Source organism: Onychomys torridus, chromosome 3, assembly GCF_903995425.1.
Source record: "Onychomys torridus chromosome 3, mOncTor1.1, whole genome shotgun sequence".
Classification (NCBI taxonomy): Eukaryota; Metazoa; Chordata; class Mammalia; order Rodentia; family Cricetidae; genus Onychomys; species Onychomys torridus.
Window position 1 is genome coordinate 92,031,222 of NC_050445.1, and position 144,179 is coordinate 92,175,400.

A 144,179-nucleotide genomic window follows, 5' to 3' on the forward strand; every position below is an offset into this window, starting at 1 on the left:
TGTTCTTGGTTTTTAAAAATATAATCTGTGCTAGGCTATTTACAAAAACAGCATAAATATTTTCTGAAGGGGAAAATTATTTCAATCTGAGAGTACAAGTTCACAATATGCATAAATTGCTCTTTCAGCAATACATTTTCATATAACTCTCATGGTGTTGTTCTCTTCTGGTTGTATATCAGTTTTTTCTTATATGTTAGGGCTACAGTTGTCACTAGTCTAATCAAGTGTGTCTCTTACACGTGGCACTTTCTACTGCTGAATGGAAAATCCTGTAGAATGGTGAGGATCGTTTCTTCTTTCTCTTCATTCTCAATAAAAAGAAAGTGCCAACGTTCCTTTATTAATGATGTTTGTGGCATATGGTAGCTGAATAGTGATATGGGAGTGGTCTGCCAGCTTACATCAGATGCACACAAACTTCAACAATTATAAGACTTAATTTGACCAATTACAATATTCCTTTCAAAACATTGAAAATTGAACAGAATCCTAGACAGTTTTCTTAGGCTACATGTTTTTGTCCAAATTGGCACCAAAATGCATCATTTCTTACAAGTTCCACCAACTTCCAGTAACATAACTGGAATCTTGGTGATAGGTAGATCTGAGTTTAAATCTCATCTTATGCCACTATGTGATTTAATCTGTGTTACTTTGCAAGTCTCCATTTGGAAATTTTAAATGGAAAACTAATGTCAGCTGCACACGGAGTGTTGTTTGAGAGAATCCATTGTTTCTTTTTTTCCTCACCAAATATTTACTAAATGACTACAAACCAAGATGATCTTTTACATGCTGAGTGTCCCTCAGTGAGAAACAACAGTCTTGATTTGAGTATAAATGATGCTTGCTGAAGCCTAGCACAAAGTGATTTAACAGAACTGGTTTTAATTTCCAAACTATTATATTGTATATTTTTTGCCACAGCAGATTTTAGGTACTGCTTTATATTATTAGCTTTTTTTATATACATCTATATAAAGAGAAGGCAAGAATTTGAGAGCAAGGATTATAACTTACAATGATCTATATTTCATATACTGCCCAGCAGTTCTCTGGACCTTGGAGGCAATTGGGATATTGGATTAATGTAATCAGTAGTGAATGAAGGGCATTTTGGGGCAGAGGGGAAGTGGGGGTGGAATTTGGAGGGCAGTGACTTTCAAATGCATGCTCACTTGCAATCTAACACATTTTCTTGCACAGCCAACAATGCATTTGCTGAAAGATCATTGTTTTTTTTATTATGGTATGACTGTGTCCATTGTATTTCCTTGTGTACTTTAACATGAGTGTGCTAATATTTGAATTAGGAGAAAAAACTCTTTTGAGCAACAGAACTATTTTTAAATAACTATTTTTTTTAACACAAAGGGATCTAATGTATCTTGTTTTAAAATATAACATTTAATGACTTTTTCTAAATATTTAATTGCTAAATCAATTGTATAGCTAACAAATTTATTTTGCAACTTCCCTTATTCTTTCATATTTATATGCATACAAATATCCATATCCAGTATTTCCCTCTCTCTCTCTCTCTCTCTCTCTCTCTCTCTCTCTCTCTCTCTCTTATACACACAATGTTCCTAAGTTCTAAAGTTGAATAATTACCCCTACTTTATTTTATTCCAGTTTAGTTCTAGAGTAGGACAGTACTGTTAGTGAAGTGTTGCATGAGCATTCTATCTAGATCTTTTTTTAATGATGAGTATACAATTTCAGTACAATATTGTTGAATCATGTTTGGTAGGTATATAAGAATGTTAGGAACATTATCATATATTTCTTTGCCTTGTTTGCTCTTTCTCCCCTCTTTTTCAATACAGAGTTTCTTTGTGTGGACCTTGCTATCCTGAAATGCACTCTGTTGTAGACCAGGCTTGTCATGAACTCAGAGATCCACCTGCTTCTGCCTCCTATGTGCTGGGATTGAATGTGCATTATCATATTTCTAACCACAATTTTTTCTTTAATCAATATCATAAAAGCAAATTCAAGAAAGAATAAATATCATTGGAAGGTAATGATTTATGGAGGCTTCAAAAATGTTCTTGCATTTGAAGTGAACCATTTATTTAATTGAAAATCTATCCATTATGGCTATTCAAGTGCAACTTCTGAAACTAAACTATAGTAGACAAAGGAACTTATACATTTAAGTAGTTTAGAAATATCATTTTTCTGAATAATTAAGGTTCCCCTTTCCCAAGACGGCAGGCAGACCCTGCAATCTCCACACCCTGCCCCTACACCAATCAGCCAGCCACTTCCTGAGACTCAAAGACCAGCACCCAGCTCCCATCTACCCCAGAACTCCCAACCGGACCAGAGCCCCCAGCTCCCATCCCACGCTGGAGCTCCCTTCTGGACAAGATACAGAGACCTCAGCCACTTCCTGAGACTTAGAAACCAGCCCCCAGCTCCCATCCTGCCCTGGAGCTCCCATCTGGACCAGAGCCCCCAGCTCCCATCCCACCCTGGAGCTCCCATCTGGACAAGATATGGAGACCAGAGCAACTTCCTGAGACTCAGAGACCAGCCCCAAGCTCACATCTGGCCAGCACTCACATCTGGACCAGAGCTCTCATCAGGCCCAGAGCTTCGATCTGGACCACAGAGAGGCTCTCTAAATCTGTCAGCTCTGTCTGGACCAAGTACACTGATAAGATCAAGATTGAATCTACAAGGAGATGGGCAGACATCAAGGCAGAAGTACATACAACAAAATAAAGAGCTATTGCTACAGCATCACCAGAACCTAGCCCTCCTCCAACAGCTAGACCTGAACATCACAGAATGGAAGAAGCAGAAGAAAGCAACCTAATAAATAACATCATGAAGAGGCTAGAGCCTTATATAGAAGAAATCAAAAATGAAGTGGAGGAACAGACAAACAAAAAATGGGGAAAACACTGTTAAAAAAGTAGAGGAAAGGACAAATAAAGCAGAAGAAAACAGTAAGTCCCTGAAAGAAAATCATGAAAAAGCAAGGGAAACAGATGAGGGAAACAGTCCAAGACCTGAAGAAGGGAATAGAAAAAAATGAAGAAGACACGAGCAGAAGGAATGCTAGAAATAGAAAATCTGAGTAAATGAACAGGAACTTCAGATGCAAGTATAACCAACAGAATGCAAGAGATGGAAGAGAGGATCTCTGGTGTTGAAGATACCGTAGAAGAAATAGATTCATCAGTCAAAGAAAACACTAAAACCAACAAAGTCTTGACCCAAAATGTCCAAAAAATTTGGGGCACCATGAAAAGACCAAACCTATGAATAATAGGGATAGAGGAAGGAGAAGAATACCAACTCAAAGGCACAGAAAATATATTTAACAAGATCATAGAAGAAACCTTTCCCAACTTAAAGTAGGAAATCCCTATGAAGATACAAGAAGCCTATAGAACACCAAACAGACTAGACCTACCAAAAAAGTCCCCTTACCACATAATAATGAAACAACTAAACATACAGAATAAAGAAAGAATATTAAGAGCAGCAAAGGAAAAAGGCCAAGTGATTTATAAAGGCAAACCCATCAGAATAACAACCGATTTCTCAATGGAGACTTTGAAAGTCAGAATGACCTGGACAGATATAATGCACACACTAAGAGACCATGGATGCCAGCCTAGACTAATATACCCAGCAAAACTTTCAATCATCATAGATGGAGTGAACAAGACCTTCCAAGACAAAACCAGATTTAAACAATACTTATCCACTAATCCAGCCCTACAGAAAGCACTAGAAGGAAAATTCCATCCTAAGGAAGTCAGATACACTCTCAAAAACACAGGCAATAAATAACACCACAGCATTAAACCCCAAAGAAGAGAAGTACATACACACTACCACCAAAAAATAAAACTAAATAACAGGAATGAACAATCACTGGTCATTAATATCCCTCAATAACAATTGACTTAATTCACCTAAAAAAAGACACAGACTAACAGAATGGATACAAAAACAGGACCCATCTTTCTGCTGCATACAAGAAACACACCTCAAATCCAAAGATAGATACAACCTAAGAATAAAAGGCTGGGAAAAGATTTTCCAATCAAATGGTCTTAAGGATAATTAAGTTTAAATGGAGATAAATATGACGTAATTATAAGACCAAGAAACAGAACTATTAAATATCAACCTAATTCTACTCAGAATAATATTTTTCAATGACCAGAGGGATTTCTTTTTCACTTACTTTGTAATTCACATTTTATGTGGCTATAAACTACTCGGTCTTAAAATTTAATTCTAGTTTGTGAATGATGACCTCTTTCGTTGATTGGCCCTTGCAGTTGCTAATGGGATGCTGATGACTGAATGTAAATGACTTGAAATCAACCCCCTTGTGTAGTCAGAGGTTTTCCTGTGTCCTGCCTGGTCCACAGCTGCTCAGACCCAATAAATACACAGAGACTTATATTAATTACGAACTATATGGCCATTAGCTCAGGCTTATTATTGACTACTCTTACACTTAAATTAACCCATAATTCTTATTTATGTTTAGCCATGTTGTTTGGCACCTTTTCTCAGTTCTGCCTTGTCATCTTGCTTCCTCTGTGTCTGGCTGGTGACTCCTGGCTCAGTCTTCCTCTTCCCAGAATTCTCCTTGTCTGCTTATCCCTCCTATACTTCCTGCCTGGCTACTGGTCAATCAGTATTTTATTTATCAAACAACCAGAGCAACATATATTCCTAGTGTAGAGAAAGTCATAGCACCCTAACACTGTGATTAGACAGATCAGTCTTGATCTTTACTTTGTTCCCAAACAGCTTCTCTCATTTTTATAAGTAGTGTGTAAATATGGTGTCTTTCTGAACCACCTTTCACTTTACTGGAGCAAAGAAGCTTATAAAAATCTACCAATATTCTGAATACAGGGATAATAAATCAACATTCAGTGAAGACTTACACATACATTAGCTCCTTTCACAAAGAAGTCTTGTTGACATCTAACATACCTACAGCAAAGGGCACACACACCATTGTATATCTTAATGAAATTCCCACAGCAAGCATGTTCACACAACTAGCATCCCAAGTCCACTAGCTTATGTGATATAATCTTCCAAAGGGAGATCTGACAACTAGAGAGATGTTAGCAGGCTTAGAGGCCACTGAGGATGGATCTGTCTCTCATTATTGGCTTTACTAGTAACTGCTTTCCTAGTAGTTCTAAAAAGGGAAAGATCACCATTTTGCATTAAAATACAAGTTGCTATATAAAAAGATGAAGGTTTGTGGGCTCTCTTAAGGACGTTTAAGAGAAACCCACTTTGTCCAGGTCAAAAGAATGGGATCTGAATTATACTTCTAGCCCTCTGTGGACATTCTGATCTGCCTCAAAGAATGACACATAACATTATATCTCCTGCTGAGAGTTAATACAATGGGCCTTTTCAATCATTTGGCTAGGAGACCCTTTTCAGGAAGGCTGACCCACTGGAAACATACAAAGGAAATGGGAGGAATAATTATTCCCTTTGTGAGATAATGTACTAACACAGAAGCCCATCCCCCAGTACAGGTATCTACATATCTTGACTGCTAAGTCTGTCCTCAATTTAAACTTAAAATGTGTTCTTTCTCCTTTATTTCCTTTCTGTTTTTCAAATACTGGCCTGATAGTCCTGCTTTTCTCAATCTTTCTCTGACACCCCCTTCCCTGTCCGCTAGGTAGTGGCTTGCCAAGGGTCCCTGCTGAACATACTTGATTTCTTGGGTCCTAACCCAAAAGAGCATGAGTTTCTCTTCTTTATCTCCCTCCACCTAGCAATTTCTGAGATTAACTTCTTGCTTTTCCTGCTTTTTTTTTTTTTTCCCAAACACTAACCTAAGAGTCCTTAAGTTTCCATTGAGCTCATTTTTTCAATCCTTTTGTAAACAAGACTAAGTGCACAAATAATGGACTCCCTTTATATGATGGCATGTGTTATTCCTGGTGGAATGTCCCCAAGTTTTCAGTAACACAATTACTATCAGTCAGAAATTGCCTCTTGTATGCTGATGACATTTTTGTAGCCTAAAATAACTGCTTTTCTTTATGTGCCCTTAGATTTCTATGTCACCCTCCATCTTCTATCTACCATTTTTCTTTCACTGAGAGTATAAGATTCACCAGGCAGTGGTGGCACACACCTTTAACCCCAGCAGTCAGGAAGCTGAGGCAGGCAGATCTTTGTGATTTCAAGGCCAGTGTGGTCTACAGATCAAATTCAAGGACATCTAAGGCTATGGAGCAATACCCTGTCTTGGAAGAACAAATAAAGAAAGAAACTAAGACTCAACCCATTGCCTATCACATTTGTAAAGATTTTTTAAATTTATGTGCATTTATTTATATCTGTGTATATGCATGTGCATTGAAGGGGCATGCTCTCAGAGGTCGGAAGAGTATGTGGCATCCCTCAGATCTGGAATCACAGGCAGTTATGGGTGCTAAAACTGAACTACAGTCCTATGGATAAGCAACAATCACTCTTAACATCTGAGCCATCTCTCCAGTTTCTGCCTATGGTATTTTGAAGTTATGGTATAGCAAGCAAAAGCCATGCTTTAGCATGAAATACTTATGGATCCATATTTCAGCTGGCCCACTAATTAGCATTTGTTTATAAGACTCTGAACATTATCCTCATATGAAAGGTAGATTTACAAATAACTATATTTTAGTTTACCTAAAATATGAAATGATTGGTCAGTAATGACTGTCGACTACTAAGTCTCACTCTTAATAGGTCATAAATGAATGCTATTGTATATCTTCATTTGGCTTTTATTTAAGGTTAATCTGGTAGATTTTTCATCATTGTCCTAAATTATTGTTGCTTCTTTCTCTTCTAATGCAATTCCATTTTGTCTGTTCACCATGGTTGTAAGTGGGTAGTTCGTTTCTTGCAGGGAGGTACTGGTTTCCATGCTTGTGCCTATATTGCATGGAAAGTGTATTCAGCAGGCATGCTACATGAATTCTTGATTCATACACATGTCTATTCCAGGGAAAATCAATGAATGAGAAGATCCTACATTACATAAAAAAATGAGATCTAACAGCAACTTGCACCAAATTTAATATTTTTAATACAATTATTCCCCCAGTTGCCTTGATGAATTTAGGGGAGGAGAAGAGCTGACTTGAATCAAATTCCTAGTCTCATTTAATTATTTGTTTTACTGTAGTTCTGGAAATAAATAAATAAGGACAATATGATTCCAAATTACTAATTTCATTGTTTTAAATAGAAAGAAATTCAGTTTCTGGAGAAAAAAGCTTCTATTTAGAGACATACACAGGATTCAGTGTTGTTGTCTTTAAATTAATGATCTAACTCTTCAGCTATAAGAAGTACTTATTATACAGGTGTAAAAATGAAACAAAAGCAGCCATGTAGAAAGGAAAGGATTGCATTCCTGGACTGGAAAGTAATCAGTTTAGCAGTCTTAAAACATTGAAAGGGAAATGAATGAGAATCTTAACAAAGCATCCACATACAGATTCTTGCCAATGAACCTGTGTATTCAGGAAAGTACTGAGTACTGCAATTTAGGGAAGGAATTCTTTGGACATTTTTACAGAGGAAATCATTTGAAAGTTATTTGAGAAGTGGGTTGTCTAAGAAATCCCACTATTTATTGCTAATATTTTATGTGAAATCATTAGAAAGAAAATATACTAACTTGTAAATAGTTAAAATATCACCTGAGGTGGGATTAGTCCTTCTCAAGACCTCTACCCCTGAGTGAGACTGAATGGATCACATCTAAATAATGGAGAAATGAAAATGCCAGTGGAATTAGGAAAGGGAAACTTGCCACTAGAAAAGCATTTATCCAGATAGCAGGAGGAAATGCTACAAAGTAGGTAGGGGTGGATTTAGAGTGGTTTTCTATGATTTTGAGAAATGTGAAGGCAAGAAGGAGTAGAATACAGTAGGAAAACATATGGGTATACCCTGCCCTTTGCATCTTTTGAGAGGTACATGCAATCAATAATTTATGGCCAGGAAGGATGACACACACCTTTATTCCTGGCACTTTGGGGGCAAAGGCAGGTAGATTACTTTTTTAGTTGTTGTTGTTTTTGGAATTTTTTTTTGTTATTTATTATATTTGTGTTGTAATTTTACACATCAGCCATGGGGTCCCCTGTCCTCCCACTCTTGTCCCCGCCCCCATCTTCCCCCCAGCTTCTCCCATCCATTCCCATCTCCTCCAGGTCCAAGACCCCACTGGGGATTCATTTAAATCTGGTGTATTTAGTACAGGCAGGTCCAGTCCCCTGCTTCCAGGCTGAGCAAAGTATCCCTGTGTAAGCCCAAGGTTCCAAACAGCCAGCTCATGCACTAAGGACAGGTCTGGGTCCTACAGCCTGGGTGCCTCCCAAACAGTTCAAGCTATTCAATTGTCTCACATATCCAGAGGGCCTGATCCAGCTGGGGGCTCCACAGCCTTTGGTTCATAATTCATGTGCTTCCATTCGTTTGGCTATTTGACCCTGTATGTTTCCAATCTTGGTCTTAACAATTCACACTCTTACCGTCCCTCCTCTTTCTCAACAATTGGACTCCTGGAGCTCCACCTGGGGCCTGGCCAAGGATCTCTGCATCCACTTCCATCAGTTATTGGATGAGAGTTCCAGCACGACCCTTAGGGTGTTTGGCCATCTGATCACCAGACTAGGTCAGATAAGGCTTTCTCTCAACCATTGCCAGCAGTCTACAGAGGATGTATCATTGTGGATTTCTGGGGACCTCTCGAGCACTCTGCCTATTCCTGTTCTCATGTGGTCTTCATTTATCATGGTCTGTAATTTCTCCCTTTCTGTTCTTGATCCAGCTGGGATCTCCTGCTCCCCTAAACTTTTTTCCCTCAAACTTTGCCCTTCATTACTCCCACTCATGACCAGGTTGTTCATGTAGATATCACCCATTTCTCTGTCATTGGGCGATCCCTGTGTCTTTCCTAGGTTCCCGTTTTCTAGGTAGCCTCCCTGGAGTTGAGTAGCAATCTAGTCATCTTTGTTTTACATCTAGTAATCCTACTATGAGTGAGTACATACCATGTTTGTCCTTCTGAGTACGGGTCACCTCACTCAGGATGATCCTTTCTAGACACATTTATTTGCCTGCAAACCTCATGTCATTGTTTTTCTCTGCTGAGTAGTACTCCATTGTGTATATGTACCATGTTTTCTTTATCCATTCTTCAGTTGAAGGGCATCTAGGTTGTTTCCAGGTTCTGGCTATTACAAATAATGCTGAAATGAACATAGCTGAGCAAATGCACTTGTGGTATGATTGAGCATTCCTTGGGCATATGCCCAAGAGTGCTATAGCTGGGTCTTGGGGAGATGGATTCCCAATTTTCTAAGGAAGTGCCATATTGATTTCCAACGTGGCTGTGCAAGCTTGCATTCCCACCAGCAGTGGAGGAGAGTTCCCCTTGCTCCACATCCACTCCAGCATAAGCTGTCTTCTGTGCTTTTGATCTTAGCCATTCTGACAGGTATAAGGTGGTATCTCAGAGTCATTTTGATTTGCATTTAACGAATAATTAGGGATGTTGAGCAATTCCTTAAATGTCTTTCAGCCATTTGAAATGCCTCTGTTGAGAATTGTCTATTAGGTTCTATAGCCCATTTCTTAATTGGACTGTTGGTCATTCTGATGTCTAATTTCTTGAGTTCTTTATATATTCTGGATATCAGCCCTCTGTCAGATGTGGGGTTGGTGAAGACCTTTGCCCATTCTGTAGGCTGTCGCTTTGTCTTGTTGACCATGTCCTTTGCTCTACAAAAGCCTCTCAGTTTCAACAGGTCCCATTGATTGATTGTTTCTCTCAGTGTGTGTGTTACTGGTGTTATATGTAGAAAGTGATCTCCTTTGGCAATGTGTTCAAGACTACTTCTTACTTTCTCTTCTATCAGGTTCAGAGTAACTGGATTTATGTTGAGGTTTTTGATCCACTAGGACTTAAGTTTCATGCACAGTGACAGATATGGATCTATTTGCAGCCTTCTACACATTGATATCCAGTTATGCCAGCACCACCTGTTGAAGATGCTTTCTTTTTTCCATTGTACATTTTTGGCTTCTTTGTCAAAAATTATATGTTCATAGGTATGTGGTTTAATGTCAGGCTCTTCAATTTGATTCCATTGGTCCACATGTCAGTTTTTATGCCAGTACCAAGCTGTTTTTATTACTGTAGCTCTATAGTAGAGCTTGAGGTTGGGGATTGTGACACCTCTAGAGGTTATTTTATTGTACAGGATTCTTTTGGCTATCCTGGGTTTTTTGTTTTTCCATATGAAGTTGAGTATTATTCTTTCCAAGTCTGTGAAGAATTGTGTTGTTAATTTGATGAGATTGTGTTGAATCTGTAGATTGCTTTTGGTAAGATTTCCATTTTTACTATGTTAATTCTGCCTATCCATGAGCATGGGAAATCTTTCCATTTTCTCACATCTTCTTTAATTGCTTTTTTCAGGGACTTAAAGTTCTTGTCATATAGGTCCTTCACATGCTTAGTTAGAATAACCCCAAGGTATTTTATATCATTTGTGGCTATTGTAAAAGGTGATGTATCTCTGATTTCCTTCTCAGCCTGTTTTCTATTGTATATAGGAGGGCTACTGATTTTTTTGAGTTGATCTTGTATCCTGCTATGTTGCTGATGGTTTTTATAAGCTATATTTGTTCCTTGGTTGAATTTTTGGGGTCACTCATGTATACTATTATGTCATCTGCAAATAGGGAAAACTTGACTTCTTCCTTTCCAATTTGTATCCCCTTAATCTCCTTATATTGTCTTATTGCTCTGGCTAGAACTTCAAGTACTCTATTGAATAAGTATGGGGAGATGGGACAGCCTTGCCTTGTTCCTGATTTTAGTGCTATTACTTTGAGTTTCTCTCCATTTAATTTGATGTTGGCTGTTGACTTGCTGTAGATTGCCTTTATTATGTTTAGGTTTGTTCCCTGTATTCATGTTAGCTCCAAGACCTTTTTCATGAAGGGGTGTTGGATTTTGTCAAATGCCTTTTCTGTGTCTAGTGAGATGATCATGTGGTTATTCTTTCTTTGAGTTTGTTTATATGGTGTATTACATTGATGGACTTTCATATGTTGAACCACCCTTGCATCCCTGAGATGAAGCCTACTTGATCATGGTGGATAATTGTTTTGATGTTTTCTTGGAGTTTGTTTGCCAGTATTTTATTGAGTATTTTTGCGTCAATGTTCATGAGGGAGATTGGTCTGTAGTTCTCTTTCCTTGTTGCATCTTTGTTTGGTTTAGGAGTCAGGGTAATTGTAGCCTGATAGAAGGAGTTTGGTAATATTCCTTCTGCTTCTATTGTGTGGAACAATTTAAAGAGTATTGGTATTAAGTCTTTTTTGAAGATCTGGTAGAATTCTTCAGTGAAACCATCAGGTCCAGGGCCTTTTTTTGGTTGGAAGAATTTTAATGACTGATTCTATTTCTTTAGGGGTTATTGGACTATTTAAATGGTTTATCTGGTCTTGATTTAACTTAGGCATGTGGTGCCTATCCAGAAAATTATCCATTTCTTTTAGATTTTCCAGTTTTGTGGAGTAGAGTCTTTTGAAGTATGACCTGATGATTCTCTGGATTTCCTCATTGTCTGTTGTTATGTCCCCCATTTCATTTCTGATTTTGTTAATTTGTATGTTCTCTCTCTGTCTTTTGGTTAGTTTGTATAAGGGCTTGTCTATCTTGTTGATCTTCTCAAGGAACCAACTCTTTGTTTCATTAATCCTTTGTATTGTTGTCTTTATTTCTATTCTATTGATTTCAGCTCTCAATTTAATAATTTCGTGGAGTCTGTTCCCCCTGGTAGACTTTGCTTCTTCCTGTTCAGGAGCTTTCAGGTGTGCTGTTAACTCACTAGCGTTAAATTTCTCCAGCTTCTTTATTTGGGTATTGGTGCATCCAGCATCCTGCATCCAGCATCCCAGAACCAAGAGAGAGACCTCCTCTTGATCCTGGGTCTTCTGCTTCCTCCTCTGCCCTGCCTTGTGGGCGTGACCATTACCGAAGCCTCAATGTGGGTTGGAACTTCCAGGCCAATGTTGGGATGGCTATCCACTACATGTGGGCATTTAGTGCTATGAATTTCTCTCTTAGCACTGCTTTCATAGTGTCCCATAAGTTTGGGTATGTGGTGTATTCATTTTCATTGATCTCTAGGAAGTCTTTAATTTCTTTCTTTATTTCTTTCTTAACCCATTGGTGATTCAGTTGAGCATTATTCAGTTTCCATGAGATTGTAGGATTTCTGGATTTTTTTTTTTGTTGTTGTTGTTGTTGAAATCTAACTTTAAACCATGGTGGTCTGATAGGACACAGGAAGTTATCCCAATTATTTTGTGTCTGTTGAGATTTGCTTTGTGGCCAAGTATGTGGTCGATTTTAGAGAAGGTTCCATGGGGTGCTGAGAAGAAGGTATATTCTTTTTTTGTTCAGGTGGAATATTCTGTAAATATCGATTAAGTCTATTTGAGTCATAATATCAGTTTAAACCATTATTTCTCTGTTAAGTTTCAATTTGGCTGATCTGTCCATAGGTGGAAGTGGGGTGTTGAAGTCTCCCACTATTAATGTGTGGGGTTTTATATGTAATTTAAGCTTTAGTAATATTTCTTTTACATATGTAGGTGCCCTTGTGTTTGGGGCATAAATATTCAGAATTGAGACTTCATCTTGGTGGATCTTTCCTGCGATGAGTATGTAATATCCTTCATCACCTCTTTTGATTGATTTTAGTTTGAAATCTATTTTGCTGGATATTAGGATGGTTACACCAGCTTGCTTCTTAAGACCATTTGATTGGAAAGTCTTTTCCCAGCCTTTTATTCTTAGGAGGTGTCTGTCTTTGAATTTCAGGTGTGTTTCTTGTATGCAGCAGAGTGATGGGTCCTGTTTTCATATCCATTCTGTTAGTCTGTGTCTATTTATAGGTGAATTAAGTCCATTGATATTAAGGGATATTAATGACCAGTGATTGTTCCTTCCTGTTATTATTTTTATTTTTTTGGTGGTAGTGTGTATTTACTTCTCTTTTTTGGGTTTTAATGCTGTGGTGTTATCTATTGCCTGTGTTTTTGAGGGCATATCTGACTTCCTTAGGTTGGAATTTTCCTTCTACTGCTTTCTGTAGAGCTGGGTTAGTGGGTAAGTATTGTTTAAATCTGGTTTTGTCTTGGAAGGTCTTGTTCACTCCATCTATGATGATTGAAAGTTTTGCTGGGTGTATTAGTCTAGGCTGGCATCCATGGTCTCTTAGTGTCTGCATTAGATCTGTCTAGGTCCTTCTGGCTTTCAAAGTCTCCATTGAGAAATCGGGTTGTTATTCTGATGGGTTTGCCTTTATAAGTCACTTGGCCTTTTTCCTTTGCTGCCCTTAATATTCTTTCTTTATTCTGTATGTTTAGTTGTTTCATTATTATGTGATGAGGGGACTATTTTTGGTGGGTCTAGTCTGTTTGGTGTTCTATAGGCTTCTTATATCTTCATAGGGATTTCCTACTTTAAGTTGGGAAAGTTTTCTTCTATGATCTTGTTAAATATATTTTCTGTGCCTTTGAGTTGGTATTCTTCTCCTTCTTCTGTCCCTATTATTCATGGATTTGGTCTTTTCATGGTGTCTCAAATTACTTGGACATTTTGGGTCATGACTCTGTTGGTTTTAGTGTTTTCTTTGACTGATGAATCTATTTCTTCCATCGTATCTTCAACACCAGAGATCCTCTCTTCCATCTCTTGCATTCTGTAGGTTATACTTACATCTGAAGTTCCTGTTCATTTACTCAGATTTTCTATTTCCAGCATTCCTTCTGCTAGTGTCTTCTTCATTTTTTCTATTTTCCTTTTCAGGTCTTGGACTGTTTCACTTGTTTGTTTTGTTGCTTTTTCATGATTATCTTTCAGGGACTTACTGTTTTCTTCTGCTTTATTTGTCCTTTCCTCTAGTTTTTTTATAGTGTTCTTCCCATTTTTTGTTTGTCTGTTCCTCCACTTCATTTTTGACTTCTTCTATATAAGGCTCTAGCCTCTTCATGATGTTATTTATAAGGTTGTTTTCTTCTGCTTCTTCCATTCTGTGATGTTCAGGTCTAGCTGTTGGAGGAGGGCTAGGTTCTGGTGATGCTGTAGCAATAGTTCTTTATTTTGTTGTATGTACTTCTGCCTTGACATCTGCCCATCTCCTTGTGGATTCGTTCTTGGTCTTATCAGTGTACTTGGTCCAGACAGAGCTGACAGATTTAGGGAGCCTCTCTCTGGTCCAGATGGAAGGGCTGGGCCAGATGGGAGCTCTGGTCCAGATGAGAGTGCTGGCCGGATAGGAGCTGGGGGCTGGACTCTGACTCTCAGGAAATCTCTGGGGTATCCTTATCTTGTCCAGATGGGAGTTCCAGGGCAGGATGGAAGCTCTGGCCCACATTGGAGTTCCGGGGCAGATGGTAGTTGGGGGCTCTCTGGTCCAGATGGGAGTTCAGGGGCAAGATGGAATGCTGGAGGCTGGATTCTAAGTCTCCAGAAGTGGCTGGGGGTCTCCAGTAGATGGTTTTGGGGGCAAGGCATTGAGGTTGTAGTGTCCACCAGAGTATCTCACTGGTCTGGATGGGAGCCAGCGGCTGGTCTCTGAGTCTCAGGAAGTGGCTAGGTTCTCAGGCAAATGGGTGTGGGGGCAGGGTGTGGAGATTGCATGGTCTGCCTGCAGTCTTGTAAAAGGGGAGCCTTCCTGCAGGTCTTGCCAAATGGCCAGGAACCGGGGCCAAGTTGGGCAGGTCCTTCCTGGATGGCTGGTGCCCAGGGGTGGCATCCAGAGGTGGTTGTCTCTCTGACTATAACCCCAGGCACTCACCTGTGGTCCAGATGAGTGTTCTGGGGAAGGATGGAAGCTGTAGGCTATTTTCTAAGTCTGTAGAAGTGGCTGGGGTCTCAGGCAGATGGGTGTGGTGGTAGGGCCTGGAGGTTGTAGGGTTCACCAGAGGGTCTTGGAGAGAGGGAACCTTCCTGGTGGGGACAGGGGTCCTGCCCTATGGCCAGAACCTGGGGCCCAGTTGGGCAGGTCTTCCCCAGAGTGGCTGGTGCCCAGGGCTGGGACCCAGGTGCAGGCCTCTCTGAGTGACCCCAGGCACTCACCTCTGGTCCAGGTGGGAGTTCCAGGGCAGGATGGAAGCTGGGGGCTGGTCTCTGAATCTCAGGAAGTGGCTGGGATCTCGGGCAAATGGGTGTGGGGGCAGGGTTTGGAGATTGCAGGGTCTGCCTGCAGTCTTGGGGGAGTGGAGGTTGTAGGGTTCACCAGAGGGTCTTGGAGAGGGGAGCCTTCCTGGTGGGGATGGGGTGCCCTGCCCTATGGCCAGAACCTGGGGCCCAGTTGGGCAGGTCTTCCCTGGATTGGCTGGTGCCCAAGGCTGGGACCAAGGTGCGGGCCTCTCTGGGTGTGACCCCCGGCACTCACCTCTCAAAGGCAGGTAGATTTCTATCAGTTTGAGGCCAGCCTGGTCTACATGTTGAGTTGTGCTACATAGTGAAACCCTGGCCAAAAGCCAGAAATACCCCATACTCCACAGAATTACTCATTTAGGAAAATGCATTGTTGTAATAAATTATCACTGGGCATAAAAGAGGTTGAAGCAGGGTGCCTAAATTGTCACAATATGTCAAGATTATAGAAACATTTCATTTTTGGTAGGAACATTTGATGAAACATCTGTAAATTTTCAAAGAAAAAACTAATTAGAGATATGTACTAATGCAGATACTTTCAATATGAGAGCAATGGCATTCATCTTCTGACATTTTATGCAGTGATTCATTTAATCGCTGTTTCTAAAATACCCCTCCTCATTAAGGACCACTCTCAACGTAATTGTAAGGAGCCAAGTAAACATTACTGTTACCTTTCCATTTGTACAAAGGTGCTAACCATCTTTTGAGAGGTTGTCTAATTTTCATTTTCACCAGTCACATAAGATTTCTGGAGAAGTGCAATTATACTGTAAACATTTGGCTTTGTCATTATTTTCTAACATTATTACGATTTCTAACAATAAACCAGAAATTTTTGCACAGAATATAAACACAACCAGCTGTCAAAACCCTTTTTATGTTATGCAGACATAGAAAAAGCCAGCATTCTTGGATATTTCTCAAAAACAAAACAATTCCATGGTTTAATCATTCTTATTTTTTTCTGACTTTTAATCAATCTTGTCTTTAATTATAAACTCCATATTCCTGAGTGATCATACTGCTGTTGTGTTTTAATTTATAGGTATATTTTTTGGCAATTAGCACCACAATTAACTGTAATTTCAAGGCTTTAATTTACCTCTTAAAAACATGGCTATGTGGAGATTTAGAATAGCATGTGGCTAGTGAAGGAAGGCAATGCAATGCTATAAAACTTGGAACAGTCTAGAAACTAATTCAAGTATAAGAGATAACTTAATGGTGTAATCCTCATAGGACTGGCTTTTCCTTTTGACAAACTTACTTTCCTTCTAAGTTTAGCTGCATTAGAATGAAATATGTAGTTGCATTGGCATTCTGGTATTTCTGTACATTTGTTAGGAACATAAATGAACACAGAAGGTTAACAGTTTTTGCACACCCCACTAGGTGCTCCATGGTAGTAGAACTGGCTATGAATTCAATTGTTTTCTCCTGTGCATCCCTTTCTAAGGGTTATTCATGTTATTCTCCTTCATAGAAGCTAGACCAGTAGAAATGCTACAATGGGGGATAGACATCAAGAGCAGAGAAGAGGAAGAAGTGGCTGTTATAGAGATGGCAGACACTGTGGAAGGAACAATTCTGGAGTACATGTAAAGGTCACAGGAAGAAGAAAAAGTGGAATGCTGAAGTCTTCATGGACCATGTTTCAAATAGACAAGTGTTTTTAGTAAATGCATGTTTCAGTCATCCACATTTCTCTTTTTTCCCTATTTTGTTTTTCTTTTAATATTTTTCTAACTTTTGTTCTCATGGCTTATCCTTTTGATTAAGAGGTAGGTTCTTTACCATTTAGTTATTGGACTATGTTTCTTTGGATGATCTCATTCTGGGACATAGGCTACATACATCTTTTTAAGAGTTACATTTCCAACCTCTAGAGTTTGAGATAAACCTGGTCTTAAATACCTTGAATCTGCTTCATTTAGATCTTGGATTCTCAAGGACCTGAATGTTGAGGTATGAATAAACCAATAATATTTGTAAAAACTTCAAAAGTTCCTAAAGCATACTAATGGCATGTACTTCAGTAAAAATATTATTTGTTTCTCAGGAAATTATGGAGATAACTAGATTCACACAGCAAGGTTAACTTAAACATAATATATCCACTATATTTGGCAGCAATTCTTTTTAAATGAGGTTCATTTCACTATATAACACAGAATTATTCTATTGAAATTTTATTTGCTTATTCTAAAACTTAAATTTGGGGAACACATTGTGTGCATAAAGATCTTGCCCAGCTCTCTCAGTATGCAGATGAAGATAGACTTCTCACGAAGTACAAACCATGGCCACAGATATTGGAATGAATCACAACAGCAATTTCTTAGCATCTTAAGGAAGTATAGACTATCTGTACTATAAGCTTCCTGTAGTGGGTAGCCATCCCAGCCATGGCCTGGAAGTTCCTACCCCCATTGAAGCTTCGTTAATGGTCACACCCACAAGGCAGGGCTGAGGGAAGAAGCTGAAGACCCAGGGTCGAGAGGAGAGGCTTCTCTTGGTTCCAGGACCCTGGACGCTGGAGGTAGACCAAGCAGAGTTCTCCAGAGAACACTGCCAGACCTTTCCCAGACCCTGTAATCTGCCCCTTCATTTGTAAGTTACTCCACAAAATAAACCTCCCTTTTAACTATGTGGAGTGGCCTTAATAATTTCACCAATAGCTTCCAGCTTCAGTCATCTATAGCTTATTAATCTAGTATATTAAACATATATCCAATTATTAAAGGGTCAGACGATTTCTTTCTAATGTTCTCCACATCCCCAAATCTCTGGATTTATCCTTGATTTCTGCTGAAAATTCTTCAACAGACCCCTATGGAACTTGGAAGTGATGCTAAATACTTTTCTTGATTGACAAAGACACTGGCCTTGGAGTACTGTTTACATGATCTTAGAATGAAGGACAATGGTTGTGGGCTCATCCTATGATCCTCTTTAGTTCAGAAACTTTGCAAATAGTGATTCTTCTGGAAAGAAGACACACCTGTCTACATTTTCACACCCTCATTTGACTACTTCCTACTTGTTTTCCATATCTCAGTTTAGCTATCACATTTGTATAACTAAGATTAGTCACATTTCTCTATAAATGCTGTCAATATCCTTATCAAATATTAAGCACAGAGATATTGTGTTCAGTCACCTGTATTTGCTTATATGTTCTGCTAAAGAGAAATGTTTCTTTAGACTTGAATCTTCTTTACTACTTTATCCTCAGTATTATAACACAAACACACACACACACACACACACACACACACACACACACACACACCAAAAACAGTCCTCAATAATTATTGGATGAATGGACCAATAAATGATGTTTGTCCTGCTAGGAATTTAATTTGCACTGGCAGGTTTTCCAATGCCAAAATGCTCGTATCATCAAAGTAAATAACAGCTATTCCAACCGGAAACCATTGAATATTGCTGCAATTAGCAAAAATAGGTAGGATCCAGGAACTGTTTGTTTTTTAAATTAGATTTTGGTACAATCTGTCCCTTTGCAAAACCCCCACAAGAAAGTGGCCCATTTTAGATGCAGACAACTGTGTTATATATGGTGTCACACATCATATCTTAGAATTATATTGGTCTCTAGCACTCCCAAATTGGGAAATATTACTCTTTGTTAAATCTCTACCTGGGAAAACAGATGATGGTCAAGCACCTTGATATACTATTCATCAATGGATGATGCAATTATTTTAATTTCCAGTGGTGTTACAATAGAGGCTGTGGGTACAGAGCCAATATTCAACTACTTGAAGCTTAAATTCTTACTCAAGTTGTTTATTGCTCAATTGCTCAGATGATAATGCCATTGGCTGCTTTAATAACTAGACTGATACTGCATTTTTTTCAGTTTTTCAAATACTAGATCCAGCAGAGCTATTAACATCTACTCAGCTGTTCATCAGTGACCAGCCAACACTGGCCTGAAGTAACTACAGAAATTCAGATGATGGTAATGAGCTAAAAAGAAAAAATGGGCCATTCCTGACTGCTTCCTTGTGTCAATATATGTGGTGATATTTTATTTGTGAGGAAATGTGACATTTTATTTGTATGTTAATAAATAAAGTTGTCTGGAGATCAGAGGTCAAATATCTCTTAAGCAGAAGTCCAGTGCTGGTAGCACACACCTTTAATTTGATCACATGGCAGGCAGAGTGTCCATGTGGTCAAGGACACAGCCAAGCGTGATGACATGAGCCTTTAATCCCAGTACCAACCATAGAGGCCTGGAGGTCTGTACAGAGAGGCAGGGACGAAGAAGTCATTTAGGTGGGCTTAGAGCCAATGAGAAGGTAGAACAGGAAGGCAATAAAAATACAAGTCAGACAGGAAGAAGCTCTCTCTGGGGAAGCTACTGCTCATGGTAAGCTAAAACTAGTCATGGCTATTGTTCTGTTCTCTTTGGCTATTTCCTCTGTATTTGGCTCTGTGTTTCTTATTTACTAAGACTGTTTAGAATTTCATCTTCAAATATATGTTCCTCAAACAGGAGAGTGCTGTGAAATAATCCTTTTGTATACTGTATGAATATGTCACTATGATTGGTTTAATATATGAGTTGGCTAGCCAATAGCTGAACAGGATAAAGTTAGGTGGGAAAGCCAAACTGAGAAAGATGGGATGAGGAAGGATGGAGTCAGAGGAGTCATTAGCCAGTGGTCGAGGATGCAGGACATATTAAAATAATAAGGTAACAAGCCATGAGCCACGTGGCAAAGCATAGATAAGAAATATAGGTTAATTTAAACATAAGAGCTAGTTACTAACAAGCTTGAAATATCGGCTGAGCATTTATGATTTATATGAAGTCTCCAAGTCATTTATTTGGGAAGCAGCTGCCTGTTATTTGGGAGCAGGCAGTCAGGGCAGGAAAACTGTACAGCAGAAGAACAAGGAATAAAGAGTTTTTTGTTGTTTGAATTTGGCTTTGTTGAGAATTAAATAGGAAAATCCAAAGAACAAATTCAAACTCAATTAAAAATTTCTGTCTACTTTCTAAGAACAGTATACAATATGAATTCACTGATCCATCTTACAGAACAATCTCAATTCTCCTGTATATTCATATGAAACACTCCATGAATAATAATTCATTCTGTATCATTCAGGTTCAGTGATAGGCATTATAAGGATTAGACCTTCATTCCTGAGGAACTTAGAATATTTAACAATTTTAATAATTTACTATTATGACCAAGAAAAGATTCAGCAGTAGGCTGGGGAGGTGATCAGTGATTAAGGGTGTATACTGTTTCTGCATAACATCTGAGTTCAGTTCCTAGCTGTGGTAGTTTGAATGTAATTGGCCCCTATAATCCCATAGGGAGTGGCACTAAGGGGAAGTGTGGCTTTATGGAAGGGGTGTCGCCTTGTTGGAGGAAGTGTGTCACTGTGAGGGTGGGCTTTGAGGTTTCCTATGCTCTCAATACTGCCCAGTGTCTCAGTTGATTTCCTGTTGCCTGCAAGATGCAAGACTCTAGCTACAGCTATAGCACCATATCTGCCTGCATGCTGCCATGCTTTTTGTCAAGATGATAATTGGCTGAAACTCTGAAAATGTAAGCAAGCTACCCCAATTAAATGTTTTCTTTATAAGAGTTGCCAAGGTCATAGTGTCTCTTCACAGCAATAGAAACCCTAAGACACTAGCATTCACACCAGGCAACTCACACTGCCTGTAGCTCAAGCTGCAGGGAATCCAATGCAAATCTGGAGACACTTGCACTCATGTACAAATACACATAATTAAAAACAAAATTTAAGCTGGGCGGTGGTGGCACATGCCTTTAATCCCAGCACTCGGGAGGCAGAGGCAGGTGGATCTTTGTGAATTTGAGGCCAGCCTGGTCTACGGAGCAAGCTCCAGGAAAGGTGCAAAGCTACACAGAGAAACCCTGTCTCAAAAAACCAAAAACAAAAAAAGAATTAAAAATTAAAATCATTTAATTTGGGGGATTATAATATAATTATATAATTTCTTCCTTCCCTTTTTATAGAACCCTCCTTGCTCTCTCTCAAAGTCAAGTCCTCTTTTTTCATTAATCATTGTTACATATAGATATGTATATGCATCACATCTATAATCCTAAATACATAAATACAAACTGCTTAGTTTGTGTAATGTTTCTTGTATGTATGTTCTCGTGGCTGACCATTTGGTATTGCATAACCAATTGGTGTGATCTTCCCTGGGAAAGACTAATTCTGTCACTATCAGAATTTGTTAGTTGCCTATAGCTCTTTGAGCCATCAATAAAAATTATTTGGCTTAGAGATGGTTTTATATTACTGTTTTGTAAGTGGCCTTGCATATTAGAGAGATTATCAGCTAACTACCTTTGAACTTTTAAGGGAAGTGAAACAGTATTTGTAACTGTGAATTTTGTCATAAATTTTGATATAAAATTTTCAAATTACCTATGTTTTTGTGAGTATCATTCATTTGGAGTCCCAGTGTTATTATTTTAAAGGTGATTATGAGAAATGAGTTAGATCTTGATGGAATATCTTGAGAAAGCAACAATGGGTGTTGGGAGTGAGAGAGGATTACCTAGGGTTTATCAAGCTGTATCCCTGGAAAATACGAATTTATTTACATTGCTTTTGTATTTCCTCAGTCTTATAAATACTGGATATAATCCACCTGTACATTTTCATTTTATTTATATTATCTAACTACAGAAGGAATAATCTGTTGATAAATACTAAGTAATCATAAATAAAAAATTAATCTATACATGTGGCCTCCAAACCTTCAAATTTTCTGCCATATTGCTGCCTTAAAACCTGCAATAAGCATTGTTACTCTTTTAAACATGGAATTTGATAGATATATAACAAAGCATTTAAGAAGTTTTACTTAAGTTACATTAAAAAATATATATTGTCAAAACACCCCAAGACACATCATTCTGTTTCAGTAGCAATAAAACTTCTATAGGAAAAACTACTTCTTGTCAAGACAGTAAAATTGCTGGCTTGAGTGTACACCTAATACTCCAGTTAGACCAGACCACAAAGTTGGCCAAGGGACCACTCGTAAAAGGCCAACTCACCTTAAATTTGCTTAAAAGAGAAAGACAGAATAATTAGTCCTATAGTAAGATAGTGTGTTTTCTTCCCTCCCTAGTGCAGTGTATACTATGACTGGGTCTATCGACTTTCTGAGGCATGAATGAGAATGGCATTGTCTTATTTAGGGTTTTTATTTCTATGAAGTGACACCATGACCACAACAACTCTTATGAAAGAAAACATGTAATTGGGGATGGTTTAGTTTCAGAGGTTTAGTCCATTATCACCATGATGGGAAACATGACACATGCAGGCAGTCATGGTGCTGGAGAAGGAACTGAGAGTTCTAAATCTGAGTCAGCAGGTAGAAGAAAGAAAATGCCACACTGGGCCTGGCTTGAGAATCTGAGACCTCAAAGCCCATCCTCAGTGACATAATTCCTCCAACACCACACTGACTCCAAGATGTCCACACCTCCTAATAATGTTGCTCCTTATGAGCCTATGGGGGCTGTTTTCATTCAAACCACCACATTCCATTCCCTGGCCCCCATAATCTTATAGCCATATAAGAATGAAGAAATGCATTCAGTCCTATTTCAAAAGTCATCATAGTCTATAGTAGTTTCAACTCTGTTTATAATTCCAAAGTCTCTTCTAAGATTCATGGTAATCTCTTAACTGTAATCTCCTATAAAATCAAAATAAAAAAAAAAAAAACAGATCACATACTTGCAACACATAATGGCACAGGATATAATATACATTACCATTCCAAAAGGGAGGAAAGGGAGACTAGTGTGGAAATACTAGACCAAATTAAGACTGCAAACCATCTGGGCAAACTCCAAACTCTGCATTTTCATGTCTGATGTCAAAATGATCTTCAGACCTCCTATTCCTCTCAGCTTTTTTGACTGCAACACACTTCTTTCTCTTGGGCTGGTTCCACTCCCTCTTAGTTTTCCTTTGCAGTTATCTCATGGCTCTGGCATGTCCAACACTTTAGGGTCTCCAAGGCAATCCAGACTTCACTTTCACAGCTTCACACAATGACCTCTCTAGACCTCCATGAATGGACACCCCTAGCACATGCCTGGCCTCAGTTGCTTTCCTTAGTGACCAAGGGAGATTCCATAATCCCTTTGTTCTATCCTTGACTATAAAACCAGAACCATATGGCTGAAGCTGCCAAATTCTATTGCTTGCTGGAACTGGAACATGCCCACCTTATTTAATCACATCTTGAATAGCTTTTTGGCTTTCATGGTTTCCTTCACTATCTAAGCTTCTCTGCCCTGAAACTTGATCTGTAGACCAAGCTGACCTTATACTCAGAGATCTGTCTCCTAAGTGCTAGAAGTAAAGGGGTGCACCACCACACCTGGATCCAACCTTTTCATTAATCCCTTTTCACAAGTTAGAAGCCTAGTTGTGTGGGATCTTTCCCTGAGGTTACCACTCCCTTTATTCAATTTAACATCAGGCTTTCCTTTAATCTGTTTATCTCATTGAACAAAAGGATTAGCTGCATTCCATTTCCTGGTGCTCCTTTTCTCTTCAAATTGTACATTTTGTAATTTTCCTTGTTAAGCTTGCTTCTTTTCTTTATATATCTACATAATTGTGGCCACTAAGAACCATAGGACACAGTCCACACTAGGCTGTGAAATCTCCCCTACAAATGTAATTAATTAAAAACTGCTCAACTGAGCCTCAATTTTTTTGGACAATGGCAAAAAACAGCCACATTCTTCACCAGAATACCATAAGATCAGCCTTTAGGTCACATACTAACATTTTCTCCTCTGAAACCTCTTGATCCAGGCCCCCACAGTTCAGATCATTCTCAGCACCTGTAGCTAGAGTTTTTCTCCAGGTCCTGCCAAGCCCCAGCAGTCTGACAGCCTACTTATAAAATAATCAGGCACTTATATTATTTAAACTGTTTGTCCTAATGGCTCAGGCTTCTTGCTAGCTATTCTTATATCTTTAATTAACCCATTTTGATTAATCTATAAGTTGCAACAGGCTTGTGGCTTACCAGTACCTTATATCTCACTTGTCATGGTGACTGCTGGCCATGTCTCTCTGTCTGTCTTCCTGTTCTCTCAATTCTCCTCTCTGTTAGTCCTGTCTATACTTCCTGCCTGGCTACTGGCCAATTTTATTCATCAATCAGTCATCCATAGCAAGTACCACTGTCCTCCATGCTCCTACTATTATGGCTCATTCAACTCCTCTTTAATCAGTCTGTTGCTTTTCTAATACAAAAACTCAAAGTCCAAATTCCCCCAAACAAAGGCACGGCCAGGCCTATCACAGCAATGTACCAGTCCCTGATATCTTAGACAGGGCTTCTATTGACCTGATGAAAAACCATGACCAAAGCAACTCTAATAAAGGAAAAAATTTAATTGAGGCAGACTTACAGTTTCAGAGGTTTTATCCATTATTACCATTGTGGGAAGCATGGGGGCATGCAGGAAGACATGGCACTGGAGAAGGAGCTGGGAGTTCTAAATCCAGAGCAGCAGATAGCAGGAAAAGAATACCACATTGAGCCTGGCTTGAGCATCTGACATCTCAAAGTCTGTACCCACAGGCATACTTCTTCCAACAAAGCCACACCTCCTAATAGTGTCACCCCTATGAGCCTATCGGGGTCATTTTCTTTCAAGCTACCACAGGCACAAACTTTTCTTCTTTTTTCTGCCTCTCTTTCATATGTTAGCCAGAACTGAAGTATACTTTTTTTGGTACATTGGCTTTCCTTATTCTTTCTCTGAAGCTTCCCTCTCTACTAAGTGATTGCTTTTCTGCTGTTTTTGAAAGAAAAAGTAAAAAAGGAAAGGACACAACTTCTCCTAAGCATGGTAGAGGAGAAAGTTTATTATAGATAAAAGGGAGATCACAGCCAGAGGCAAGACATCTGGGACAGTCCACAGTGAACATGACCCTGAGTCATGTGAGGAAAGTGGGGAGGGAAGAGAAGGAACCAGGTACTGTAGCCAAGAGGGCCAAAAGGTAAGAAAGGAGTTGTTAACCAAAATGACTGGATTATATATGGAAGAACCTCTAGGGGAAGGGCATCCTAGGCCCTGGGTTGGAGAAGTTTATGGTAAGGGGTAGCATGTGCCAGCCAGGGTGGCCTATAAGAGGTAAGGACTAAAAGATACTGGGAGAACATATTGGCCAGGTTTATTTTGACATATTAAGTAGGAACCTTATCCATTTGTCCTAGAGTTTGAGACTTAACAGTTTTTGATCTCCTTATTGTCTTAAACTATATGACTCACCCTACCACCACCCCAAAGCTACCTACTCTTCTCTTATTCATTCTCTCCCCGTCACCCACTAAGAAGCTGCTGAGATTTACTTTGCCTATTCTGGGAGTTTTTCTTTTATACTCTAATAAAATTTCCCTTGAGTTACCATTTGAGTCTACTCAAAATTATTTTATTAGTAAGACTCTGAACAGCAAAAGTGTGGTGGCACAATGTTATTCATTAAGCAGCACTGTTACCATGTAAAAAAAAAAAAAAAGCCACAAGTTATGACAAAACCCACTATCAGAGTTTATTAGGGAAGGAGGGACAGAAGAGAATGTGCTGAGGCCTATATGGGGGGGGGGTGGAGAAGGAAAAGGAGGGAGGAGTCTGTGACCCACTTTTTATGGATTCCACTGCACATGCTCATATGGACTTATAGAGCTATGCCATTCATGTGCATACATTGTGTGACCATGAAGTGCACAGATTAGGTAGGAGGTAAATTTCTGGAATGACTGGTCATTTTGCCAGCGCATTCGAGGTCATGTAGCTGGGCGAGTGGACAGGGATTTCAACAAAAAGGAGTTTCATTTGTTCCAGTATCAATTTCTAGTCATTGTCTCTTTTAAAAAACTACTAGAATCATAACTTTTTTTTAAAGTTGTGAAGTTTTTATTCTTTTCAGTTAATTTGTTGTACTTTTTCTAGAACAAAGTATTCACATGTTATAAAATCCCCTTAAAAGTTTGCTTGCATGTAAACCTTGTTTCGGAGAGTGTAAGTTTAGAATTTATGATTTTTTTCTCCTTATTTATTTATTATATTTGTGTTTTAATTTTATACATCAGCCATGGGTTCCCCTGTCCTTCCCCCTCTTGCCTCCCCACCTTCCCCCCAGCCCTTCCCCTCCATTCCCATCTCCTCCAGGGCCAAGACTCCCCTGGGGATTCAATTCAACTTGGTGGAGCTTCAGGGGAGGATATCTTCCACAACTGGACTTTTGGGTGTTTTGTTTGTTTGTTTGTTTGTTTGAGAGAGCAGGGTTTGGTGAGAGAGAAATGTGGCCAAGCTGGAGATTCTAGCTGAACTGTCAGGGAATGTGTCTTCATCTGGGAAGTTTTAATAGAGAGTATTGAGGAGGTTTTGTGGGTTTGATAAAGACTATGTATGGCTGTGGGTGGAAGAAGCCTCACTAAGTTTTGTCAAGGATATTTCATATAGTCAAATTATCACTCATTCATGAGCCAAAGAATGAGAATACAGAGTCTATATCTGACCTTGTCTTTGGCAAAGGGATATTGTACTTTCAAATCCTATAAAGTGACATGGGAAAAATGGTTCTTTGGAGGAAGTCATTTCTTAATACAAGTGGGGTATAATGCTGTCTTAATCTCCAGGATCCTTCTGAAGTACAGTGCTTAGATAAAGTTAAGCATTATCAGTGGCTAGCACCACCAAATAGCAAATTAAAGTTCCATAGATAATATCACACAAAAACATACATGTAGATTACATTGTACATCCACCAAGCTCATTCTATTATATTTTTTTCCTCCTTAGAGCTCTGTGGTTCCTTATTCACTTGCCTCATTCACATAGTTATCACACATATTAACCACAAGGGGTAAAGATACTCTGTGTGAACAGACTACTACTCTTTTCTTAGTGCATCTCCCACATGAACACTGTGTAGGCGATTGGAATGTCACTGCATCACAGAAGTCTTCTTAATGACCCTCTAAAACTGAACAGCACCTTCATCCCTTAGCTCTGACTTGTTTTCTTAGTAGCACTACCTGTTATAATCCACTCCATCATCATCTATACCACTCTATTACAGACCTTCTTTTGTCATTCAATGCTGTATCTCCAGATTGTGTGATAGCTTCTGACATAGTGTAGGAATTCCATAAATGTTTGTTTGAAACTTAAAATATACAACTATTTTGATCTGGAACATTAGAAGGAAAAAGAATTGAGAGCAAATGGCAAACATTGTTAAAGTATATTTTTCATTTATTTTCAAGATGATTTCCCCTTGCATTGAAATACTGGTATACTTTTGGTGCAAATTATGATACTAAGACAAATGCTATAATATTCTGCTTATATTTTAAGCTATGCTCAAGAGGGTAACATTTTGGATTTCATCTGTCATTATAGATTCAGCATCTGTTACATGTTGGCATAATTTAAGCAGAAAATGTTTAGGTTTTTTTTCTCTTTTGAATTTCAGTCAATTGAGCCTCTAGTCACTAGACTAGACTTCCAAGAGTGGAGTGTAGAAGAAAAGCTGGTAAGAAAAAATAAGGCACAGCTGATAATATGTAGACCTCGTGAAAGACAAATGCTTTGACAAAGAGGAACAGTGTAGAAGATAATGGTGGTTTGAATGAGAAATGTCCTCCATAAGCTTTGGTATTTGAAAACTTTGTACCCAGTTGGTGGTATTGTCTGGGAAAGTTCAGGAGATGAAACTTGGACAGATGTGGACTTTGAGGGTTTATAGGCTTATCCCTACTTCCACTTTGCTATTTCTGTTTCATACTTATGTTCAAGAAATGATTTAGCTTCCTGCTGTCATGCCTGCCACTTGCTGTCATCCCTCTTTGCCATGATGGACTCTCAACCCTCTGGAAACATAAACCCAAATAAATCCTTCCTTCTATAGCTTGCCTTGGTCATGGTGTTTAATCACAATAACAGGAAAGTAGCAGCACAAAGAATCACCACAAAAGGTACTGAGACCTGGAACCAGATGATAGAAGTAGCAAAAAGTTTGTTTTATGTGCCTAATATTTAAAGATCTGACCACACATCTCAATATCTTTGAATGAAAACTTTGTCCAGACCCAACTACACAGAAAGTATAAACAGGATTCCGTTCTCAAACCTACCCATTGCTGAGAGTTGGACACAGGACCATGGGAAATACCCTCCAGCACTACAGAACAGATGGAAGTTTTATTTATCAGTGAATCAAATAAGTAAGTTCCCCATTTTATCAGCAACTTAAGAAGAATTAGAGTATACAAAAAATATATTTTCCAAACCACCCAAAGTAGTCCAAATATGGACAAACTATAAAGCATTTGAACAAGACAAATAATTTTGATCTTAACAATAATGAATTGTGTTTATTGAAATTTTCAAGAATTTTTGGTTCATATACACTCATACATTTATCTCCACCTGGTATCAATTGCTTACAAAAAATAGACTGTAGTTAATATTTATTTCTAGAAGATAGATTGGTAGGATGCTTACTAAACATTTAGTGGCCTTTCACTTCTAATATGATAGTCTAAGACCCAATGTTTACCTGTAAGCCCCACCCACCCAAGGGTCAGGTAACTTCTGGAATGCTAGGAGTTCTAGTTCTTGGAAAATAACAAAGCCTCATGGGAAAATATGGTGGCCATATGTGTTTGTCCTTATAAGCCCTTGAAAAATGTGTCTTAGGGCCATTCAGCTGAGAAATACCTGGAATGGCCCATTTTGGTCAGTATTTGATGAAAGCTTGCTTCAAGTTTAGATAAAAATGGTGGAATTGGTTTGTCTCTTTTGAATCTCAGGATTAACAATATCTCCCTTACTGGCTTTCCAAAGTGTAGATACCTAAGAGATACTATGAAGGTGCAGAGAAACCACAAAATTGGGACTTTCCATGGGTAGAAAAAAAGGTTTATTGGGTATCAAACTGCCAAGACTATCTCTCAAGGGGGTGGAGGGCAGGGGCAAAGGAGGCTACAGATGTAGAGAGTAGAGCAAAGTGGCAGAAAAGTAAGCTGATTTTATGTGTCAGCAGGGTAGGGTGATTGAATGACAGAGGCTGTTAGGGACTGACCAGGAATTAGACACCCTTGCTTAAGGTTGTTGACCTTTGGGGTTGATTAAGGGAGATACCTGGTAAACAGAAACCACCTTGAGAGACTTCCTTTTTCAGTAAACAGAAACCCACCTTTAGGCTTGTTCATCCAATATTCCTTCTGTTTACCAGACCAAAGTCCTTCTGGTTAGGACAATATCACCAGCACTGCCATTTTGGACCTTACCTCAAGAATGTAAAATGTTCAAATATGGGCTACAAACTTCCAGTTAAAAATTTTGGAAGCTCATCATAAACACATAGGCCTCCTGCTGGCTACTTTGATCATTCAGTCTGGAATATTGTCCTGGGCCTCCACTACCCCTGAAACTGTTCATTCTCACACTGTTAAACTTTTCAATAGTTTGCTTAATTTCCAACTTCAAAATGCTTGCAATTGCATGTATAAGTTAAGATTTGGGGCATGTATATCAGACCAGGTGCTCTGCAGAAATAGGCCAGTATTCTGCTGTGGTACGAATGGACTGAGTCAGATGTACATCAGAATTTTTAGCAATGTGTAGGACCCAGCACTGACCAGGCAGAAAAGACTCCTGCCACTGTGCTGAAAACTCAGTTCTTTTCTCATTCTAGCTTCTCCTGGGAGAGTATTCAAGACATCACTAGAACATGTGGGGAGTTTCAACTCAGTCGGGATAAAACCCACTTACCTGGGATGTGTACTTTGTGTTCAAAACTCATTTCAAATAAAAAGATCAGTTCTAATCATGAATTCATGCAGGGCCCCGAGTTGACTCTAAGTTAGTGAGCTTTCTGTCCTTTCATTCAATGCACAGGAAGGCCTGAGTGTCACTATGGCATTTGCATGATAATAGAATATTCAAGAATTTACTGGAGCCAGGAAGAAAGACTTCAAGAATCTGGATGTCTAGGCTAGAAAAGGGGTTGGGTGAACAAAAAGGTCATGGATTGAAAACAAGGGACAGGTGTCTCAGGTTCTGTCACTCAGACATTTCTAGAGCTGAGGGAAAACAACTATAGGGATTTTTAATGGGTACCATTTGTACTTAGAAGCAAATAGCTTTTTTCCGAATTAACATTCAAGGAAACCTTGCTTCTTTCTTTTGCTGGTCTACTGACCATAACAGGTTTTTCATTCGTTTTATGCTGCCCTGCTTTCACATTTAGGCACCATATTCTCTGTATATTATAAAGTATAAAATTGACAGAAACAAAGTTTCTGAAAGCTTTTTAAGTGCAAGATTTGAACTGTAATACTTCTCTCTTAAAGCATAAATTCAACTTTTTTATTAATTACAGTCACATTAAATTATTATAAAATATGTCAACTTGTCATGCAAAGGGTAACCAGAGTCCATCTTGAAATCAACATATCATATATATGAATGGAAAAAAAAGAAATAAAAAGGAAAGGACATGAGTGCCGCTATGTATTGTGTAGAAAAAAGTTAACTCTATACAAAAGGGAAAGCATAGCCAGTCAGAGACATCAGGAGAGTTAAGAGTGGACATGACCTTGAGCCATGTGAAGAGCAGGAGCATGGGGTGGGTCAAGGGAGAAGGGGAAGAGGGGAACCAAGTGTAGCAGCCAAGAGGGATAAGGTACAAAAGGGCTGGGTAAACAAAATAGCTGGATTATATATGGAAGAACCTCTGAGGGAAGGGTGCTGTGGGATGTTCTGTATGTCAAATGTGTTGCTCTGATGGGTTAAAATAAATAAAGTGCGACTGGCCAGTAGCCAGGCAGGAAGGATAGGGTAGGCAGGACAAGGAAGAGGAGAAGGCTGGGAACAGGAAGGCTGGGAGGAGACACTGCCATCCGCTGCCATGAGAAGCAACATGTAAAGACACCTGTAAGCCAAAAGCCATGTGGCAAAGTATAGATTTACAGAAATGGGTTAATTTAAGATAGAAAAGGTAGATAACAAGCAGCCTGCCACAGCCATACAGTTTGTAAGCAATATAAGTTTCTGTGTGCTTTCCTGGTTGGGTCTGAGCGACCATGGGACTGGCGAGTAAGAGAGATTTGTCCTGACTATGGGCTAGGCAGGAAAAAACCTCCAACTACAGAAGGGTAGCTTAGTCCTTGGACTGGTGAGGTTGGGGGTTTGAGGGTAGAGTATGCCAGCCATACCTATACCTTGTAACACATAGGAACTGAAGGATGATGGGAGAATGTGGCAGCTACATCCACTCTGATAATCAGCTCAGCCATTTTTCCCAGGGGTTGAGACTTAACAATATGTGTGTGTGTGTGTGTGTGTGTGTGTGTGTGTGTGTGTGTGTGTGTGTATAAGATATATAATATAATCTAAAGATCAACATATGTGTATAGATGTATATACTATGTATGTTGTGCAATATGATCTAGATATCCATATCATATATATGTATATATATATATATATATATATATCATATAATATGTAATATCTAGAAGCCATTATTATAACAATGACTCTTTGATAGCACTGATTAGCTCAGACAAGGATTCAAGACTTTCCGTCTTAGCTGGATATTATGGGATTTAGTCTTAGTTAGCTTGGGAAGAAAGGTATTTCTTCTAACAACTCTCAGGTCACATTCCATTACTGAGGGAAATTAGTGCAGGGACCCAAGCAGGGCAGGAACCTGGAGGCAAGAATTAATTGAAGCAGAGACCATGGAGGAATGCTGCTTCACTGCTGACTCAGCTCACACACACACACACACACACACACACACACACACACACACACACACACACACAATATTATAATCCAGCATCACCTGCCAAGAAATAGCATTGCCCACAGAGAGCTAGGCCTTCCCACAACAATCATTAATAAATAAAATTCCCCACAGGCCAATGTATCTGGTGGGAGTATTTTTTCATTGAGGTTCCATCTTCTCAAATGACTAAACTAGTCAAAAAAAAAAAAAAAATGGCCAGGACAGAATGTTTTACTAGAACCACACAAAAAGATGTTTTTACCCAAAGAGATGCATATGGTTCTCTCCTTTGTAATGAAGGAAGCTAGACAGACTCTCCAGCATTCCTGAGTAGAGGCGGTGGGGGAGAGGCAGTGTTCTGCTAATGCTTGGATCTTCTGACTGTCACCATGTTGGAAGAAGCTGTGCTCCCTTAAGCCTTGCTCCTTGACTAGAGCCAGTTTGAACTAACGTTTTTGACATTTGACTAATATATATGGCATTTCAACCTCATAAATATATGTATTATTGTTAGCAATGTATGATTATGATAGTGACATATAAACCATTAGCTTTAACACACATCTTCAGAATGCTGAAAAAGAATTCAATTTTTTCCCATAAAAGGTGAGTGCTAGGCTCATGAGATAGCAATAGCTTTGTTAGTGAAGTACACAAGCATTCCCAGATTCACTTAAAAAAACAAACAAACAAACAGGATACAGTGATATACATGCCTATATTTCCAGGTAAATCTTTAGGGCTCACTAGTTGTAGTGGTTTGTATCAAAATGGTCCCCATAGGTTCATAGGGAGTGGAACTATTAAGGATGTGTGACCTTGTTGAAGTACCCATGGCTTTGTTGGAGGAAATGTGTCACTGGGGATGGACTTTGAGGTCTCAAATGCTCAAGCCAGGTCCAGTGTCATTCTTTCTTCCAGCTGCCTGCCAATCCAGATGTAGAACTCTCAACTCCTTCTCTAGTACCATTTCTGCCTGCATGCCTCCATGCTTCCCACCGTGATGAACTTCCTGGCATGGTGATAATGGACCAAACCTCTGAAATAGTAAGTCAGCCTCAATTAAATGTTTTCCTTTATAAAAGTTGCTGTGGTCATGGTGTTTCTTCACATCAATAGAAACCCTAACTAAGACAGAAGACAGTATTAGCCACTAGGTTATTGCTTTGATAGGTCTGGCCAGGCCTTTGTTTGGAGGAAATTAGACTTTGGGACTTTGCATTAGAAAAGCAATTGAATGTTTTAAGTAGGGCTTAATGGGCCATCCTAGTAGGAAGAGGGAGGACAGTGGTGCTGAGGGTGATTTGAAATGTGGGGGGCATGGATCAAGAGGTTTCAGAGGAGAATAATATTAATTTGTGGCCTAGAGACTGTTCTTGTTATATTTTGGTGAAGAATGTGGCTGTTTCTGCCCTTGTCCAAAAAAATCAGCCTGAGACTAAATTGAAGGGTTATAGCTTTTGCAGAGGAAATTTCCAGACAGCCTAGTATTGACTGTTACTTGGTATTAATGGCCATGCTTATGCAGATCTATAATGAAAAGGAGCAAGCTGAGAAAGGAAAAATATAAAATGTACAGTTTGAAAAGAAAGGGGGCTTTCTAGAAAGTGTAAGGGAACTAAAGTTTGTGTTCAAGGAGATAAATAGGTAAAAGAAAATCTTGATACTAAATGGAATAAAGGGAGTTGTTACTTCAGGGCAAGACCCTACTCAGCTAGGCTTCCAACTTGTGAAAATGAATTAAAGAAAAGCTTGGAGCCAGGTACGGTAGTGCATACCTTTACTTCTAGCACTCAGGAGATAGAGGCAGGCAGATTACAGAGTTCCAGCTCAGCCTGGTCCACAGATTGAGTTTGGGGACAGCCAAGTTTAGACAGTGAAGGAAACAATCAAAAACAGAAATTTGATGAAGATATTCTTGAATGAGGGAGTCATGTCTCAGTCCTAGAAAGCAGCAGAACTTGGTGGCTTCAGCCATGTGTTTCTGGCTTTAGAGTAAAGGATAGGAAAAAAAAAAGGTTATAGAATCTCCCTCTTCAACTATAGAAAACCACCAAGGCCAGGTGTTTGGCAGAGGTGTCCCTGCTTGGAGGCCCAGAGAGGCCATTGCAGGAACCTGTGAAGTTGAAGCCTGGATTGCCTTGGAGATTCCAAGATTTTGGACATGCCAGAGTCATAGGATATATGTCAAGGAAAGCTGCTAACAGGGAGTAGAATAAGCCCAAGGGAAAGAAATGTGTTGCAGTCAACAAAGCTGAAAGGAGTTGGAGATCTGAAGAGAACTTTGGCATCAGACATGGAGATGTAGAATTTGGAGTTTGCTGAGCTGGTTTTCAGTTTTGCTTTGGTCCAGTATTTCCACACTATGTCCTCTTTCATACTTTTGGAATGGTAATGTATACCCTGTGCCATTATATGTTGGAAGTATGTGATTTGCTTTTTCATTTTGCTTTTACTGGTAATTATAATTAAGATATTGTATGAATTTCAGAAGAAACTTTGAATTCAGGACTTTTAAACAGTGCCATACTGTTGCAGACTATGAGGACTTTTGAGGTTAGATTGAATGCATTTCTTTATTATTATATGGCTACAAGATTATGGGGGCCAGGGAGTGGAATCTGGTTTGAACAAAAATGGCCCCAATAGCTCCATAGGCAGTAGCACTATTAGGTGGTGTGACCTTGTTGGAGTAGGTGTGGCTTTGTTGGAGGAAGTGTGTCACTGGGGGAGGGGCTTTGAGGTCTCAGATGCTCAAGCCAGTCCTAGTGTTGCTCTCTCTTCCTGCTGCATGCTGATCTGGATTTAGAACTTTCAGTTCCTCTCCAGCACCATGTCTGCCTGCATTCCTACATGCTTCCTGCCATGATGAAAATGAACTGAACTTCTGAAACTATAAACCAGCCCCAATTAAAGATCTTCCCTACTAAGAGTTGCCATGATTATGCTGTCCCTTCATAGCAACAGATACCCTAACTAAGACAGTGGCCATTCAGCCTAGCCTATCTGCATCCCAGGTCAGTGAGAGATCCTACATCAAAACCAAGGTGTAAAGCAACCAAAGAAAAATGTGGGTGATTATTCTCAGATATCTACATACTTACTTATAAATGTACCTCATATACATATGTACATGTATATACATGAATGCATACAGAAATTATTCTGAAAATAGGCTTCAGTGAATAAACATTGCTCAATGATTCTGTTTGTAGACCTTCTAAGATACCTCAGTCAAACCCATAGAATTGCTTATTCTTTTATGAAGGAAACTTTGGCATAGTATTTAATTTTTTCTGTTTTTATATTTCCTCTCTGTGTATTATTTTTGGCTAGTTATTTAGGTCAGACATTTTACATATATAATGTTATATTCATATTAATAATAGGATACAAAAGAGTGAATTTATTCTCCTTTTTATACAATTAGAGATTCTATCAAGTTAATTAACCTGCTTGATGCTAAAGATCATAAATATCAAAATGAAAGAAAAACTGTATTTAGATTTTAATTCATAAAGTCCTGGGAAATGGGGTCCCTGGTTCTAGTCAAGTAATTCATTATAATAATGATAACAAATAAAAGTAACAAATACAATACACATTATTATGTTTTAAATACTTCCCAAACTTAATGATACAATGATGTGAGTGTATTTTTATATCTATTTTAAGGAGGAGACATCTTGCTCAAGATCTCACAGTAATGGGGTAAAGGAGGAATGAAACTCAGGTTAAACTTCAGGAATCCATGACTTTAAGTATTGTATTCTACTGTAACTAAGTTGCTGATTTTTTTCAATCCTTAAACTACTTAATAGTTCTCAGCCATTTGTTTCCTGCCAGCTCTCTGAAGAACTGTGAGTAATCAACTCTCTGCTGGGAATGCCCATCTATTTCCGTGGGTATATATTCTTGGCTGCCATTATAGGATTATCTCACAATCATTTCTCTTTGCCCAATTTCATTCCATTTCTCTCTCTCTCTCTCTCTCTCTCTCTCTCTCTCTCTCTCTCTCTCTCTCTCTCCCCTTTGTGTGTGTGTATGTATGTGTGAGTGTGTTTGTGATTATTCTGCAGTATGTTTATATACGAGACTCTTGGAAGTAGTAGTTGAAATAAGCAGCATTTACCACAAAGTACGAGAAATTCCATAGCTTGGTCAATGGTGCCTTTACTGCCCAGTCATGGGTGGAAGGTAGCTTCTCCTCCTGGTTCTTCTAGTATTTAATCATATTGTGTGGAGTATAATAACAATACTATGTATATATGTGTAATATTCAAATACTTCCCCAGCTCTAAATATATTCTGAAAAACTTGACATTGGGCCATCACAGAGTATAAGTTTATTTACTCCACAACTTAGCAAATTGCTTCCCATTTCTCCAAATAAAAGAAACTATATTGGGGAAGAAATATCACCTTTTTGTTTATTATTTTCCTATTGTGACTTGGTATCTGTCCAGGAAACATCAGTACTATCCTATTTCTACATTGCATACAGGATCTACTTACAGAGTAATTTATAATGGATATAGCCTTTGCTTTATTTTATGGCTGGTACTAAAAGATAAACTACAAATTAATGGGGTATTGCTAATTTCATCTCAATCAATAGCATCTTTAATAAGTGAGGACTGTTTAAAAAGAAATTATAAACTGTACTTTAATCATTAATACCTTACACTAAACTCAAAGTGAGCTATATATAAAATAAATATTAGAAAATGACTATAAATATATAGGAATAAACTCACACTCACCTTAGATTTGAGTTATATTTGTTGGCTCCAATCGATATGATAATGAGAGCTATTTTCAAGGCCTCAGGAGCACATTTTGCTGCCAGACACCAGAGAATAAATTTAATGGATGCTTTTCTGATAGACTTGCCTCATCTGTACAGCCTTCACATGAATTTTCAATTCAATTTCAACCTCAAATGGGAGCCCCCACAAATCCAAATACCTTGTTGAAGCAGCAGAAAATGAATTATGTGGATAACAATATTTCATCAAGCTCAAGACTCAGCTATGTTGCGTCCACAGCAGTAAAACTGTGTAAATAAATTGGTAAGTCACAATGAAATTGATGACTTGTATCTCATGTTTGAAAATGAGGATGAGTAGTTGAGAGGGGGAGAGAGAAATCATTCTTTTTGCTGGCACATTTTATTGTCATTTTTAAGTTCGAACAAGTGTTGGAACAAAAATACTCTTCTATTAAGTTCAAATAAAACGTTAATAATGCTCTATAAGTGGTTATGTGCAAGGGTTTATGGATTTTTAAAGTAAGATTTAGGTTTTAAAACTAAGGTTTTTTTTCTTGCTTAAAGATTTTAAGAAAAGAATTGAGTGACAGAAGTAACCCTGTACTATGACATGAACATAACTTTTAGCTGATTGTCAATAATTTTTTTTAATTTCATGTCTAACATATTGGTTTTGACATACAGGAGAGTACAGGCAGAATAATCTCTCTACTGGTTGTATGATGTATTTCAGATATCAAACTTGAAATTTTACAATTTTAATTTTTTAGAAAATTCAAAAATAGCAAACCCCAAAGAGCCAATAACAGCTTCAGACCTTTAAAGGGAAGAAGTCTGGGCTGAATAGAGCTTACTGATAGAGCACTTTTGCCTTGCATGCATGAGCCTCTGGGTCCAGTCCCAACAGTGATTTGAATGAGAAATATCTCCATAGTCTCATGTACTTGAACACTTTGTTCCCAGTTGCCATCAGCTTAGGGAGGTTTCAGAACCTTTAAGAAGTGGGCAGGATGCTGAGGAAAAGCATTACTACAGGTGGGCTGTGTGGGTTTATAGCTTATCAAACTTCCCATGCACTATCCTGTACAGATTCTCCTTCTCTTTCTCTTTCCTGTGTAGAAGAAAATGTGATCATCCAGCTTCCTCCTCCTGCCACCATACCATGCCTTCCCCGCTACTATGGACTCTGTCCCTCTGGAAGCATAAGCTAAAATAAATACTGTATTCTTTAATTTGTTTTTGATAGAGGTATGTTACCATAGCCATACCTAGCAATCTAGAAAAATTTCTGATATCGCAAATCCAAGTAAATAAGCAGATAAAACCTGCTTATTTATTAACAACTCTCAAACAATATTTAAAAGTCCTCATTGAGATTTAAATCAGTTAGACAAAGACAATTATTGCCAGCAATATACTGTTAAAAATAGCCATTCCTTAGTTAGGTGGAGCTGGGAAAGAAGGAAAATTAACAACCTCAAAATGAGTAGAAATAGGAAAAACACAGTTGTCATCTATTTATCTAGGGCCCTTGCTATTGTGAAGTGGAAATAACTGGGTCTCCAAACTGTGTTCTTCATCCAGAAAGTAGGATGGAAACTGTTATGCACTGAATGATTTACTTGCTACCATGACATTGACAAAGATCTCCCTTATTAGTCAAATAGCCCCAGAAAAGACAGGGTGTTTTGGAAGGAATGCAATCTGTAGGTTGAAAGTAAATGCCTCTGTTGGAGAGGAAAGAGGGAAATGTGAGGCCTTGCAGAAAGAATGAGGATGGGAAATAATTCCCACTTACTAAAGGAAGCAGGGACACCAACATTGGCAAGCTCTTTCTCTTATCTGCAGCTATTTTCTTTCAGTCTTCATATTATCTTCACAGATTATATGAAAGGTAGCATGCAGATTCTGATGAGGAAGCCAGGCTAGGTCTGGTTGCCTATAGCAAGGTACCCACTCATTTACACTGACTCCTTTTTGGATTATAACAACACCTGTCAATAGATGCCCACCACAGAAGAGCAGATAAGAAAATGCAGTAATCTTCCAGGTAGTGGTGGTGCATGATTTTCATTCCAGCAATTAAGAGGCAGAGGCAGGCAGAGCTCAGTGAGTTCAAGTCTAGCCTGATCTACAAAATGAGTTTCAGGACAGCCAGGACTATCACACAGAGAAACTGTCTTGAAAAACCAAAAAAAATTAGCTGGGTAGTGGTGGCACACACCTTTAATCCCAGCATTAAGGAGGCAGAGGCAGAGGCAGGCAGATCTCTGTGAGTTCAAGGCCATCCTGGTCTCCAGGACAGGCACCAAAGCTACACAGAGAAATCCTGCCTGGAAAAACCAAAAAAAAAAAAAAAAAAGAAAAGAAAGAAAAAGAGAAGGAAGAAAATGTGATATTTTGGCACAATGGACATTTTTTTCACTTGTTAAGAAAAACATAGCTGTGTCATCTGCTGGAAGTGGATGCAATTGATAGAAATCACACTAAGAGAATTAAACAAATATCAGAGAAACAAACACTTATTTCATATGTTGGTCTTAGGTTTTTATACAGATGCATAAATTCATGTACCGATGACATGACAGTAGAAGAGAAGCTCTCTGTGGACAAAAGGAGCCTAGCAGGAGAAGAGATGGGAGGAGGGGAGGGTAGTGAATCTCAAGGACTGGTTTATAGTACATTATATACTTGCATGAATAGCCAGGTATGATGAAATGAATAAACATACAAGTAGATAAACAGAACATGTTTCTACTACACTGATCACATTTTATCCTTTCGGGTGGTTGAGGATGGAACAATCCCTTTTTACACTTCAACTTTTTGATACCTTGTAACATTTTCCAAAAAGGCACAACTCTTCCTACCTGCTTTTTAAATGTTCTCTCTTCATCCTTTATGTCATTTCATTGAGACTCTGGGATATTATAAAGAGTCTAAGGGTACACAGGCACTAGCTTAAGAAGTAGGACCAATTTTAGCAGTCTATCATTCCAAATAGTTTGTTTTGTTTAGAAATCGGTTCTATCCACATGCCTACCTACTTTATGCTGCTCATCACCTTTTAGGCAGACACTAAGAGGTAAGACTGGTAATATCTGAGGAATTTTTGAGCTAGTGCTATGTTGCTTTCAGATACAAATAATAGTTATTGGGTGCTTATGCTTTGCCAGGTATTGACCTTGGCTATGGCATGTACTAATGCAAATTTGAAGCTTTATAAAGTAGTACTGCAATTGTCCTTATGTCATAGCCTGCCCACCCACCCATGAAGTTTATCTCCTGAGCCCATGTACTTTCTGTTCTTAGACAGTGGGAAGGTCTGTCTAGATTTCTTATATTTATATATCAACTAATAGTTAAATCTTAAATTTTGTCCATATATTCATATTTAGTTAATATTAAAGCAAACAAACAAAAATGGAGACCCCTTTCCACCAAGAGACTTTATGTTGCTTAAACTATACCACTGAACTTCATACTACAAGAATAGAAATTGCAATTCAGGTTTACTGCACATTTTTCATACTTAGGGCAGAGAAGGCTAGACCTAAGTCCTCTATTGGAGAGTATGCAACATTTCTATCATAAAAGTAAAATTTTCTGCTTAGGATGGATTTCTTCTCTTTAACTCCTTACCAGTTTATAATTGTAGACTTTTCCTCTCTTTTGAAATCTTATAGCATAGGTGTTGCAGGTGGAATGGGGGATGGTGAGGATGAGAGTGGGAGGGATCAGATTGGGGGAGATGAAGGGAGGGAGTGCAGAGAGAAACAGCTGGAATTAGGGGGCATTTGGAGTCACCATAGAAACCTAGTGCAGTGGAAACTTCCTGAAATTTATAAGGGTGACCCTAGTGAGGACTCCTAGTAATGGAGGATATAAAGTCTGAACTGGCCATCTTATGTACCCAAGCAAGAGTTTCAGTGATGGGACTGGGTTGCATTTGGTTGAGTTGTTGGTCCAAGGAGTCCTTTGGAGAATCCTAAACAACCCAAGGTGATCTGCAAGGACAGAGGATCATGCTCTGAAAATTGACATTTGGGGCCCATTGCAGAGGACAACATCTGCACAGCTCATTGAATGTAGAGGGGCTGAGCTGGTGCATGCAGGGAGTCTTCACCTCTACAGTCTAGACTTTTTGGTGCAGGAAGGTACTCTGCAGGCTATGGAGAGAGAAAACTGGGCACCCACCCAGCCATAATATCCTTGACCTACTGTCCTGCCTGCAAGATGTGCTGGTACAAAACTTGTTGGAGTGGTCAACCAAAGACTAGTCTAATTTGAAGCCCATGCCACGAGAGGGAACTCATGCCTTACACTGCCTGGATGATCAGAAACAAGGGGTTAGATAGTCCAGAGACTTAGGGTAGAGCCAAACATGACTGACAAAACAACAATCAATGAAATGATTCTTATTGTTCCTAATGACATTCTGCCCTACTCATAGATTGGTGCCTTGTCCAGTTGTCATTGGAGAGGATTCCTCAGACAGCAGGTAGGAGCACATGCAGAGATCCATAGCCAGAGATTATGGGGTGTGGTGGATTGAATAGGAATGGCCAACATAGATTGATGTGTTTGAAAGCTTGGCCCATATGGAGTGGCACTATTAGGAGGTGCAGCTTTGATGGAATAGGTGTGGCCTTGTTGGGAAAACATGTCACTGGGGGGATGGGCTTTGAGATCTCATATGCTGAAATGACACCCAGTGCAGGAAATGCAGTCTGCTTCTGCTACCTATAGATCAAGATATAGAACTCTCAGCTTCCTCCCCAACACCATGTCTGCCTCATGCTGCCATGCTTCTCATCATGATGATAATGGACTAAACCTCTGAAACTTCCAACAGTACCATTTAAATGTTTTCTTGTATGAGTTGCCATGGTTGTGGTGTCTCTTAACAGCAATAGAAATCCTAACTAAGACATGGGGAGAGAGAGTCTAAATTGGAGGTCTCCTTTGGGTTCCTCCTTTCAGAGCTAGGAAGAGGGGAAAGAAAGACTGTAGGAGTCAGGGGGGATGGAGGGCACCAGAAGAGCACTGCCCATGGAATCACTAATCAGGGCTTGCATGGGCTCACAGAGACTAAAACTGCAAGCATGGGGCCTGTGTGGGTCCCCATCAAGCACTGTGTGTATATGTTATGGTTTTTCAGGTTGGTGTTTTGTGGGACTTCTAACAGTGGGAGTGGGTGTGTTTCTGACTCTTTTGTCTGCTCTTGAGACTCTTTTCCTTCTATTGAGTTGCCTTGTCCAGACTGCATGAGGGCTTCTGCCTTGTCTTACCGTATTTTGTTTTATCATGTCTCTTGTCTCTTGGAAGCCTGTTCTTTTCTGAAAAGAAACTGGAATCTGAAGGGGGAATGGACTTGAGGCACAGGGGGTAGGAGTGGGGTGGGAGGGAGTTGGAAGGACAGGAGGGAGGGGAAACTGTGGTCAGGATGTATTGTATGAAAAAAGAATGTCTTTTCAATAAAAAAAATAAATAAAATCACACTTAAAAAAGAAATCACTGGGTGGAAATTGTGGTCTTCTGTTAAGCTTCTTTTACTATTTCATAATTGGTTGTACCTGATTTATATCTTAAAGTGTATTCATGCATTCCTTCTGCCATATTTTTCCAGCTGTGTGTTTTCTTTCAACATACTCAGTTGAACAGAGAAATATCCCCACCCCCCCCCCCTGCTCGAGTATCTCACCCAGTGTTTGTAAGTGGCCGTCATGTTTCTAACCTCCTTCTGTGGTTCTAGCTTAGTAGGAGTGGGAGAATATATCTGAGGATTTATTTCTCTTGGTTTACTGAATTTCTACACAACGCTATCGGTCTTGTCAGTTTGGATGCTCTAAGACACGTTGGCAAGTTCTTGCTGCTACATGGCTGACATTATTGCTATTTTGCTTTGCTGTCAATTGCTGTGGCTTCGAGTCTTCATTCTCAATCATTCTTTGATGTCTCATCAATACTCTGCAAGACATTTTTTTCACTGACATATATTCTATATTTTAAGAACTGTGAGGTGGTAATGGCACTGTGATTGCATTGGGAGTGCCTGGTGTTATGAAGATGATGCATTTACAGGTTCTTACACATTCTAAAACTTGTATTCTCCTAAGAAAAATAACAAAAGTTGATTGGATTTTCTGTTTCTCTGTTTGCAATGGTGTTCTCTTAGAGCCCTAGCATCACCGTAACTCAACACAAATTACCACAAAGTATCATCATAGATAATTTGAAATTCTGAGAATTTTTAAAAATTGAGGTCATCATTATTTCCTTTAAAAACATACAGGTAAACTTCATCAATATTATTATATTATACAATTTCAAATTGCACAATCTAAGTTAAAACAAAATCATATTCTATTTTATTCATCATCAAGCTTTCAAATGATTTTGTTTGTTTGTTTAAAGATTTATTTATTTTTACCTTATGTAAATAAGTGTTTTTCCTGCATGTATGTATATATACCACATGTATGCCTAGTTCCTGATAGAGCCACAAAGGGGCTTTTAACTCCCTGGAAAAGGTGGGTCTGAGCTATCATGTAGGAACTAAGCCTGATTTTTTTTCTGCTAGAACAAGTCCTCTTAACTGCTGAGCCATTCTCCTAATTCCCCCCCTCAACCATCAAATTTATAAAGCTTAAATCCTGTACATGAAATTAATTTAATTCTTTGTTGTCCTTAACTAATACTGAGAATACAGCAATGAGAGGTGTAAGGGAGACAACTTCATCTAACACAGTACCTGGAATTTTGTTCACACTGAACAAGTATATGCTGTTAAGAAATACATGAGTTCATAAATATGTATAATTCCACTTAACTATATAATTCTTAAAATATGGTTGTTTTAGACTAAGACTTAATATCTTATAATTCATTTCCTTAAAAATTTTTTCTATTCCTTTTACTTTTTGCTTTTTTCCTTTGTTTTTGTTTATTTGTTTGCTTGTTTGTTTTTGGCTGATAGGATTTTAGCATTTCTAATGTTGCATAGAGAACATGCTACTTATTTCTTCTACTGCTGGCTCCAAATGGAATAAGAGTGAGGCAACATGTGCCAGGGAGCCAAACAAATTTCGTTCCTTCTAAGTAAAATGTTGTTTCCAGAAAACAAGAGGAAAACTTTGCTATAGTTCTGCACCATGGAGGCTGGACCCAGCAGGTTGATTCTCAATACCAACTGACTTATGCTTTCAAAACCAGGTACCAGTTCTTTCTCTAAGTAAACAAAACATGTTCTTAGCTTTATTTGTTGGACAATCCCCAGAGTATATCTTCTACTAACACTCATAGAGCTTACACACAAAAACAGACATATAGAAAAAGTCAATCTCAAATATACAACTAAGTGACAGTTCAGATTCAAACCTGGTTAGCCTGATTCCTTATGTTGTTATCCATGTAAGTGTCTTGTTTAAATGGTACCACCTATATATCTTCATGAAGAAATAATTGTGGTGAGAGAGATACAAACATGGTGAAGTTACTGTTATTTTTGAGCAATCACTATTATTGTGATGTTATCCTGATCAATGAAACCTAGGTAGATAGGGAAACTAATTTTAAGTCCCAGAGGGGCTATTGTGAAGAAAAATTAGTTTATGCTATTCTTCATGATGTCAAGTGTTAGGTATTAGGGTCAAATTTATGTTTTATAATGAGCATGCCAATCTCCACATGAGAAACATTTAATTATCTCTGTGGCAGTAGATTGCAGGCTGCTTAGGCAAGGCAAAAAGTTTCTAGTGAGAAAATGATAATTGCTTGCTAAGATGATTAAAGAAGATGTTTGCAGAAGAATAGTTAAAAGGTAAGAATTGCTTAAAAAAACAAAGCTAATACAAGAATTAATGAGAAGAGAAAGAAACTTTCTATAACCATGTAGGTACATCCACTGCTACCTATGCATCACTCACTTAATATTTACCATGAGGTCACTGATGCCCATGAAATAGGGAACATCTTACACACAACAAAAAATTGAAATGATGATCCCATGCCACAGACATAAAGAATGAGGCTGAAAGCAAGTAACTAACATGTCCAGCTATACAGCTGTAAAACAACAAAGGCAGAACTGAACCTTGGATTGTTTATATGTTTTATGAGCTGCATGTGGGGGTGTGTTCATACAAACGAATGAGACCACATGTGCATTCCACAGTGTGCATATAGAGGTCACATGACAAACTTAGGTGTCATTCCTCACTTTCCACCTTGTTGGAGACAAGGTCTCTGCTTTTCTGACACTGTGTATACCAGGTTAGCTGGCTTGCAAGCTCTCAGGAGTTCTGTCACCACCTCCTATGTCGCCACAGGAACACTAACAATTCAGAGGTATGCTATTGCACCCCACTTTATGTGACTCTAGAAATTCAAGTTCAAGTCTTTAGGCTTGTGTGACATGTGTTTTACCAACTGAGCCATCTCCTTAACCCAGAACCTCTGATCTTTTCTACTCTAAGCAAAAGTTATGAACTTAGGAAGGAAACTGTGGACATAAAACAACTGGAAGAGAGACATGATGATTAAATTGAAGTTAACAAAGTAAGAGTCTGTATCTGAAGCAATCGCAACCCTAGTTGAAGCCATGTACCTCTTGTGACCTCTGGGAAAGTTTGAAGTCAGTGGAAGCAGAAAGATAGGAGGGCCAGACATAGGTAATAGTGCCACACAAAGCCAGGCCACCATTGCCTCACATTTAGAGTTCTTATTTTAAGTATATTACTTTGGAATGAGCTTATAGAAACTAAGATTCTTTAAAGAGATTAGAGCTGAGGTGGGAGAATCACTGGGGAGAAATTAACATATTTCTAATCTCCTAAATTTACTAGCCATTAATGCAAAACAACTTTATGAGCTGCGTACAAAGAATTTGATATATACCAATTTCCTATGGACAACTTAGAAGTTTGGATGGGAATTATACATTAACTTTTTTTCATCCAATTGTTGTGTTCTAGTTTCTGAAGACTCATTAGTAAAAAAGTTACAAACTTCTTGCTTCATGGATCTTACATTTGAGGAGTGGAGGAGACAAAAATAATACATAAATATTGATGTATACTGGGAGAAGTGTTATAAGAAAGCAAAATAGAACATGACAAATTGGTTGGCAATCTGCAAAGGAGCTTTACCACTTTCAACCTAGCTGCAGAAACGAAGGTATTTATGCAAAGGCTGAAGGCAGATGGAGAAGCAAGTCATGAAGATATTTCAGGGCAGATTGTTCTAGAGGCAAGGAACAGCTGAAGCACAAATTGCTCAGAAGTTAATGTGAATTTAGGTTCTAGGAATCGTGAGGCATGGAAGGGAAGGGAACAAATGAGATCTGAGGAGAAAAACATAGTATCTTATGGACTGCTATAAGTGTATTATTTTCCAACTTAACAAGGCCATTAACATCTCTTTCACATGTAGGAAAAGTCCCCCCAAAATACAGAATATAATATGATCATGGGTTAATTTACATACTAGAATTAGAAAATAGATACCTCAATATTCTAATACAACCAAGAGAAATGAGTAATTGGGGCAGGTGTTTTGAAAAGAGAGGGAAACAATCGCTAGTTCTAATCTCATATAATATATGGAATTAAGTGTTCTTCAGATAGCTTATCTCCACCTGCCCGAAAGAAACCCTCTCTTTGTCCCCTCTTTTTAACACAGCTACCACAGGATTCTCTGCTATCCCCAGCTTGTGCTCTTAATTCAGCTGCTGCATTTGACCAAAGATACATTCCATTTATCTCTAGTGCAAACTTCTATTATCCAAGGTGGCTCCACAAAAGGCTCTGCTCACCACTCTGTCTAAACTTATAAAATGTCTACCCAAGGAAACCAATTCCCTGAAGCTGATTATGCTGCCAGGAAAAGAAAATCGTGTGCACGTTGTTACTTTCTGTCGCCTAATCTTTAAGTAGGCCAAACAGAACTTGCATCAGGTTTTTTGAGAGGAAAATTGAGGTCTTTGTTGAAGATAGCTCCACCTCTCAGTTCAGAAAAAGATGGTGTTTTTGGATATTGTAAATATCAGTAGAACACCAGATACTAGGTAAAGGGAACAGTTCTTTTTTACTTCTAAACCTGAAACCAGAATACTTTTGAATTATCTCTAAGCACAGCCACACTGAGGAAGGAAGAAGCTTTTGCTCTGGATTACCTAGATGGCATATAACCTTAAAATTTACCTATTCAAAACTCATTTTACTTTAAAATAAAGACATAGATGCAGAGAGAGGCATGCCACAATGAGATGGTGGCCACCAGATCAAGAGATAGTTCTGAATGAGAGAGTGGAGGTGTGGAAGCTAGGCCCAATCCTTTGCCTAACCCTTATCTATTTGAACATTAAACATTTACCCAATCCTTATCTACTTGAACAGAATAAGAGGCCATGAGATATGGTGCAGAAGCAACCACTTGTCCTAACCTTAGAAAAAGTGGTACCATTAGTAGGATTCATAACCCCACAGACCTACAGTACAGTAAAATCCAATACCACAATGCCTATGTTACTAGAGATTCTAATCTCAATTCAGGATAGCAAAAGGATAGACCCCCAGAAATGTCCCTGTGCACATTCATTGCAGAAACCCAACAGAAATTTTCCATTCCTGCTACTCTCTCAGTACAGTCCTCACACTTGAAGACAGAATCTCAACTCCACAGAAGGCCTTATGAATTATATCTAATCTTAATATTGCCAGGTGATTGTGCATACGTGAAAACCACATATGTAGCAACTTGCATCAATAATATGCCAACTGCACCTTAAAATAACTTAGAGAAGTTTTTAAAAATAACTGATGAAGGACATACCTCACAGTGCATTTTAAAGTATTTATACCTTAAAAAAAATATATCCCAAGTGATTACAATATACAGCCGAGTTTGAAGAGCAGAGGCTTAATGATAATAAGGACATCTGAATTCAAGAGAAAATTGCTCTAAACCTTCATTTATTAGCCACAGTTTGGTCTTTGCTCACAACAAACATATTAAAAATCTCAATGTATCCTAGTGAATAGTTAATGCTCAATTTTCCCAACTTCTATTGATATTGATTTCAGTTTGCAATAGAACTGTTGTAGAGCACAGGTCAGATAAATCCAGGAATGCTTCTGCATCTCCCCACCAGAAATGTATTTAAATGATCTTTGTTTTTAAATACTGTTTATAATTCAAGGTTGTGCTTAAAATGGAATGATTTTCTCTCTCTTATTTCTCACATCATTCCTCCACAAGGAAGATGAAGAATCTTGACTCTGCTCAACATTTTCAGGTATGATTATTACATGTGTTCTGCCAGTTAGCCTCAGGAACTGAAAAGACGTTAATGGCAGGTGATAACTTTTGTTGAATCAACAAGATTGACTGGTCTCACAGTCGATGTTTGGTACGTCAGTCATCTGTACGCCACAATGGAAAGCAGGGGAAGAAAATGTTCCTTCCTTCATTGGAAGGGTTTTCTATGATAATAAGAAGAAAGAAAATCAGCTCCCCATGAAACCAGAGTCAATCTTCCAAAATGTAACACATCCATTAGGAGAAAATAAGAAATGTCAGGCTGGAAACAATTGGCTAAATTGACTGAAACATCTTTTTAAAATTAAGTTTATATATTAAAGGAAGGATGAAAAGAATAAGCACTTGTCTATGGAGAGACGGAATGGGGTGGATCTGTCTGGGAGGGGAGGGAGAGAGAAATTGGGTGGAGTGGCAGGACAGGAGACTGTAATGGGGTGTATTATGTGAGGAAAACATCTATTTTCAATAGAAAGGATAAAAGAAGACTAAGCACATCATATTCTAAGATTTGCAATTTTTCTTCTTTGTTACCTACTTCACATTTCTGGGATTTTTTTTCCTTTACAACATTTTTCAATAGTCTTGGCTTTGAGTAGCAGAAAACAATATCAAAAGAGCTTAAACAGAAACAAAGGTAGATTCATTGGTGAAAATCATTAAAATATGCAGGAGTAGCTATCCAGCTTTATGATCTGGTGGATTCAAATGATTGGAGTTGGTATTCCCCTGTCACTGGGTCCTGTTTGCACTCCATGCTCCCTTACCTTTTAGTTAAGTTTGCAACACATGATGGGTGATGGTATACAGTAACTTCTTGCTAAAAATCCAATTACCTACCAGTTGATGATCAATGGCTTATGTTCCATGGCTGTGGAAATATATTGTGTACCCTAATAAATTTATCTGGAGATCAGAGGATAGAGCCAGCCACTAGATTGAACATAGAGGCCTGACAATGGTGGCACACAACCTTAATCCTATCACTTGGGAGGCAGAAATCTGGATCTCTAAATTCAAGGTCACCCTGGGAACAGAGTCAGGTGTGGTGGCACACACCTTTAACCTAAGCACTTGAGATATCATGCCTTTGCTTAGAAATCACACACACCTTTAATCCCAGGAAGTGACATGGCTTGGTGGAGAACAGTATATAAGGTGTGAGGAGACAGGAACTAAGCAGCAGTTGAATTGAGACCCTCAGGGATGAGGACTCAGAGGCTTTCAGTCTGAAGATTCCTGGAAACAGGATTGTATAGTGATATTTTATTTGTATTGAAATGTGATTTTATTTGTATGTCAATAAAGTTGCCTTGAGGTCAGAGCAAGCCAGAGCAGAAGCCGAGCAGTAGTGGGGCACGCCCTTAATCCCAGCACTTGGGAGGCAGAGCTAGGCGGATCTCTGTGTGTTCAAGGACACAGCCAGCATAGCAGACACACGCCTTTAATTTCAATACCAACCATAGAAGACCTGGAGGTCTGTACAAACAGGCAGTGACGAGGAGGTCATGTGGCTGGGTTACAACCAATGAGGGAGGAGAACAGAAAGTCTTTAAATAGACAGGACGCATAGAAGTAGGTCTCTTGCGGAGAGGAGGAACCGCAGAAGCAGTGAAGGGTAAGGTTTTCTGCTTTGGCTCTGACCTCGTGGTTTTTAACTCTGCAACTGGCTCTGTGTTTCTTATTTAACAAGCAGGATACATCTACAGGATTGGCTGAGGAGTTGGTGAAGTGAGGTTGGCTGTGGCTTGTTCTGCTTCTCTTTTTTCTTTTCCTTTTCCTTCTTCTTCTTCTTCTTCTTCTTCTTCTTCTTCTTCTTCTTCTTCTTCTTCTTCTTCTTCTTCTTCTTCTTCTTCCTTCTCCTCCTCCTCCTCCTCCTCCTCCTCCTCCTCCTCCTTCTTCTTCTTCTTCTTCTTCTTCTTCTTTTAAATAAGACTATTTAGCAATTCATGTTACATCTGGCAACTCCATATTTGTGACACAAATTCACAAAAAAGCTACTTGCTTGAGGCTCAGGCTAGGGCTACATTTGGCCAGAATCTCTACCCCGCCTGGGCCAGGAGTCCCTAACCCACTGACTAAGTTTCTGTTGCAGCCTCTCTGCAGCAAACTCCCCAGGCCCGGGCTCCCAAAATGCCAGAATTAGCCACCTTTGTACATCCTCCCCTGCAGATGGCTGGCTCTTTGGCTTCTTCTCTCCTGGTGGGCTGTGGGCTCTCTCTAGACCCCCATCTCAGACTGCTACCACACTAGGTAGCTGCCTTGAAACTTGCTTGTTTTTTTTTTTTTTTTTAATATATTTGTAAGGCTGTTTAGCAATTCACGTTACACTTGGCTAAGATACTTCTATCAAGATCTCATCTTGGCACTCACAACTTGTGCTCAGAGAGGGTTAATCTGAGTTATAGGACATAAACTAAGAAGAATTGAGGATGACATTTTTTTGAAGGGAATAGAGTACCAGAGAGACAAAAATACTATTCTATATGGAATCCTACCACATGTGCTTTTAATATTGATATGCAATTTCATTCAAGAGGTCCAAGGCCAATGGGCTTGTTCTATTCACCTTTGTTTTATGCCCTAGCAAGGGCTCTAAGCACACATATATTATGCTATTTTCACTCCAAATAAGCCAATGTATATGGTATTTGACACCATGAATACACCCGAGGCAACATAATCCAAAAAGAGGAAACATCAGAAAAATCAGGGGCACTATGGTCATGAATGGTATACTGCATTCACATATCACTGTAAATTTTCTTGATTGAGAAATATCTCTTTGGAGTATGGCCCTGTGATAATGCATTGGATATATTCTGTATGTATCATTGATATGAAGATGACAAATGTTAGGGTTAAGTAATTCAAGCATGGACACTCAACTTTCTATGAAGAAATACTCTTTTTTTTTCCAAAATGTAAAACATCCAGAAAAATGGATTAGCAAGCTCAACAGATCCTTTGTGTTTATTATCCACATACATGCCAGGTCCATGGGATCCAGGGTCAACCCCAAGAAAGCAATCACATGCTTCAAAGTGATGTTTTCTTTGCTGTCTTGTGTATCTCATTTTGCTAAAGACAAGTGAACTAGATAAATATTCATATGAGTAGATAATAAAAACAGGATGGATGAAAGAACTATTTAGAACTACATGAACATTTTCATGAGGAAACCATTTCTTTCAGTAATTAATTGACATCCAGACATCTAAACATCTTATCTCTCTCTTTTCCTCCTTACACTGATCATTAGAAAACCAGCCTTACTCAAACTGGTGATCTTGGCAGGCTGAAAGATTCATAGTGTAATATTATTTATAACCATGAGCTGCAGTTCTCAAGTGGGACTTCACAAGCTCAGCCCTGTTAACACTGAGTCAGATATTCATTATTCCTTACACTATGTTTAGCAGCCTCCCTGGATTCTACCTACTACATGCTTGTAGAAGTCCTTATTCTGACAATCAAACACAAATCAGACCTTGCAAAACAACCCCTGAGGTACACATCTGTTCCCAGTGGATAACTACTGCTTTAAACACACACAAAGAAATGGAGACTGAAGATTGTGCAAATTCACAATGCTTTATTAACATGATAATAACTTTGAAATTCACAATATAATCTTTTCTGTGACCTGTAAATTCTGGAAATTACTTTGGAATTCAGCACAAATATGGTGGCTTTCTTTTAAAGTTCTGAGAATAAAAGCTGAACCTTCAAAATGGGATGACCATTCTTTATTATAAGAACCTTCAAAGGTAACAACTGAAGAAAACTACTGCTTAAAGGGAGCCCAGAAAGGCCTGCCCATTGAAACGAAGATACCTTGGATTTCTGCTGGTCACTATAGCAACAAGAACAGAAGGGATTCACCAGCAGGTCACATGCACTCCAGCATGACAAGTTCAATTTAAATCTAGATTAGCAACACTATAAAACAGAAGAACCACACTGAATGTAATGAGTGCACCCACCCTGTCAGGAGATCAGTGCACTTCGCAGTGACAAGTCCAAGAGTCATGCTCTATTCAAGAAAACCCAGGGGAGTTTGTAAGAGCTGAGGGAGACACAAATATTTTCATTACGATGTAACTGTGTCAAAGCCCTCATGTGGGTATGGGATCCCTTGAACCTTAAGTAAACCTCCACAGTGTGCTGCTGGAAGCACAGAGGAATGGGGAGTGTGAGTCTCTAACAAGAGCAACCACTCAAAATTCTGAATATTTAAATGTAGTTTACAATGTTCATATATTTCAAGGGAAGGAACCAACATAATGTCACCAGAGGTGACACTGTAATAATGGTATTTTTCTTTTGTCTTAGTATAATTTTAAAAACATAGAAATAACTTTAGAGATGGTAATATATTTCAAAATTGATATCAGAATGTTCAAAATTGAAGCAAAGAGTTGCTTTTAATGGGATCAAAAATCATTACTTAGGATATTATTTCCTGTTTTGTTTTTTTTTTTTTTTTTTTTTTTTTTTTTTAAACATTTCAGTCATTGCAGACTATTAAGGAAAATGCATAGGATGATGTACCATGAATCTTAAAAGGTCTTATCAATAAAACCAAACCTGGAGCCAGGTAGTGGAGTGAATGCTGGAAGATCAGAGAAGCAGAACAAGCCACAGCTTCCTCACCTCGACAATTCCTCAGATGACTCTGTTTTCCTCAGACTGGAAGCCTCTGTGTCTCCATCTGAATGGGTTTCAGCTGAACTGTTGCTAAACGCCTAAAAGCTTAACCAGCCAAAAGCTTCTAGTTTCTGGTTTTCACACCTTATGTACCTTTCTAATTTCTGCCCTCACTTCCTGGGATTAAAGGCTCACTTTCTGGGAATAAAGGCATGTGTCACCATGCCTGGCTGTTTCCAATGTAGTCTTGAACTCACAGAGATCTAGAGGGATTTCAGCCTCTGGGATGCTAGGATTAAAAGTGTGAGTGCCATCATTTTCTAGCCTCTGTATCTAGTGGCTGTTCTGTTCTTTGACCTCAGGTAAGTTTATTAGGGTGAATAATATTTTGGGGAACACAATACCACTACATTTCCCCTTTTTGTCTAAAATTTTAAAAAGCTTATAACTAATACAAGAGAAACTACCCAATAAGTATATACAATATATACAGTCAAGAGTTAACAATGTCTAGTCCATTAATATTTGACAGATTCAGACAAAAAACTCTGTTATTTATATATATATATATATATATAAAAAACAATGTCCAGTCCAGTAATATTTGATAAACTCAGACAAAAAAAAAATTCATTACTTATCCTATGTAAAACAAGTAGTTCCTTTTAAAAAGTAGATTCAGTAATTGACCTTTTTATCTGATCATATCTATATTCTCTCTTTTTTCTTTTCATAATAGATTCAACAATCTACCTTTTGTCATTTTTATATCTTCCTCTTTTTCTTTTTAGAGTAGATTCAGTGATCTACCCATTATCTTAATATTTCTTTATCTTTTTTCTCAGAGTAGCATCAGTGATTTACCTCATATCTATATTCTCTTCTTTCTTTTTCTTTTTAAAAAAAAAAACTCTGAATCTAATCTCAATGTTCAGCTTTTTTCCTGACCATTAACAATTAACAACTTGTAACCAACCATTGTAAACAATGACAATATCCAAAACTCATGAAATGACCAAAACCTACCATCCCACCTCTTGGGAATGTGGGCGTCATTTTCCTAAAAATACTTCCTGCTTTCTGGGGGTGAAGGCATCTTTAGGGAATCCTGAAAAGAAAATTTTGGGGTTAATTATCAAGTCCTGAGAGATTTAGCTGTATCATTTGTCCAGTCTCTGCATAATTGCAAAATGTAGGGCTTCTTTCTAGTCCTTCTTCAAGTGGTCTGTCAGGCTGGATTACTTCAGCTAACCATCTCAAATTTGTCCTGAGTAGTTTGTAGTCCAAAGCCAATCTTTTGGTGGTGTTAATCAGTTTAATGGCTTTACCATAGTCCTTGTGGAGTCAATCATCATTGTGGGGTTCCATCATCCTTTTGAAGATTTCAAAGTCACTGTTCTTGTAGACTTCTTTTTTCTTGCCTCCTCTGTGGTTTGGAGCAATCACAGTCTGATAAATGTCTGTCTCTCAGGACCCTGAATGTTCTTGCATAGAAGAGAATGTCTTCACAAAAATTTCTCTCCACCATTTGTCTTGCCAAACTTTTCCAAACTGACCTTTGCCGATGTTTTCTAGTAACATGATGGTCGTGGCAATTTTTCTCTGAACAAGCAGCAGTAAACCCTTTTTCCCAGGTAGCAGCATCACCGCAGTCACCAACACGATGAGAAGAAGCCAGCAACTCAGAGTAGCAGCCACTGCCTCCATGGTCCAACCACTATTTGTGGCTCGGCCCTGGCTGAAGCTTCTCCTAGGTTGGCCTCAAACTCAGGATCCTCCTGCCTCTGCCTCCTTCAGTAAATCCTACTGGCATGTACCACCACAACCAGCTAAGAGTTGGGGCCTGCAAGGCCACAGGCAAGTAGTTTTTTTTTTGAGAATTCATACCACAAATGTTGGGTGCCAGATGTAGTAAGAATCTTAACAGTTCTTATTAATAAATACAAACCTGGAGCCAGGTATTGAGCTGAACACTGGAAGATCAGAGAAGCAGAACAAGCCATAGCTACCTTACCTTGCCAATACCTCAGCTGATCCTGTTTTCTCAGACTGGAAGCCTCTGTGTCCTTGGCCATATGAATCAAAGCTGTAACTGCTTCTCAAAAGCCTGATTTTTCCTGGTTTTCACGCCTTATGTACCTTTCTAATTTCTGCCCTCACTTCCTGGGATTAAAGGCTCGCTTTCAGGGAATAAAGGCATGTGTCACCATGCCTGGCTGTTTCCAATGTGGTCTTGAATTCACAGAGATCCAGAGGGATTTCAGCCTCTGGAATGCTAGGATTAAAGGTGTGAGTGCCACCATTTTCTAGCCTCTGTATCTAGTGGCTGTTCTGTTCTTTGACCCCAGGTAAGTTTATTAGGGTGAATAATATTTTGGAGAACACAATCCCACCACAGGGGGATCTTTTTTATATATATTTTGAAATGGATGTAGTTATACTTGAGTTTAACCACTTTGAAATTGAATCTGTTACTTTAGTAAACTTGTTGTTCTGAAGGTGACTTCAGTGTTTCTATCTATGGATAAGTCTTTGTATAGACCCAAATGGAAATTGTAGTAGACAAGTAACTTTGTAATTCTCTTAAAAAAAAAAAATGAAATCAAATGTGTAATTCAGCCATTTTGTTCAAGAAAGAAATTTATTTTTCCAATTTTACTGAACCTAAGGTAATTTTAATCTGAGCTTTTGTACAAGGGATAAAGTCGTACAAGTGAATGTTCTGCTATGCAGAACTGTTCACAGTTTCCTAAAATGTATTTGAATTACATTTTTGTATCCTTTTCTCCAACTTGACTATTTTAATTCTAAGAGCTTTCTAAATTGTGTTTTGAGTTTTAATTTTCAAAATCAATTTTTAACTGTTTTGGTTCAATACAGTACAATATCATATCTCATACATATCCCCAAACAGACAAACATACAAATGCAAATCAAAAATAAATTTTTTAAAAACAATAACTGTAACTGAAAGTTTTCCTGTGTCCCATCTGCACTGCAGTTAGGACAAATCCCTCACCCACAGTCTTGCAGCCTTTCATAAAATAATCATGTAGAGGCTTAATATTATTTGGAACTGCTCAGCCATTAGCTTAGGGTTATTACTGACTAGCTCTTACACTTAATTTAACCCATGATTCTTATTTATGTTTAGCTACATGTCTTGGTACCTTTTCTCAGTTCTGCTTTGTCATCTTGCTTTCTCTGTGTCTAGCTGGCAACTCCTGACTCAGCCTTCCTCTTCCTAGAATTTTCCTAGTCTGTTTGTCCCACCTTTACTTCCTGCCTGGGTACTGGCCAATCAGTACTTTATTTATCAACCAATCAGAACAACATACATTCACAGCATATAGAATGACATTCCACAGCAAATAACTACAATGGACCCTAGGATATTTGGAAAAGAATGATATAATAATCTGGAATTTGACATAGGACCATAATCTGATATATATTCCAAGAACTTTTCGTAATTCTTTCCTATAAGGGCTTTGTAAATTAATACAACCTTTAATCAATTTCCATCTTCAATTTAAAAGAAAAAATTGAAAAATGTGGAAAAGAATTTGAGAATATCTTCTCTTTCAGACCAACTTCAGCTATATATACAATATAACTTCAAATTATTAATTTATAAAAACAGAAACTTTTTTGTCTAGCTGTGGGTAATCATATGGAGTTGTATTTTGAACTTTACTAACTCATTAACTTTAGATTAACACTGGAAAACCTGTAGTAAATCTGAAGCCTGATGACCAGCTTAGATGCTCATCTCTAGAGAAAGTAGCAGGTGTTCACTAGCTTAAAAAGTAAAGAAAAGAAATTAATTAAAAAGCCAGGATTTCACAAAGTAAGGTCAAAACCAAATTATTTTGGAAGTATTTAAAAATTAGCATTCCAGTGTACACAGGAGGTACACACTCATTTCCTAAAGGAAGCTTTAAGTCAAGCCAGCTGATATATATATAATACTCAAGATAAAAACATCTTTCCATTCCTAGGAAAAAGCAGATTTTTACCAGGCAATAACTTTTTTTCTCTTTTTAGATAACACAAAGGACCATTTTGATGTTGAGGTATGGAGTCAGGCACACTTCCAGAAGTACATCTTCATTTATTGCAATAATTGTGGCTCACCTATAAGCAGGTTTTCTTCATTATTAAGCCATGTGGAGCCATTTATCCTCATATTCAGGATATGGAAGGTGAGACCCTTGCTTTAACCAGAAATTTTAATGAGACACCCATGGTATCAAGAACCAAGACAAATGTTGAAATATGTTTTAAAATCAGAATATAAAACAAAAGTGATAGTGGATCAAATATTAAATTTTTAAAAGGGAAAAGAAATTGCTGTTAATTCCAATTTATTATTATAGATTGGCAGTAACCATTTGCTCTATCTCTCCTCTCTTTTTTTTTCTCTCTCTCTCTTTGTGTGTATGTGTGCGTGTGCATGTGCATGTGCGTGTGCATGTGTGTGTGTGTGTGTGTGTGTGTGTGTGTGTGTGTGTGTGTACATGACAGGTTCTTCTGCATGTCAGGTAGGTTCTCAACCACTGAGGTATATCTTTAACATTAAAATATATTTCTTTTTAAAACAATTTTAAGACCTACAGATTTTCCATACTTTGATTTAAGAAGAATGGGAATAAACCTTGGGCCTTCTTTACCTGGGCTGTAGAATAGTGTTACTGTGCTTGACTAAGAAACATACCCAACTCGTCTTCAAGAGACCATGATATGTGTCTATGTCCACTGCTTTGTGAATGCAAATATCTGAGATTCATCATTTTCCCAAATAATATCCTATTTTAAAGTATGCAAAAAGGCACTAGGGTTGAAAAGCTCCTCTTATATAATATTTCAGGTATATTTTTCATCTTACGTGCATGGCATTTACTGAGCTAACAGAACACTTCTTTATACACATGAAGATATTAACAATTACCACCTACTTAGAATCTTGGCATTGTGAGAAAGGTGGGCTGTAACACAAATCTTAAAAAGTCTTATTAATAAAAAAAAAAAAAAAAAACTTGGAGCCAGGTACTGGGGTCAATGCTGGAAGATCAGAGAAGCAGAACAAGCCACAGCTACCTCACCTTGCCAATTCCTCAGCTGATCCTGTTTTCTCAGACTGGAAGCCTCAGAGTCCTTATCCAAATGGATCGCAGCTAAACTGCTTCTTGAAAGCCTGAAAGCTTAACCAGACTAGTTCTTGGTCCTCACGCCTTAAATACCTTTCTGCTTTCTGCCATCACTTCCTGGATAAAAGGCGTGTGTCATCATGTCTGGCTGTTTCCAGTGTGGCCTTGAACTCAGAGATTTGGATGGATCTCTGCCTCCAGAAGGCTAGGATTAAAGGTGTGAGTGCCACCATTTTCTGGCCTCTGTATCTAGTTGCTGTTCTGTTCTCTGATCCCAGATCAGTTTATTAGGGTGCACAATATTTTGGGGAACACAATATCACCACTGCAGGCTGATATCTGTAAAGTGGAGTAAAGTTACAAAGACTGCCAATACAAATGACTAATACTTTAAAACGTTAGAACCATTGACTTTTCCAAGTTTTCCTTCAAAATCATAGACTTTTGTAGAAGTTATATGTCATGTAACTGTCATGTAATATCAGAAACAGGAAGCTGACCTAATATAATTAAAAATCTTATTCATACTTCATCAGTTTTTAAAAGATGTATTATTATTATTTTTAACCGTGTATATGTAGGTGTGTGTGTGTGTGTGTGTGTGTGTGTGTGTGTATTTGTGCAAGTGCCTTTGGAAGTCAAAGGTGTTGGATTGCTTCGAGCTGGAGTCACAGATGGTTGTGTGCTACATGATACAGTGCTGAGGACCTAACTCAGGCCCTTCAGAATAGCAGCAAATACAACTCCTGAGCCATCTCTCCAGTGCTATCCATATTTTATGCAAATGTGTTTTTGGACCTCTTTCAGTTTATCACAAATTTGTAGATCTGTGTTATATTCTTGATTTTCTTGCATTCTCTTTATATTCCCTTATTTTAAAACCAGAAATTGCCCCCAGCTAGATCAGGCCCTCTGGATAAGTGAGACAATTGAATAGCTTGATCTGTTTGGGAGGCACCCAGTCTGTGGGACCAGGACCTGTCCTTAGTGCATGAGCTGGCTGTTTGGAACCTTGGGCTTACACAGGGACACTTTGCTCAGTCTGGAAGGAGGGGACAGGACCTGCCTGTACTGAATCCACCAGGTTTAAATGAATCCCCAGGGGTGTCTTGGTCCTGGAGGACATGGGAATGGAGGGGAGGAGGTGGGGGGAAGGTGGGTGTGGAGGCGGGAGTGGGGAGGACAGGGGAACCCATGGCTGATGTATGAAATTAAAACACATAATAATAAAAAAAAATAATAAAATAAAAAAAACCACAGAAATTCCCATTCAGCCTCTGGAGAAGAAAAAGATGATTTTGTTGTTGTTTTCATTTTATTTTGGTGTGTGTGTGTGTGTGTGTGTGTGTGTGTGTGTGTGTGTGTGTGTGTTGTATATGGCTTCTGTATACTACATTTCACATGTTTCCCTATTTCCCATCTCTCCCTGTTGTAGTTCATTCTCCCAACTATTATAACCACTGCCATTCAAGTGAATGCTGCCTCTTTAAATCCATTTGCTAGCTTGGGGGTGCAACACAACTTCTCTGCTATTCACTTTCTAGAAGCTTCTGGATTCTCCTGTGCACTTATTGGAGTTTTTAATAACTGTGGTTGACATCAGGCTTCACAATCATTCTCTTCATCTCCCTGAGATACTTGTTAAGTTCACATTTTCTTACCTTCTTGAGTGAAGCTGTACCCAAGGAGACTTATTTTGAATAATGAAATGAGGAAAAACATTATTGATATAATTCATATGAAAAGTCTTTATGGTCCAGGGAGGGCTCAAAGCCTCTTTCCTCAGTAGGGACTGGTTTTGCTCTATATGGTAGATATTCTGTTAGCTTCAGGAACGTTGAGCTTTTGCAGAGTTTTGTGTAATCGCCAATATTGGTTGTCAATTTGACATGGCTGAAAGAGGGAATTACAACTGGAGAATTTCTTCCATCTGACTGGTCTGTGGGAATGTCTCTGGGATATTTTCTTGGTTGCTAATTGACATAGGAGGGCACATTGTTGTGAGTGGTGGCACACCTTGGCAAGTGTGCCTGGCCTATAAGAGAAGGGTAACTGGCCCTTTCCTGGAAGCAAGCCAATCATAGATTTCCCCTATTGTCTCTGATTCTATCTCCTGCCTCAAGCTCCTGCTTTATCTACTCTTGATGATAGCATGTGACTTGTAAGTAAAGTGAACCCTTTGCTCCTCAAGCTGCTTTTGGTAATGGTGTTTTACTCAGAGAAATAGAAAACAAACCAGAACACTTATACCAGCCTTTATCAGCAGGATAGCAAACAAGCTTTTGGCCACCAGTCTTTTGTAGTGGTCTGGTAGCTCAACTTGTCTATCTTGAGGCAATTCTATAGTTCTCTCTGTGAGGAATTGCTTTCTACCTTGTGTTTGCTTGAGGAATGCCCATCTAACCTTCAGAGACCTGTTCACTCTACTTTGATTTTTCTATTCCACTCTACAAATATAAGTCAAGGTCTTGACTTTGATTCTTAGAGGTATATATGTATAATAGTGTGATTAGTTATGCATTGTGACAGATACTTGGTTAGTTGACTCAACACTTGGCCAACTACAAGATGTTCGAGGCCAAATGTACTTTAGCACATGGTTTAGTTCTAACCTCTTTACTTCTTTTTGAAATTTAAACCAGGCCTCTATCCTTCATATTTTAGAAAGATCCAGGGTTCCTAGCACAAGACTATGTTTCTGTATCTTTTATTTAATATAATTAAGATCTTACCAATGAAGCCTGAGGATTATAATATTCCTCATCTTTAATCAGTACTACCCTGGCACCTAGATTCTCTTTCTTCCTTTCAGAGGTGCTTCCTTCACTTGGGGTAGATAGTCAGCTTTAACTACATAGAACAACACTCTAGAGCAAAAGCCAGTAATCTAAGCCAACATGCCAAACCAGCCAGCTACTCATATTTTCAAATAGAGGCTTAATAAAAAAACATAGTTACCCATATACTGTCACTATGTATGAAACCTTTTGTATTATGACAATAGCATTGAGTTGAGTAAATGAATTGCAAATCAAAAGACCATATGATCCTCAGACCTAGAACATTCACTTTCTGGCCTTTTACTGGAAAAAAAAAATTTATCTTACTACTTTCCTAGAGAGGCTAGAATAGCAAGGATTCCCCTGGATACATGGGTAGTCTCCTGTTTCCTTTTTCACTAAGAGAGATATATAAATGGTAGCTTGTATGAGCCACAAGCTAACAAGATCTCTTATGGGACAACCTAGGTTGTTGCAGAAAATTAATGCATGTATATAACCCACTTATGAACCACACAGGAATTATGAAAGTGTGTTAGATGAACATGCTGAATGTCCACAAAACTTCTATGTAGTTTGAGACAATAATACTAGTGGCTTACAATAGTCATATGATGAGTTTGAACTTTGGATAAATAAGTACACATGAGATTTTATTCATTTATATAAGAGAACACATTTTAGAAAGTATGCTAACCCTCTAGATTATGTAATCATCAACGTAAATGAATAAAAGAGGATGCACTGATTGAGTACATATAGCTCAGTTGGTAGAGCACTAGCCTATGATGCAAGAAGCTATGGGTTTTAACTCTAGCACCATATGTTACTAAAATCAGGTGGCACACCTGTAATCTCAGCATTGAAGAGGTAAAGGCAGGGGGATCAGTAGATTAAGATCTTCTGACACTAGATCACAAGTTTTGAGACCAGTCTGAACCAGCACAGGACCTCACCCCACAAACAAAAAAACCAAAAAACAAATAAAGCTCCATTTCTACTAACTAGATGTTTTGAATGATCACATGTAAAAGTGGACTGAGAATTATCAATCTCTCTAGATTATCGTGGGGAAAATAGTTATTACAACTCAAAGAACAGTAAGAGCCTCTCCAGAAATTCATCAAAGCAACATTGAGCTATTCTATCCCAAACAAAATAACTGGATTCATGAGGTATCTAGATGGGAATAACATAGGCCTGCTTCCAAGTTGGGAATCAAATTAGTTCTGGTCTTCGTGTGCTGTCATGCTCAGTAGATGGCTTCCAGGTCACAATCTGAAAAAAAAAAAAAATTGCTCCAGCTCTCAATGTTGCCTTTCCTTCTCATCAAGTAATGATAAAGCAATCATTTCACCATTTTTGAATGTCATGACCTAGACATCGCTCTCATGTCCTCCTCTTAGAAGAATGTATATCTATGTATCTGTTTTCAAAAGCCTAGCAAATCGAATTTTTATTGGAGGAGTCTTATGTTCAGGAGCCTACATTATTTAAGGAGGCCAGAATGGACTTGCGAAGCAGCCAGCAGTTTCTACCACAAACATTAACCTAGGTGAAAATGTGAATTTTACATCAATTGACAATTTGATATTCTCCATTATCCTTATTTCTAGATCACTGAGCCACAAAATTACATGCATATGTTGAGAACTGTATCACACTGAGACAGTTAAGATGTGAAATCCTTACAAGGATCCACAAAAGCAGGGGTGTTGATCTTCTAGAGCTGGGGCAAGGCTTCAGTGCAGAAATTAACCACTGGGAGGTACCAGGAGAAGCTAGTCAATAGGCAACAGATGCACAGACAATTGATGGAGGAGAATAGAAAAATATAAAGATACAAAGTTTGATGTAGAATAGAGACCTAAAAAATAAAAATTAAAAAAAAAAAAGCGTTTGAGTGTAAGAAAACGAATCCCCAAGAAAAAGTGAAAATGCCACAGGGAGATATGAAGGCATAAAGTAAACTTCCCCCTCATTAAAAAGTATAGTATTTGGCTAGACCTGTGGCTCAGTTGGCAAAATAGTTGCTACATAAGATGGAATACTTGAATTCAGTCCCAAGATCTATTTAAAAGGGTAGGCATGGTGGCCTGCAAATGTAATTCCAGAACTGGGGAGGCTGGTGGCTTAATGGCCAACCAGTCTAGCTCAGGTACCAGTAAGAGACCCTCTCTTTCACCCAATCTCAAATAACAAGATGAACAGCCCCTGAAGAATGATGCCCAAGAATGACACACACACACACACACACACACACACACACACACACACACACACACAGAGTTTTACATACACACAGACGATAGTCTCATTGGCAGTCACAGAACTAACAAATGCAAGGAAACTACACTAGGACATAAAGTACTGAAATCAGTACTACTTGAACTGAGAGACTTTTAAACAGTGCCCATGACTGATGAGATTTAAAAAGTCAGTAAGCCACAGAGAACACACATCAAACACACACTGGTTCCTTGTTCTAAGCTCAACTTGCTTTAATGCTGTTGGGTTAAAAATTCCTAAGCTCCTCCAAAGTACAGCATCTGTCTATGTGTCACAAACATTCTTACTCTTACTTCAAACAAAAATCAGTATCAGGCAGTAGTCACTGAATATCAGGTAACACAAACTCTGTGTTGTGTGACCAAGAGAGAGCAGCAGCATTTGAAGTGCCTATACAATCTCTCAGGCCAATATGCCTGTTCAGTCCTTGCCACACCCTAACATACCAATGATAAGATACAGCACTCAGGAATCAGGCTCCTTCCAACAGAGAGCAGACTCCACAGGTTCTCAGCCAGTGACTTGAGATCTCCAAGTGGGCCAGATATCAGATACCCTGCACACCAGATGTTTACATTATGATTCATTCCAGTAGCAATATTACAGTTATGAAGTAGCAACAATATTTTATGGTTCTGGGTCACCACAACATTAGGAACTGTATTAAAGGGCCACAGCATTGCGAAGATAGAGAATCACTGCTCTACAGGAACAGGGATTTTCTGATAAGCCCTCTAGTCCAGTGAAAACTTTAGCAGTCACCATTGTAATACGGAGGCAAGACCATGTGGTACCAACACTGTATTTCAAAGAAACAAGGGAAGAAAGCAGACGGAACAGCTTGGAAACAGACACACTTGTTGGGTGCAGACAACAGTGGGTTGTATATCTATTTATACCTACGACTCATGCCGCTTGTGCCTCCAAACTGTTCCAGCTCCATCTTCATGGCATTTACCTCATGCAATTCACCCACGGTCTCATCATCTTTTATCTTGCAGCTGTCATGGCCTCCTGATGGCTTCTATTCTTGCTCCCACAATTTATCCCCCAGAGAATAAGCAGACTTCACTTTTGAAATGCAAACTCTCTTTTGCCTCTTCGAAGACTAACATTTTTCAACAGCTTCTTAATCACAATGGAAAAAGATCTCAAGTCTGGAACTCAGCCTCCAGACCTCAGAGAATCAGCTCTAGATGCTCCTCTCAACACACACTGAAGTCACCTCTGCTCAGCAGACTTCCTCCACCTGGGGTCCTTATATTCCTTATTTTAGAGTCCAGAGAACGCTGGTCCCTCCTCCCCTATTTCACAGAGAAAATGTTCCCTTATTCTTGGGTCTCATCTTTGATGTTACTTTTCAGAAAATAGTACCTGTCGAACTTGGAGGGAGGGGTTTCTTTGTTAAAAACATCACCATATCTGTGTCCCTTTGTAGGTCATATACTATTTTGTTACCCTTTCAGTTGCTGTATAAAATTATTAAGTTCCACAAAGTTGGAAACATTTGTCTGGCATTGCCCACTGAGTAAGAAAGTGAATGTTTAAATGAATGAATAAATGATCAAGGCCTTTTATCAAATGGACTATAGAAGATTATTTTTCCCCTGATATTTTATCTTTATAATGACTGCATTTCTATTGTAGGGTTTCTTTGAGCATACATAAATAAAAATCAGACAGGTAAATACAAATGGTTGCTTTTTGAAAGGGTACTGCTCATTAGAAAGGGGATAATTACTGTTAATAATATTGAATAATTAGTTATGACCTGTAGAACAATAAGGAACTTCATGGTGGAGTTCCCCTTGGTTTCTCAACTTAGAGGATGGCAGAGCCCAGAATGCCGGGTGACTCCTAAGAGCCAATCACTTTGCTTCTCGGCAAGCTTGTGTCCAATTACTTGTACCAAACTAAGTTGCCAGAAGTTTTCCTGAAATTTAGGAGTCCTCCTGCCTTAAGTAATGTTTCCTTTGCTTTCATTAAAATATGATCAAATTTCTACTGAGAAGAACTCCTTGTAGATTGTCAATATAGCAAAATATCAGGCTCACAAACTATGCTTGGTGTGTAAAAATATATCACCTAGGTTTGGCGATGCATTGGTAGAATGTTTGCTTACCATGTGCAAGGCACTGTCTGTTCTGTGGTCCTGAAAAAGATAAGATAATAAAATATGAAAATTTATCATCCATCTATCATGTTAATTTCTTACAACCTGTGAGGATTCCATTACTTTGGTTTCTTATAAGTTATCTCAGTGAATTTCCAATTTCAGAAAGCATTCCTTTGACTTTAGATTTTATATATGTTTTTATTCTGCAGAGTGGGAATGACAGCACAAAAGTGTCCTATCATTTAAAAAAAGTGTAGTATCATTTCAAATGGGGACAGATACCTGTCCTTAGATGGGTAAGTAGATCAGGTAGGTTTCTGTAAAAAGAGAGGCACTTAAAATAGGTATAGCTTTGCAATGAAACATCTTGTAGGATGATTCAATCTTATTTTTTTTTTTTCTCATGGGTGTGTATTTGTGGCATGTTGTGTGTTCAAAGGGTGTTGTGAAGCTATATGGGCATGCATAACCCAGGCCAATATGGTGTTTCTTCCTATCATTGTTCTGCCTACTAGCCACTGAGGCAGGGTCTTTCAGCTGAATCCAGAGATTCCTGATTCCACTAGTTAGCTAGTCAGCTTGTTCTGATTAGGATTATTCTTATATTTATTTAGAAAAATGTTTTTCTATTACTGCAGAATGTAGATAAAAACATGCAGATTTAGTCTGTGCTAAAATATTCCTGATCAGCATCATTTCATTTTTTAAACAACAATTCATCTTCAATAAATAACCAACATTTTGAGTTGTCAAACAACACTGAGTTGACAAAAGAGACCAATATTATCTTTTTAGAGTGACAGAATTTAGATCCTAACTTAAAATGCCTAAATGGCAACAAATTGCAATTTTAAAATTTTCTGTGTTATTAATTATGTTTTTTCATGGGTACATATTAGATGAAGAGCTATATTAAAAGAATAGATCAACTATATTAAGAAATATATAGAAAAATAAGCAATATTAGTGTTTATGCATATTGTTTTGGTCCTTACATAAAATTGCTCTTTGATGAATAGAGACAATTTTTCCTATTTCAATCCATTATTATCTAAATAGTCTCAGGATAATTTCCAATAATACATGAAATAGAAATGGCAAAAGCAGTATTTTTGTGATTTTTGAATAGTTGGAAAATCCATTAGTCTTTCATCATTAAATATGATATTTGCCATGGGCTTTTCATATGCAGAGCATTTCTTAATAGCATACATTCCATGGTGAATTCAGAAAATGAAAAAGCTTGTATAATTTATTAATAAAATAAGATTAGAAATACAGGATTCCAAATGTCATTTAAAGAGTAGAAGGATATCCCCCAAAGAATGACTTGGTGGACTTGGCTTTATTTTCCTGCAATGTGTGTAGGGCAGATATAGGAACTAATATGTGTACTTCTATATCAAGGGAATGTGGACTTGACATGTTCTACCCCTATGGGCAGAGCTCTGCTCACCATGTTTATGGAACACTGGTAGTAAGACAGACACCATAGACAAACCTCCCACTTTCTGAATTTGTGCTCTCTCTCTCTCTCTCTCTCTCTTGGGTTTTTTTGAGACAGGGTTTCTCTGTGTATCCTTGGCTGTCCTGGATCTTGCTTTGTAGACCAGGCTGGTTTCAAACTCACAGTCTCACAGAGATCTGCCTGGCTCTGCCCCTGAGTGCTGGGATTAAAGGCATGTGCCACCATGGCCCAGCTTGCTCTCTCTTTTTTCCTTTCTTCTTCTTCTTCTTCTTCTTCTTCTTCTTCTTCTTCTTCTTCTTCTTCTTCTTCTTCTTCTTCTTCTTCTTCTTCTTCTTCTTCTTTTGGAGCTGAGAATCGAACCTGGAGCCTTGCGCTTGTCAGGCAAGTGCTCTACCACTGAGCTAAGTCCCCAACTCCTTGCTCTCTCTTTATAAACATCCTTCCTGCATTTTCTGTTTGGTAAATTCCATTTGTTTCAATTCATTTACAGAAACCTTGCTGTACAGTCAGCCTGATGTACAACATGGGCTAAGCAATGTAATTGCTAAGAGAGACACATTGCTTTTCTCAGTGAAGAATGGTAAAATGGCTGCTGTGAAGGGAACCCCCTAGTCCAGGACATTTTGCTTCATCATAGAAAAGAACAGAAACCACTATCTTAAACACATGCATGCCTATGACTGGTAATAAGCACATATTATGATATTTATTTATGTAGTAATATGTATGACTCAGTATGTTTTAAACAAGATTCTTCCCATCATCTGTGGTGTAGATGGGTGTCTTAAAGATTTTATTGCTCTGAAGAGACACCATGACCATGGCAACTTGCTGTGGAATGTTGTTCTGTATGCTGTGAATGTGAGTTGCTCTGATTGGTTGATAAATAAAATGCTGATTGGTCGGTAGCTGGGAAGGAATTATAGGTGGGGCTAACAGAAGAGGAGAATTCTGGGAAGAGGAAGGCTGAGTCAGGAGCCACCAGCCAGACACAGAGGAATCAAGATGACAAGGCAGAATTGAGAAAAGGTACCAAGCCATGTAGCTAAACATAGATAAGAATTATGGGTTAATTTAAGTGTAAGAGCTAGTCAGTAATAAGCCTGAGCTAATGGCTGAGCAATTATAATTAATATAAGCCTCTCTGTGTTTACTTGGTGGACATGAGTGAGAGAGATTTGTCCTGACTGCTGGCTGGCCAGGACACAGGAAAACTTCCAACTACAGCACCTCTTATAAAGAAAACATAACTGGGGTGGCTTGCTTACAGTTTCAGAGGTTTGGTCCATTACCATCATGATGGAGACCGTGGTGGCATGCAGGCAGATGTGGTGCTGGAGGAATAGCTGAGAGTCTTACATCTTGCAGGCAACAGGAAGTTGACTGAAAGTCACACTGAGAGAAGCTTGAGCAAAAGAAACCTAAAAGCCCACCCCAACAGTGACATACTTCCCCCAACAAGGTCATATTCCTAATAGTGCCTCTTCCTCTGGGGGCCATTTTCTTTCAGACCACCACAGTGGGTATGTTGGTGCATACTCCCAGGCATTTACACACATGCCAACGCATATGTGTGGAGGACATAGGACAGCTTCTGATACTCATCCTCATCTTCTACTTGGTTTGAGACAGGGTCCTTGTCAGCTACTGAGTGTGCCTGGCTAGCTGGCCCATGAGATTACCTGAATCCCCAGTCTCTGTTTTCCATTTCATCATAATAATGATGGGATTACAGATCTACACTACCACCAAGTCTGTCTAGATATGGGTTGTGGGTAATGCACTCGGGTTGACACACTTTTGAAGCAAGTATTTTACCTACTGAGCTACCTCCCTTACCCCTTGAATGAGATTCTTCAAGAAAAATTTCAAGAAAGCATTTTCTATTATATCTTAAATATGGCAATAGTAACAAAATTCTATTCTTCCAATATAGATATTTTCTTTGCCTAACTCAAGAGAAAGCAATATATATATATATATATATATATATATGTATATATGTATATATATGTATATACATATATATATATGCCTCCCAGACTGTTTTATGATACTGTTATATTTTTAATTCAGATTAAAGGCTCAAATTTAGTAATAAAAGATAATTTGGGGCTAAATTTGAGAAATTCACATCTTTATCCCACATATACACATAATTAATAAGACATAAATACCTCCAAGTACTCTCTTACATCATTTATTATTAAGTTAACCCAATTTCTTATCTTTTAACAATTTCTTTAATGTAATCTAAACTGTGCCAACTCCTGGGAAACAGTGCCTAAAGGAGCCACTACCATCCTTCATTATAAGGAGCAGAACATTCTCTATTTACTGTTGTTTTCCTCATGCCTTAGTAAAGATATGCAAATTACACAATTAGGTGCATTTTGTTGCTCAAATAAAAAATTCCAAATGCCAAAATCTCAGCTCAAGAGTGCCAATTGGTGAAACCAGCTTCAGACTGCACTTCATACTGATTGGTTTTCTTCCTTAAATCTCTCTTACTTGAAGGCATAAAGTATCAGCTAAGTATTGTTTTCTTAGAATGCTTTTGATTTACAACTGAGAGTGCTGGAAATGCTGTGTTGAGATTAGGCAGACTCTTTGAGTGCTGACTGCTATTTATCACTGTTCTCCATTCATATCACCAAATAGGAATGCATCAAACTAAGAGGAAAGAGGAGATGGTAAATACTGCTACTTTAAATATGCCTCTAAAAACAAAGCAGAAAGTCCTTTTTGAAACTACATCAGTGTTTTCTCAATAATACAGAATGAGAAAACGAGAGAAAGAAGGAGAATTCTAATATATTTGGCAAAGTCGAAAGTCATGTAATTTACACACAGAAATAATTCCATTTTATACACCAATACACCTTATATACCTTACATACTACAATGCTGACCTGGGAGGCAAGATGTACCCACTTATGCAACAGCATCATGACAGTTATAGGGGCAACTAACTGCCTTTTGATTGGATATGAGGCCTCCTCATAGGATGGATTTCATGCCTGGTCAAAGGACTGTGACTGTGGAGATCATAGACCCTAGGGGAGAACTGACTGTTATTGTTTTATTAAATGGTCATGCTATGATACTGCCTTCTAAATATTTATGTTTGTACCCCTAAATTTGTGCTACTCTTAATTCTGGAGAGAGAACATTCTTTTTGAAATGGGGAGTGGTTTGTGCAGAGGCTCCTAACTGGTCAAAGATCTGACTATAAGAAATCATGAGTTCTTAGTTATAGTTCTCAGCTATAGATGGGTAAGTTATATCAACCTCTGCTACCCAAAGTTCTGGGAAAGTTGGGGACAGAGAGATAGATGGTATTTAAGAGCTAGCAGATAAGGAGGAGAGTTGTAAAACACTAACTTCTGAACTCAACTTGGCTAATGCTCACATCAACTTAGAGTGACTGTGGCTACATGCCCAATATAAAGCCAGTCATAATTCTAGCACAGATGGGTGAGGGTCTGTGAGGACCCTACTTGATTGGCTGATGAATTAGAGGCAGTTGATAGCTGTTAAGGGAGGAAGAGTTATTTTCTTTCTTTTTTTTTTTAGGGGAAAAGAAAGGCTCATGTTGTTGGCTATGTCCCAGTTGATGGCCCCACATCCACATGTATATAAGTAGCTCTAAATGAACCTTGGACTTTTTTTTTTTTTTTCTGGAGCTGAGGACCGAACCTAGGGCCTTACACTTGCTTGGCAAGTGCTCTACCACTGAGCTAAGTCCCCAAGCCCAAACTCTGGACTATTAATAACAATAAAAAGAGGACATGAAATTTGGAGGGAGATGGGATGGTAGATGGATATTATCAAAAGACATTAGATAATACATGAAATTTTCAAAGAATGAATAAAGTATTATTTTTAAAAAGAAAAAAAAATTTACAAGAGCTTCAAAAAGAAGAAGAAACTACTCAAGAATATATTTAACCATTGAGGTCCTGGACTTGAAACTGTCTGTCACAAAACATTGACTAAATTATGGGAGACATAAGCAGAACAATGGAATAAGCATTGGTTGTTGATGATAAACATGCCACTTTCATGATGAGAATAGAATACAGTGTAATCTACAAGTTCAATGTAGTCAACATAAGAACTCCAATGACTGTTTTTTTAAAAACAGAAAATAATCCAAAAATCTATATGTAATCTTAAAGACTTATCAGTCCTTAGTCTTGAGAAGGAATATAGTTGAAGAGCTAACACTTTTTTGATGTTGAACTTATCACATTTATAATATTTAAAAGAGTGTGGTATTTAGTATTAAAAGTAGAACTATTGATCAGTAAAACTGAATGGAGAACCCAGAATTAAATTTTTCATACAGAGGTAAATAATTTTCAGCAACAGTGTAAAGACTGTTTAATGGGAAAAGACTTTTTTAAACTAGCCACTCAGAAAACAGTGTATCCACATGCAAACATAAGCAAACATTGACTCTTGATCTTAAGCAATATACAAAAAGAACCCAAACCAAAACGAACATCTAACAAAGGGGAAGGCTAAACTATAGAATTGTTAAAGAACACATGGAGGAAATCTTGATTATAATGCATTGAAAATGATTACTTGGATTTGGTATCAATGTCACAGACACCCCTCTCAAATCAGGTAAGCCAATCATTAAAATTATAATGTGTTTTATATGATAAGAGAAATTGAAAAGTAAAAGATAACCCATATAATGATAGACAATTTTTGGCATAATACAGTGATTATGTGTTTAGTTTTTCAAGACAAAAATAAAAAAAAAGAAAGCAGAGGACTTGAGGGGACATTTTGCTGAAGACATAGTTGGGCAATGAACAGAAAAAGATGCTTTACAATAGTGTGATGGTTTATATTCATTGTCAACTTGACAAGTTCAACCATCACCTTCAAAATACATCTTTGATAAGAAAACCATTTTTACTATGTTAATCCTGCCTATCCATGAGCATGGGAGATCTTTCCATTTTCTGACATCTTCTTCAATTTCTTTTTTCAGGCACTTAAAGTTCTTGTCATATAGGTCCTTCACTTGCTTAGTTAGAGTAACCCCAAGGTATTTTATATCATTTGTGGCTATTGTAAAGGGTTATGTATTTCTGATTTCCTTCTCAGCATGTTTGTCTAGTGTATATAGGAGGGCTACTGATTTTTTTGAGTTGATCTTGTATCCTGCTATGTTGCTGAAAGAGTTTACAAGCTGTATCAGTTCCTTGTTTGAAATTTTGGGGTCACTCATGTATACTATCATGTCATCTGCAAATAGGGAAAGCTTGACTTCTTCCTTTCCAATTTGTATCCCCTTAATTTCCTTATGTTGTCTTATTGCTCTGGCTAGAACTTCAAGTACTATATTGAATAAGTATGGGGAGAGGGGTCAGCCTTACCTTGTTCCTGATTTTAGTGGTATTGCTTTGAGTTTCTCTCCATTTAATTTGATGTTGGCTGTTTGCTTGTTGTAGATTGCCTTTATTACATTTAGGTATGTTCCCTGTATTCCTGATTGCTCCAAGACCTTTATCATGAAGGGGTGTTGGATTTTGTCAAATGCCTTTTCTGCATCTAGTGAGATGATCATGTGTTTTTTTTTTTCTTTGAGTTTGTTTATATGGTGCATTACATTGACGGACTTTTGTATGTTGAACCACCCTTGCATCCCTGGGATGAAGCCTACTTGATCATGGTGGATAATTGTTTTGATGTGTTCTTGGAGTTTGTTTTCCAGAATTTTATTGAGTATTTTTGCATCAATGTTCATGAGGGAGATTGGTCTGTAGTTCTCTTTCCTTGTGGCATCTTTGTTTGGTTTAGGAATCAGTGTAATTGTAGCCTGATAGAAGGAGTTTGGTAATATTCCTTCTGCTTCTATTGTGTGGAACAATTTAAAGAGTATTGGTATTAAGTATTCTTTGAAGATCTGGTAGAATTCTACACTGAAACCATCTGGTCCTGGGCTTTTTTTGGTTGGGAGACTTTTAATTACTGATTATATTTCCTTAGGGGTTATTGGACTATTTAGATGGTTTATCTGGTCTTGATTTAACTTAGGTATGTGTTACCTATCCAGAAAATGATCCATTTCTTTTAGATTTTCCAGTTTTGTGGAGTAGAAATTTTTGAAGAATGACCAAATGATTCTCTGGATTTCCTCATTGTCTGTTGTTATGTCCCCCTTTTTATTTCTGATTTTGTTAATATGGATGCTCTCTCTCTGTCTTTTGGTTAGCTTGGATAAGGGCTTGTCTATCTTGTTGATCTTCTCAAAGAACCAACTCTTTGTTTCATTAATCCTTTGTATTGACATCATGAGGTTTGCAGGCAAATGGATGGATCTAGAAAAAAAATCATCCTGAGTGAGGTGTTGTGGTATAGCTCTGTGTACATAAAATTCTGATTGGACAATGGCCAGGCAGGAAGTATAGGCAGGACAAGAGAGAATAGAATTCTGGGAGGTGGAAGACTGGATGGGAAGATATTGCCAGCCAGCTGCCATGACAAGGAGGATGTAAGGTACTGGTAAGCCACAAGCCATGTGGCAAAGTATAGATTAATAGAAATGGGTTAGTTTAAGATAAAAGAAGTAGATAACAAAAAGCCTGCCATAGCCATACAGTTTCTAAACAATGTAAGTTTCTGTATGTTTACTTTGTTGGTTCTGAGCGTCTATGGGCCTGGCAGGTGAGAGAGATTTGTCCTGATTGTGGGCCAGGCAGGAAAACTCTAACTACAGTGAGGTAACCCAGACTCAGAAAGACAAACATGGTATGTACTCACTCATAGAAGGATACTAGATGTAAAACAAAGATGACTAGACTGCTACATAACTCCAGGGAGGCTACCTAGGAAACGGGACCCTAGGAAAGACACAGGGATAGCCCAATGACAGAGAAATGGATGAGATCTACATGAACAACCTGGATGACAGTGGGAGTAATGTAGGGCAAAGTTCGACGGAAAGAGAGCTTAGCGGATCAGGAGATCCCAGCTGGATCAAGAACAGAAAGGGAGAACAAGAAATAATAGACCATGATAAATGAAGACCACATGAGAACAGGAAGAAGCAAAGTGCTAGAGAGGCCCTCAGAAATCCACAATGATTTATCCACTGAAGACTACTGGCAATGGTCGAGAGAAAGCCTGATCTGACCTAGTCTGGTGATCAGATGGCCAAACACCCTAACAGTCTTGCTGGAACTCTCATCCAATAACTGATGGAAGTGGATGCAGAGATCCTTGACCAGGCCCCAGGTGGAGCTCCACATGTCCAGTTGTTGAGAAAGTGGAGGGACGGTAAGAGTGTGAATTGTTGAGACCAAGATTGGAAAAGCATAGGGAAAAATAGCCAAACTAATGGAAGCACATGAATTATGAACCAAAGGCTGTGGAGCCCCCAGCTGTCTCAGGCCCTCTGGATAAGTGAGACAACTGAACAGCTTGAACTGTTTGGGAAGTACCCAGGCAGTGGGACCCTGACCTGTCCTTAGTGCATGAGCTGGCTGTTTGGAACCTGGGCTTACACAGGGACACTTTGCTCAGCCTGGAAGGAGGGGACTGGACCTGCTTGTACTGATTCCACCAGGTTGAATTGAATACCCAGGGGAGTCTTGGTCCTGGAGGAGATAGGAATGGAGGGGACGGGCTGGGGGGAAGTTGGGGGCAGGGGTGGGAGGGGGAGGACAGGGGAACCCATGGTTGATGTGTAAAATTAAAACACATATATAATAAATAAAAAAGGAGAAAAAAAGAAAATACATCTTTCAATATGTTTGTATGAAACCGCATAAATTATAATTCTTGAAGGATTAAGATCCACACTAAATGTGGGCATCGCTATTCAATGTGCTGGAGTCCTCGACTGATATACAGGAAAAACTAAGAAGCATTATTCCTCCCCCCTTTTCCCTCTGTGTCTTAATTGCTGACTAATTGCCCACAATCTCTTATTCTTCCTGTCTTTTCTCTCCAAAAAGTATGGACTTTCTGTTACTCCATAAGGCAAAATAAATCTTTCTTAATTATGTTTCTTTGGTCAGATATATTCTCACAACAACAAGGAAAGTAATTAAAACAAAATAAATAGTAAATATGGGGCTGTTGCTGCAATACATCTGACCATGTGGGTCTTCAGCACTTGGAACAGATTTGTGAGGGGAAAGAGTTTTGAAAGAATTTGGAATGTTGGTTGAGAAAAGCTCTATAGTGTTGTAAACAGTGTTTAATGGGCAATTTTGGTGATGTCTAAGGAAAGTGGAATGCTTAACTGAACCAGAGGGCATTCTTGCTGTATTCTAGAAAAGGACATAGCATCATTCCCTCAGCATTCAAATAAATTAAGTGAGACTGCATTAAAAATTAATGGACTAATTTCTTTTCATCTTTTCTTACTTGCCTCCATTCCTACCTCTTAGAATGAAAATGTGTATTCTTTGCCATCATTTAAATGGAAATGTGTAATTTTTCCCCTGTGGAGCTTCAGAGGTCACAGATGCCTGAGTCTCAGAAGAGTTTTCATGTTTATACAGTGTTAACAATTACAGTGACTTTTAAAGTTGGACTAAATATATGATATATTTTGAGATGATCTTGAGCTTAAGGTAACAAGTGAATAATAATGGTTTAAGAATGACATGTATATGAGTCAAATTGAAAAGATGTAGACTTGGAGTGGTTTATGTTGATTGTCAACAGGCTCTAGAATCGTTATGAACATGAATTGCTAGGCTGCAACTGTGAAGGATTTTCTAAATTAGGTTAATTGAGATGGAGAGATACAACCTACATGTGGGCAGCACTATTCCATGGGCTGGGGTCCTGGGCTGCGTGAAAAGATAAAGCAAGGTAAGCACCAAAATTTATCTCTCTTAAAATTTCTGACTGTAGGCACAATATTTCCAGTAGTCTTCTCCTTTTGTCAGAATGCCCACACATCCAGAAGTGACTTACAATTACACTTCAAGCCAAAAACAAACTTATATTTCTTTGGTTAGGTGGTTTGTTGTAACAAGGGAAGTAACTGAAATTACTATAATAATTAAGACTCAATTAGATAATATATAATAATTAATAACTCAAGACATGAATATTAGGCTCATAATCAGCAGTAGTTTTACAAATAAGTTTATTTATTTATTTTTACTTATTTGTATGCCAATATGATTTATGTGCACCATAAGCATGCAATGTTAATGGAGGCTTAGAGAGGGCATCAGTTCCATTGGAACTGGAGATACAGACTGTTTGGGGGGCTGTTTGATGTGCGAGCTGGGGATGGAACCATCACTAAGCCACTTCTCCAGTGTTGGAGACAGCTTTTTAAAAATTATAAAAATAGTAACTATTGGTGAGAAAGTTGAAACTGAATATTTGAACTGGTGTTTCCTTCATTTGAGAACATAAAACAGTGCTTCTTTTATAGTTCACTGGATGGATCACCAAACAGCTAAAGAGAATTACCATATAGTCTACCAGTTCTCTGTGTGTGTTTGTGTGTGTGTATGTGTGTACATATGTGTATATGTGTGGTGTGTATATTATGTGGTGTGTATATATGTGTGTTGTGTGTATGTGTGCATGTACTAATGCAAAATTGCTCATAGCAGCCTTATTCATACCAGCTAATAAGTGAGGAAATCTATATATTTATCATTACATAAACATAAATTTACATATGTGCACACATATGCATGGACACATATGCATATACTATGATATTTTATACTCTTACAAAGGCATTAACTTTATCTATTAGTCACACATAGGTTCACAATGAGACAAGAAACATTACACCAGGTAGTAAATGGTATACGAGGAGCTCAAGAAAACAATGATGAAATATGGCAATTTCTTCTATGGAAAACACAAGGTTAAGTCAAAGTGGGAGCAGGAGTCAGGGGATGTTGATAAAAACTACGCCAGTGGGGGAAGAACAGCAACAAAATGATTCTGATGAATATAATGACTAGAATCTCAAGTTCATTTCAACAACAGCTAGTTCAACTGAACAAGGATATCCCACCAGTGGCTCAATAGGACAGCTGGCAGTTCAGAAGTTCCAGGAATATCCCTCTGCTATTGCTAGATTTTCCTCTACTCATGCCAGTATTTCCTCCAGATATACCTGGATTGTACCTTCAGAGAAAATATATCCAGGCACTTTACAGTAAAATCATAATGATGCCAATGGTGGAATGATGCCACCTGGAACTGAAACACCATCTCTCATGCCTGGTACCAACAATTATGCCCCCGATTCACGAGTTAGAATTACTTCAATGACTTAAGCATGGGCTGTTTGGGCACATGGCATTCTTAACACATCCACTTCACCAACAGTCTGCAGTTACCAAGTCTATTCGTCTCAGTGCCAGATGAGATGAGGCAGCTGTCCCAGCATGTGGTAGTACAAATTGTCAGGCTTTAAGTAGTTTTGCAACAATTGCAGAATACTCAAATTCTATAACCCCTGCTTTTGCATAGCCAATAGCGTCAAATACTAGCACAACAAATAGACCTGTAATTAAAAAGCCAAGTGCAAATGGCAGGGTGACCCACCCAAATGAGGGTATATCAGTGGAAGGGTGATAAAGATAGCTACCTCAATATCAGTATAACTTCCCTTTATATCAGTAATTCCCCATGTGGCTCTTGGGGGGGTGTATGAACACAGCCATGCATTCCATAGCACAAAAGCATGAGATTTCAATGCCATCTTACTCTCACTATGGTAGTCACCAAAGCAACCGTTACCTTGCTGGTGCTTTGCCACCTTTTAGATAGGGTCTGCCATGGTATCTCTGACCAAGATTGGCTTCTTTCATCTCTAGTGGGAAAGAGACCTCAAGAAAGTTGCAAGGTAGCCATTACCCATTACTTCATCCAGTTTAACTGTATTAGAGATTAAGAGCCTTTGTTCAACTCATGCTATTAATATGATCAAGCTTCCATCTGGGAGGTTTCATTGTGAATTCAGCAAGAGGTTAGAATTTATGCTATATGGCTGGCTTCTTTTTCAAGATTCATCTAGGTCTATAGAAAAAAAAAGTATAACAAATGAGGTGTATTTGAATTGTTTTGGAATTATATGCATCTACCATCTCAGCAAAAGCAGGTTCTGCAAACTAGCCCTCCCAACTCAATGGTTATGCTTTAACAGCCTTTCAGATGCTGTTCATTCTGTGTCCCTAGCCTCCAGCCAAGACTCTAAGTGCTCCTAAGAACCATACTTTGGAGGTCTGAAGATGAACCAATATTTAATGTATTATTATAGCTCCTTGTATTTCAGAAATATGACCAAGGTCATGTGAGTACCCTGTCCTGTTAACTTCAGTATGAAAACCTGGGGGAGCACTTGAATCTTTTATTGATTTCCCAACTGTAGACCACTGTCTAAAAGGCTTGTACAAATATGTGTCACAGTATCTATTTACATAATCTACATAATAGAATTCATAATTACCAATTTAAATAAAGATAAAGGATTTCTGAAGGATGGCATATCATTACCAGGATAAACCCTGGCAACATTGTGCAACATGGAATATTGTCACAAAAGGACAAATGTTGTGTGTTCCTCCTTTTCTAAGTGTCTTAGTCAATTTGAGGTGTCATAGCAAATGCATTAAGACTGGGAAGCTTAAACAGCAAGTTTTTTTCATAGTTTTAGAAGTTGGGAAGTGTAAAATCTGAGCCCATGCAGATTCTGTGTCTGGTGAGGCCTTCTCTTTCTTGCTTGTCACATGGCAGAGGAGAGAGACTCAGAGCCAGACACAAAGGACACAGAGACACAGAATGAAAGAGCCCTAAAGCATCATTGTGAATGTATTGCCCTCATTCATGATATTTCACTACAGTGACCTCACCCATTTAAAAAAATCTCATATATTGTGACATAAATGGTGAGTGATTCCAAAATATGAATTTGAGAAGTGTCATAGAACACTTTTTGTTTGTTTGCTTGTTTTTCAAGACAAGGCTTTCCTGTTTAGCTCTGGCTAATGTGGAATTTGCTCTGTAGACCAGGCTGACCTCAAACTCAGAGGTCCAAACTGTTCAGTCCTTAGCAATGAGGCTTAAAAAATAGACACACCAATAAATGTGGAAGGTACAACAGTCTGTCAGGGACTATGAGGAAGGCATATGAGTTTATCTACTTTTAACTTTTAATGTCACCGTAACTGAATTTAGAATCAATTAAGAGATTATTAGAGCACATTTCTGGGTACGTGCATACAAATATGTGTCACAGTAGCTATGTTACATAATCTACACAATAAATTCATAGTTACTAATTTAAATAAAGATAATAGAATTCTGAAAAAATTCCAAATGTGTAATGAGTGAGAAGAGAGATGCACTCTGAATGTGGCTAATGCCATTGCATGGGCAGTAGGGGGTACGGGGCTATCATGGAATAAGATGCAAAAGGAAAAACCCAGATGAACAATGGTCACCTCCCCTCTACTTCCTAGACTACCTTGATGTGAACTGCTCTGCTGGGCCTTTCTTTCCCCACCATGATGGCCTGAACCCCATGAAACCATGAGTGAAATAAGCCTTTCCTTATTTCAGTTGCCTCAGTAGATCTTTGGTTATTGCAGTGACAAAAGTTACTAATAAAAATGAATATAGAATTACTTTTTGTTTTGATGAAAAACTTCTAAAATGGATAGACATGATGGTTGCACCAGTACCACTGAACTATGCATTTAAAATATTTAAAGTAAATGTTTTATTGTATATTTTACCACTACTTTTAAATATGTTTCATTGGTTATTATATCCATGAAGTAATTAATTTATATAAGTTTCATTTTTTTAAGAAATTAAACAAATAAAATACATTGTATTACTCCACACACACAACCTAGATAATGACTCAGAATGTTATCAGAATAATTTGGTAAACTGTTACCAAGAATCTGAAAAAGTGCTTTTAGAAAGAGTATTAATTATACCTCATATTTGTGTCACAGCATCCATCTTTGCATGTTTTTATATAAAATGAGGAAGGCATAGGAGAAAAAACACAGATTGTCTCTGAATCACACATGAGCAGACTACATACTAGGAGATGAAGACTTTAATCCTGAAATAAAACCATTCCTCCATCAATTCCTGTTAACTAACCAGAATTTTATAGAAAAAGTATTAAAGAAGATATGTATATCAAAGATGATGTCATGTCCTAGCCTTGAAGTTTGACATAAAATAAGATCATATTTTTAAAAAAATAAAATCAAGTTAATGGGAAATGCTTCAGTGGCTAAGAGTACTAGCTTCTCTTCCAGAAGACCCAGGTCCTATTTCCAGCACCCACATGGTGGCCCATAACTGTAAGTAACTGCAATTCCAGAGGATCTGATGCCTTCTTCTGGCTTCTGTGAGCACCAGGCATGCAAACAGGCACACAGACATGCATGTACACCAAACACCCATATACATAAAATTAAAAATACAACCAATTTTAAAAAACTAAGAAAGGAAAATCAAATAACTCATATTGAGATTTTCCTTCTAATTAAAATTAATTAGAAGACCTAAAAAACAAGTCTGTTTTCTCCTGGTGATTTTTACTTTACCTAAGATAAAAAGTAGAGTGGTATCCTTTTCAAAGCACAAGCTTCTGCCACATTACAAAACACAGGCTAATGAACCATGGCACTGCAGCTCCCATAAGAATTCTTCTAAAGGACATCTGCTTAATTCATTTTTATTCATATATAGAGAGGGAGAATCAGTTGTTATTTCCAGAATAAGAGAACATGAAATACAGAGGGTGACCAATTCCATGATGTGAAATTAAAACTGTTTTAAGATCAGGAATAGGGTTAGTGTGTTCCTGTGCCATTGAACATTAAATTTCTCTTATGGACACCTTATGGTTTGTCTGAATATCAAAGAATACCTTGTTTTAGGCTAATATGTATGGAGACTGTCAGATATGAAAAACTGAGTCATAGCATATGTCAGTAATGCTTTATGCATGCACGTGAGCACGCCCCCCCCACACACAGAGAGAGAGAGAGAGAGAGAGAGAGAGAGAGAGAGAGAGAGAGACAGACAGACAGACAGAGACAGAGAGAGAGACAGAGAGAGACAGAGAGAGAGAGAGAGGGAGAGAGACAGAGAGAGACAGACAGAGAGACAGAGAGAGAGACAGAGAAAGAGAGAGACTCTCCACATCACTCAAAAGCTTAGAGTGCTTAAAGAGAATATTATAGAAATTGAGTTAAAAACAAAAATGAAACTTTCATTTCACTATTTTGTGAACATAAAAAATATATAATCATTTCAGTTTCCAGCTTTGGAACATAGAGTCAACCAAGACTGACTTTTTGTTTTGAAGAGTACTGGGCCATAAGGGCTGCAGATAATTGATATTTCTCAGGAATTACTCAGAATGGTTTGATCAGTCTTAGAATATAAAAAATCAAATTTAATATTCCCAAATAGAACTGTACAAAAGACACAAACTAAATATAAACACCAGATTCAAAATCAGTTCTGAGCCATGGGACAACTATACTATTTCCTCACATTTGCTCATGGATATGATGAGCAGAGATATATTTTTTTCTGTTACAAGTGACCAAACCAAAATAACTTATTATTTTAAATAGTTTACATGTGAGTATATCAGATTTTCAAAAACCAATTTATATTATTTATGATAATACTGTTCCATAATCTCCATATCTACACACATGCATGTATATTCACATTATGTGACATTATATGTGTAATTATATATATATATATATATATTTTTTTTTTTTCACATAATCCACTCGAGTTGTGTTTTCAAGAACCTTCCAAACTACACACAAAGACAACAGTTAGACCTTGGAATGTCCAGGTTAAATACAACTCTTTGTGTATGTGTGTATGTGTGTGGTGATTCTCTTTACTTCCTGCTCCCCCAACATAATATCCCCATCGACTACTTGGGAATACATACATGCACTCTGATCACACTCTCTTCCCATTCCTTCCGGGTCCACCCTTTCACCCTTGTGCCCTCTCTCAAAAAGAAAAAAAATGCACAAGTCTGTGGTGATATATTGTGTCCCCCATTATATTGTACATCCTAATAAACTTATCTGGGGTCAGAGGACAGAACAGCCACTAGACAGACATAGAGGCCAGAAAATGGTGGCACACGTCTTTAATCCTATCACTTGGGAGGCGGAGATCCATCCAGATCTTAGTGAGTTCAAAGCCACACTGGAAACAGCCAGGCATGGTGACTCATGCCTTTAATTCCAGGAAGTTATGGCAGAAAGCAGAAAGGTATATAAGGCGTGAAAACCAGGAACTAGAGCTGGTTAAGCTTTTAGGCTTTTGAGCGCAGTTCAGCTCAGATCCATTTGGATGAGGATTCAGAGGCTTCCAGTCTCAGGAAACAAGAATGGCTGAGAAGTTGGTGGGGTGAGATTAGCTGTGGCCTGTTATGTCTTTCTGATCTTCCAGCATTCACCCCAACATCCTGCTCCAGGTTTGTTTTTATTAATAAGACCCTTTAGGATTCATGCTACACAAGTCCAATTTGTGTTGCCCATATACTCACTAGAGCATGGTCATACCTCCTGTGGCAAGCCCCTTAAAGATAACTGAATTCTTTCCCACACCCTTGCCAGAAGCCATCACCTGTGAAAAGCTATACTTCAACATCTTTGTCCCAATTTTTAAGGAATCTCTGCAATAGCACTCTGTCTTAATGGTTTCTTTGTGGGTGTGGGGGAAGGAGTGTTGTCACAGAAGCCTCCAGTGTCTCTCATTCTCAATTATGAGTCATACCTCATTATTACCACTGCAAAAGAAGCTTCCCTACTGCTAACAGCCATCAGCATCATAGATCACGGAACTTTCATGGTTTCTAGCAGCAGCATGAACCACAGACATGCACAAAGCCTCAGGCAGAAGCATGGAATATATGCCTCAACATGGTCCTCAGTGGCAGCATGGATCACAGACATTAATATGGTCTCCTGTGACAGCCTTGCCCATGGACATCTGTGTGGTCTCAGGCAGAAGTACATATTTACTAGTCAAATAATTTCTTGGCCTGGCATTTAAAGTTCTGCTATTAGAATTGGGTCCTGTTTGGTTCATTCATAAATCACCACCGTTTGGAATTCATCATGCATGTTTTAAGGTGAGTTATATCTTTTTTGTTGGCGTATTCACATTTCAAACACCTCAGTGGTTCCTAGATCAGAGCACAAGTTTGACTTGAAGTATTTATCTTACTAATATGCACAACTGTTGCCATTTGGAAACCCTGGACTTATAGCTTATTCATTCATTTACCATTTCAAGAACCTCTGAGGACCCTTTTAGGAAAAGACTATGCCTAGTTGTTTTTTTTTTTTTTTTTTTAATAATTAATGAAGCTCTGTTAAGGCACAAACTAGTATGTTTTACTTTGCCAATTTTAGCATAAGCAGGCATCCTCATTATCACACACTAACTCATTATTCTATGAAACAAAATTTTGCATGGGATTTTCACTCATCTTTAGGTAAACAAAAGGAAAATAGTTCATGAGAAACAGAAAAGTTATCTTAAGAAGTTTAATTGAGTAAACAAAATACAGGTGTCTTATCAATTAAAGCACTCTAAACATAAATTCTAGGGAACATTATTTGATATTAAGATTCAATATTCAGGGTTGGAGAGATGGCTCAGAGGTAAGAGCACTGGCTGCTCTTCCAGAGGTCCTGAGTTCAATTCCCAGCAACCACATGGTGGCTCACAGCCATCTGTCACAAGATCTGGTGCCCTCTTCTGGCCTGCAGGCAGAACACTGCATACATAATAAATAAACCTTTAAAAATATATTTAAAAAAGATTCAATATTCAAGTATCATCTTTCTTGTGAAGAATTTATTTTTGCCAAAATTAAGTAGAATAATTATGGAAAATGTAGAGGTAGAAATTTCAACCCAGAAGTGAGTCAAATCACTGACTACATATGAGCTCCTTTTCAGAACAACTAAAGTCATCAATGTCACAAAAGAGCACATGGATAATTTTGATCATCTTCACATAATCAATTTTCATAGAATATTTCTCTGGAAAATGAAAATGCACATTTTTGTGAATGCACACAGGCTATATACCAAATAGAGTATATAATGTACATTCACATGAACAAACTATATATATAAAATCTTCTAGATCAAATAATATAGATTTAAAAATAGATCTAAATCACATTGGGGATGTAATATAATTAACATAATATAAATGATAATATAAATAATGTAGTAATAAAATAACTAAAATGCCACCAGCTTCTGAAAAATTAAATAATTAAAATATGCTCAAGAAATAGCTCATGAAAAGAAGCAAAATATTTTGGAAATAATGGTCCAACACATCAATTATCCCTAATGTAGCTGACATAATATATATAGAAATATTAGACTCTTAAAATGTTTCTATTAGACGATTACCAAAACTGAGAATCAAAAACATAAATCTACTCCATAAAACAGAAAAAAAAAACACAACAGAATTAAAGTAATTCCAAGTGGAGAAATGAAACAATATGGGATCAAGGACAGATATAACAATATAGATGAACTATCCATCCTTCTTAAAAATTACTCATTATCAAACCTAATTCAAATCCCTACATCTGAAGTTTACAAGAGTATGTTCTTTCAAAGACTAAGGAATATAAGCATGAATTACAAAAAAGAAAAGAAGGGATGACACAGAGGAGCAGGAAGAGGGGATATGTTACCTACCTCATTTTATAGGACCAGCAAAACAGGAACACAAAATCTAAAGAGGACATTAGAGATTGTAACAAAATTTTCTCCTGGACTCAGATATGAAATATTTAGCAAAGCAAAGGCAGTAAGGGGGCGGGACTGGCAGATCATAGGTGATACAAAGGTGGAAAAGGGAATAATGAAGGGAAATTTAAATATGGAGGATGATGGGAGAGTAAGGCATAGTTGGGGGGGAAGGGGAAGAATGATCAACACTAAGGATGCATAAAAGGAAACTATCATTATATAAGCTTACCAGAAATATAATTTTAAAATTGAGTTTGAAAGGAGGAGGGTCCCACAGCAGTATGCCTTAGTTAGGCTTTTTATTGCTGTGAAGAGGCACCATGACCACAACAATGATTACAAATAAAAACACTTTTTTTTATTAAGGAACTTTTTTTATTCTTTTTACATTTAATTGGGGTGGCTCGCTTTCAGTTTCAGAGTTCCAGTCTATCATCATCATAGTTGGGAGCATGGCTGCATGCAGGCAGATGTGGTGCTGGAGTTGAGAGTCCTACATCTTGCAGGCAAAAGGAAGTCAACTGAGACACTGGGTGGTATCTTGAGCATAGAAAGCCTCAAAGCCCACTCCCATAATGACACACTTCCTCTGACAAGGCCACACCCACTCCAACAAAGCTGTACCTCCTAATGGTCCCACTCCCAGTGAGGTTTTGGGGGGGCCAATTACATTAAAACTACTACAGAATAGGCTATTAAACAAAATTCTCAGCCAGGTCTGGAATTCTTCCCTCTGAAATGTTGGTCAAAGAGTTCCCAGAGGCCCTCCAAACAATACAGGATATTGTCATGATTCTTGGTTCTCCGCTGGAACTTGATAGCAAAGCCCTACTGCTGAAAACACAGAGTGCTTTGGTGACATGACTGAAACAAGCAATCCTAGGACAGACCTGGAAAGTTCTTTCTGCTGGCTAGCTTTTATAGTGCCAGAAATGCTTTATGAGCTACTGGGGAGAAAAATCATCAATAATAGTTCCTAGTTGCGAATCCCATGAACTAGAGCAATGATTGACATGGCAAGATGTACTCATTGGTGTAATACTGGCATGAATGTTATGCTGGTAATCACCCAATATCTAGTTAGATTTTTGGAACTGTTCCACAAGAGGGAACTCATGCTTGGTACTATGAAACTGGCCCAGAACCCATGACTGGAGATGTCATAGGCCCTCAGGGAGAACCTAGTACTCTTGTTTTGCTAGATATAGATTATGGTGTCAAATTGCATTTTCAAAGTGTGTCATATCTTTTTTCTCACAAGTTAGTAAAGCTATAAGCCTTCATCAGAGAAGCTTCTTTGTGTAGTGAACAGTGGTCAATACAGAAAAAAAAAAACAAATTGTTAAAAGGCAAATAAGTGACAATGGTACTTGGTCCTAAATAGGACATCTATATTACACACACACACACACACACACACACACACACACACACACACACACATACACACACACACCACACCCTTGTAGCGGTTAGCTGTTCCAGCTTTCACCTCAAAGTACTACCCCCATTGAGGCTTCTGGTAACTATCATGCCTGAGGTAGGGCTGAGACAGGAGCCCTTAAGACCTGAGATCCAGATGTGCCAGATCTCTTGGTTCCTGGATCCCGGATGCTGGAGGTAGACTGAGCAGAGTTCTCTAGACAACACTGCTAGACTCTGTAACCTATCCCTTTATTTGTAAGTTACCCCACAGAATAAACCTCCCTTTTAACCTTGTAGTTGCCTTAATACTTCCACCAATATCTGGCTCCCAATGTGGGGCCATTGCCTCCTAAACAGCAGGAAGCAATACTAAGAAAACAATGCACTTTTTCCCAAAGTTTTCATGTTTCTCAGGGTTATGTTTGATGGGCCTTAATACTTCCACCAATACACCCTAACCCCAAGGCTCAGGAAATTCTCACAGGAGAAGGAGCCTAGTTGGGGATGGATGTTATGAAACTGTCTTCTGGTCATAATGTGATAATGTGACCAATGCACTCATGAGCTCACTACAACTGTGGTTACCTGCACAAGGTTGATCCCATCACATTTTACCATGGAAGAGGGAAGAGTTCATAATGCCCCATACTTCCTGAGTTAATGATGATTAGATCAAGGAGGGGCACTTCATTCAGTGGTTTAGCGTCTGTTGAAGCACATCATGAAGGTGTCATTCCCATAGAGCTCCAGAGAGACCAGTAATGTTAAGCATACAGGAATGTCTTTCCAATGGAAAAGATGTAAAAACAAACAAACAACAACAACAACAACAACAAAACAACAACAACAAAAAAAAAAACCCAAAATTCTTCTTTCTTTCAGAAAGCCTAGGATTAGAGGTGATTAATAGTTTGGTGGTCTGCATTTTCTGTTGGGCCAGGTCATTTCAAGCTTCTACAACCAGGACCTGAGATACCTAGTAGCATAAATGACTTTAACGTTATCTGTATAGCCAGAGATTCCCCCAGATTCCACAACCAGAATCAGAGGTGGCTAATAGCTCAAATGATCTCTATACTATTTGTATGACCCATACAGGCCAGGCTCTTCTGTAGGCCCAAAATTTAGTACACGTAGCCTATCTCTAGAACCCATCTTCATGGAAGAAATGGCATTTACCCTGAGTCAAATTTTGATGTAAGTACACTTTCTTGTGCACTGGGGTTTGTATTACACCAGGAAAACATTTTTTTCCCCCAAATTATACTGTGTTTTAAATATGCTTGACAATGAACCACTTGGCATAAGACTCCCCAAAGTCTTGATCCAGGTTGACTGAGTCAATCTGAGTTTTCATTCTCTCTCTTGTGGTTCTTTTTCCTGCCTGGACACCTACAAAGATGCCTTCATGGCCACTGCTGAGCTGCTCTTTTTCCTGTAAATAACCTCCCATCATGCTCAGGCAGGTAGCACCATTATAGCTCATCTGGTCTCACAAACACACAAGACATGAAGTGGGAAGAAGATTCATTCAGAAGAAGTGAGTGAGAGGAGTAACACCAGTGAAGCAGGGTCACAGTGAGCAAAAAGGACTAAAATCCATTGCACGTGTGTATGACACTGTCAAAGAATAAAAGTAAATAAATAATGGTTAACACAAAGTACTGCACCAGTAGAAAGAAAAGCAATGCCAAGTCTAGGAATGTATAGCAAAGACCACAATTGGAGGGTATTTAGTTTGTGAATATAAAATTGGTTAAAACTTAGGGAAAACTGGCATTTGCAGCATTATTCAAAAGCTAAGTTACCAGGAACCAGACCTTAGCTACTTCAAAACCCTAGCCACCAGCTTCAGACTGGACCTAAACAAGTGAACCCTTGCAATGGCATAGAACTAGTTCCGTTGGTCCTTTCATGGGGCTCTGAGAAAGGCTAGGATGGGTCTGACTCCCAACAGTGACATGACTTCTTGCCTTCCATTGTATTGTGTGTGTGTTTGTGTGTGTGTGTGTGTGTGTGTGTATATACATGCGCAAGCACGCACGCACACATGTACTCCAGGGAATGGGATGGCAGGAAGAAGGTGGTGCTTTTGGAGGAAGTGAAGATTGAAGACTGAATAAAGAGAAGGTTTATTCTTGACAGTTCTGAGAAAAAAGAATTCCACACAGAAATGTATAGAGTTATGTTTTGTTACTTCTGCTACTGTATTTCCTACTAGCCATGGAACTCAGCGCTGCTTTTCCCTCTAATAAAAATTTTCTGGGAAGTCTGGGAAATGCAAATCAAAACGACTCTGAGATACCACCTTACACCTGTCAGAGTGGCTAAGATAAAAAACACAGAAGACAGCTTATGCTGGAGAGGATGTGGAGCAAGGGGAACTCTCCTCCACTGCCGGTGGGAATGCAAGCTTGTACAGCCACTTTGGAAATCAATATGGCACTTCCTTAGAAAATTGGGAATCCATCTCCCCCAAGACCCAGCTATAGCACTCTTGGGCATATACCCAAGGTATGCCCAATCATACCACAAGGGCATTTTGCTCAGCTATGTTCATATCAGCATTGTTTGTAATAGCCAGAACCTGGAAACAACCTAGATGCCCTTCAACTGAATAATGGATAAAGAAAACATGGTATATATACACAATGGAGTACTACTCAGCAGAGAAAAACAATGACATCATGAGGTTTGTAGGCAAATGGATGGATCTAGAAAAAATCATGCTGAGTGAGGTAACCTAGACTCAGAAGGACAAACACAGTATGTACTCACTCATAGGAGGATACTAGATGTAAAACAAAGATGACTAGACTGCTACACAATTCCAGGGAGGCTACCTAGAAAACGGGACCCTAGGAAAGACCCAAGGATCACCCAATGACAGAGAAATGGATGAGATCTACATGAGCAACCTAGAGGACAGTGGGAGTAATGAAGGGCAAGATTCGAGGGAAAGAAAGCTTAGGGGATCAGGAGATCCCAGCTGGATCAAGAACAGAAAGGGAGAATGAGGAATAACAGACCATGATAAATGAAGACCACATGAGACCAGGAATAGGCAGAGTGCTCGAGAGGTCCCCAGAAATCCACAATGATATATCCTCTGTAGTCTGCTGGCAATGGTCGAGAGAAAGCCTGATCTGACCTAGTCTGGTGATCAGATGTCTAAACACCCTAACAGTTGTCTTGGAACTCTCATCCAATAACTGATGGAAGTGGATGCAGAGATCCTCAGCTAGGCCTCAGGTGGAGCTCCAGGTGTCCAACTGTCGAGAAAGAGGAGGGTCTGCAAGAGCGTGAATTATTGAATCCAAGATTGCAAAAAGCACAGGGACAAATAGCCAATTGAATTGAAGCAGATGAATTATGAACCAAGGGCTGTGTAGCCTCCAGCTTGATCAGGCCCTCTAGATAAGTGAGACAATTGAATAGCTTGAACTGTTTGGGAGGCATCCAGTCTGTGGGACCAGGATCTGTCCTTAGTGCATGAGCTGGCTGTTTGAAACCTTGGACTTACACAGAGACACTTTGCTCAGTGTGGTAGGAGGTGACAGGACCTGCCTGTACTGAATCTACCAGGTTTAAATGAATACCCAGGGGTGCCTTGATCCTGGAGGACATGGGAATAGAGGGGACGGGCTGGGAATAAGGTGGGGGTAGGGGCGGGAGTGGGGAGGACAGGGGAACCCATGGCTGATGTATAAAATTTAAAACACATAATAATAAAGAAAAAAATATTTATTAAAAAAATTTCTGGAAAGATAAAAAAATAAACAAACAAATAAATTAATTAAAAACAAGGAAAAAATATATGTGCATGGGTACAAATAAAACTTGTGATAAAATTTAGCAAAATCATACACAATGCTGATTGTTAAACATCTGATAGCAAAGAAGACAAAGTCATTTTATTAGCATCCCTATGCAGAGCAACACAGGAAGGAGAAGATGTTATTCTTGGAGATGACAAATGTAGAGGGAATTTAGAAGCATCTATTGATAAAGTAATATCCAAGCCCAACTCATTGCTAATGAAGTCAAGTTAATAACTACCTCTGGTTTGGGGGTAGGGGCTAACTTCTTGAATAATAAATAATATACAACCTTTTCATCTGGTACATTCTTTACCAAGTGTTGTGTTTGTATCTGAATGTTATTAATCTTTGAACTTGGATTTCATACAATTTTCTGCAAGTATGGTAAACTGGACAAAATAGATTTCTGCTTTAGACAATTAGTAAGCAACTGAGGTCATCACATGTCAAAGGTAGTATTAATTTATACTAAAATAAATCTAGGAAGCAGATTCTGAATGTGGTTCTATTTTACAAACAGAAATAAATGTTAGAAGGTTGTTTAACTTTCTAAGAATATGAGGCATCCAGAGCTCTGAACTCTTTATGATGGCAAATTCATGTTGTATTTACACAATAAATTTCCCAACACTTTTCAATTTGGTATTGTTTCAATTTTGCTTAATGATTATTTTTGTTCAAGATTTTGGGCACAGGCTGCTGGTTAAACTCTAATTCAAAATGATTCTGAATTCACAGCAGCCATGAGCACAGATGATTACATGCCTGAAAACACCATGCTTAGGGAGATAATATTGAATGCACATTGCATTTTTCTTATATTCATGCAAGATTGACTCAACCTGTCAAATGTTTAAAAATCAAAGGCAGACTTATGGTCCAAACATATATTAAATCATGTGCACAAATGATTCATAACAAAAGCCAACCCACTCCAGTGGGCCAGCATCCATGAACAAATCACAGTTATGCCTGAATCTGAGGGACCACTCTTCTCATATATTGTTAACGATGAGATTACAAAGCCAGCAAAACACAGGAGATGAATGAGTGACCATAAGATATAAGATGTATGCTCCAGTAAGACCCAAAGTAATTGAAAGAAATTAGATCATGGTGGTACATCTTTCTGTTCTGTCTAGCTTTTTTTTTTTTTTTTCAACCTCATAGCTGAAGTAGATGTTAGAGGAGAAAATATTTGCTGGCTGACACAAAATGCAAGAAAATTTGGCCACATTTGTACAGATGGAAGACAACTTACTCTGATTCATATGTTTTAAATACATCCTAAAATAAAAACTGGAGACTAATTTGCACCAAGAAGGAAAAAAAATGCACCAAGCTGCAGAAGTAAGCAAGCAATTTAAAATTTCAATATGTCATTGCAAGTTTAAAACATTCCAAAGAGGTAATAATGCTATGGGTTTGACTTTGTGATTTGATTCCTTTTGAAAGGCCCATTTACATTTCAAATATTATATCTGACCTAATTATTTCAAAAAGTGTTAAAGTTGCTTTAAAAATTCAATTACAATCCTTAGGATGTTTTGCTTCCTGTCACTGGTTCTTTGTTGGATCTTGCTATCAGAATTTGCAGCAACTGAGCTCCTAGAAACAGTGCACATATGGCATCTTTAATTTTGCTGTGGGAGTGGAGTCCTTGGAGTGTTTTAGCAAACTTAGTTGTGAAAATAGACAATCATTATTCTCACCTCTTCTTTCATAACTGGGCAGTAACTGGACTGTGTCTTTAAGCTATGAGTTTAAAAGTCAGATGAGAAGCTGGTGACATGGCTCAGTTATTAAAAAAATCTTTTGTTGTTCTAGTTGTTGTTAATACATTTTAGAATAAGATTTCTTTTATTTAAGAAATCATTTTATTCATTTTACATACCAACTACAGATTCCCCTCTCATCAACCCTCCCTCTCGCCACCCCAACCCCTGCCAACCTAACAATAGAGTGGATGGGATGGGGGATGAGAACATGAGGGAATGGGATTGTGTAGTAGAGCTGGGGGAGGGACAGAATGGGAGAGCAATGAAAAAGATGTCTTGTGGGGTGAGGGAGAAACCTAGTGCTAGGGGAAATTCCCAGGAATCCACAAAGATGACCTCAGATCAAAAGTGTTTTTCACGCAAGCATGAGGATCTGAGTTCATTCTCTGGTACCCACCTTACAAAGGAGGCACACATCTGTAATCCCAGCACTGGAGAGGCGGAGACAGGGTTTAGGCTTTCTGTTTGACTATTTTAGCTGAATTAGTGAACTCCAGGTTCAGTGAAAAATTGTCAAAAATGGTGAAAAGCTATTGAGGAATATATTCACAGTAGATCTCTGTTCTCCACACAAATGAATGCACACATGTACAAACAATAATGGATAAAAACAACATAATAGTTATATTCATATAGTTGTGATATAATATTTAAAGTAAACAAACCAGATACTAAATTTTGGTAAAGTGAATTTTAAACATATTAAAGCTTTAATTGCTGTTCTATATAGCAAGTGGACATGTCTCCCACTACAACCAAGAGGGAAAGGCATGATGAACATAAAATACAACCAGCTTCATTTTATTCTATTGTTTTACCCCGGTTGAATCAAATTTTCAAAAAGCGGGAGTTATGTCTGCCTACAAATGTATTCAGTTTTTGCCATGGTGTTTATTATGTAGGTAACGCTCAGTGACATTCTACAGAATGCATGTGAGTCTGCCAAGCAATGTCACTTTTGAAATCTAGGATCAGGGAAATAGTTCTGAGCACTCTCCAAAGCTCTATGATTCTCCTGAAGAACCCAGATCACTCTGGCTGCTGTCACTGCTTTGTCCATGATTTATCAGAATTCCTTCAACATTTTCTACTCACAACCCCCAAGACACTTTTTATATGCCCAAGGTATATAGAATTATAAAGTAGAATCCTGTTCTTATAATAAATTATAAAGAAATTTATTCTAAAATATCTTTCTTATATATAGAATTGTACAACTTAGTAAAGATGAGAGCCAATTAGCATACTAGTGAGATAAATATATTCATTTAATTCATTATTTCTCTTTAGTTTTGAGATCATCATACAATTACATCATTTTCCCCTTCCTCCAAACTCCCTTATATACTCTCTCTTAATTTCTTCTGTGTGTTTGATTTTTCATTAAATTTTGCCTGGCTAATTGAGAATGTAAAAAATAGGGCATCTTCAATGTTTTTCAATATTTTGATTTTGTAAATGTCAGTGCTTAGAATGCTGTTTCATGTAAATACATAATAAAAAGGGGCAAAAGTTGATGAGATCGCTCAGCAGGTAAATGCACTTAGGACCAGAGCTGCATTGAATCCATGGGAGCCAAACAGTGGAAGGAAAGAAATGACTCCTGCAAGCTGTCCTCTGACCTCCATACACACATACACTATGGCACCATACACACACACACACACACACACACACACACACACACACACACATATATATATATAAAACAAATAAATGTTTATCTCCAGGGCCATTTCAGAAACCATTGGAAATAACTTTCTAATCCTGAGTCCAAGCTCATTGGATGAATTCTTTTGAAGTTTAATTTAGTTGGGTTGTTTTATTTCAGTTGTTGTGGTTGTTTTAGTTTTTCTGGTGGCATCTCTTGAAGCATGGGCTGGCCTCAAATAACTCTATATAGATGATGCCAACTTTAAATTTCTGGCCTTCTTGACTTTACTTACCTCCCAGGTGCTGGGATTACAGGTATTTCAGGAAGTTTTCTTCTGTAATCCTCTTGAAGATTTGAACTATGACTTGACCTGAGATTCTTCTTCTATGCCTGTAATTCAAAAATTTTTGTCTTTATATGGTATCTCAAACTCCAGAATGTTCAGTGTGCATGTGTGTGTGTGTGTGTGTGCATGCATGCACACGTGTGCACACAAGCACATGCATGTACTTTAATTTTTCACATACTTTTCAAGAGTGTTCCAATTCCTCTACTTTACTTTTGAGTCCTGGTATTCTATCTTCAACTTGATCCATTCTACTTATAAGGCTTTCACCTGGGTTTTCAAATTGAGTTAGTAGTCTTTCAATTCAATTTTCACTTCAGCTTGCACTCTCTTCAATAGTTCTCTTTTCAAATTCTGGATTATCTTTGACATTTCATTCAGCTATAGTTTTTCCGTCTCTTGTCAATCACTCAGGAATTTATTGGTATTTTCTTTATGTTTGTGGAACTGTTTGTTCTTGTCTGTTTTAAACTCCTTTAATTCTTTTATGAAGTTTGTTATTTTTCATTTTTGTTTTTCACCATGTGCATGCATGGTGCCCAGGGAGGTCAGAAGAGGGCATCATATCCTCTGGGACTAAAATTTCTGATGGTTGTGAGCCATAATCTGAGTGCTGGGAATGAAACCTGGGTCCTCTGGAAGAGCAGTCAATGTTCTTAACTGCTGAGACATAATTCCAGCTCTATGTAGGGTTTATCTAGGTAATTTTTAGTGGAGAAAATTTCTTTTGGAATAGAATTTGTGGTAAGGGTGTCCTCTCTTGTCTCTCCACAATGTGTGTGTTCTTGCAATGAGTCCTGGCTTTTGGACTTCTTTCCTTGGCTGTGGTCTCAAATGAAATTCTAGGCTGCTTCTGTTGAGTGGATGTTTGTTTTGTTTTTGTTCTTGCTCAAGCCTTATTGATTAAATCAAGTATGAGGAGTTGGTAGGTCAGCCCTTTACTCAGTTGATTTTGCAGTGAATGTATGGGGAAATTTTAAATTTAGTGGTAAACAAGAAATCATGCAGAAGAAACAAAAGACATAATATATGTGGGCCTTGTGCAAGCTGTGCTACCTGGGTTAGGACTGGGATTGTGAGGTTGGTGTGAGAGGGCCAGGGTCTTGGAACCTTACCAAGAAGGACAATATTCAGGCTATGTGGCTGAGGCTAGGCCTAAGGGTTGGGGATGGTGCAGAAGGGCAAGGTCCCAGGCACTCATCAGGCTGCATTGATTTACCAGTGTCTGAACCTGGCTAGGCCTGGAGGCCAAATATAATGTAGGCAAACTAGGATCTGGGGACCTCACAAGACTGCATTAGCACACAGGATGTAGACCTGGGGCCATGCCTGGAGGTTGGAATGGCTCAGGAACAGCAAGGACTGTGGACTAACCAGACTAGGCAGGGTATAGGATGTGCAGCCTTACTGGGCCTGGAGGTTGGATGTAGCACTGGCACATAATCAACCCTAACACAATGATGGTAGATGACTTCAATACCTCACTCTTACCAATGTATAGGTCATCCAGACAAAATCTCAGTAGATAGACTCTGGAGTTAGATACTTAAATGGACATAATAGACATCTACAGATGATTCCACCAAAACACTAAAGAATATACTATCTTTTCAGCAGCCCATGAACTTTTCTCCAGAATTGATTGTTTGTTTGGACACAGAGCAAGTTTCAACAAATACAAGAAAATTGAAATATCCTGCATTCTATATGACCACAAGGGATTAAAGTTGGATATTAACAGCAATAGAAATGGCAGAAAGTAAAAATTTGGACATAGTGCTAGCTGAACAAGCAGAGACACAGGAGGATTCCTGAAGCTTTCTGACCAGCACACATGCACATGCACATACACACACACAAACCTGCACACACATATACATATGCATATGTATATAGATATATAAAAGTATATGCATGTAAATGTACATATACACACATACATACATATATACATATATGTATATGGTGGAGAACAACTTAGAAAGATATGTAACATCAAACTCTGGCCTCCACCTGCATGCACATAAATTCACATGTACACATATGAAAGAGGGAGCAGAAAATTGTCTTCTGATAATTGATATAGTCTTAAATCGACTTATAATTTTCTGAGGGTTATCAACCTAGTATAAGTAAGAGTGTAGCCACAGTTTGACTACAACAAAACCTCAGAAATTCAGGTGAACCCTGGGTTATCAGGTGTCCACTATCTGCACTAAACTCATTAACAAAAGTGGGTACCCAGATTACCTGAAAGTGAGTGTTTTGACACTCCCATGGATTTCAAAGCTCCTGCGGGCTCTGTGTGAGATCAGATGAAATTATTGGTGTCCTGTTTTGACTGTGCTCATCAGGGCTATCATTTCAATAAATATAAAATCCTGACATATTTGTGCTGAAAGGTATTATTATAACTTTCTCACTCTTGTGACTGTGAGCTTGGATTTCTCAACACTGGCTTAGGAAATTTATTTTCTAATCTTCACAATTCATGGCTCAAACAGGGTCATCTGAAATTTGCTGGCTGAGAAAAGATGTGATTTGTTAGAGTTGTTTTTAAGCAGTTAATTTTTTTTTCTTTGGAGAGAAATTCTATTTCTTGGGTTCTAGAACAACCATGTAGCATAACACAATGCTTTCCTTATGTTTATCTTGTAACATTGCAATGATTTTTATAAACAGTGACTTGAAACTCAATAGCCTAGTGGCATTAATGTAGCTGCCTCATTTCACATTTATTTCTTTAATGATACGGGATCATGAGGAGTTCACTTCAAGGGCTGGATTGAGGGCTTGTGATTAAGAGCACTGGCTGCTCTTCCAAAGGATGCAGGTTTGATTCCTAGCACCCACAAAGATGCTCACAATCACCTTTAACTCCAGTTCCAGGGTATCCAATATCTTCTTCTGTCTTTCATGGGCACTGTATGCAGCACATGATGAATAAACATACATACAGGCAAATACACACACACACACACACACACACAAATAAAAATAAAAGTTTAAAAATTATATTACAATAAAATGCTAAAAAGACTGTTCTTCTAATTTCATCATTACTTTAAAATTAATGCCAAGAAATACATAAAGGTAATTTCTGATGACATTGTGAAAGTGCCATGGTTTATATATAATAATATACACTTTTGAATTGTCATTGATATTTCAAGTGCTTTATAGAAAAATTGCTATTTTTGAAAAGCAAACATATTCCTCAAAGTCTCCTGGTCTTGATTAGGAAAGATATATCTAGAGGAGCTTTGAACTCTTACAAAGATCTCAAATGTTAAGTGCTTTTCATTGTGATAAATACAACCCATTACTCTTATGTGTGAGTAGAGAAAAGGTGGTTTTATGCTAATCTTTCATCAACAAACAGCTGTGGAGAAAATATTTTAATCATATGCCTAAATGAAATCATTATTTTGACTGTGAAATAATTTTATGTGAAACATTTTTTCTCATTTTTTAAAAAATATGACAACTTTATCCATCATCACATAATGGCCTCAAAATTCTTTAATTTGGGTGTTACCTGAAGACTAGAGTTATGTTCCCCTAGGTAGTAAGGTATTTTTTCATAAGTTTTGATATCTTGTGTTTTTTTCTTTATTTATTGTTTATTACTGCTGTGTGTGCATGTGTACAATCCACAATATTCATACAAATTTGGTACTCTCTTTCCACCCTTAGGTAGGTCCCAGGGATAAAACTCAGACAGTCCATCCTGCACATACAGTGATTTACTCATAGAGCCATCTTACAGGCCTGCTTATGTTTTGTAATACTTCAGAAAAAGACCTGTTCTGGCTGGGCAGGGAAATCTATAGAATGGCCAAAATTACCTTGAAAGTGTTTGTTGATTTAAAATAGTCTGTGGGCACATGACATTCTGTATAGAGAATTCTTGAGTAGGTGACTGCTATAGAGGAAAAGGCAAACTACCTAACACCTACTTATATGCAGCACATTTTCTAAAAATCGGCTGAGACCTTCATCTCTTGGACTCTGCAAACAGCCCCACAGAAAGCATTGACTTTGCCTGCTGAGGAACTATGTGACTGCCGGCTACACCTTGTGAGAAATCACATCGATTACCCAGGTTAATTTTATAAACATAATTTTCATTTTATTTCAGAATTCCAACCTCTAAAAGTGTTTGTTGATCCTGTGAGTTATGGTATTGGAATGTTATTGGAATGTAGAATGTCTCACACAGGTTCATGGTTGTAACAGTCAGTCTCCAGGTAGTGGTGTTGTATTAGAAGTTTGTGAAACCTTCCAGACAGTGACTTGGCTTGCTGGGGATGGGCCTTGGATGTGATAGATACTTCTAGTCCAAGCTGTGTGCTTCCTGATCTACTGAGATGTTAATGTGCTGCATGGGAAACTCCCACTACCACTGACTACACTGCTTCAGTTTTTCTGCACCTTCCCAACCTTGAAGGATTATATCCCATGAATCACAAGTGAAAATAAACTTCTCTTCCTTTAAATGGCTTCCATTATCTTTATGGTCACAATAACTTAAAATTAACTAAAATACCATGTAAGAATTACAATAAAACCCATCTCCATGTCATTTTTACTCTCTGTAGACAATATAGTTTATGGCCCCTTCAAGATCTTCTGCAATGCATCCCAGAGAAGGATGACTGTGAGCCTGAAAGATCCAGATTCCCATGCTTAGAAGCACCAAATCATCCTCTGAATATGCTTGTAATACATGGTGATTAAGATTCTGCCACTTGCAACTGCCCCTGGGTCCCACCGCTGGACACAAGCCATCCCGGAAACTGCCCAACTTGGCCCCAGTTTCTAGCCAATCGGCAGGACCTGCTGGAAGGCTCCCCTTTTCCAAGAATGCAAGCAGACACTGCAGTCTCCACACCCACTTGCCCAAGACCCCAGTCACTTCCTGAGACTTAGAGACCAACCCCCAGCTCCTGTCTGCCCTAGAACTCCCACCTGGACCAGAGGTGAGTGGCTGGAGTTATAGTTAGAGAGGCAAGTGCCCCTGGGTCCCACCGCTGGACACAGGCCATCTCAGAAGGATCTGACCAACTTGGCCCCAGTTTCAGGCCAATCGGCAGGCCCTGCGGGAAGGCTCCCCTTTTTCAAGACTGCAGGCAGACCCTGCAGTCTCCACACCCTGCCCCCACACCCATCTGCCTGAGACCCCAGCCACTTCCTGAGAATCAGAGACCAGCACCCAGCTCTTCAATCCTGCCCTGGAACTCCCATCTGGACAAGAGACCAGAGGAACTCCCATCTGGACAAGAGGAGCTCCCATCTGGACAAAATAAGGAGACCCCAGGGACTTCCCGAGACTCAGAGTCCAGCCTCCCAGCTCCTATCCAACCAGCACTCTTATGTGGACCAGCACTACCATCTGGCCTAGAGCTTACATCTGGACCAGAAAGAGGTTCCCTAAATCAGAGAGAGGCTCCCTAAATCTGTCAGCTCTCTCTGGACCAAGTACACTGATAAGAACAAGAACAAACCCAAGAGGAGATGGTCAAGGCAGAAGTACATACAACAAAATAAAGAGCAATACAGCATCACCAGAACCTAGCCCTTCTCCAACAGCTACACCTGAATATCACAGAATGGAAGAAGCAGAAGAAAACAACCTTATACGTAACATCATGAAGAGGCTAGAGCCTTATATAGAAGAAATAAAAAATAAAGTAGAGGAACAGACAAACAAAAAATGAGAAGAATGCTATAAAAAACTAGAGGAAAGGACAATTAAAGCAGAAGAAAACAATAAGTCCTTGAAAGAAAATCATGAAAAGGCAAGGGAGACAGTCAAAGACCTGAAAAGGAAAATAGAAAAAATGAAGAAGACACTAGCAGAAGGAATGCTGGAAATAGAAAATCTGAGTGAACAAACAGGAACTTCAGAGGCAAGTAAACCAACAGAATGCAAGAGATGGAAGAGAGGATCTGTGGTGTTGAAGATACGGTAAAAGAGATAGATTCATCAGTCAAAGAAAACACTAAAACCAACAAAGTCATGACCCAAAATGTCCAAGAAAATTGGGACACCATGAAAAGACCAAACCTACGAATAATAGGGATAGAAGAAGGCGAAGAATACCAACTCAAAGGCAAAGAAAATATATTTAACAAGATCATAGAAGAAAACTTTCCCAACTTAAAGAAGGAAATGCCTATGAAGATACAAGAAGCCTATAGAACACCATACAGAATGGCTCCCAAAAAAAGTCCCCTCGCCACATAATAAATAAACAACTAAACGTACAGAATAAAGAAATAATAAGGGCAGCAAAGGAAAAAGGCCAAGTGACTTATAAAGGCAAACCCATCAGAATAACAACCGATTTCTCAATGGAGACTTTGAAAGCCAGAAGGACCTGGACAGATATAATGCACACACTAAGAGACCATGGATGCCAGCCTAGACTAATATGCCCACCAAAACTTTCAATCATCATAGATGGAGTGAACAAGACCTTCCAAGACAAAACCGGATATAAACAATCTTATCCACAAACCCAGCCCTATAGAAAGCAGTAGAAGGAAAATTCCAACCTAAGGAAGGCAGATACACCCATGAAAACACAGGCAATAGATAACACCACAGCATTAAACCCCAAAGAAGAGAAGTACACACACACTACCACCAAAAAATAAAAATAACAACAGGAATGAGCAATCACTGGTCATTAATATCCCTTAATATCAATGGACTTAATTCACCTATAAAAACACACAGACTAACAGAATGGGTATGAAAACAGGACCCATCTTTCTGCTGCATACAAGAAACACACCTGAAATTCAAAGACAGACACCTCCTAAGAATAAAAGGCTGGGAAAATACTTTCCAATCAAATGGTCTTAAGAAGCAAGCTGGTGTAGCCATCCTAATATCCAGCAAAATAGACTTCAAACTAAAATCAATTAAAAGAGATGATGAAGGACATTATATACACATCACAGGAAAGATCCACCAAGATGAAGTCTCAATTCTGAACATTTATGTCCCAAACACAAGGGCATCCACATATGTAAAAGAAACACTAAAGCTTAAATCACATATGAAACCCCACACATTAATAGTTGGAGACTTCAACAGTCCAATTTCACCTCTGGACAGATAGGCCAAATTGAAACTTAACCGAGACATAATGGACTTAACTGAACTTATGGCTCAAATGGACTTAATCAATATCTACAGAACATTCCACCCAAACAAAAAAGAATATACCTTCTTCTCAGCACCCCATGGAACCTTCTCTAAAATCGACCACATACTTGGCCACAAAGCAAATCTCAACAGATACAAAACAATTGGAATAACCTCCTGTGTTCTATCAGACCACCATAGTTTAAAGTTAGATTACAACAACAGAAAAAAACTACAGAAATCCTACAATCTCATGGAAACTGAATAATGGTCAACTGAATCACCAATGGGTTAAGGAAGAGATAAAAAGAAATTAAAGACTTCCTAGAGATCAATGAAAATGAATACACCACATACCCAAACTTATGGGATACTATGAAAGCAGTGCTAAGAGGGAAATACATAGCACTGAATGCCCACATAAAGAAGCTGGAGAAATCTCATGCTAGTGACTTGACAGCACACATGAAAGCCCTTGAACAGGAAGAAGTAAAGTCTCCCATGAGGAACACATGCCAGGAAATTATCAAATTGAGAGCTGAAATCAACAAAATAGAAATAAAGAGAACAATACAAGGGATTAATGAAACAAAGAGTTGGTTCTTTTAGAACATCAACAAGATAGACAAGCCCTTATCCAAACTAACCAAAAGACAGAGAGAGAGCATCCAAATTAACAAAATCAGGAATGAAAATGTGGACATAACAGACAATGAGGAAATCCAGAGAATCAACAGGTCATACTTCAAAAACTTCTACTCCACAAAACTGGAAAATCTAAAAGAAATGGATAATTTTCTGGATAGGTACCACATACCTAAGTTAAATCAAGACCAGATAAACCATCTAAATAGTCCAATAACCCCTAAGGAAATAGAATCAGTAAATAAAAGTCTCTCAACCAAAAAAAGCCTAGGACCAGATGGTTTCAGTGCAGAATTCTACTAGATCTGCAAATAATACTTAATACCAATACTCTTTAAATTGTTCCACACAATAGAAGCAGAAGGAATATTACCAAACTCCTTCTATGAGGTTACAATTACCCTGATTCCTACACCAAACAAAGATACAACAAAGAAAGAGAACTACAGACCAATCTCCTTCATGAACATCGATGCAAAAATACTCAATAAAATACTGGAAAACAAACTCCAAGAACACATCAAAACAATTATCCACCATGATCAAGTAGGCTTCATCCCAGGGATGCAAGGGTGGTTCTACATATGAAAGTCTGTAAATGTAATACACCATATAAATAAACTCAAAGAAAAAAAAAAACATGATCATCTCAATAGATGCAGAAAATGCATTTGACAAAATCCAACACCCCTTCATGATAAAGGTCTTGGAGCAATCAGGAATACAGGGAACATACCTAAACATAATATAGGCAATCTACAGCAAGCCAACATCAAATTAAATGGAGAGAAACTCAATGCAATACCACTAAAATCAGGAACAAGGCAAGGCTGTCCCCTCTCCCCATACTTATTCAATATAGTACTTGAAGTTCTAGCCAGAGCAATAAGACAATATAAGGAAATTAAGTGGATACAAATTGGAAAGGAAGAAGTCAAGCTTTCCCTATTTGCAGATGACATGATAGTACACATGAGTGACCCCAAAAATTCAACCAAGTAACTGATACAGCTTAAAAACACTTTCAGCAACATAGCAGGATACAAGATGAACTCAAAAAAATCAGTAGCCCTCCTATATACAATAGAAAAACAGGCTGAGAAGGAAATCAGAAATACATAACCCTTTACAATAGCCACAAATGATATAAAATACCTTGGGGTTACTCTAACTAAGCAAGTGAAGGACCTATATGACAAGAACTTTAAGTCCCTGAAAAAAGAAATTAAAGAAGATGTCAGAAAATGGAAAGATCTCCCATGCTCATGGATAGACAGGATTAACATAGTAAAAATGGCGATCTAACCAAAAGCAATCTGCAGATTCAATGCAATTCCCATCAAATTACCAACACAATTCTTCACAGACTTGGAAAGAGTAATACTCAACTTTATATGGAAAAATGAAAAACCCAGGATAGCCAAAAGAATCCTGTACAATAAAACAACCTCTCGAGGTATCACGATCCCTGACCTCAAGCTCTGCTATAGAGCTACTGTACTGTTTGGTACTGGCATAAAAACAAAACAAACATGTGGACCAATGGAATCAAATTGAAGACCCTGACATTAACCCACACACCTATGAACAAATAATTTTTGACAAAGAAGCCAAACATGTACAATGGAAAAAAGAAAGCATCTTCAACAAATGGTGCTGGCATGACTGGATGTCAATGTGTAGAAGGCTGCAAATAGATCTATATCTGTCACCATGCAAAAACTTAAGTCCAAGTCGATCAAAGACCTCAACATAAATCAAGTTACTCTGAACCTGATAGAAGAGAATGTAGGAAGTACTCTTGAACTCATTGGCACCAGAGATCACTTTCTAAATATAACACCAGTAGCTCAGACACTGAGAGAAACAATCAATCAATGGGACCTGTTGAAACTGAGAAGCTTTTGTAGAGCAAAGGACATGGTCAACAAGACAAAGCGACAGCCTACAGAATGGGAAAAGGTCTTCACCAACTCCACATCTGACAAAGGGCTCATATCCAGAATATATAAAGAACTCAAGAAACTAGACATCAAAATGCCCAACAGTCCAATTAAGAAATGGGCTATACAACTAAACAGAGAATTCTCCACAGAGGAAGTTCAAATGGCTGAAAGACATTTAAGGAATTGCTCAACATCCCTAATTATCAGGGAAATGCAAATCAAAATGACTCTGAGATACCACCTTACACCTGTCAAAGTGGCTAAGATCAAAAACACAGAAGACAGCTTATGCTGGAGAGGATGTGGAGCAAGGGGAACTCTCCTCCACTGCTGGTGGGAATGCAAGCTTGTACAGCCACTTTGGAAATCAATATGGTGCTTCCTTAGAAAATTGGGGATCTATGTCCCCCAATACCCAGCTGTAGCACTCTTGGGCATATACCCAAGGAATGCTCAATCATACCACAAGGGCATTTTGCTCAGCCATGTTCATATCAGCATTGTTTGTAATAGCCAGAACCTGGAAACAACATAGATGCCCTTCAACTTATGAATGGATAAAGAAAACATGGTACATATACACAATGGAGTACTACTCAGCAGAGAAAAACAATGACATCATGAGGTTTGCAGGTAAATGGATGGATTTAGAAAAAAATCATGCTGAGTGAAGTAACGCAGACTCAGAAATACAAACATGGTATGGACTCACTCATAGGAGGATACTAGATGTAAAACAAAGATGACTAGACTGCTACACAACTCCAGGGAGACTATCTAGAAATCGGGAACCTAGGCAAGACCCAGGGATCACCCAATGACAGAGAAATGGATGAGATGTACATGAACAACCTAGATGACAGTAGGAGTGATGAAGGGCAATATTCGAGGGAAAGAAAGCTTAGGGGATCAGGAGATCCCAGCTGGATCAAGAACAGAAAAGGAGAACGAGGAATAACAGACCATGATAAATGAAGACCACATGAGAACAGGTACTCGAGAGGTCCCTAGAAATCCACAATGATATATCCTCTGTAGACTGCTGGCAGTGGTCGAGGGAGGGCCTGATCTGACCTAGTCTGGTGATCAGATGACTAAACACCCTAGAAGTCATAATTGGAACTCTTATCCAATAACTGATGGAAGTGGATGTGGAGATCCTCAGCCAGGCCCCAGGTGGAGCTCCAGGTGTCCAACTGTCAAGAAAGAGGAGGGACTATAAGAGCGTGAATCGATGAATCCAGGTGCAAAAAGCACAGGGACAAATAGCCAATTGAACGGAAGCACATGAATTATGAACCAATGGCTGAGGAGGCCCCAGCTAGATCAGGCCCTCTAGATAAGTGAGACAATTGAATAGTTTGATCTATTTGGGAGGCACCCAGTCTGTGGGACCAGGATCTGTCCTTAGTGTATGAGCTGGCTGTTTTGAACCTTGGGCTTACACAGGGACACATGCTCAGTCTGGAAGGAAGGGACAGGACCTGCTTGTACTGAATCCACCAGGTTTAAATGAATCCCCAGGGGTGCCTTGGTCCTGGAGGACATGGGAATATAGGGGAGGGGCTGGGGGGAAGGTGGGTATGGGGGCAGGAGGGGGGAAGGCAGGGGAACCCATGGCTGATGTTTAAAATTAAAACACATAATAATTTTAAAAAAAAGATTCTGCCACTTGGCTAGACAGTTGTGGCGCCCACCTTTAATCCTAGCACTCAGGAGGCAGATCTCTCTGAGTTAGATTAGAGCCCAGCCTGGTCTACAAATGTAGTTCCAGGATAGGCACCAAAGCTACACAGAGAAACCCTGTCTTGAAAAAACCAATAGAAAGAAAGAAAGAAAGAAAGAAAGAAAGAAAGAAAGAAAGAAAGAAAGAACGAAAGAAAGAGAAAGAAGGAAGGAAGGAAGGAAGGAAGGAAGGAAGGAAGGAAGGAAGGAAGGAAGGAAGGAAGGAAAGAAGGAAGGAAGGAAGGAAGGAAGAAGGGGAGAGAGATTCTGCCACTTTCCTTACAAAATAAGTCGTATTTACCTCTACATGGAAGAGGCACATAAATGAAAATGAACCGTGTTATCCAATTTTGTAAATGCTCTGTGAATAGGAGAAATTACTTATGACTAGTATCCAGGCTCTGAAGTGAGAGGCATAAGAGTTCAAGCATCCTTCCTTCTTCCTTCCTTCCTTCCTTCCTTCCTTCCTTCCTTCCTTCCTTCCTTCCTTTCTTTTTTCTCTTTCTTTCTTTCTTTCTTTCTTTCTTTCTTTCTTTCTTTCTTTCTTTCTTTCTTTCTTCTTTTTTTCTTTCTTTCTTTCTGTTCTCATCTGGTAGTTGACCCAAGATCATATAATTTGAGCTTTATTATTTGCATGTATTAAACAAGGTCTTGTGAGAATTAAAATAAGCAATTACATAAATTATCCAAAACACAATCAATGGAGCAATTCTAAAAGTCGAGTAAAGGCATTTACATGCAGTGATATGAAATGATTGTTTATCTATCTATCTATCTATTTATTTATTTATTTTTACAAGGGAATAAACTAAGGACATTCTTGGCAAATACTATCTATATGAATGTGATACTCCCAGCCTTCAAATATTTTTTACCTAATATGGTATAAAACAATATGTTTTGATACATGCATTGGGGAATATGTATGTGTACACATGTATGAATGTGTGTACATGCATATGTACTTCTAAGCTTCAAATGGTTCCCATGTGAAACTGAGTATGTCAAGCTTGGTACTTGCACTGATATACATACATATTTGTAAAGATCAGGTTTTAGCTAGTGTTTTCTATATGAAGACATACAATTACTTAAGGCTCTACAGTGCAGAAAGTTTCAGTTGTAACAACTCAATACAAAACTTGTAACTCAAAAGCATGTGTCAAGACCTAAGGGCTGATAAAGGCAAGATCTAGAAGGTATTATTTAAATCTCAGCAAAGACCCATGGTGATCCTAGCATCGAAAATAACTTGGATGAATAAACCACAGGGGACAGCTCTTTTTTTTTTTTCATTGACCCTTTGAGACCTTGAATTCCACACAATTCTATACAATGTACCATTTGAAAAGGGATTTATTTATTTTTATGTTCATAAATGTTATGCATGTGTGTATATGAGTGCCCATTGAGAGAGAGAGAGACTGAGAGAGAGAGAGAGAGAGAGAGAGAGAGAGAGAGAGAGAGAGAGAGAGAGAGAGAGAGAGAGAGAGAGAGAGAGAGATGACTGTAGAGGCCAGAAGAGGTCATTGGGTCTCTTAAAACTGGAGTCATTGACAGTTGCGAACCACTGGGTGCTGGGTGCTGACAAGAGCAACAAGTGCTCCAGACCCTAGTGTATCATTTTAAAGCAACAGATGGAATTACTGTTGAGAGTAATTATTTTCCTCATGTAGATATTAACATACAGGAACATTTATTTTATCTTTGTGGAAAAGGAATATAGCATGTGGGGTGATATTTTGTGCACCCCAATAAAGCTTATCTGAAGATCAGAGGATAAAGCCAGCCACTATATTATATGTAAGCAATAGTAGCACATGCCTATCATCCTAACATTCATCCAGATCTCTGTGAGTTCAAGGCCACACTGGGAACAGAGCCAAGCATGGTGGCACATACCTTTATTCCAACACCAGTTAACCATAAAGGTCTGGAGGTCTGTATAGCCAGCAAGTAACAGAGCTGAGCAGAAAGAGGAAGTGATGTAGCTGGGCAGAGAAAGGAAGTGAGATGGCAGGGACAGAAAGGATATGGGTGTGGGTATACAGGAAGTATCTCTTTTTGGCTGAGGATTTCCATGTGGTAAGAATGTGGCTGGCTTCCTTCTGCTTTTCTGATCTCTCAGTTTTTACCCCAATATCTGGCTCTGGAGTTTTTATTAATAAGATTCTTTAGCAATTTGTCTTACAAGCACAGTAGGAATAAATTCAAATGATAGATGTAACATGAAAGTGCCACCTAAATGTACAGCACTTTAAAGCTGTGATGTTTGGAGAGAGAAGTCAGCCTAATAGCTGTGACCCAGATATTTGACCTTGCCTAGTGAAAACCAACATGGATCTCTTCACTTACTTTAACTTCCTATCACCTTTTTCTTATAGGATGCAAACTCAAACCAATACTACGCCCATGTAGTTTAGACAGCAAATTTGTTATGTAGCAAACTTGGTCACTGAAATTCAAGTTCTGACTGGTATCCACAGCCTTAATAATTTATAGTATTCTTAAGTCTATGCAATTTACTAGAAAAAAATTGAAACGAAGAACAGGTTTTATCTGACTTCAAAAATTTTCCAATTTAATTCTGGAGTTATTGAGTACAGGACCTTGTCCTTTTGACATTTATAGTTCCTGTAAATGGTTTACAGTTAGAATTGATCAGAACAATGACCAGAGATGCAATAAAATGTTCAAACACTAAATTAGATTTAATTAAATCATGTCAAAGATTCCATGATAACACAATGAGATAGACAAATATAATTTTAAAATCACTTTCATCAACAAATTTTGGACTGAAAGTTCAGGTTAAACTTGATTGAACTAAATTAATCTATTTTCATTGAAAACATATTTATTGAGATTTATTTCAGAGCCTGACATACAAAATAGTTGGATAATATCCACTGTGACCATTGTTTATGACCACTGATAAGAGCAGACAAGAGGTGGAAGCATGAAGACAAATAAGAGTCTAGAGACTATTGAACAAATCATTTAGTATCTGTAAATGAATAGAACTGCATTTTCTCAATGTAAATGAATGTTGAAGAGGAATTGGTAAAATGCCTAGTATATAACCATCTTTGGAACATCTTGAAACTTTAGGGAGACTCATCAGTTTATGGAATTAGTAAAACCGATGTTTTTAAATCTATAGCCCAAGGAATGATGAAAGTTGGAACTGAAAAGTAAAGTTACTCTTTTAACAATGAAACTGACATTAAAATATACAATGCCACATATATCCTGATGAAGCATCTATAAACAAACACATAGGCAGTCACAGATATGAACAGGATATAGACTAGGAAAGCACACTGATTTTTGAGTAGGAAAATCTTTAAGTACCCTGAACAAAACAAAACAAAAATTCCTGTTTACACACAGGTACAATAGCAGAGAACTGCTTCACCAAAATAAGTCATATGGCTTTGGGTGTTTGTTCCAAAGCAAAAGAGAGAGAGAAACTGAGTATTGAGGGAACTGGTTTAAAAGAAGTCCTCCCAGGATAAATGCAATGAAACAAAAGTTCCTGGGAGGAAAATGGGAAATGAGTCAGTGTCACTGTGGGATACAGTCTCACTAAAGTGGCTGTTAGTGAAAGCTGTAACTAACATAGGAAATTTGCCTTAACCCATGGCTAGCATACTAACAAGGAGTTGATAGTCAGAAATAAAATTTTTGAGACAAAATATAGCTAAATAACTAGTTTTTTAAGGACCAAAGTCTACTGAAGTGTTTTCCTGGCTTCAAACATGGGAGAGGCAATAACTGAATACCTTGTACTTGGAAGTCAAAGTTTATGGCTTACAGCTTGTCCAATCTAAAGGTTTGCCTTTAAGAATCATATAAGATTACCAATATAAAAACAGATCTAAAAAGAGATATTAATTTTGAATGAAAAGTCACTACCAACTGTGAATATTGTAAAGCTGAAAACAATACACACCTTATATAACCCAAGGGAAATCAATAGTATTTTATAAATATTTTAACAAAAATCTGACATTGCATTCTTTTCAAAAATGGCAAGGAAACAAGCAATCAGGATAGAGTGGAAATCACTCATCCTGCTCCACATCCTCTTTTCCATGAGTTGTCCCTTGTGTTATTGATATTAGCCATTCTGACAGGTATAAGATAGTATCCCAAAGTATTTTTTTATTTGCATTGCCCTGATGACTGAGTGTGTTGAACATTTCTTTAAGTGTTGTGCAGTCATTTGAGTTTCCTTTTTGAGAATTCTCTGTTCAGTTATGTACCCCATTTTTAAATTGCATTAGTTGTTTCTTGATATCTAGTTTTTTTTTAGTCCTCTAAATATTTTGGAGATTAGTCCTATCAGATGTGTAGTTGGTAAAAATCATTTCTACTTATGTAGGATGCCCTTGTTCAAATGATGGTTTGCTTTGCTGTGCAGAAGCTTTTCAGTATCATGAGGTCCCATTTATGAATTGCTGATCTTAGTGTCTATGCTAACAGTGTTATGTTCAGAAAATCTTTTCCTGTGCCAAAAAATGCAAGGCTAGTCCTCACTTTCTCATCAATCAGGTTAAATGTATCTGGTTTTGTGCTGGGATTTTTGATCCATTAGGAGTTGAATTTCATGCAGAGTGATAAGTATGGATCTATTTGGATTCTTGTACATGTAGTCATTAAGTTTGACCAACATAATTTGTGGAAGACACTGTCTCTTTTCTAGGGTGGGTTTTTGGCTTCTTTAAAAAAAAAATCAGATATCCATATGTGTGTGGATTTATGTCTGGGTCTTCAATTTGATTTCATTGGTCAGTCTTCCATTGCTGGTGAGAGTACAAACTTGTACAGCCACTATGGAAATCAGAGTGGTGGTTCCTCAGGAAGATGAGAATTGATATCCTTCAAGATCTACCTATATCACTTTTGAGCACATATCCAAAGACTACTTCATCTTACCATAAAAGACTTGCTTAACCATGTTTATTGCTGCTCTATTAATAATAGCTGGAAGTTGAAAACAACCAAGATGTCCCTCAACATATAGATGAATAAATAAAATGTGCTATATTTACTCAATGGAATATTATTCAGCCATTGTAAAATGAAATCATGAAATTCACTGGTAAATGGATGGAATTTAAAAAAAAAATCACCCTGAGTGAGCTAACCTAGGCACAGAAAGAGAAATACAGATATGTAATCACTTGTACATGGATATTAGCCCTTAAGTCAATATAGCTAAGCTACACTCTGTAAAACCATAGAAGTTAGGTATAGAAAGGGGCTAGTTGGGGCAGATAGATCACCATAGGAAAGGGGAAGAGAATAGATAGCTGTGGAAATGTGAGAGGGACTGGATAAAGTGGAGAGAATGTGGAGGGAGGAGGGGAATGAGTGAGGGAATATGGGGTGAGACAGCTTAAATTAAGAATCATTTGAGTAGTATGGAAACCTAACACAGTAGAAGCTTCTATTTAGTTACTTTATGGAATTCCAAGTATGGGAAAGAGTGGGTCTCTGTCTCTGTTTCTTGTGCCCTATCTTGGGTTCTTTTCCTTCTGTTTGTTTTGTCCTATTCTGATGTGTTAGTTTTGGGCTTATCTTATTTTATTTTATTATCCCTTAGAAGAATGTTTGTTTTCTGATGAGATACAGGATCTGGATGGGAGAAGAGGTAGAGAAGAACTTGGTGCAGTAGAGTGTAGCTGGAGTTTTCTAAGAGGGGGGCAACTGTAAACTGTAACCATGATATATTATGTGAGAAAAAAATCTGTTTTCACTATAAGAAAAATAACGAAAGAAGCTTGTTTATGAACTGGACTGGCCAGTCCAGTCACAACTTTATAATTTAGTTTTTGGTTATCTGAGACAGGGTTTCTCTGTGGAGCCCTGCAGTCCTGGAACCGACTCTATAGACAAGGCTGATCTGGAACTCACAAGGTCTGCCTGCCTCTGCCACCCAAGTGCTGGCATTAGAGGTGTGTGCCATGCAAGGTTATAATTCAATTACATACAATGACATGCTGTAAAGGCACTACAGAATGCCCCCAGCCTGATCTCCAATAGCAGATTCACCTTCAGTCATGTCCACTCCAGTGTCCTGAAGGAAAAAAAGGAGGAATGATAGGAAGTGAGCTAGACTGAGCAAAGGTAAGCTTAAACAACTGATGATAAACTGTCCTACAGTTAAGCTCTGTGTTCTTTGTTTCATAGTTATGTTTGCCTGTGCTCATTCATGGCTGCTTCTCAATGGGACTACCTCTGCTGAGAGTCTGAGCAAAATATGAATTCTCATTTAAAAATAAAAATAAATAAGTGGTACAATGCAGTGTACCTCCATCTAATTTCTAGTTATATTTGCATAAATATTTAAAACTGAGATATTTTTTAATTTTTAAAGGAAAATTTTGCATGTTTTTATTCATTTTGCTTTTAAGGATCCCAGATTCTTCCATAAGGAAATTAATGGGACTTTGTTGCCCAATGATTTAGACTTTCTAGATTCTGTAGTGAGATTTAAGGGCTATTGAATGAGTTTCTACCCAAGAACTAGCTACAGAGTAAAAATGTTAGATTCTTGCAAACACATTATTAGAGAACCAAAACATGGCTTGAGACCATTCTTGGCATTAACATTCAAAGACATATTTTGCTAGGAATGAAATATTTGGTCATATTTTTCCCAATTAGAAAATTCATCAAGAAGCAGTCTATTAAATCAGGTGGCCACAAACCACATATCTGAGAGAATGTTAACCAGGAAAGTCACGTTATAGTTTTGAGGCAAAACAGAGGTAATGAAGGAGTATAGCAGGAAAAAAATGAGCTCTCCCAAGAAAGATTTCTGCTTATACAGGACAAGCCATAATTGGGCCTTCAGTGAGGGGTGAGCAGGCTGAGCGTGGGAGGCTATAGTTCTAGAGAAGTATGAGAAATGGGTAAGGAAGAAGCAGAGTGATGTGACAATGATAACTTTCATTGTGCAATTTTGCCAAGGGCTTGCCTCCCCTCAGTACCTGACAATAACCAAGGCTGACACATGTGCACACATAATGCCATGGGTGAAAGCTGCATGTATAATCCATAAGCTGCAGACTGCAGAGCACCCCTTTTTCTGCCACACACTTTAGAGAGAACATGGGTGGCAGATGGCTAGTCCTGTGGAGCCTTGAGCAGTGTGTTTCCTGAAGGATGTGCATGTACTCACAGCACTTTTCAAGACCCGGCTATCTCTAGTCAATGCTTTGTGCATTTCATTTATCTTAATGTGGACCAACAAAGATATATTGACACAGAGAGTTGACAGACATTACACAAATACCCTTTGATTTAATACATTACAGAAAACTTGAGCCAACTTAGAAGTAAGGAGTAATATTCTGAGTAAGTTATACAGAGATGTAATAAAAATTTGTAAAGGTAAGATGGGAATGACAAAGCTTAGAAAATTAAGTTAATGCTGTACTGGATATAGACTGGCCAACTAATACCACCTCAGCTCACTTACCAGTGAATTGGGTCCCCATAGCGACGTGACTGAGAGGCAGTTGAATCTTTGAGAGACAGGAACTCATGAAAGGTTATCAAGTCAATGTGGGCTTCCACCAAGGGGGATTGTGGGACTTTCTTTTGGGGGGGTGCATTATTTTTCTTTATTCTTTTCTTATACAATACATCCTTACCAGATCCTCCAATATAAGAAAATGAAAGTGTTCCTGTTTCCCACCTGGTCCACAGCCTCTCAGACCCAAATAAACACACAGAGGCTTATATTAATTAAAACTGATTGGCCATTAGCTCAGGCTTACTACATTCCCCCATTACATGCGTCTCTACTGCTCAATCCCCCAACCACCTCCTATCTCCCACAGATCCACTGCTCCCCTGTTTCCTTTCAGAAAGGGGCAATCCTCTCAGGAACATCAACCAAACATGGCATAACGAGATGCAATAAGACTGGGCCTGATCCTTATATCAAGGCTGGATGAGGCAACCCAGTAAGAGGAAAAGGGTCCCACAAGAAGGCACAAGAGTCAGAGACATGCCCACTCCCACTGTTTGGAGTCCCACAAAAGCACAACAAGCACAGTATGTGTGCAGAGGGCCTAGAGCAGACCCACCGAGACAGAACAGTTCCAGTCTCTGCAAGCCTCTATGAGCCCTGCTTAGTAGATTCAGTGGGCTGTGTTCTCCTCTGGCTTCTACAATCCTTCCTATCCCTCTTCTGTGAGTTTCTGAGTTCTGCCTAAAGTTTGGCTGTGGGTCTCTGGGACTTCATCCCTTTCTTTCTCTTCTCTTTCCTGGCTGATAAGATGGATAGTGTGTGTGTGTGGGGGGGCGTGGATGGGCTTGTGTACTATGCTTTTGCCCTGATGTGTGGCCTCATCAAAGGACCAAAGTAATGGGGCCATCATGCATGGGAACATCCAAAACTGTGGACAAAAACAAGCCATTTATCTTCATAAATTGATTGGTTTGGGTGTTCCATTAGTGATGGAGAGCTGAATGATGTTCATGACTCTTTTATTCTTAGAAGTATAGACAAGAGAAAATTTTGACAAAATCTAAAAGAGATTAGCATATTTCAAACTGAAAGAAGCATCCATTTCACAGGCTACAATTTAAAAGTTTTAAGTTGAAAGAAGAATGAAATAAAGAAAGTGGAGTGATGGCTCAGTGGGTTAAAGTGTTCAGTTAGAATTAACCAGAAATCTAGGGAAATGCTAGGTGGGCAGAGGAGTCCATCCTTGAGTCTGGCCTAGAAGGTAGAGATATGAGAGCTCCAGAGCAAGCCGACTAGCAAGCTAACCACATCCACAAGCTCTGCGTTTGAATTAGAGACTCTGCCTCAATGTGGAAGATAAAAGAGTGACTGAGGATGATTTGCAGCATCAGTCTCAGATCTGCACAAGCACACCTACACAGGTGTGCACACACACACACACACACACACACACACACACAGAGAGAGAGAGAGAGAGAGAGAGAGAGAGAGAGAGAGAGAGAGAGAGAGAGAGAGATGAAAGCCACACATACACACCACATACAAACATTATAAATTGTGAAAATAAGAATGGAAATATTTTTTAAACACCCTTAAAATTTGTGATTTCTTTATGCTTTATGTTTGGCAAGGCTTTAGTTTTTGTTTTTTTTTTTTTTTTAACCATGAAGAACTTCAAATGTGAAGTCATTAGGTCTTAAAGTGTAACAGTCAATGAATGTTTATTATCTTTAAATCCCACATGAACTCCCATCCTATCATTGGATCAAGAAGATAAAAGGGGAGGAGCTTAGTCCTGCCTCAACTTGATATGTCATGGTTTGTTGACACCATGTGAGGTCTGCCCCTTTCTGAACAGGAATAGAGGAGTGGATTGGGGTGGGAGTAGGGGAGAGAAATAGGAGAGGAGGGAGGGGAAACTGGTTGATATGTAAAATAAATGAATAAATTTAATTAATTAATAATAAGAATAAGATATCTTCATCAAAACTGATGAACCGAGATCTCAATGGGTAGGAAAATGACCAATGACTAAGACATAGCTTTTTCTTCACAAACCATATCTGGCTCAAAGTTTTCCAAGTCCTAACAGTGAGTGATTATTAATGCCAGTTCTGCAAAGCAGCCAAGAGTTTAAACATAGAGGATAGGCAGTGGTAGCACACACCTTTAATCCTAGCATTCCAGAGGCAAAAATCCTTCTGGATCTCTGTGAGTTCAAGGCCACATTGGAAACAGCCAGGCTTGGTGACTCATGCCTTTGATGCCAGGAAGTGAGGGCAGAAAGCAGAAAGATATACAAGGCGTGAAAACCAGGAACTAGAAGCATTTGGCTGGTTAAGCATTTAGGCTTTGAGCAGCACAATTCGGCTGAGACCCATTCTGGATGAGGACTGAGAGGCCTCCAGTCTGAGGAAATAGGATCAGCTGAGGAACGGGCGAGGTGAGGAAGCTGTAGCTTGTTCTACGTCTCTGATCTTCCAGCATTCACCCCAATAACTGGCCTCAGGTTTGATTTTATTAATAAGACAATTTAAGATTCATGCTAAAGGGGGGTTAACAACTTTTTCAGAACAGAAGTGGTGCTTAGGAGTAAGCCTCTGTGCAAGGAAGCTTTGGGTTTTGCAGGTAAAACAGCAAACAGTGGAGCAAAGCTTATGTAGATAGGTCGCTATGATGAGGAGGCACTGTTAATTCCTGAAATCACAGGTTGCTCAGTATGGTCTGAGCTCTAAGTAAAAAAGTGGGAGCTTGAGACCCTAAATCCAGTCAGATTGTCCCCAGGCCTGTGTGATGGGCTCAACATTTTTTACTTTATCCCAAAGGAGATTGAGAGTGACTGGAGTTGGTAAAGGTGTGAAAGTACATGGGAATATTTACTAAAGGTAGGGAATTACATGGACATCTTTATTAAAATGCTACCAGGATCTACGTGACAATAATTCTTACTTGTAGTCCCTGGACACCCTCCATAGTCCCACAAGTCTGTAAAATCAACTAACATAAAAGAATGGAGAAAAAACAGTTACTTTTAGTGAACAATTGAATAAATTATTGAAGGAGCACATCTTTCCATATGACAATCTTAGTTACGATACATTGATGATAACATTAAAAATAATTTATAATATATGGGTTTTAACTCATGATTTTAAACATATTACTCTGATGAGGGATGGATGGTCCTCTTTAGCTACTCAGAGGGGTCTATGGTACAAGAAAAGGATAAAGTCTCAAAGGATGGATTACATATATACCTTAGCAATATGTATTTATAAATATATATTGCTAAGGTCTGGATCATTGTTCCCACAAATGCCTATGTGTTAAAGGCTGGGTGTCTTACCTGTTGTCCAACCTTGAGGACAAGGAGAACTGTAGAGGGAAACTGTGTAACCGGGGAGACGTTTTAAGGAGTTTCTTGGGAGCCTGATCCCTCCTTTTCCTTTCTCTTTGCTTCAGAGCCATCATGAAGCAAACAGCATATTCTACCATCCTCTGTCATCATTTATTGCCTAACCACAAGGCCAAAGGCAATATGGCAGAGAAACCACAGACTGAGACCTCTGAAAGCATGGGCAAAATAAACTTTTCCTCCCTAAAACTTTAATTATTTCCAGGCATAGCTACAGTAACAGGAAGTTGACTACCACACATACATTATACAGCAAGGTATGCATACGCCATGTGATTGGCTGATAGTTCAAGTACACACCAGACATCCCACAAAGATAATTATTAACATAAAAAAGCTCCAAATACTGATATCCCTAATTTTTGTTCTACAATGTTTGCCAGAAAGACTGTCCAAAATACCATAATAGTTTTTTCAAACCAGTCCTCTGGTAATATTTGAAGAAGAAAGTCTGAACATGATTTCAGGATGCATCAGTGTACACATAGTATCCTGGTGGATATCACCTGGGTTGGAGCTCTCTCCACAGATCTAACCCTCCTCTAATTGGTAAGAAGAATCTACAGCAACCAACTAGTTCAACCAAGCACATACATCTCTTTTCCTCACTTAATATTTCTAGTCTCAGAGGAGTTGTTTCTCCCCAGCATGAACCAAGACTAAACCAATCATACTATCATGTTTCACTGACAACCCGACCTAAGTTTGCACAATTAGAGTAACTCCCAGGGTGCCGCAGGAACTAACTGATGGGATTTGCACTGGAGTTGAACTCAAAGCACGGTGAAAAGATTTTCTTGCAATCATCAGCTTTGCTACCGAAGTCAGGAGACTGGTATCAGTGGAGGAAGTGAGCATGCAGAAAAGCAAAGCAAGGAATGAGGAGGAACAGTCTGGGTGAAGCAATCTGACCTGTGAAGACAAAGACAACACTAGAATTTGTCAGTTCTTGAGGCAAGTAGGTTTTTTTTTCTTTTTTATTGAGAGAGAGAGAGAGAGAGAGAGAGAGAGAGAGAGGAGAGGAGAGGAGAGGAGAGGAGAGGAGAGGAGAGGAGAGGAGAGGAGAGGAGAGGAGAAGAGAGAACTAGCTTATAGAAGAACTGAAGTTTTCTTTCTAGGAAGTTCCTAACAGAATTGCACAGTACTCACATACTTCATAAGAAACAAAGTCAGCAGCCTTCAGTAGATTTTTTTCCCCCAATTACAGAAGTATGTAAAATTTTACTGAATAACATTTGAGGAAAAGAGCCTTTCCCTCAGGGTTAAGGAGGTTATCAAATCAGATTCAATACAGAGCTGTCAGACTGAATTTGGGGGCCATCAATACTATGATTGAAGCACTCCTCAGTAGAAACTGTCCATCCACTTGTGCCCTGTGTATCCAACACAAACCACCTATAGCAGAGTCCCAAGGGCCAATGGTAGACATTCCTGGGTCCCAAGCCAAATGCACTGACTAACATCTATAAGGAAAAACTAAGGCCCAGGCATTGGATTCAGGCTCTAATACCTTAAGATTTTTGAAGAACCCTCTTCCCTAATGGATTCCTAATACTGCTGAGAGTTCAGGGACTTCTTCTGTATAACTGTGCGATAGTACTCTGCTAGCTGCTTACTGGTATATTTTTTGGTTTTTACTTTCTAGTTATTGTTTATTGTTTGGGAGCTGTCATTCACTATGCTCAAAATTTTCCGTTCCCAATCACATCTGAAATACTTGGTGCAAGTCAAATTCCAAGTCTAAATTCCATTTAATTTACAGTCAGTTCACCTGTTAGAAGACTGAGAAACATTTGTTTACCAAGTTTCACAGGTAATTCTGAAGCATCCTGAAGTCCTACAAACAATCAGAAATGAAAAGATCAAAGTAAAACAAAATTCCAAGCAGAAGAGCAAAAGAACATGAAACCTCTTATCTTTAAATTTCTTTTGTACTGGTGTACTCAAGACAACACCCTGTTTTCTTCTGTGCAGTTGTCTCTTCCTCCCTTCAGCAACCTCCTATAGGGGATTAGAATTCATGGTGCTCTTAATATAGAGTAATTCAAGCTACTTAAAGGAACCAACCTGTTTTTAATTAGGAGGGTTCCTGGAGAAAAAAAAAACCAAAAACCAAACAACAACAACAACAACAACAAAAAAGAACCATGAGATTCTTATGGGCGCTCTCTATGTTGAACTTGTTACTAGTCAGCAGGAGTTGATTCTTGATGCAGTTTAAGGTATTTTTAAAGTAGGGAATTAAGAATACAGTTGAAAATGTGGAAAAGTTGCTGTCTTAGTGAAATAAACTCACTGTGAACTGAGAATTCCATCTCCATGTCTCAGTCAAAATTGAGTTTGAGTTATGCACACATTTCTGGAATAGGAAAACTATTATTTATCTCTTCTCAGATATGAGTTTTGGCATCTTTTTCAAACTAGCTGTAGAAATTGAGCTGCAGACACATAAGCTGAAATACTGCCATTTCTTAGGAAATTTTTGACAGTGGCTTCAGGTGAAATTGAGAATTTCTATTTTGTAAACTCCACATTATTGGGCAAAGGAAGAAAACTACATTAATAAAAATTTCCCTCCTAGTAAATGGACAGTTTCCTTAGTTAGCTAATTGAAGGGCATTTTTTCCAATTTTTTTTGGGGGGGGGAGAAAAAGAAAAAGAGAGGGAAAGAAGGAAGTAGGGAATGACTAAAAGAAAGGAGAAAGAGTGAGACAATTAGGGACAAAGGTGAGATTTTCTCAGTTACTTATATCTATTAGAAATTAACAGAAGATACATCATAACTTACACTTCCCATCTCATGCATAATTTTCCTCCCATGCATCAGCCAGTATTTTTCTGTAAGTGAGACTACTGTAACCCAGGTATGGGATAGGAGTTGATGCAAGTGTGGGGGCAGATAGAAAGATCAGTTTAAGTCTGTGAATTCTGCAACTGATTTTGGACCTCACTGGCTCCAGGTGAGGTAGGTCACCCTTTCAGTGGAAGCTTAATGCAAAGTGAAGTCAAGGAGAAAATGAAACCTACAAGGACTCAAGAGACATCGTATGTGTGATGCTCTTGATCCTGGCAGGGGCATCTAGGGTCTTCTGCCAAGAGTAAACAGTACATTTGATGATATAGAGTTGAATAATACACTCAATGGGTTTCCCTGATGATGAAAAACACTGCTTCAGAATCCTTCTAAATTCAGATGCTCAATTCGTTGCCTCAAATCAGGTACAACTGATCTAAAAGAAGAGACCTATCTTTCATCTTTAGTGCCGGCATAGCTTTCAAGAGACGGGCCATTTTGTCTAGTTCCTGTAGTTTATCTGTTGTTTTCAGAGTTCTGAGAGTCAAACTATATGCGCCACAAAGTGAATCAGAGTTCTGGGCCTCTGAACTTCGACCCTCAAGTATATTGAGACTTCAGGTGACTTAGAAAAAGATTCATCATAACTCTACAAATTGTTTTTGAAAGGGAACAGTGAATTTCAAGGTTTGTCAATCAACTTACAACAGCGTTCTTGATAGTTTTCCCAAGAGGAAGTGAGAGTTCCCACCAGCAACAGTAATACTAAAACTATACTTCTAAAGATGACCTATGTTTATTTTGATCTGCCTAGACTTACATATTGAAGTCTATGTGAACTCAATAAAAAAAAAAAATCACTGTTAAATCTTGAACTTGCAAAAGTGTCAGACTTTACAAAAGAAAACATATCAGGAATTACTTTCATCTATTCCAGGGTAGTAAATTCTGATACATAAGTCAAACTCCTTTATTTACATCCAAAGGGAAAGGTATATAAGTGGGTTTGGAGGGAGGAAAGGGAAGGGAAATATGTTGTAATTATATTATAATCTCAAAAATAAAAATATAATTTTTTAAAATTTGAACTGCTTTTTTTTAAAGAATCCCTCTTTTACCATGTAACATTCTATTTTCACAAGTTTATTCTCTGTTTGCTCTTCTTTAGAAAGACAATGGTTCAATAATAGTGTTTTCAGCCAGTGTGGTGATAGGCATGTTCTGTCAGGCAAAAAATGGACCCAGAGAATCACCACACTTGTTCTGGAATATACATTTTCACCATTGCCTAAAACTACAGAGCAAATGCTCCTGCGTTGAATGTATGCATGCCATGCTATTTCCTCGAATTGATCTTGTGGTCAGTTAAATTCTTCCAGGCTTCCCACACAGGGTACACAAAAGACACTGCGCCATTCCCATAATACTGCACAGCTGGACAATTTAGACTCTAGAGGAAGTCATTATATTGTCATTTTTAGAGTTTACTGGTGTCAAAAACAGTAAGTTCAGTCCAATGTGAATTTCTTAGTTGCATCTACCGACAAGCACTTTAAGCAACAGCCACTCCCTTTCCCACCTGTTTGAGAGTCAAACTTTAAACATGACTGTTTTTTATTTTATTTTACTTACTGGAAAGTCGACATACACAGCTAATGCCATTAGTTCTGACCAGAAGCAGAGTGTAAGCTCTACCAAGATGGGGATCTTTATTTACGAATACATCTCTAAGAGAGACCTTCATCCATGTCTAAGAATGAATGAGCTAATATGCCAGGTACAAGGAAATACTAAATTATTTAATCTTTTTAATTTATATAAGGGATAAGAGATTTTTATTCTGCTTTATAGGTGATGAAATTATGAATTTATTTTCAAATTTCAGAGTGGACATTGGCTGGTTAATGGGAAAGGAATGTGTTCATGGGGGAAAAAAAGGAAAACAAGAAGTTATAGAATTAGATTACAAAACTAAACATGACATGATCCTGTAGGAGAGGCATACAGACCTAAGCAATGGGGCCATTGTGATATCCAGGGCTGGACTGACAAGAAAGGCTACACATTGATAAGAAAGCCAATGGCCTCAGAAACAAGACTATGGCTGATCATGTATATATCAATTGAAGGTTATTGTTCACTCTCTAGGGTCAAACTAACCATTGAAGATATTCAGTTCTTTGGAGCATCTCCTTAGTTAATGTCTTGCATTGTTTCTTCATGCTTGAACTCAAAAATAGTCTTTTGTCACTGAGACTATTTCCTCTTGTCATTTGTACTAATGACACATTCAAACAAATTATCAATTGAAAGTAATTTAGATTGGAAACCGTGCCACATCTTCAAGGTTCGTTTATGTTGTGGTTCTTATTCGAACAGTTTGTATTTTTTAAATGTATTTTGTGTGTGTGTGTGTGTGTGTGTGTGTGTGTGTGTGTGGTGAATATGTAAACTCTAGTATATGGGTTGGAGGAGGCCAGAAGAGGGTGATGGATACCCCTGGAGCTGGAGCTGGAGGCAGTTATGTACTAGGAACCAAAGCCAAGTCCTCTACCATAGCAGCAAGCACTCTAACTGCTAAGCCATCTCTCCAGCCATTTTTTAATTTAATGTTTTATCAGGACAACTTACATCAAACTTGCCTTCTTTTCCATATAGCACTGAAGTCTCAGTTATGTAAGTTTCACAGTCAGTTAAACAGTGGTTAAATATTTTGTTGACCGCCCTGGATGAACAAGTCTCCTGATCTTTGTCAAGGGACAAAGTGATGGGATACACCCATCCTCTAAAGCTTGGAAATACATTATCTAGCCTTCTCTTCCTCCTTGTGCAGAGCTTCATGGTCTCCTGGTGATGAAACAATATTTTCTTTCGTCTTTTCCAGACGTGTGCTCAACTCTGTGTGAAAGGTTTTCCAAGACCACCTAAACTATGACAGAGTTGTTCAAAACCTTATGTAATGTGTTATTCATCTGAGTGTTCTTTTATTTGTTTGCTTATCTGTTTAAATCTTCTTGACCATTGTCTAGTGGTAAGCTATCAGGGAGAGACAAAATTTTATAAATTCTCTTGATTTTGCTATGAGCATAGGCAAATAAAGCACTCAGAGATCTCTAGGCATGTGAATTTGGGGAATGATGTGCTCCAAACTAATTCTGTTCCTGCAGATGGTACTGAGTCTCCTTTCAATATATGGTGAACACAAAGCAGGTGGTTCAAAGGCTACCAGAGATAGAGGAGGACATGTGCAAAATCCATAGAGGGGCCTGGAGATGCCATTTGGTTGCAGATCACACATCTACCATGTGTAAGCCCCTGGTTTTGAGCCCCAGCACCACAAATAATAATAAAATAAAACCATTAACATTTGGCTTTTAGTATCTAAGGTCATCTATTAGTCTTGACTTTGATTAATTTTCTGAGGCCTGAGAAAGTTAATTTTCCTGTTTTTGTGAATATTCCTGTTGTGGACAAAAGCAGATTTTTGGAGAACACTGCCATACACTTCAGAAATGTCTCCTCTCACTTGCCATTCACATTTTGTGCTAGCTTCTCTCTTTGCCTAACCAATGGCTTTCCCATGCAGGTTAGTCTTACCCTCCCACATCCACAAGGTTCAAAATATTAATGTGTACAACCATCATTTGCTGGAATATCTTGAGACTTTTATAAGGCTCTGACAGAGCATCTGCTACATGTAGTAGTTTATGCTGATAATCCTAAATTTGCAGAAGGAATCTCATAATGAGAAACAGCAGGAGAAAAACCTCAAAATTTGCAAAACAAAGGTTAAAACATTCTGATCTAGCTAAAATAATAATACTCCACTTAATGGGAACATTTAGATGCACAGGTAAAAATCACAAAAGGTAAAATAATTACAATGATTCATCATATTTTTCTTGGGAAATGTGTTAAATGTCATTTTAGCGAAACAGAATTAATTATAAGAGAGGAGAGAAAGAGGGCAAACAATGCTGGCATTTTTCTGCTCTTTATTTTTTTTCTTATCATGTCAGAGATAGGTATTTTAATATGAATAGGTTCATGTCTTCCAGATGATAATTTAGTCTTTCATTATACTGCCTCCAATTCTAGTGCCTAAAGATGCCAATGCTGAAAATTTCAATTTTGTAAAAGAATTCTTTCCTGCATGTGCAACCCTTGTAACAGTCTCATTCCATAGGTGATGTCAGGTATAGACATGCCTCTCCCCAAATAATGTCTTCCAGGAAACTCATACTATGTCCATATTTGGGAATACAGTCACTGGAGATGTAATGAGTTAAGATGAGGCCATACTAGATTAGAATGGGCCTTAAACTTAATAACTGGTATTCCTTTAAGAAGAGAAGAAAAGCAGAGATACACAGGGAAGGACATGTAAGCACAAAGGTAGAGATTGGACTGGTGCAGCAATAAAGTTAAGAAAAGCTGGAGTTAGAGGGAGATACTAGGAGCAAAGCAAGGTCATTTCCTAGTGATTTCAGAAGAGGCATGATCCTACCAATGTTTGAGGTACCTTGTTGCAACATCCTTATAGCATATAAGGATACTGGTATACTATCTACTAGATAGAGATGTATGCCTTACTGTGTGAGAAATACAAGGCGTTTTCAGAGGTAAACTGGAATACATACAATTTCGCACTATTTTTACCTTAGTCACTGTTGTGGAATATTATTTTAAGATGTGTTACCTTTGTGTATGCTGTGGAACATTTGTTTTAATGATACAAAGATGTGTTGCATTCTTTTGTGTTGAATTTGTTTAACTCTATGAAGCTGTACTACTGTGATTGTGTACAGCACTTGATTGGTCTAATAAATAGTTGAACAGTCAATAGTAAGGCATGAGAAAGGATAGGTGGGGTTGCCAGGCAGAGAGAATAAATAGGAGATGTCTGGGAAGAAAAGATTGAGATATGAAAAAATGAGGAGGAGAGGAGGACATCAGGGGCCAGCTACCCTTCTACACAGCAAGCCATGGAGAAAGAAGTAAAGAAAAGTACATAGAAATAGAGAAAGATAAAAGCTAAGAGGCAAAAGATAGATGGGTTAATTTAAGTTAAGAAAAACTGGCTAGAAATAAGCCAAGTTAAGGCTGGGCATTCATAAGAAAGGATAAACCTCCATGTGTGTATTTTTGGGGTATGGGGACTGAGTGATGGGCACCCCAAAAAAGCAAAAGTATAAAGAGTAAAACCAAACAAACAAACAAACTACAATTTGGTGTGCCAATGTGAGGCTCAAATATCCACATAGGGCCTGAGAAAGATTAAAAATCAAACAAACAAAAAATGGAGGATAAGGCTCCTTTAAGAGTTTCTGCCAGACAGTGAACTCTTAAGCAGTCAGTACATTAAGTAGAAACAAAAAAACTAAGTAGTACATTAAGTAGAAACAAAAAAAAATGCAGGGCACTACCATTTGAGAACTGGAGGTGGGTGGGTGGGGTGGGGTGGGGTTGAATGTAGTTTCTGGTCAAACATACTTCTGACCCAGCCACAAGCTTTAGACTTGGCTTTCATGAACCTAGAAGCCTCGTGGAAGATACAGCTGTAGTTTAGCAGTGTAAAGTTTGCTCACCTGGTCAAAAGAGACTTGTCTAACATATGTGAGATCCTAAGTTCAATTCTTAGCATTGAAAGAAACAGCCCTTAATGAAACACACACTGCACTGCCCTCATCCACCCCCACCTGAGGCTCAAGAGTCATCGTGGAAGAAGGGATAGAAAGAGTTTAAAAGTCAAAGGTACTGGACTACTACAAGTAAACAGTGTCTTCTGGACAGAGCAGGGCTGCTGCACCTATAAACGTATCAAGATTTTAACAGTGTGCACAATACCTGTGCAGGCCAAACAATTGCCAACATGAAGAAAGACATTTGACACAAAATCCCACCTTGTCTTGGAGCTATTGACAATTGTTAGCTGCTGGAAGATAAAGGGTTAGTTTTTTTCTGAGGGTGTAGCGCCTGGGAAATTGACTATGCTCCGTTGGAAGACAGACATCCAAGAATATTTAGGCAGCACCAACTGGTCTTGATGCATAAAAGGACACAAAGTTGGGTAGATGGGAAAAAGGGATTGGTCTTGGAAGAGTTGAAGGAAGGACTGAATATGATCAAAACATGACGTACATTTTAGAAAATTCTCAAAGAATGAATAAAATGTTTTTAAAAGGACATCCTCTTAAAATAATTGTATATGCTTAATAAAAGAATAATGTCAATTTAAAGATAAAGAGACATGTAGAAATTACTGTGCAATTGGAAAACCCCCAATTACCTTGTTCCAAACTGTAGCTCTGTGACATTACAGCCATAGTGAAACCACATTGCAGATCTTCAGACTCTTCATCTACCCAAAACTTCTCTTCCTGTCAGCAGAGCTCCCAGCAGTCTTTGCAAAGTTGGGCTAACAGTAAAGATACTAAGCTTTGGACACCGGCTTCCTAGGTTCAAACCCTAGCACTGTCATCTGTCACCTCAGCTCTTGCTACAATGAGAGTAGTACCCTGCTTTCTCATTATAGAATGCATTTTCTTTTTCTTTTCTTTCTTTCTTTCTTTCTTTCTTTCTTTCTTTCTTTCTTTCTTTCTTTCTTTCTTTCTTTCTTTCTTTTTTTTTTTTTTTGAGACAGGCTTTCTCTGTGTAGCTTTGTGCCTTTTCTGGAGCTCACTCTGTAGCCCAGTTTGGCCTTGAACTCACAGAGATCTGCCCGCCTCTGTCTCCCGAGTGCTGGGATTAAGGGTGTGCACCACCACTGCCTGGCTACGGAATGCAGTTTTAATCGTACCCCATACCATGATTTTATAAAAAAGATTCATTGGACTAAGACTTATTGGTACATAAATAGGTTCAGTTATGTTGATGGCCATGATGATGACAACCCCAAATTGTCCATTTGTCAACCTCTCCTATGGGATATCTACTACGTGCTGATCCTGAATATAAGTTTTGTTTCTTCATGTAGTTTAAGGATTCCCAGTATAGGCATGAATGACATAGGGTGGATAACTTTTGGTTTTTGATATTTAGTTCTATAACTTGTAAAAACATCTCTAGCCACTATATGCCAGGGAGATGAGCTGGATCGTAGTGTAATATTAACTGTGATTATTCTTAGCAAATGCTATCTTTTTTCTCTAAAATCTACTTCTCTGGCATTTATGTTCTTTGAGGGCTGGGAGATGTTCTAAATCAATTTGTTGTTATGTACAAATTATCTTTCTTTATGTCCTTGTATAAATACTATATTTTATAATTTGATTAATTAAATAATAATATATCCCCTGGCTTATAACTTGGCATGTGAGAGGTATTTCACGAATAGTAAAGATCAATTAAATTTGGAGGGAGAAACTATATTCTTTATTAAAAAGGGTAATAAGAAATGTGTCCCAGTGTACTGAATCTTTACTGTCTACAAAACACTATGTCAGATGTTTTGCAACAATGCTCAATTAACATGTGATGACAGAATCTCATACTACAAAAGAGGAAACTGGGATTTAGTGCAGTCACACAACAACTACAGAGAGGATCTGTGTGTGTCTTCCTAAGTCTCCATCCCTGCTTTTAATAATATCCCTTATAAATACTCATAGATAACATGAAGTTAAAATTAATATCCCTAGAATAAATAGAATCATCTATTACAGTCTCAACCTTCTGAATTTCTTCCTCGCATTATATTGGCATGGTGGAAAATTTTAAATCCAAATAAATGCAGTTCAGACTAATGAAAGTTTCTGAGGAAGGCTTTGAGAAACAATTTTACAGGTTAAGGATGAGGAAAAGCTAGCAGGTAACTCCCCCAATGCATTTATTCATCAGTCATGAGCTCAAACCAACTTATCTTATTTGACACGCATCTCTTCATCTCTACCCATGCTTGCAGCTCTCACTTCAGGAGGCTATGTTGGCAATGGAAAGTAAGACTCAAAAAGATTTATTATGTCATTAATCAATACTCAGTGTCACGGAGCAAATAAACCACAAGCACGCTGAATCTGCTAGTTCAGTTGTCTTCAGCTCTGTCAGCTCACAGTTCTGAGGCTTGAGTATGCTCTTCAAAGGGCTCAGAGTGTGTACCGATGCACATTCATCAACTGAGTCTAGTCTAGGCTAGCAAAATTAAAAGCTATTGAATAGGAACATGCTGCCATTCTCAGACATTCCTGATCATGCCATAATGTCAGAATACTGAGGGTGTAAGTGTATTTCTCAAATATTGCCTCAGCTTAAGAATGATTTTCTAGTGTATACAGTAAACCAGAGTTTGCTTGTAAATAAATACACTGCATTGCAGCTGTTTGACGCTTAGGCAGCTACTTCCGTAGGTGAAGACATTTCTCACTTAACACTGTTAAGTGGTTTTGTTAGATTACACAACTCTTAACTCTTGATATGCCTGGAATACACAGTATTAATTAAAGTATAAAAAGTTATTTACCTTGAAAAGTATGAGTCTTGGTGAGATGTCTCAGAGAATAAAGGTACTTACCATCACACCTGATGACCTGAGTTCTGTTTCAAGAGCCTACCTGGTGGAAGCAGATACATCATTCCTGAAAAGTGCCCTCTGACCTCCACAAGCACCATGGCATTCCTGCATGTGTGTGTACACATGAACACACAAAAAATAAAAAAAAAATAGGTAGATATCAATATTTTTTGTTTGTTTGTTTTGAGGCAGGGTCTCTCTATTATGTAGTTCTGACTGTCCTGGAAGTCTCTGTGTGGACCACCAGACTAGCTTCAAATTCCCAGAGATCCACCTGCCTCTGCTGAGATTAGAGATGTACACCACAACCCCTGGCCTAGACATAAATTCTTAAAATGTTAAAAGTTTCTGGAAAATGTAGTTTTATTTCCTTAATGCCAATTATTCCACTAAAACTTTTAGCACCCAGGATTCTTATTGGTGAAGTTATTAAGGCCACTCCACATAGTTAAAAGGGAGGTTTATTTTGTGGGGTAACTTACAAATGAAGGGGTAAGTTGCAGGGTCTGGCAAAGGTATAGTCCGGCGGTGTTCTCTGGAGAACTCTGCTCAGTCTACCTCCAGTGTCCAGGGTCCCAGAACCAAGCGAGTGACCTCCTCCCGATCCTTGGTCTTCCACTTCCTCCTCTGCCCTGCCTTGTGGGCGTGACCATTACCGAAGCCTCAATGGGGGTTGGAACTTCCAGGCCAATGCTGGGATGGCTATCCACTACAGATTCTCCCTGAAACATAATAAATAGGACAATTTTGCTACAAAACTTTAATAAATTTTGATAGTGTTAAAACTCAGAAATGTATGTATTTTTATGTATTATATGTAGAACACATAAAGTCCACACTCCAATTGCTCAAAGGAGGAAACTATGAGTATAAATGACAGTGTCAGAGTGAATTATGAATTACAGTACAATAAATGCAGGAAAGAGATTGTGTATACCAGAGAGGGCTATGTGGCATGAGATACGGGACCCAGAAAGGGCATCGTTAGAGTCAAGATTTCCGAACTCATAGGCCAAATGACATTAAATGGAGGACATTGTATAAACAGTTCTTGGCTAGAAAAAGCACAGTTTTAAAGTCCTTGCCTAGCATGCATGAGAACCTAGGGTAAATTTCTAGTATCACAATAAATGGATAAATCATTAAAGAATGAAGAAGAAAGAGAGGAAGGAAGGGGGAGTGAAGGAGGGAGGGAGGAAGGCAGGATGGAAAGAAAGAACAAACCAACCATTGGATTCAACCTGTGCATTCTCCTAAGATCTTAGGCTAAAACACACTGTCTCCTTTAACCCTCACCACTTGCTTGCAAGGTGAGCCCCACCCCTCTCTGCCTGTAGACAAGGAGAATAAAGCACAGAGAAGTCAGTGAAGTCTATAAATGGATAGAGCCAGGGTTTGGACTCTGTGACTCTAATTGAACAATGACTTTTTGTCCAAATCCTAATTCTTCACTTAAAACAATAAACTGATGTTTAATATGTTATTTTTCCAGATGACATTTTATCTGAGCTTCCATATCACATTACCCTTGAAGAGATTTAGGGTAGACACATGTCTTACAATTATTCCTGTTTTTGTATCTACTACGTAGCTAATGACACAGCAGTTTTGCTATGATTGTATGCACATGTTCATACATATAACAAAGAACATGTAGTTAATGATCCTTAGTAGCCTTGTCCATATTATCTTCCCCTCTTGGGATCTAGCAAAGTGCCCTTAGTAGTTGCATGTTCATGGAAATGTACACTGTCACAGTGAGGAGCTATCTAGCCAGGTGAATAAATAGTCAACTGCACTCAACGTGGGTAAGTCTTCTAATGTTAGCAACATAAATCAGGTACAAAAGAGTATATACTAGATGAATCCATGTACACAAAACAGAACTAGAAGGAATTTTGTGCTGTTAAAATTCAGCACAGTTGGCAGTAGGATACACACCTACTCTCTGGAGATTTTATGGAGACTGTTAACACTCTAATTTTCAAAGCTATGAGGATTGATTATATGGAACTTTGTGTTGAGATACACACTGTGTTCTTAAGGTGTAACACCAATACTTACACATACACACAGTGCTTTAATAAGCATGTTAGGATGGCAAATGTTTTCACCATGGATAGAGAAGCTATCCACCAAGTATATACTTTACAGGGCAAATCATCTTAATAAATATTATCTTATTGAATCAAAAACATTGCTTTGTGTATCCAACTTCATATATTTAGCCCTCTAGTCCTGACATTATTTAACTAGAATTACTAGAATCCTTAAGAAAAACCATCCAAGAGTTTCACCCTCTTGCTATAGATCTGGGCAAAGGATACAGAGAGAAACTTCATGCCAATAGCCTTTGCATTAAAACAGTGTGGGTGCAGGGCTTTGGGAATGAGGAAGGGGAATTCAGAAAAAATGGGTTCAGTCAATGAAAGTGTTTCAGGAGATTTAGAGCCCAATTACAGATAGGGTTGTATCACCACAGTCTCTTGGGAGACATCAAAAGATGGCTGAGCCAGGCATGAGTCTATAAAGGAGTGAAGGAGGTTTTCTTTGGCCGCGGCTGTGGGGTCAAATTTAGCTGCAAAGGACGGCAATAGAAAGTGGCAGATGCAGTAAACAGTGGTACCAGGCACAAATCAATGTTAACTATCTTAAATTGCCTTCAGCTCCTCTCTTGTTCTTTCCAATTGCACAAGCTCTAATCGCTTTAAAAGAAATTCCAATATTTGAAAAATTATGAATTAGACATACAACTATTATCTACCATGAGGCAGTTACAGGGACATATATTTTGTTTTTCTTCCTCACTGAAGCTGCCCAACCGCATGAAAAAGTGTAGCAGTCCTTAGAATCATAATGTAAAATAGTTAGAGGGGTCAAATACTCATAGCTTTTAAGTATTAAAATGAGAATACTTATCCCGAAGCACATAAAACTCCATTCTGAGTAAGAAAATATTAATAAATGATGGGTTACTTAAATCGTACAGCCTGTGGCTTCCCTAGATGAAGAGCCAAAGAGTTCTTTATAAGCTTGCATAGGGAACATCAGTCATCTGCTTACTGGTAGAAGGTAAATAAGCAAACAAATGTCCTTTGTGCTGGCACTCTTATCTCCATGTTAATCTGTAATTAATTCAGGGAGCAGCATAGATGATTTGGGACCAGATTCACCTTTATCTCCTATAGCAGAGTGGTAAGTATGATCATCAGTAGATAGAGCACATGGATGACTGTTCAACTTACTGTTATTGTGCCACACTGGATATCTGTTTCAGATTTCTGTTCTGCATGGATGGGTATAGTATAATGCCCTGATGACCTTTAGAAAAACTCATGATTAAATGCTGTTGTACTTCATTATGACATTTCTCTCCTTGTACTACTAGATTTGATGTGTACAGCTTAATAATGCAAGCAGGCACGAATGTTAATAACTTCACAATTCATTGCTTTGCTATTTTTTAATGCACACAAAATTTAGTACAAGTTTCGCTGGCTGGAGGCTTACATGAATCATATAAATTAGAGGGTAACAAAAGAACATATTAGCATTTGTTAGCTGAGATGCACAGATTTTGTTCTAACCATTTTAATATGTACTACAACTTTTCCACCCTCAAGTTAAAAAGCCTTTCAATTTTTCAACCAACATCATAATTGAATTGGTTCTCTTTTCTGCCTAAGGATAACGATTTTACACTGATGGAATCCTTATTAGATTCTAGGGATTATACTGATGCTACTGGCTTTTTAAAGTCAAACAACTCCACTTCAAGGGACAAAGGGATTTTGGTTAAATTATGAGACAAATATAAAAATTGTGGTTTATTTGGGGAAAGAGCTTGTTTAATCATTATTGAAAAATAAGCACAACACTATCTGATAATTGATTTACAGGAGAAATGGCCACACACAGACAGCTCTCTAATCTAAAATTCTGTAGAGCAAACCTGGCCCCAAACCATTGCTATTTTTCACACTAGGTGGTATTTTGTTGTTTGTTTGTTTTTTTTTTTTTTTCTGTTGAGCACACTTGTAAGTTAGTATTTGAAGTAGAATTCATAAGATAGCATTTTTCTTCTTACAGCTGAGGATGTTTGGTTCTTGAGAAACTTTGTTATGCTATAAAAGGGGCTGAAATTAGCAGCTTCATATCCAGTTTTAAATATATCATGGTTGTTTTCAGAATCCCAGTTGCGTACTGATAAAGGCATGAAAAAAATGTTTCCACTCTGCCAAATTAAAAATTCAACATGTACAGTGATGCACAAGTATGAAAATGCCATAATAAAACCTTTTATTTTGTACATTAAGAGAATTTTTAAAGAAAAACCAAAATCAGGCATATGATCTTTAAGTGAGGCAGCTCTATAATTTTTAAATAATAAATTGAAAATAAGGATGTATATATTATATTTAAATGGTTTTGTGTAGTTGGAGTTTTCCTGCCTGGCCCAGTCAGGACAAATCTCTCTCACCCGCCAGTCCCACAGTCTCTCAGACCTAACCAAGAAAGCACACAGAAACTTACATTGTTTAGAAACTGCATGGCCGTGGCAGGCTTCTTGTTATCTGCTTCTTCTATCTTAAATTAACCCATTTCTGTTAATCTATTCTTTGCCATGTGGCTTGTGGCTTACCAGTGTCTTTACACATTGCTTCTCATGGCGGCAGCTGGCAGTGTCTCCCTTCAACCTTCTACTTCCCAGAATCCTCTTCTCTCTTGTCCCGCCTATACTTCCTGCCTAGCCACTGGCCAAACAGCATTTTATTTGTACAGAGCGATATCCACAGCAGTTTTGATCAGTTCTTGTGTGCTTTATTTTATCTCTGTGTTGTTTTGTTTTTGGGTTAAATATGGAAGCTTCATGCAAACAAAGGAAATTGACATAAAGGAAAAGTTGAGAGTTGCCAGAAAGAAAGCCCAGCTATATGATTTTCTTGTTTCTAAGTCACAGAGTATCTCCTAGACACACACACACACACACACACACACACACACACACACACACACACACTTATCTCAGTGGTAGGCAAATCGTTCAATGCGCAGAACCAAAGAATGATTCCCATTCAGAAGAAGAGACATGGATGAGGGCAATGCCATGTTTATCATTAGTACTACAATTGGTATTATTTGGGGTCACCTTTGGAATAAAACTTTTAGGACAATTTATTTTGCTCTGTATCAGTGAGTCGATGATCAAATGTCAGAGAGAGAGAGAGAGAGAGAGAGAGAGAGAGAGAGAGAGAGAGAGAGATCTTTTTTTTCTCTGTTGAGCCCAGATCCACTTCTCCCCAGGATATGGAAAAATATTTGTGTTTAATTAGATCACCACAGAACACCATGGTGAAGATGGTAAGAGTTTTCTTAGATAAAACCCCAGAAATCATTATCAGAAATGAGTGGTAACAAAATCCAGCACCCTAAATATAGCAAGAATAGCAAGAATGGCACATTTACATTCAGACTCCTTTTTTATTGGAAGGTCAGTGAACTGCTTTACTCTATTATGAACTTAATAGCAATCACATGTTAATAGCAAAAGTGACATTTAAATAAGTAAAATGCTGAATGTCAGGAAATTGCAATGCAGTATTGTTAAGATTTCAGTTCTGTCCAGATTAAAATTCTGCCTTCTCTACTTAGTAGCAATTCTCAACAAAATAATCAGCCTCTTATCAACCTCTTCTTCAAAATGGGTTAATAACAATATCAGTGCTGCAGTCAACATAATAATTAAAGAATGAATATGAAATGCTTAGCACAGTGCTTGACACATGGTAAGTGCTTCAAAATGTTAACTCTCAAGGGCTATTATTTTTCCACACTATGTTTCTTTCACATGAACTGATTGAACTCTACATGGAAACAACTTTTATTTAATCTCAATCAGCAACCCTAGACATTGGTCAATACAACTTTGGAAAACCACTAAGCATTAATTGTACTTGAAATTATACATTAAAGAAAAACTTTAGTGAAAAGAGCCTGATACATGGCTATTACAAATAATAGTGCAATATTAAAATATATCTCATGTGATGAAGTGCTCAAGAGGTTCTTCATTGAGATGGCCAGTTGCCTCTGTCCTTTATCTGGAAGACTGGCTTGCTCAGGGAAGAGAAGACCAGGTAAACAGGATGAGCCTTGCTAGGCATCTAGCTAAGAATTAATTCCTAAATCTTTTCACTGAGGGCTCTAGACAACATTCCAGATGCTACTGTATTGGGTTAAAATTATGCATTCAAACAGGAGGCTTGGCAGAAATTTATTATTTAACAATTTATTGAATATCTATCCAGAATGATCCAAGGCTCTTCTAATTATGAAGTAGATATTAATCTTATCTTTACCACCAAAAAACCCGCCAAAACTTCATCCCATGAAATGCCCCCAGTAAGCCCCAGAATCCGTTCAGATGGAAGCCTAGTATTGCTTAATTGTGTTCCCATTATAATAACCCTCTTGTTTGATATTACCAAAGAAAAATCTACAAAAAGTACCTGTTTTCATTAGCTGGCAATTGGCCTAAAAGTGCCATTTTAGAGGTCATATATTTTGACATAACATTATCACTCACCTCCAAGCTGTGCAATAGTCCTCTAAAGTGTGGACTGAGATAATGTTACTGAGGCTACTTTGCAGGAACATAAGGCCACTTTTCCTAAAACATTTTCTTTATTCAAAACTGCAGCAATCAAATAGGTGACCTGGATAAGAGTGAAATAAAGATGGCTGGCTTCTTAGCCTTGTGCCATATTTGTCTCTTTTGCTGCCTTAACCATTCAGATTAGATTCTATTAAACAAGTCCTGTGTGCACCTATGGAGTGTTGGAGAAATGTTTCATTTAGAATTCTAATACATGACCTAGATTTCCCTAACCTCCATCTTTCTTTCACCAGGCACCACAACAAGAAATATCAATAAAGAAGAGACAAGAACTTATATCTGATTTCCTAAAAGTCCTCCCACACCTATGCTCAGCAATGTTACTTCTATTTCCATTTCATCAATCTCTGCTTTGCCTTCATTTGTCCTGTTCTATATCTGTAACCCTCAGTCTCTCTGTGTGGAGAAGGTGATCTATGAACAAATCTCTTATTTTTTGTTCTTTGGCCATTGTATACTTACCTAAAATACTATGGCAAGCTTGCAGGCCTGAACCTGGTAAAGCTCAGTCTATTACCACCATTATTTTATTACTGCTATACAGTTGTTTTATTACTACCTAGTAGTAGGGGCAGTATAGTATAAGAGTTAAGACTATTAAGAGTTGATTTCTAAGTTCAAACCTTGGCCTCACTATACTAATTAAATTTCTTAGTCCACTTTGCCTTTCTTCTTTGAAAGAGGTTTGGGGCAGATTCAGTTACTCCTATGTATAATATGGCACAAGAACTGATCTATGAAAGGTATATGAGAGGAAAAGAACAGCCAGAATGAATGGAATGGAATCGGCATATGCCAACATGTCTGCAGAGGTGAGTGGGATCATGTCACTAAAAAACTAAGGCTATAGTTTGAGATTCTGCTTCAGTACCAAGAGAAAAATGAAAGGATTTCAAGCAGGGTGGTGGAAATTATCACTCAAAGATGCTTTGCATGAGCATGGTTTTCTGGAGTATAGAAAACTGACAAGATATGGGTACAGAGAAATCTGACAGGAGGCAATGATCAAAGGAAAACATGGTGATCTTCATATTCATAGATTATAGAGAAGAGATAACATAAAAGACAAGAAGATAGGATGGGTAAGATTTGAAATACTGTAAGAATAGAGTAGAGAAAGCAGCTATGTGGTTATTTTCTTGGGCATTGGCCATGAACTACCAATGGTGCAGTGAGTACTAATGTGCAGTGAACACTCGATGCTTCTTCTTTCCTGAAATATTGACATTGTTTTCTGACACATACACCCTGCTTTGCTGTTGGTTACTAAATTCTTCCCTCAGCTCAAGAGTGAGATATAGGACTTTGGACTAACCCAATGCATATATCTCATATTTTAACTTTGGCAGTTCAGGGATACCCATCTACTCAATAATAAAAAAGAATACCTTGCTGAGATTTCTAAGACATGCTTACACACTTGTCATCTCACACAAAATGTTCTGTGGTGAGGGGCTTTGTAATATGCTTTTTCCTTTTGTAAAGAGTCGCTGGAAGCTGGCAAAGATTGGGACAAAATAACAGACTCATCATGCAGTGAAGTAACTAATGTAGTGAAGCCAAGCTGCACACTTGAATGTAAGCCTTGTAGCTAATGTAGATTTAATAGAGTGAATGCTCAGGAAATGGTGCTTGGAACTATTGGGAGATAAGTTGCACAAAAGGTCTTCACTTAAGACCAAAGTATAATCTTCTAACCAAGTGCTTCCACTCCAACAAAAGCTTGATTGTTTTGAGAGAAAGAGAGCTTAGTAACTAGTGTAAATATTATTAGCAAAATCATTATGTTTAATGAAATGTAGGAATGATAATAATAATACAGTAACAAGGTAAATAATCAATTTCTAAGGCGTAGGAATTTCTGGAAAAGATTTGTATTCCTACCTAAAAACATTTCTGTCAATAATAAATATATCAGCATCTTTTAAAATTGAAGTTCATGACTGGTTAGCCTATCTGTATCAGCCAAGTTACTTCATGTTCTCCTTTGATCTCCATCATGTATTTTGTAAGTCCAAATGATTAACCCTACTTTGAGGAGAAGGTCAATAATAGAGGTATAGCTAGAGTTTATATTTGACTCTGAGGCTGTCTAATTAAATCAATAGGGAACTTTGGGTTACATTCATATTATCATAATGCTGATAGTTAATTGATACTTAAAAATATGAAGCATATATCTATATATTAAAAACTCAGTGAGTTTCTTGCCTCTCTGATCACATTAGGCTCACTCCCATGAGCCTAAAGAAATCAAAAGGGTTGGTGAGCTTCTGAGTCAGTGTAAGGTTCCAATGGGAATTTGACAATATGCTGCAGAGCAAAAGTTGCTGGACTACTTGAAACAGCAAGATCAATTCTGAAATACTAAGTATTGAGAACAAGCCATTCTAAAGCCATTCATTTCTATGTAACTTAGAATGGTAAAATATTAAAAGCAACAAAATGTTTCAGGGAAAACATAGTAAATAAATTATTGCTAAACTATACATCAGAGGAGTTTGAAACCTTTAAAAGTGTTTTCACAGGAGAATTTGCAATGAGATAGGAAGAACTCCACCATATATGTATAATATAAAGGGGACATGACAAGTAGTAAGTCCCTATAAGGCTATTTTAATGCACATACAAAAAGAGAAATTTGGTTATCACTGGATGAAGGGATTCTAGAAAATTCTTTGTGAAGACAGTTGTGATTATTTAATAATGATATATATGTGTGTGTGTATGTATCATACATATAGATACATAAACACATTCATAGATACATACTTTGGTTTTACTCTAAAGTTAATGGCCCATAACTCCCTCTCCTAGGCATTCATAAAATCCAGAATTTGTCTTCTCTACAGCCAGTCATAGAAACTGTAATCTCCTTCCCCCTTTTTTGACATGATTTGTCTGGTAGATAGTAAAATCTCCATTTCAGAGAGAGTCCTTTCCTGCATCATGAAGGGAAGGCTAACTGACACACTTAAAACACAATCAGTTCTTCCCTCCATCTGTACAGGATTTCTGCATCCAGCCTATTAACAAGCATGCCTATGGAATGAACTCTGCATGAGATACCTTGGGCTTTGACCATTACATCTTGAATATATGTGTGTGAGCCATACTGCAAATGTAATGCCTGGTCAGTGTATGAGGGCAAGTCTCCACATATCTGGTACCTATGCAGACTGTGTTGTAAGACTAGAGAGGTAAGCACATACTCTGTCTTCTGCAATGGTATAAAGAATAGAAACCCATTAGGATGGACTTAGCCAAAAAGAGATGGAGGTTATCATAAGGCTCCAGGAGTTTCGTAGAAGTCAAGATTATGGTGTTTTCTCAGAAAATTGGCAATCTATTTCCCTCAAGACCCAGCTATACCACTCTTGAGCATATACTCAAAGGATGTGCAATCATACCATGAGGACACTTGCTAAACTATGTTCATAGCAGTTTTGTTTGTAATAACCAGAACCTGGACACAACTTAGATGCCCTTCAACAAAGAATGGATAAAGACAATGTGGTAAATTTACACAGTGGAGTATTTAGTCAGTAGTTAACAAAATGACATCATGAAATTTGAAAGCAAATGGGTAGAACTGGAAAAACAAAACAAAACACCCTGAGTGAGGTAACCCAGACCCAGAAATACAAGAATAGTGTGTACTCATCACTTATAAATGGATATTAGCTGTAAAGTAAAGGATGACTATGCTACAATCCACAGACCCAGGGAGGCTAAGTAACAAGGAAGGCCCAAGGAGGGGAACACATGGATCTTCTTAGGAAGGGGAAATAGAAGAGATCTTATGGGTAGACTTGGGGCAGGTGGGGATGTGAACATGAGAAATTGGGTTAGGGAGTGGATGTAGGGGAGAATTATGAAAGAGATGGCTGGAAAGGAGGGCATTTTGGGGTCAGGTAGAAACCTGATGCAAGGGAAACTCCTAGGAATATACAAGAATGACCCCAGCTAAGATCTTAGCAATAGTGGATACATAATAGCCTGAACTGGCCATTTCCTGTGACCAGTGGAGGGATTGGGACACCAACCCAAACCCAATTGGGACGCCAACCACACAGCCTTTGACCTACAGTCTGCTCTGCTTATGGGATGTGCTGAGGTAAGGATAGTACAGAGACTGTGGGAGTGGCCAACCAATGACTGGTCCAGACTGAGACCCATGCCAGAGAGTGAGCCTATCCATGGCAATTCCCAGAATGCTATGACCCAGAGGCAGGATGGCCCAGAGACCTAGGATAGAACCAAACATAATTGAAGAAAACAAAAATGTCAATATAATGATGCCTAATGATATTCTGCTATACTCATAGATTGGTGCCTAGCCCAATTGTTATCAGAGATGCTTCATCCAGCAACTGCTGGACACATAGGCAGAGACTCACAGCTAAACATAGGCTAAACTTGGGGAATCCTGCTGAGGAGAGGGAGGAAGGATTGTATGAGCCAGAGGGGTCAAGGGCACCACAAGGAAACACACAGAAAGGACTAACTTGGGCTCATAGGAGGTCACATAGTCTCAACTGACAATCAGGGAGCCTGCATGGGACTGGTCTAGGCCCTGTATATATGAGTGACAGTTGTGTAGCTTGGTCTACTTGTGGTACTCCTAACAGTGAGAGCAAGGGCTATCCCTTATGCTTTGCCTGGCTTTTGGGACCCTACTACTCATGTTGGGTTGCCTCACCCAGCCTTAATACAAGGAGAGGTACTTAGTCTTACCACAATTTGATATGTCATGCTTTGTTGGTACCCATGGGAGGCCTGCCCCTTTCTGAACAGAAACAGAGGAGTGAATTGGGGGAGGAGATGGAATAGAGGGGAGTGGGGAATGGGAGGAGAGGAGAGAGGAGAAATTTCAGTTGGGATGTGAAATAAATAAATTTAATTAAAAAATAAGTCAATTCATTCTAAATGAAGTCTGCTGTGTTGTTACTCCAGACCCAACTGGGGCCCATTAGGGATGGGAACTGAGCAATGGAGAACTACTGAAAAATAAGACAATTACATACTTATACCCTTTACTTTTTTTCTCAGAATGTTCTGGTCAGCCTTGTGTGTCTTCTAAGGTTTCCTCTATTCTCCTCAATTTAAACTGCTTCTAAGTGTATACTGCAGATGAAAAATGCCCTACAACATCCGAGTTCACCTTCTTACTTCAGGCTATTAAAAGAAGGCTGATTCTTATTTCTGATTCAAAAAATACCAACAGTATGCTGTTGGTTTACTTGGGTCACACTTATGTAGCACTTCTTCCTTAATACATGCTAGCCAATGGAACCAGGTCACCAATTAGTCAATCTTTGTGTAAGTGCCAAACCTAGAGGTTGGGGAGGGTGGACTCTGAAATTAACACAGTGTGTTTTCCTTGTTTTTGCATTTTATGCTTCTGAATTAGTGAATGTGAACATTCATCATTTTTGTACTAATGAGAAAAATTATGAAATAAAAATGATCTCCTACATTTTAAGGGGCAGTGGTCATACCAGGTATGTCACTACAAAATATCAGCAGAGAAGGGTATTATTAATAACCTGTTCAAGGTCTCACAAGAGGTAAAAAGTGCTCTGGCTAGGAACACCTGATCAAAACCTCCTTGGTACTACAACCTCTGCTCTCACACACTTAGTTCACTAATGAGTCTGAGTTGCAAGGACACAAAGAAACATAATTAGAGACACCAGGAAAAACTCAACAGAAGGTGGTGAAGAAAAATGGAAGCAGCACCACGTGATACAGCTTTCAGTTTGCCCCAGGAGAGGAGTGGGAGAGCATATCCCTCCATGAGAATGTCATTACCCTTGCTGATTCTAATTGTGTAAAACAAATTGGCTTGAATCAGGGAATGCACAGCTTCTGAAATAACATATTTCTAAATATTTGGTATTAGTAATAAATAAAATAACGAGCTTCAAATATTAACCAATTTGTTTATGACAGAAATTGCCCTTTTAGCTATCCTGGTATCTGTATTACAAAGGGATTTTCAATATTTGAGGTCTTGGTCATTTATTACAGTATCTACCATGTCATTCAGGTAATACTGCACCACATTTCAATAGGTTTTCAAACCCTCCTTCATGGCTCATTAACATGGATGGACATAACTGCAGAGGTCATAAAACACTTAGTTGATAAATAGGTCAATCAGCTTTCTGCATGGAGACAACAACATTCCCAATAAGCACAAACTGAAACCTCACACATCGCTAATTGTATATAGGACGACCAATATGTCAAGTGAGAAATAAGGCCCATGAATTTAAATAGTATCTACGAGACTTTCTTACTATTTTACTTTCTTATGGTTATATACTGCAATGCTCTGACTGAGAAATTGTCAATATTTCTTTCATTTAGGCAGAGACAGAGTTTGAGGGGAGAGGTGAGAGTGAGCACTTCATATGTCCTGCCAGCTAAATCTTTGTGCAACGTTTCTCAGTATAAGAACAAATGTTGAACATTTCATAGTAATCACTTTACACTACTTTTTCTTTTTCTCTCTCTTTTCTTTTGTTTTGTTTTTCTAGACAGGGTTTCTCTGTATAGCTTTGCACCTTTCCTGGAACTCACTTGGTAGCTCAGGCTGGCCTCGAACTCACAGAGATCCACCTGGCTCTGCCTCCCAAGTGCTGGGATTAAAGGCATGCACCACCAACGCCCAGCAACACTACTTTTTCTGATGCCCATTACACAATGCTATTTTAGTTTCAGGTCAGTTTGCCTCCTTTTTCTTCTTGTTATTGTTTTTAAACAAATACAGTTTCCATACTCTAAATGTACTGAGTTCCTTTCCTGACAATCAAATGTCTCTCAGGAGGTTTTCTGGCATTCTACCCTGGTATTATACTGTTTGACATCACTCAGTAAAGTTTGCACAATGAACAAACAATTGTTACTCTTCAGTCTCCAATATGTGTCAAAACAAATGGCTATTTCAGATTTAGTTTTGACTGAGTGACATTTTTATGTAGTGTCATGCTTTCCCTTATCAATCTTAGCTTTCTGAAATGAGAAACCTCAAGACCAAATATGAGCTCTTTTGTTCTCCAACCCATTTTAGCAACTTGTCAAAACCACAAAACACCCTGTCACATTCTACCTAGTCAACTATGTCATTATCTTCAGCAACACTGCTTTGGAGATTAGACCCTGTTTCCAGATTCTGACTCCACAATTGAGATTTCTATTGGACTTTCACTTTATTGTATTTCCAGGTTTGGGGATTGCTGGTAATAACAAGACTACATTGTGTGATAGTCTTACATAATCCAGATAATCTTCCACACAAGGCCTGCATAAGATTGGACCTGCCAGTAGTTCATTATGGCTCAGAAGGGGCCCAGGAGTCTCCAGTCCTCCATCAGGGACATTGGCAGTTGCTAGGAGACAAGGCATCACTTTCTTCAGTGGTGTGGCCACTGCTAAATTATACTTGCTCCAGGAATCTCATTAAATTCAGTGGGTGATACCCAACAGGAAAACATGAAAATGTAGTGGGGGACTTGCTGAGAAGAAAGGAAGGGATGGGTTAGACAGGGAGGGGCATGAAAGCAATGGAAGTTCATCGTGTAAGTGTAAGAGACTGGCAAACAGTTAAATTGTATTTTTTACTGTAGAAAATTTAATTTTCATTAATTTGTAAAACAAGCAAAATTAGAAAAGTGGTAAGTTAATAAGCAAAGACACAGGGACACAGACTCAATCAATCTACTGGAAAACTAAAAAAAAAAACAAAAAACTGGAAGTATTTAAAAATTCATTGTAATGTGCTTTTCTAAGCATTATTATAGAGTCTTACAAAAGATGGCATTCCAAACCTGAATCAGGTGGGCCTGCCCCTCACCTTCAATGTCCCATCTCATAGTAGAATATTCAAAATTATTTCACCCACTTAAACTGAATTTCTGTTTTCTATTTGTTCCCTTTGTAGTGTATATAGCAACAGTTGATATAGACATGCTTGGTTACATCAATTATTTCTTTCTCCAAGTTTTTATTTCTTCCTTTGAAATAGAGAGCCATTATGATATCAGATTATAATGTAAAGTGTCTGCTTCACCTTTCTTGGATAAATAACTTTTGTGATTTGGTTAAGATGGAAAGAGGAAAAAGGAAGCACACATTTGACTCTTGGTAGTCCTGAATTAAAAGGCAGTGATGTGAAAGAATCACATTGAAAAGGAGTTCACTCACAAAAAAACATTCATCATTGTAGCTAGTGTTTTTTGTCTGTCCCATGGTCTGGACAAATCTCTCTCACCCGTCAGTCCCACAGCTGCTCAGACCCAACCAAGTAAACACACAGAGACTTACATTGCTTACAAACTGCATGGCCAAGGCAGGCTTCTTGTTATCCATTCTTTTTATCTCAAATTAACCCATTTCTATTAATCTATACTTTGCCATGTGGCTTGTGGCTTACCAGTACCTTACATCACCCTTGTCATGGCAGCTGCTTGCAGTGTCTCTCTGCCTCAGCCTTCCACTTCCCCAAATTCTCTTCTCTCCTTGTCCCACCTATATTTTCTGCCCAGCTACTGGCCAATCAGTGTTTTATTTATTAACCAATCAAAACAACACATTCAACATACAAAACATCCCACAACACATCATGTTCAATCCTGCTTCTCTTTGCTTCAACTCCCCACATACAAAGCATCAACTCTTGCTTACTATTTTAATCTAGCTCATACTAAACAACACCCAGAATCTATCATCACTAAATACCTAGTGATATACAATAATAAATACCTACAAGGCTACCTTTATCACCAATGCTGCTCTAGTTTACTTTCTGTTGCTCTGATAAACATTATGACCAAAGCAAAGTTGAGGGGAAAGAGATTATTCAACTGAGACTTGCACATCACAGTCCACCAGAGAGGGAGGTCATTGTAGGAACTCAAGGGAGATCCTTGAAGCAGAAACTGAAGTCATGAAGGAATGTTGTTTATTGGCTTGCTGTACATGACTTATTTAGCTTGCTCCAATTTCTCTTGGGCTGGGCCTTCCTGCATCAATCATTAATGAAGAAACTGCCCCATGGGATTGTCATCTGATGGAAGTATTTTCTTTTCTTTTTCTTTCTTTCTTTCTCAAGACCCAGCTATACCACTCTTGAGCATATTCCATACCACAAGGACACTTGCTCAACTATGTTCACAGAAGCTTTATTCATAATAGTGAGAAACTGAAAACAACCTATATGTCCCTCAACTGAAGAATGTATAAAGAAAATGTGGTATATTTACAAAATAGACTATTACACAGCTGTTAAAAACAATGACAACATGCAACTTACAGGCAAATTAATGGAACTAGAAAAATCATCTTGAGTGAGGTAACTCAGACCCAGAAAGACAAGTATGGTATTTGCACAATTATAACTTGGTATTAGCTGTTAAGTAGAGGATAATTATGCTACAATCTATAGACTTAGAGAAACTAAGAAACAAAGAGGACTCAAGGGGAGATGCATGGATCTCCCTGGGAAGGGCAAATAGAATAGATTTTTGTGAGTGGGCTAGGGGAGGATAGGAATGGAAACAGAAGGGATCAGGCAAGGGGGAATAGAAGAAAAAATTACTTGGAGAGATGACTGGAATTGGGGGTATTGGGGGAGATAATGTAGAAATCTAGTGCAATGGAAACTCTCTGGAATCTATAAGAGTGATCCTATCAAAGTCTCCTACTAATGAGGGATTCAAAGACTGAACTGGCCATCTTCTACAACCAGGCAAGGCTCCCAGTAGTGGTACTAGAACATCAATCCACATACAAACCTTTGTCCTACAATCTACCCTGCCTGTAAGATGTGGTGGGTTAATGTGCTGGGAGGGGCCTGTAGCTGGAGTTTTGTCCAGTCCTGTCCAGCCCCACAGACCCCACAACTGCTTATAAAATTATCACTCAGAAACTTATATTAATTAAACTGCTTGGCCATTAGCTCAGGCCTACCATTGTCTAGCTCTTACACTTATACTCAGCCCATTTCTATTAATCTATATGTTGCCACATGTTCCATGGCTCTACCTGCTGCCTTTACATGATACTCCCTGGACAGCAGGCTGGCATCTCCTCCCACCCCACCTTCCTGTTTTCCCAGTTCTCCTCTCTGCTAGTCCTGCCTATACTTCCTGCCTGGCTACTGGCCAATCAGTGTTTTATTTATCAATCATCCGCAGCACTTCCCCTTTTTATTTATTTATTTATTTATTTATTTATTTATTTATTTTCAAAAAGGAAGGTTTTAA